Source organism: Nesoenas mayeri, assembly GCF_963082525.1.
Source record: "Nesoenas mayeri genome assembly, chromosome: Z".
NCBI lineage: Eukaryota > Metazoa > Chordata > Aves > Columbiformes > Columbidae > Nesoenas > Nesoenas mayeri.
Genome location: NC_137542.1, coordinates 75729914 through 75840620, shown reverse-complemented (window position 1 = coordinate 75840620; position 110707 = coordinate 75729914). Strand labels below are relative to the sequence as shown.

General features: G+C 49.1%; 1 protein-coding gene across 1 annotated transcript; it reads left to right on the top strand.

The window, feature by feature from the left end:
* Positions 1-9310: 9310 nt before the first annotated feature.
* Positions 9311-101739, top strand: ZBTB7C (zinc finger and BTB domain containing 7C; the record flags this gene model as incomplete). Its single annotated transcript, XM_080362269.1, has 4 exons — positions 9311-9347; positions 26933-26993; positions 95037-96237; positions 101107-101739. Exons 3-4 carry the CDS (start codon positions 95053-95055, stop codon positions 101737-101739), a joined length of 1818 nt encoding a protein of 605 aa, XP_080218395.1. The 5' UTR covers positions 9311-9347; positions 26933-26993; positions 95037-95052.
* Positions 101740-110707: the final 8968 nt, after the last annotated feature.

The following is a 110707-nucleotide window of genomic DNA, read 5'->3' as shown; positions in this document are numbered from 1 at the left end:
AATAGTGGTTGCACCAAGCCAGGCCTGGCAGGAGATGGCACTAAAGTTTCTTTGTCACTCTGTCTGGGTCAAACCCCTTAAGTGAGGCCCCTCTTGTCCGGGTGACTTTGGGCAAGGCGTGTCATGACTTCTGGAACATGTCTACGTAAATCTCTACCTACAGGTACCCGAATTTTTGGCTGCAGATAGAAATTCAAGGCTGTTTTTGTTTAAGCATTGATGAGCTGCAGCTGATGTTGCTCATTTACACCTTTTCCATCTCATAATGGAAGGGGTGCAGTTGTCCACTGGCAAATGGAACAAATGCCCTATAGACCACCGAAAAAGGGGTGTGTGTGTGTGTGTGTGTATACGCTGCGGAGGGGCAGCGCATGCAGATTTGTCAGCATTTCTAAGAAACAGCAATTCTCCTTTGGAAGCCTAAGTGAACACCACTTTCCGAGAGCTGCCTAATTTAAATCATCTTTGCTCTGTTTTGTCCTATCAATTATTTCCAGCTGTCACATTAAGTGCCACCAAGACTCTTCAAGAGGCTTCTTTCTGCTTCCCTCTAATAAACCCAGAAACAGACACCGGTCCTTTTGTCCGGGGCTCTCTCTGGTAGCTCTCAGCATTCAGTTTTCTGGAGAGGAACCACTTTGTGGAACAATAGGACAATCAGACCTGCGGCGGCTCAAGTGCTGCCATCCTGCCCTTGAAGAGGCAGGAGAGGAACGGGCTGGAATCGTGTTTTGGCCATCGCGGTTAATGAGTTCTAGGAAAAGCTTTGGTGTGGGCTCAGCAAAGGTGCAAAAATACTTCATGTGCTCTGAGATTTGTTGGGGTTTAGTGCCATCCCCGCTGCTCAAAGAGAGTGTTAAAGCTCTAGTGTTCAGTTCTGGATTAGGGCTTAGAGTCTGAGTCCAACAGGAGGGTTCAAGCCCATGTCCGGCCTTTGAATACACCTGCTTTCCATAAAGTCCCAGGTCTGGAATTGGGTGGGAAACAAAAAATCTAAGGAAAACGGTCAGGAAAAAATTGGGGGTTGTTTAGCTCAGGTGGTTGGTTGTAAGCTGAAGCTGTGGTTGAGGAGAGAACTTCACCCTCCGGCTTTTCTTCAGGGGCAAGGAAGGTGGATTGTTTTCTGGCGATGAAATTTCCTATTGTAATAGTGAATGCTTCCTTCTCATGGTTGTGAATGGGACGCCCGGGAAGTGGAGCACCCCAGGTCCAATTACCAGCGCTGTGAGGCCAAGTGCTGCTGTTGGTCAGGAATTTATAGCTTTTCATACGTACTTGAAAAGATAAAACCAGTTCCAGTATAGACTGGGAAATTACATATTAGAGAGCAGCGTAGGGGAAAGGGACCTGGGGGTCCTGGGGACAGCAGGGTGACCATGAGCCAGCACTGGGCCCTTGTGGCCAGGAAGCCAATGGGACCTGGGGTGGGTTAGAAGGGGGTGGTCAGTAGGTCCGAGAGGTTCTCCTGCCCCTCTGCTCTGCCCTGGGGAGACCACACCTGGAATCTTGTGTCCAGTTGTGGCCCCTCAGTTCCAGTAGGACAGGGAACTGCTGGAGAGAGTCCAGCGCAGGGCAACAAAGATGCTGCAGGGAGTGGAGCATCTCCCTTATGAAGAAAGGCTGAGGGAGCTGGGGCTCTTTAGTTTGGAGAAGAGGAGACTGAGAGGTGACCTTATTAGTGTTTATAAATATATAAAGGGTAAGTGCCATGAGGATGGAGCCAGGCTCTTCTCGGTGGCAAACAATGACAGGACAAGGGGTAATGGGATCTATCTGGAACACAAGAGGTTCCACTTAAATATGAGAAGAAACTTGTTCATGGTGAGGGTGTCAGAGCCTGGCCCAGGCCGCCCAGGGGGGTTGTGGAGTCTCCTTCTCTGCAGACATTCCAACCCGCCTGGACACCTTCCTGTGTAACCTCATCTGGGTGTTCCTGCTCCATGGGGGGATTGCACTGGATGAGCTTTTGAGGTCCCTTCCAATCTCAAACATACTGTGATACTGTGAATTCGAAGTAGGAACCCAGCCAGCCAAGCTGCCTCTGATTTGTTCTCATATTAATATTTTTATGGCTGAATATGTGCCTGGTCACTCGAGTTTGTCAAATTTGCTGCCTCATCTGGGCCAAAAAAAAGGGTCCTGGGTAACGCAGACTCATTCCTTGCCCCGCTTCGCATCGTCTCTAGGGATGGCTTGTTTACGTCTGGGATTTTCCTGGAGGAAGACCTACTTGGTAGCACATCCATAGGGAAAGCTCAGGGTGGTTGATATTGATCCCAACCCAAAAGTGGCACCGCGAGATCATTGAGAAGGTAAACAGCCTTGCGAGTGCATGAACAGGAGCGTTGCTTCCCTTTGGTGGCATGTCCCGCACACATCAAATGTTGTTGAGTTGAGCACATCTGGAATTTTTGACTATTCCAAAGAGTTACCGATCCTCCATTATTATCCAACCTTTACATTTGCTGCCTAGGCAAGATTTCCATGTGGAAAAAGGTGTTTCTTGAGATACAGCGGTGTACATGCTACAGGGAGGCAGACAGGGCAATTGTCCATCAACCATGAAGGACAGGGCTGTCACTGGAAACTGGAAGTGGTGGAGTCACCATCCCTGGAGGGGTTGAACAGAGATGAGGTTCTCAGGGACGTGGGTTAGTGCCGGTGTTGGGTTAATGGTTTGACCTGATGGTCTTGAGTGTCTTTTCCAACCTAAACAATTCTATGGTTCTATGGAAGGGGGGTCAGGAGATCAGGGCTTGATTCCCACCTTGGGCACAGCTTTTCTGTGCAGCATTTCTTTACATGGTATCTGGGTGACACTTCCCCACGGGTAAAATGTCTCCCACAATGTGTCTTTCCCACCCATTTGAGGTGTGATGTCTTTTGATGTCCAGTCCAGTGTCTGATGTGCAGTGATGCCCTTGCTTGGGGACAGAATTCACCTGCAAACCAAATCCTTGTGGTGGCAATGTCCAGAAATTTGTGGTATGAGGCTCTTTGTCTAAGTGATTGTAAGAAGACCTGTTTCCTGCAACGAGGATTTCCTGATTCTGTAATGCTGGGTCTGTTTGTTAACCTGGTGGCTCATCCAGTCTCCCCTGAAGCCCATCCACACTTGGTCCCACAAGTGCTTCATCAAGGAATTCTGCAGACCCACCACCTGCTGCAGGAAAACTGTCTTTGTCTCCTTCTTTTGAATCTTCTACTAGGTTAATGTGGTGTCCCTGAGTGAAGGAAGGGAGACTGGCAGCAATCATAAGATGGTACAGTTGCCCATTGTAGCAGTTGGCCCAGTTAGAATGCTTGTTTGTGTTACTGTCAGGCTGTGGAGAACCAGTCTCCTCTAGGCAGCCCAGTGGAAGGGAACTGGGAGGGAGCCTTGGTTTTAGGGACTCACCCTGAGCGCTGGTTTGTATGTGTAGAACGTCATGGGAGATAATGTTGCTGGCTGGGGGTAAGAGAGGCAGGTTGGTGAAGCAAGTCTAAGAAGATGCTGAAGGGTCTGAAGCATCTTTCTGATGAGGAGAGACTGAGAGAGCTGGGGCTGTTCAGCTGGAGAAGGGAAGCTGAGAGGGATCTTATCAATGTGATAAATATCTGCAGGGTGGGTGTCAAGAGGATGGACCAGACTCTGTTCAGTGGTGCCCAATGACAGGATGAGGGGCAACGGGCACAGACTGAAGCACAGGAGGGTCCATCTGAATATGAGGAGAAACTTCTTTCCTTTGAGGTGTCAGAGCCTGGCCCAGGCTGCCCAGAGAGGTTGTGGAGTCTCCTTCTCTGAGACATTCAAACCCACCTGGACACGATCCTGTGTGACCTGCTCTGGTGACCCTGCTGGAGCAGGTGGGTTGGACTGGATGATCTCCAGAGGTCCCTTCAACCCAAACCAGCCTGGGATTTTGTGAAGCAGACAAGAGAGGGAGTGGGTCATAACTGTCATAACATGATATATTAAGTCCCGTTTTTAATTCTGAATATTGACAGAGGGTTGAACCACTGAATCCAGGTGTTGGGATGGGCTGGGATCATGTAGCTGCCTGGTTTATTTGTACAGGGACCTGCACCAGTGCTCTTCATCCAGACGCAGCCATGAGGAGCACCAGCACCGCTTGCTGCTCCGGGACCACTTCTCCACACACCGTTCCTTGCCTACATGTGGAGGGTGTCTCACCCAATTTTCAGGCAGTGTTGGCTGTAACCAGTGTTGGCTGCGAGTGCAAATGGGAACGCAGGCTCCAGCTTTACCTGCTGCTTTCTGCCAGTGATCTGGCAGAGCACAAAGACCTTGTTGAGGTGGCTGGTTTGGCTACAAACACACATCCCTTCCAAGGCACGCTGGAGGCAGGTGACGCTGCCACCCTACCAAGCTGTTGCTTCCCCACATTCCGCTTGATTTGTAAAATGAGAGCATGTGTCTCTATTATTATTTGCATCTCAGTGTCACCTACAGGTCTCCAAGCAGAATCTCTGCTTTCCTATGGGGTTGCACTAATCATAGAATGGTTTGGGTTGGAGGGATGTTCCCATCTCCCCCAGTGCCACCCTTGACATAGGCAGGGACATCTTCACCAGCTCAGGTTGCTCAGAGCCCCGTCCAGCCTGGCCTGGGATGTCTCCAGGGATGGTTCATCCACCACTTCTCTGCCCAACCTGGGACAGGCTCTCACCACCCTAAAGAAGCTGCAACAGAGCAGAATGTTGCACTGAAGAGGTGACAGTCTGAGATGAGGGGCAGCAGGTAGATGGAGAATGAAAAAATAATGATCCTGAACTGGCTATGGGACATGCAGAGGTCCCACCTCACACAAAGTCGCTTGTAGTGTATGGAAATGTCAAATATACATCTATACGGTTGCAAAAGATGCAGGTTGTTCAGTTGTGTTATTGTGAAATAGTACATGATCATTAGGAGTGAGCCATAGGAACACCTGGAGGGGCAGAGTTAAGGGTGATTATGCAGCCCAACCCTGATGTTTCTTCACTTTGGAGAGCTACACGGCATAATTTCGTCATAGATTTATAATACAGCTAATTGGCATGTAGTTTGATATGCAAATAAAACCATCATAAATATCAGAGAAAGATTTAAAGCTGTACTCCCCACTGTCGTGCTACAATCCTGGCTTTTCTGGTCACTCTAATCTACTCAATTACTCCTTTCATCAGCTTGTGTTTTGAAGACATGATATTTCTTTCAAGGAACATCTGTCAGACATGTATTAATTAGATAATTTTTCTGCGTGGAATGAAAAAAACAAGGGTGGGGAACCCAGAACCCTGAGGATCAGATGTGACCAAGTAGTTATTTTGGGGTAATGTGGAGATGTGTCATGTGTGGCCTGTGCTTGGCCTACAAAGGCCTCTCTGGCTCTTGGCAAGGAACAGGTTTCCTACCAGAGATACACAATTTATGCTGAAGATTACAGTCAAATTTTCTTAATGTAGATAATAAGAGCATCTGTAGCAGACACCATTGAGATGTCACGTCCAGACTGAGCTTTCTAGATCAAGGGTTCTACAGGCAATGGCGCTGAGAGATGTTTTTAATTCAGAAGATTAATCTTAAGGAGTTTAAGAATGGGAGAAAGTGTGGATGGAGTCAATATTTTTGTGTTCAAGGACAAATCGAAGGCATAGACTTGTTTGCTGGTAGCATCAAAGGTCTCAGGTAGCTTGGGAGGCCTGGGTGCTTCTCATCTGGGTCACCCTGAGAACCAGATTTACTGGGAATTTTGTGTCGTGATCTTGGGTGAATCAGTGTCACTGTGATTTTTGAATCAGATACGTTTCATGCAATATCAACAAATATGTTTTATGCGAGGGGACTGTGACCAGGTGTGTCATCAATATGCACAGTTCAGCTGGAGAAGAGCTGCTTCTGCAATTTTGGGGCCAAATCCAAGTCTTGCAGCAGAGGAGTAAATCAAAGAAGGGAAATGCACATGTAGTTGCTGGGCAGGAGTTCCCAAAGGGTGTCAGTAGTGGTGGAGCTTGTCTCTTCATCGGGGAGCTTTGGAAATGCTGTTAAAGCGGGATCTTCCCTGTCAAACCCCTCCTTGAAACCTCTGGTTCTCCATCCAGGGATGAGAAGTCACCGGGCATCCATCTCTGGGGTCCTCAGCACACATGGACCTGCTGGAGAGGGGCCAGAGGAGCCACAGGAAGGATGCGAGGCTGGAACAGCTCTGCTGGGGGACAGGCTGAGAGAGTTGGGGTGTTCAGCTGGAGAAGAGAAGCTTGAGGAGACCTTAGTGCACCTTTCCGGACTTAAAAGGGGCCTGTGAGAAAGATGGGGACAGACTTTTGAGCAGGGCCTGTTGCCACAGGACAAGGGGTGATGGGTTTAAACCAAAGGAGGGAGATTGAGGCTGGACATGAGGAAGGAATTGTTGTCCCTGAGGGTGGTGAGAGCCTGTCCCAGGTTGGGCAGAGAGGTGGTGGCTGAACCATCCCTGGAGACATCCCAGGCCAGGCTGGACGGGGCTCTGAGCAACCTGAGCTGGTGAAGATGTCCCTGCTCATGGCAGGGGGGGCACTGGGGGAGCTGGGAACGTCCCTTCAACCCAAACCATTCTGTGATTCTGTGATTTCTGTAGCTAGGTAATGGACTGCTGGTGGGTCCTGCAGGTTTCAATAATATACATCATTTTCCCCCACCTGCCCAGCCAAATAATCAAAAAATTGATTTGAGGAGAAAGGGAAGGGGATGCTCATCATCAGCTGGGCATCTGGTAAAACAGTGTATTTCACAACATTCACAGTAAAATCGCAACACTGGCAACGCCAGGCTGAAGATTTTTGTTAAGGGTTGTGCTTTCTTTGCATTGTTTGATAAAATAAAACCTTCAAAAGCACCGGTGGTGAGGTCCCATCTATCTGTTCTCATACTTCCAGCCGCTTCTGCTTGAATTATTCATGTTGGATAAGTGATCTGCAAACAGCTCCCGTGATCTCCCTGTGTTCTGTGTGTGTGCTGGACTCACCCCTGCTTAGGTGAGGGCATTTTCTTGTTCCCTTCCTCGCAGCAGGGAGTCTGTGGGAACCTCCAGATTGCTCAGCACCTCTTTCTGATTAACCTTCCAATGTTTATTATTGACGCCGTGTGATTTATTCAGACGTGGTATCATCACTGGATAAGTGAGAGGACTCTGTGCAAACATGTGTTGTTTTTTGCTTGATGAGCCCTATTGTAGAAAGAACATCAAGGAGCTGCAGAGGCACTTGTAGGGAAAATGTCCTTGTAATTAAAAACAGCACTTCTCACCCAGCACAGGATGCATTTCACCTACCCTTGCATCTTAACAGAGCTTTATTTTGGTGTTATATATACAGATATATGCACACATATATATGTGTTTTATATGTTTGCTTTTTCCCCCCCAAACTCTTATATATATATATGTATATTCATACACATATGTGTTTCATGTGTTTGCTTTTTTCCCACAAGCTCTGCTCTGTTAATTTTAGTTTTTTCTAACATGTTGTGATTTGGTTGTGGAAAGAGCATTGTAAAACTAGTCAGAAAGGGCAGTTTATGGTCAGGCAATCCCCTGTTTACTATACAGTCCATATTATTGGTAAAACAGACTGTAGGCCCACCTCTGTCACCATTAGGATACCTTCACCCCTTTGGGTGAAAAAAGCTCCATTTAAGGTACCTGCTTTTATACATTATCACTGAGTAGGACCTGTGCCTTGCCTAGAATATCCCTCACCTCCAGCAAAACTGGAATACAGTAGAATTTGTTAAAATATCTTTCCCCTCGGCATTCTGGAAGGAAGATTTTCTATTAAACCTTAGGGAAATTACTGGTCTTGTTAACTAGTGGAGAAGTAATGAACCACAACAGGGTTACTCGAGAGATTTGGGCCCTGGCTTTGTGAGACTGCATTGTTTCTTTCAATTGTAGAAATAATTTAAGCAAACAAACGAAGAAAGAATTTCTGGAAATTAAAGTACGGTACGTCTGTTTAACAGGAGTGGCGCAGTGAACAATTGCACAGTCAACCTCAGAAATCCATCCATGGTAACCAGTCGCAGGAGGGAAAAATAGACAGCCCTGCCACCAACTTGGTATTAAAAGTTATATTTTCCATTTTTTCCGCCGTTGTGGGCCAGTCGGGGACTTTCCATGAGCAATCAGCGTGGCAGAAATCCCCTTTCTGCTTTGTAGCAGCTGCTGAGCGATGGAAGTTCCGATGCCGGTTTTGGCTTTAGTGGGTTTTGGTCCCAGTTTGCAGTGGGATTGGGCTGGGATAGACCCACGGCCAAGGCTTGTTTGCCGTGGGGTCTGGTGGAGGAGGTTCACCTTTGGTTTCACCACCTCTGCGAGGTGCTGGTGTTAAATCCCCGCCTGGGTCTGGGGTCTGTGCAAACCTGTGTGTCCCGTGCATCTCTGGGCAAGAGTCTGGAAGAAGGACAGAAAGACGCTGCCAGGCTGGAGTTTGTCCAGAACTAAATAAACCAGAATTATTGGGCCTTCAGGCCTTCAGTTCCTCAAAAGACATTTTTGGAAGGGATCACTGGGCTTTTGTTCTTCCATTAGGGGAGTGAGGAGAGAGCATTGTTTTCCTCCCCTCATCTGTTCCCCTTATAGGGGAAGAAGAAGGAGGACTTGGCCACCCCGAGCCGAGCATCTCAGGGGACCTCCCAAAACAAAGGAGAAAAGTGTCGTCATCGTGTCCCCGTCATCCCCTTGCCTCCCTTCACCCCGCTCTTGGCACGGCGGTGCCCGCCCGGGGCTGGCGTGCCACACGTCACGGAGCACGGAGCGATGTCCCTGGGCCTTCCTCCCTGGAAACCCACCAAACTTCTCTTATCTCCAGGTTTATCTCTTCCCGGAGACTTGGCAAGGCAACCTTGGGGTTTGTGGTCTGCCAAGAAGGTGTGTTAGCTCCGGGATGGTGTTGACAGTGTAGGTGTCCACATATGGTGGCTTGGATAAAGCAGTGTTCTTGAGGAATGTTGTTTTGGTGTTCCTGGATGTGGATCAAAGCTCTATGGACGCATCCGTCCTGGTGTGGTTTCTCTCCTGTGTGCTGCAGCCTTCCATCCCTGGTCTACAGAGAATTCCTGTGGGTTGGAGAGCATCTCCCCAAGCCTGGTCTGCATGATCATTGCATTAGCTCCTCATACGGGGCTGACATGTGCAGCTGGGATGTTGTTTTTCTTTTAGTTATTAGTTGTATGTGTTTTTTTTTACAAAATATTGGACTAAGTCCACCCTTCTTCTTTTGCCCAGGCTCCAAGGCTGCCCCTGCTGAGAGCCCCTGAGACACTGAACTCTATGGGAGCAGAGACCACTTGACTGCACTCAGCACCTTTCAGGATCAGGCCCTAGGTAATTATTCTAATTCTCTGCCTGCATGATGGGTGAAATTTGATATTTTGGGCTATGCATACCATCTGAAATGACATTCCTAGTTGTGTGTCCCATGAATCCATGTATTTCTTTTCTTTCCTCTGAGGGCTGACACTGGCAATGTATCTCCTCTGCTTCCAGAGGGGGAGTTATAAAATAGTTTGGGTTGCAGGGACCTTCCCAGCTCCCCCAGTGCCCCCCCTGCCATGAGCAGGGACATCTGCACCAGCTCAGGTTGCTCAGAGCCCCGTCCAGCCTGGCCTGGGATGTCTCCAGGGATGGTTCATCCACCACCTGAACTGCTGGGTCACTGTTGTGGCAATGGTCACCAGCTCTTCTGCTTGGGAAATTCTCCTGAAGTGAAGTTTTAGAAAGCTATAAAAACAAATTAAAAAGTTTTCACTCCCATCAGAAGCAATCAAAGGCTTAAAATATCAATATTTGCTGGCAAGGATGTGTGTTCAGGTTGGACTTTTAAGAAGGGCTCAAAAGCTACAGCCGCAGGAGGCTGCTTTCTAAAATACGTCTGGCAGCTATTTTCTGCAGAAGAAAAAGCTGTGAAAATGTTATTTACCCAGGTTCACAGCAGCTGCATTCTCTCCTCCATACCTGGCCTCATTGTTGTGCCTTTGTGAAACGTTAAAACTTTGCTCCAAGGTGGATAGATGGAAATCAAAGGTCCTAGGGCCAAGCAGTGCATCCTCGTTGAGATGCGGTGTCAGCCCGATGCCTCACCTGAGGCGAACACGGGCAGGATTTAATCCAAGCGTTATTCTTTCAGCCCAGCAAGGCCAGCTCAAACTCAGAGCGGGAGCTTGAGAAGGACCTCGGGGTGGATTTGGAAGAGGAGTAAGAAGGGAGCCAGCAGGATGCTGTGGATGTTGCTCTGAAACACTAAAGATGAGGGATTTTCTGGAGGGTTGGCTTCCTGAGCAAGATGTTTTTCCTCATAAAATTCTCTATGTCTTTAAAAGTATCGGTCAACAAAGCAGTATAATTCTTAACTGAGTCTGTTGGATTTTTTTCTCCGATAATTCAGTCAATAAATCCGAGCTTCCCACTGATTTTCAGCAGAGGTTAAAGCCCAAGATTGAGGTGTTACGAGGGAGAGATCGTGTGTCCCTGGTTGCTCTCCCAGAGCATCCTCCATGCCTGCAAAAACAGAGGCTCTTCTCTGTCCCTTGCAGTGCCGTACGGTGACATTTTTGGGACCCAGGCCTGAGGACTTTGACTGGGTTGTTTCCCATTTTGATAATCTCCATTTCAAATACTCTATACACAGCATTGTGCAGGAAATTTTACAAAAAAGCCAACTAATATCCTTCTCTCTTGAATATTGCGGTGGGGAGCTAAGCTCACATCTCCATTGGAGAGAGAGAAGACACAAGTGGTGAAAACAGGCTCAGAAAGTGAAAGAGAGAAAAATGAAGAGTGACAAAGAATAAATACATTCACCGTCAGGGCCGTGGTGTGGTATTTTCCCCCGTCCACTCTGAATTTGTGGGGATGGAGTGCTTTCTCAAAGCTCATGTGCTCCGTGTTTAAACCGCAGTTGTCAAAAGCTCGGAGAGTAACTAAAACAAAAGTGTCATAGGTCAAATGGATGTTTTCCAGTTGACCAGCGAGCAAAGTAAATCCTGGGGAAGGAAATAACCCACCAAACATCCACCCGGTCTGCGTCCTTCACCCTGCTGCTGGTGGCAGGTCCTCCAAGGACCTTCAAGCTGGTGGCAGGTCCTCCAAGGACCTCCAAGCCGGTGGCAGAGCTGCCTCCACAGCTGGAAACTCTGCAAGCAGCATCCTCTCCCCACCAACAATTTTTGTGCAAATTTAACACTATCAGATCCAAATTTGATCTATGTCAGCGATCAAGAGGATCGAGAGGATCAATAGGTTGCTTCAGGTTGGAGACAAAACATCTGCCTATTGAGGAACCTGGGCTGGAGGTTCCATCCTAAGACCCTGCCATGCGTCTTCAGCTGAGGGTTGAGCTTTACTGCTATAAATTCGGAAGGTTTGGATGGGCGACGATCTCGGGGAGCATCAAGGCAAGTGCATCTCCACTGCGGCTTCACGCCGTCCCTTGCAACGTCCCCCCCAATTTTCGGCTTGGCCGATTGCTCTTCGATGTGTCGTAACCTGAAAATAAGGATAGATAAAGGCAAAATGTTCCGGGAGCGATGCCAAGCCGAAGGGACTGAATTACTAAAAGATCTGTATCTGGATAACGGATTTGTGCTCTTTAACAACTTTTAAGAGAAAATGTGGTGTTAGCAGGATCAGATTGGGATCATCCTAAGAAATAGAGCCTTCCTTTAAGAATTATATTGCTTTTTATTATTATTATTTTAATAATAATAATATTTCCCCAGAAAAGACATATATGAGGATATTATTTGCGTAGGAACTGAAAATGAACCTGAAACGATCAGCATATTTTTTTAAGGGCACTTTACAAGTCACTTGGCATTGGAAAAGGTACAACTATCCGTCAAAGCAAAGCTTGAGGATAAAATAATTAGAAATCACACAACCATAGCAAAGGAAGATTAGGGCTAAAATTAGAAGCCATAAAGTTGTTTTTAGATTAGGTTGGAATCTGAGCAGGCTGTTTTATTGTACTGTGTTACTTCAGAAAATGCAAGGTGAGAGGTGTGAATTGCCTGGATTTGGGTGTGTTTCAATGGAAATGCTATTGCTGGCGTTAGGTGGGATGATCTGTGAGATAATTTTCGGGGAAGTCCTTAGGGAATGGAAGTAAAATCCACCATGGAAGATGAGGAGCTGCCATAGGTGCTGGGTTCAATGCTGGGCTCTGCTTCCCACTCCCTGGGAACCATAAGGTTGGTTGTTTCAGAGTTCTGGTGGCCAAATGCCCATATTTAAGCCAGAAACTGTGGTGGGATGGCTAGGGTGGGTGCGAGATGGAGCTGCTGTGGTCCTGGGACCCAAGGTGGCTCTTGGGGACCAAATAGCAATGTTAGACGGGGCACAGCCCATGGAACTTGATGTGTGTGCTGGATCTTCTTACACATGAACAGGAATGAATCCTCTGTCAGAGGAGGCCACAAAAAATGATCAGAGGACAGGCTGAGAGAGTTGGGGTGATCAGCTGGAGAAGAGAAGCTCCAGAGAGACCTTAGTGTGGCCTTTTAGTGCTTAAAAGGGGCATGTGAGAAAGATGGGGACAGACTTTTGAGCAGGGCCTGTTGTGACAGGACAAGGGCTGATGGTTTAAACTAAAGGAGAGAGATTCAGGCTGGACATGAGGAAGGAATTGTTGTCCCTGAGGGTGGTGAGAGCCTGTCCCAGGTTGGGCAGAGAGGTGGTGGCTGAACCATCCCTGGAGACATCCCAGGCCAGGCTGGACGGGGCTCTGAGCACCCTGAGCTGGTGAAGATGTCCCTGCTCATGGCAGGGGGGGCACTGGGGGAGCTCAGAAGGTCCCTTCCAACCCAAACTATTCTGTGATTCTCTGATTCTGTGACATATTTGACATGGAACTAGTGAAAGAGTCCAGTAGTACCAAGGAGGAACTCCTCCATCTGGTCTTTCACACAGAATCCCAGAATGTGAGGGGTTGGAAGGGACCTGGAAAGCCCATCCAGTGCAATCCCCCCATGGAGCAGGAACACCCAGATGAGGTTACACAGGAAGGTGTCCAGGCGGGTTGGAATGTCTGCAGAGAAGGAGGCTCCACAGCCCCCTGGGCAGCCTGGGCCAGGCTCTGACACCCTCACCCCCAACAAGTTTCTTCTCATATTTAAGTGGAACCTCCTGTGTTCCAGTTTGAACCCATTACCCCTTGTCCTACCACTGGTTGTCACCGAGAAGAGCCTGGCTCCATCCTCCTGACACTCACCCTTTATATATCTGTAAACATTAATGAGGTCACCCCTCAGTGTCCTCTTGTCCAGCTCCAGAGCCCCAGCTCCCTCAGCCTTTCCTCACACGGGAGATGCTCCACTCCCTGCAGCATCTTGGTGGCTGCGCTGGACTCTCTCCAGCAGTTCCCTGTCCTGCTGGAACTGAGGGGCCACAACTGGACACAAGATTCCAGGTGTGGTCTCCCCAGGGCAGAGCAGAGGGGCAGGAGAACCTCTCGGACCTATTGACCACCCCAGGTCCAGATGGGTTAATATTTTCCAGTGAAAATGTCCTGCCACTGAATTCCTCCTAAGTCCAAGTGAGCATCCCAGGAGTGTACGGGGTGGAGAGAAACTGGCATGTTCCACGTATAAATGTCTTCAGAGAAAAAGTGTCTTGATATAGTCTAATGTAGTTGGAGTGGCATAACATAAGTGAGAAGGTTGGAGGACAAGGTCAGGCACATCCAGGCATTCTCACCATGAAGGTGGCCAACCAAAGGTCCCTGTCACACAGAGGAAGGTGCATTCTTCAGGGCTGGTGCCTTGAAATGCAGAGGGGGGGATTTCTGGGAGAGAAACCTGAAGTTTGTGGGATGTGCTGCCTAAATACAGATGGGACTGAGCAAAGCCCTTCACCTGGTCCCACCAGAGGTACCAAATAAAAGGGTCTAGAGGTTCCCTCCTGGCTGGGAAGCACCAGCTCGCTGTGACCACACATGATATCTGGTCATCAGCTGCATTTCCCAGTGACTGCAATGGGAGAGTGGAGTCGAGCAGTCTGCTCCCCCCAAACGCTCCCCGCCATAGTGCCAGATCGGAGAGAGCAAAACAACTCCTCATCGACTCTTTGTAGCCCGAGAACAGAGCCTTGGAGAAGTCCTGCAGCGGGAACTTTACTAATTCCAACTAACGGCTCCGAAATCCTGACTGAGAGGAACAATTGGGCATAGTCAAAAGGCACAGACAAAAGAAATGTTCTTGTATTGTAACAGCAAACGGAGCTCGATTTGGTCTGATGGAGCATCTTTCATATTCAAGAGCATTTCAAAGCCCTTTGCAGAGTAATGAGCCGCATGGTGACGGCTGGTGGAGTGGTGGTTTTGTGCCCAACAATAGGTGGCAGGGCCAGTGGAGGAGGACCTGCTTGGTGGAGGAGGACCTGCTCGTGGTGGGAGAGGGGATGGTGGCTGGGATGCTGGGGTTATTCTGCACTTTCCTGTTGTTTTTAGTGCAGTTATATCTCTGAGCAGCTGGAAGGACCCAGGACAGACTGGGAGATGGGATTATTTTTTCTTAACGCTAGCTCAGGTTGGCCAGTGAGGTGGTGGCTGAACCATCCCTGGAGACACCCCAGGCCAGGCTGGACGGGGCTCTGAGCAACCTGAGCTGGTGAAGATGTCCCTGCTCATGGCAGGGGGGGCACTGGGGAGCTCAGAAGGTCCCTTCCAGCCCAAACCATTCAATGATTCTATGAAGACCTGGCTGTGATTCCTGCCTGGGGAATGGGATTATTGTTTCCTTCTTGAAACTGCAGAAGTCCCTAGGTATACCTGTCGATCTTCTCATCTTGTCATTGCCTAGAAGGTCAGGCAGCTTGGCCTGAGGGACTGGGTGAGCCTCTGAATGCTCTATCCTCCAAAACTCAAGTGACTGAGCTACTTCATCCTCCCAGGAGTGCACTGACATCAGTGTGTGATCCTGTGAATTTAGCTGGTCCCATGGACCTGCAGGTCCTTCACGTGTAGGTCTGTGCTCTTGATAGGCTCAGTTTTTCTGCCCTTCTTTTATCTTTGTGGAAACGGAGGTGGAGAAACATGTTGTGACTCACATGAGAATCCCCGGGCACAGCTGGGAATAGACTCCCAGGTCACCATCTGGTGCTCTAATCTTGTGGTCTCCGGGACAGTTTTCATGAAGGCCCATGTACAATTCCAACTCTTTTATTTTAGCTAAACCAGAATAGCACTGGCACAGCTGCCTGAGCAGATCTCATAGTCCTGAAACCATTTCTATGGCAGGGATGTTTCTTGCCCCTTGTAACGGGAGGAAAAGGTTAATTGCTTTTTTAATTCTTTTTTTTTTAGAGGAAATAAATGTACCTACCCCACCCTATGGGCACTGCACAAATCTGTCAGCCCAGGGCGGGTGGGGGCAGCAGCTGGGCTGTGTTGAAGAAGGAGCCCTTGGGAGGGACGGGAATGGGGACATGGGTGGGGGGCTTGGCCGCCTGCCCGGAGCCGCGGGCAGGGAGGGGGATGCTGTGCCGGGCTATATTTGGAGAGCCTGGGCTGTGACGTTCTCTGCAGAGCCCTGGGCACTTCACATGAGTTCATCATTCAGCTGGACATGAGGAAGGAATTGTTGTCCCTGAGGGTGGTGAGAGCCTGTCCCAGGTTGGGCAGAGAGGTGGTGGCTGAACCGTCCCTGGAGACATCCCAGGCCAGGCTGGACGGGGCTCTGAGCAACCTGAGCTGGTGCAGATGTCCCTGCTCATGGCAGGGGGGGCACTGGGGGAGCTTGGAACGTCCCTTCAACCCAAACTATTCTGTGATTCTATGATAATCATACCCAGTGTTGGAATAAAAGGCTTGCAGCAAATGTTTTGGGATTAGGAAATGAGCTCTGGGATGAGGAAGGAGATATCAGACCTTTTCCTGAGTGACTTGTATCCTTCGCTACACCAGATCCCTCCTAACCAAGATGACCAGGTTCCAATGTCCTCCTCACTTTGCTAGCATTGGGTTGGTTGCATCTCCCGCATCCCAGCCACCTGCTGGGGATGGATGCCACCTGCGCTCCAGCTGGGTCGGGCTGTTGTCAGCAGCGATCTCGCATGCTGTCATCCTGATTTGATGGTGTGGAGACAGCTTTGCTATTTCCCCTCCTGTCTGCCTCTTGCTAAGGCTGGTTGGGGCTGTTTTCCAAGCAGGGGTGTCTCAAAGGGCCGGTTGAGTGGTGGCTTCTCCATGATGACCCAACCTTGTGTGGTTATTTTGGTGCCACTTCTGAGTTAATGCTCTAAGGAATATATAAAGACCCAAAGTTTTAAGTTTTTTTTGGGTTCTCATGGCAATAAAAATAAAGTCTTATGTGGTGGAGCCATAAGGTCAAAACAAAGCAGCTTGAAACAACTCAAAGCAACTTTCCAGCTTCTTGTCTTCTTGAGTTTCAAGGCATCCAAATTCAAAGCTGTTGTTCACATATATCACACAGAGTGTGCTGTTTGCACAGAGCCTGTCCAAATCTTTCTTGTTGTGCTTTTGTATCAGTAGTGACTGGTGTGAGTAACCGGTACCCATCTTTTGAGGACAGTAGGAGGCAAGTCTCCTCCTGAAAGGAGGTTGTAGCATGGCGGGTGTTGGTCTCTTCTTCCAAGTAGCAAGTGGTAGGATAAGAGGAAGTGTCCTCAGGTTGTGCTGGGGAGGTTTAGATTGGGTATTAGGAAAAAATTATTCCTGGAAAGGTCTGTCGGGCATTGGAACAGGCTGCCCAGGGCAGTGGTGGAGTCACCGTCCCGGAGGGACGTTGAAAATACACACAGATGAGGTTCTCAGGGACATGGGTTAGTGCTAGAGTTAGGTTAGGGTTGGACTCGATGATCCTGAGGGTCTTTTCCAACTGAAAAAATTCTATGATTCTATTCTAAGTCAGCCCTGGAGGCTCAGGGGACACTGTGCTCAGAGGAGGACCAGGGCTGAAGGTGGAGGTGATTTTGGTCCTGGTGGTGTGTTTGAGGTGGGTTTACATCCTTGCACGCCTTGCCAGATGGATGCTTTACTCATGGCTCTTGTTTCAGCTGAACGGTGCAGTAGGGACAGGAGAGAAGGTTTTAAGAAGGCAAGAAATGGATTTATAATCCCCAACCAGCACCGGTTGGTCTAGGAGAGCATCAGTCGAGCCTTGATGGTGTTTTCCAGTGGAGGGGCAGACCTGCTGAGCCTGGATGTCCCTGTGGGCGCCACAGAAGACGCGGTACCTGATAGTGACATGTAGCCCAGGGCTCTCTGCCCTCCCCGCCACATATCTGGGGTGAGTGGCTCATCTGGATTCAGCAGAACAAAGTTTCCTTGCCCCTCCTGTCTAGGATTCACCATCTGTTGGAGCTTTTAATATCACTTCATTCTCCCTCTTGACATCCCACGCCCTTGTCCCAGATGTATTTGTTTAAGTGGCTTTAATTAACTTACATTTTCCTGTGCGTGACAGCTCCTTGAGGTTTTGCTAGCTGTTTTTTGTCTGTCCACAGTTGTCACTGGCATGTAGCGCTTTCCCTGCAGACTGGCCTTCAAGCCTAATGTGTATTTCTCTTTTTCCCCTGCTCTGCGGAATCATTTTCACATACTGGAAGGAAATGGATTCCATGTGAGCCTTGTTACACACACTCCATTGATTATTAGGTGTGATTTTCCTGATCTCTGCTGGTATCTATGAGAATTTGGAGCGAGGAAGCCTGAGGGGTGTAGGATGATGGTTGAGGTCAGATAGATTTATCTTCACGAGTGACAAGACTGATAGCTGCGGAGTGGCGTGGCTACAGGTGTTATCATTTGGGTGTCTCCTCAAGAGTGAAGGTTAATGTCTTGCCACTACTGATCCATCACGGTGTTATCTGCAGGATTTATAGGTCTTCTTGTGCCTTTCCAGCAACAACGGGTTCATATTTCTGGAGCTCAGAGCTATTCCCTGGTTGCGGTCACATCAAAAACCACCAGATCTCCTGGGATCATTTGCTCTTAAACCCAGTGTTAAGAATAATCTCTGCTTGTTATTGTGTAGTGTTGTACTTTTTCAGTGGAAGAAGGTGGGCTGGGTGGGGAAAAGCCCAATGTTTGAGTCCTCTCCCAAGGGAAGAAGACATCAGGCAGATGAACAGTTGGACTCCATGATCTTAAAGGTCTTTTCCAACCAAAAGGTTTAATGGAATCATCAAATGGTTTGTGTTGAAGGGACCTTCTGAGCTCCCCCAGTGCCCCCCCTGCCACGAGCAGGGACATCTTCACCAGCTCAGGTTGCTCAGAGCCCCGTCCAGCCTGGCCTGGGATGTCTCCAGGGATGGTTCAGCCACCACCTCTCTGCCCGACCTGGGACAGGCTCTCACCACCCTCAGGGACAACAATTCCTTCCTCATGTCCAGCCTGAATCTCCCTCCTTTAGTTTAAACCCATCACCCCTTGTCCTATCACAACAGGCCCTGCTCAAAAGTCTGATTCTATGACTCTATGAAGGCAAGGCAAGCCCTGATCCTGACTTCCCGAGGATCGCTCAATGAAATGTGGGCATGAGGACGGTGGGGAGCAAGGAGAAACTCACATCTTAAAGTAAAATCTCTTAAAAAAAAAAAAAAAAAATATGTCAAAAAAATTAAAATGAAAAGGCAACTGACATGAGTGACACTTGTATGGTATCAGATAACACCACATCCTGAATTCCAGTGAGGTAGGAAATGTGAAGCACAAATCACTCAGGTGCTCCTAGATAGCGATAAGAAAAGCAATTCCCATTTAGCATTAGAAATAAAATAAGAGGTCCTGATAAACCCTCCCTGACTTGACTGGATTAGGGCTCTGGCTGTGAAAATTCATTACGGGCATGCAAAAGAATGCATATCTTGAGCTAAACTGACTATAAACACCATTTATCTAGAGAAGAGCCAGTTTGCTCAGAATAAATAGATTTTTTTCAAAGGGAAGAGAGGAGGGGGATCTGACAGAAATCTGTATGCCTGCCTTGTCATTTATTATGCAAATAAATCGCACACCTTTCTAAACCATGAAAGGTGAGTTTATGTTGGAAGAGCGATCAGAAGAGAGTACCAGCAGGTACTGATTTCAGGAGGGCTTCTGGTGGCGAGAAGTGCCAGGCTGTGTCGACGAGGGGAATGCAATTTGGTTGGATGTTTTCAGGGTTCCCATAAACAAACCAATTGCTTCACAGCAGTTTATAATCCCTTTCCTTTCCTTTCCTTTCCTTTCCTTTCCTTTCCTTTCCTTTCCTTTCCTTTCCTTTCCTTTCCTTTCCTTTCCTTTCCTTTCCTTTCCTTTCCTTTCCTTTCCTTTCCTTTCCTTTCCTTTCCTTTCCTTTCCTTTCCTTTCCTTTCCTTTCCCTTCCCCCTTCCCCCTTCCCCCTTCCCCCTTCCCCCTTCCCCCTTCCCCCTTCCCCCTTCCCCCTTTCCCTTTTCCCCTTTCCCTTTTCCCCTTTCCTCCTCCTTCTCCTCCTTCTTTCTCCTCCTTCTTTCTCCTCCTTCTCCTCCTTCCTTCTCCTCCTTCTCCTCCTTCTTTCTCCTCCTTCTCCTCCTTCCTTCTCCTCCTTCTTCTCCTTCTTTCTTCTCCTTCTCCTCCTTCTCCTCCTTCTCCTCCTCCTGTCTATTCTTCTCTTTCCTGTTTTCTGTAGGAATGACTTTGTATCAGGATCATGTGCAGAAGGTAACCCATGGCATCCTCTGCTCTCTCTGTGTCTTCAGCTCTGTCTCTTGTTATCAAAGTGGGTTAAAACTTCATCTTTCTGCTGGGCACGGCTTAGTAGAACACAACATGTTTGAGCTTCAGTCCGTGCTTGACTCTAAGTTGGTTGTAGGTGGCTGCAGAAGAACGTACCATGTTGTACAGGGACCAGAATGTGATCTAATGTCTTTTGTTCTAGCAATTAACTTTTTCAGGATGCTAAGTTTAGAAACAGAATTGAGCTGGTAGGAGCCAGGAATAATGGGTGAAACCTTGATCAGAGAGTAGAGTGTTGAGCCAATGTTATATGAATGAAAAAAAGCAACAAGCTGCAGGACGAGAGGCAACGGCCTCAAGTTGCACCAGGGGAGGTTGAGGTTGGATCTGGGGAACAATTTCTTCCCCAAAGGGCTGTGGGGCATTGGAACAGGCTGCCCAGGGCAGTGCTGGAGTCACCATCCCTGGAGGGGTTCAACAGACGCAGAAATGAGGTTCTCAGAGACATGAGTTAGTGCCAGGGTTGAGTTAATGGTTGGACATGATGCCCTTGAGTGTCTTTTCCAACCAAAATGATTCTATGATTCTATGACCGACCACCCAACATCTACCATGGCCGAAGGGGAAGGGAACGTGCGTTGACATTGGCCATCGCATGAATCTCTCTCACTTCTTCAGGGGAATTTTGCATTTGTGTTTTTCTCTCAGCGTTTCTGCAGCACTGGGCTGACCGAGCCCTTGGAATGATTCTGCTAATGGGATCTGACCTGATGGCTTTGCATGTTTTAAGTAAATTAAACACAGCTGCTAGGAAAATCCAGTAACCTTAACAGCACCGTGGCTCCGTTGTCTGCATTGTAATTACAGCGGCAACTGTCTGGAAGTTCTACTTTCTGGTTTATTTTTAAATAACTTCTGAGCTACCCTTTGATCAAGTGCTTCATCCCCAAGTCCTGCCTGTCCCTTCCCTGTCCTGGGTTTAACCATTGCTGCTTCTTCAAGTATCCGTCTCGTTGCAACTTTAAGTCAGTTGCAAATGCAAGCAGCTGATTGCAGAAATGGTATTTTTCCATTAACACATCCTGCAATTTTGAGCTGAGGGAGAATTTTAAGCCAGAGCCTATGGGGTACATAAGTACGCAAGCAGAGCGAAGTGTTTTATGGATGCTGGGGAAGCTCATCTTGAAATACGCAGCTTTTTCTGTTGCTTCAGCTGAAAGCCTTTGTACCCTTCAGAGAGATGGGCTTTCTGTCACAGTGAAAACACTTTAATCAGAAGCAAAAGGAGTTAGTTTTATGTAGGAAGCAAAACTAGGAGCCTAATTAATTCTCCCTCATCAACCCGTGAGTTGAACACGAGCAAACGATCAGCTCCAAGCATGGGCGTAGCTGCCTGCTCCTTCCCTTCATTAGAAACTCAAAGCATCTTCCCTGTGGGATCTGCATGGCCTTAAATTTTTGGAGGAAACCGGGACTCAGGGATGTGACTCAGGGTTTTGCATCAGAACCTGCAAAAGGGCTCAAAAACCAGCTGAATTTTAAGCATGGTGCAGTGCGAGGAAGGAGGTTGGCTCAGCATCGCGGGATGCTGGTCGCATCTTGAGGATGCTGGTCGCACCTTGAGGACAATGTGTTTACGGCACCAGAACTACAGATCCCCAACTGTGCTCAAGGTCACATTGTATTTGTTGAATCAGAGAATAATTTGGGTTGAGGGGATGTTCCCAGCTCCCCCAGTGCCCCCCCTGCCATGAGCAGGGACATCTTCACCAGCTCAGGTTGCTCAGAGCCCCGTCCAGCCTGGCCTGGGATGTCTCCAGGGATGGTTCATCCACCACCTCTCTGCCCAACCTGGGACAGGCTCTCACCACTCTCATCATAAATCATGGTTCTGGCTGCTCTTCATCCTGCTACTCTTCACTCTATCTGCTCTCTCATCTGCTGTCTGCAGTGCGTCACTGGATATCCATGTTGGAAAGTGAAGCAGTTCCTATGTGTTTCATCTGGGCGAAAGCGCTGAGCGAGTGTGATTTGGGTCGTAAAGTTTATGAGATTTTGTGTTTCATGGTAAATTTTAAATTGAGTTTGCAATCAGGAGACATTAAAGTTTGTAAAGGAAAGTCGGTGTGATGTGTTGCAGAACACAAGGTGGTAATTTCCCCTCTTAGATTGATGCTATCAACAGTAAAGTATGAAGCAGCTGCTTCTCTAGGATTGTTTTTTGGATGCATTCAATTTACGTAATTTATAGACTATTATTTATTACGTGAGGGTTTTTCTCCTTTAGTCGCTTTCCCTTTCCCTCCGTTACTACGATAATTCAGCACCATCTTATCTATTAATACCACTTCTCATCTGTACAGTTCAAAGCCCTTTCCAACCACGGCCAACATCATTGTTTCCATTTTCACACAGGAAGGGGAAAATAGAGGGGTGGGCATGGGAAAGGATGTCAGCACAAAGTCACAGCCTGGCCTTTTATCACAGAATGGTTTGTGTTGAAGGGACGTTCCCAGCTCCCCCAGTGCCCCCCCTGCCATGAGCAGGGACATCTTCAGCAGCTCAGGGTGCTCAGAGCCCCGTCCAGCCTGGCCTGGGATGTCTCCAGGGATGGTTCAGCCACCACCTCTCTGCCCAACCTGGGACAGGCTCTCACCACCCTCAGGGACAACAATTCCTTCCTCATGTCCGGCCTCAATCTCCCTCCTTTAGTTTAAACCCATCACCCCTTGTCCTATCACAACAGGCCCTGCTCTAAAGTCTGTCCCCATCTTTCTCACAGGCCCCTTTTAAGTCCGGAAAGGTGCAATAAGGTCTCCCCAAGCTTCTCTTCTCCAGCTGAACACCCCAACTCTCTCAGCCTGTCATCCCAGCAGAGCTGTTCCAGCCTCGGATCATTCCTGTGGCTCCTCTCCAGCAGGTCCATGATAGATGTGGCTTTTCAAAGGCCATTTGCCAGGTGGGATTTTCTACAGGGACATGAGTGACTTGATTCCCTTGACTTCTCCAGAACACTGCCCTATTCGGGGCAACACAGACTCTGAGCAGGCCTCAGGCTCTGAAGTTGCTGTTCGTTGTCAGAAACAAGGTTTTTAGCTGAGTGGAATGTTTTCTGATGAGGTGGGGTTCATCCATCTGCGTTTAGGTACCTTGATGGTCCCTACTTCTTCCCTAGTTGCCTGGGCTGCCTTCACCATCTATGGAGAGCAGTCATCACCATTTCAGTGGTGTTGTGTCTCTTGTCCTAAGGTAGATATCTAGCTGAGATCAACTGGATTCTGCTGTAGATTCTCATCTTTGCTGATGGATTCTAGCTAACTAGCCCAGGCTAGTTAATTAGCATTTTTCTGCAGGTACACAACGAGTCTTTGACTCTGAGTATCTCCTTCCTATCACACATTTCAGTATCTCGACATAAAAATAATTGACTGGAAGGAGAATTACCCAGAAAAGGCAGTGTGTACTGGGTTTTGTACACCCGGTGTCTTGTGCTCTGGTGTTCCACCACAGCTCTGTGGTTGCACGGCAGGTCCTGACATCTTCTTACCTACCTTCATGCGCCTCCAGAAGGGATGGAGTCATCCCAGTCTGTCCAACTGACTGGGGAGCGTCACTAGAGGAAGCTGTAGCTTTATTTTTTCGGTTGTCATTTCCTCATTGCTGAGACACCTCAGGTGCTTAGGCTGGGAAGGAAAGTCAGCACTTTATAGTTTTCTCCTCGTCTTCACTTATGTTCACCTTCATTTCTGTCTGACAACGCGGCAGTGTCTGCTTGCAGCTCCGTATTTTGCTTATACTTATTAAGGCTGCTAGAAAATGTTTCTGGCAGCTTCCTGATTCACTAATGTGTCTGGTGAGACCAAAAACTCCTGAGATCATATGAAAGAAATGGGCAGAGTGGGAAGGAACCTGTGGCCACCCAGCCATGAGGGGACGTGTGTGATGAGCCCTTCTGTAGGCTTGGGCTTATTCATTAAAGCTGAATCACAGCAAAGGCATTTCATGAGGCTTGGTTTTCAGATATTCCAAGAAGATGAAAAAATTTGATTGCAAAAGTCCTGGGCATTTTAAAGTCATATTTGATGGGGATTTATTGATGATGCTGTAGCAGCATCTGCTTTCCAGATTAACTGAGGGCTTGCAAACAACACTTTGGACGCAACCTCCACGATTATTTGAAAGCTAGAGAGCAAATACCATTTGGTGAATGATTCATGGCATGGCTTTGCGTATCAGTTGTTCCTTCTCCTTTCTTTGTCAAGTTCATTGTCTTCAGTAATGTTATGCAAGAGGCACCCAAACCCTGGAACCATGCTGGAGATGTTTTTATGTGCCACTTGTCACAGCAGGGGCCTGAGGGCACAGAGCTGGAGGGTGTCCTCATCTGGTGCAAATGGGTTTTATTTTGGAGCTGTTGGAACTTGGACCAGGAGCTGGAGGTGGGCTGCAGTGGAAGATAAAAATATGAACTTGGCACCTCATCTTGTGTTATAGTCGGTGGATGTTTGGTCAGTGGAGTCTGGAGGGTGTTTCACACCCCGAAATAATGTTTGAGTAACTCAGTGGCTCTCCAGACACCCCAAATCATGCTGATTGCATCCCCATGGGCTGCGATAAGAGGCTGGACGGAGCTCTGAGCAACCTGATCGGGGTGAAGATGTCCCTGCTCGTGGCAAGAGGGTTGGACTAGATGAGCTTTGAAGGTCACTTCCAACCCAAGCCATTTATGATTCTGTGATTCTGTATCTAGGAGGGTGTGTTCCGTTCATCTAGAAACCACTTCAAGAAGCTAAAAGGGACCTTGTGGCTGAGGGGAAAGCCACGGGAAAGGCTGTTTGGTTTAGAGCTTTTCATCCTACATGTGTTTTGGGAACGGGAGAGCGAAGCTTGGGCTGCTCTCAGCAATGCCCATCCTATTTTGGAAAATGCTATAGGGACACCAGGGCATCCTCTCTGGCTCTGTGTTTGCTGGCTCAGAGGGTTGACCATGAGTGTGGTCATTCACAGACACTGTTCTTCAAGCCCCTATTAATGACAATGGGTTAATGAAGCTGTAATTTGGGTGCAGCCTTTTTGTAGCCCAGAAACTCCCATTTATAACCTCATCCCAGGAGGATTCTCCTAAGCCTCAAACACTGATTTTTTTTGGATGTTGCGTTGCAAGCTGTTGTGTCCCCGAGTTCCCTTTGCCATGGGGAGAAACCGCAATGCAGGACTCTGTCTGTAGAGAGGAAACAACTTTAAGTAGAATTTAAAGCTCAAGCTCAGCGTTGCTCAAGGGAAACTAGGTGCCAGCCCCTGTCCTGGCACCAGGAGGAGGTTTTGCCTCGACCTTAGCAGAGCTGATGAGCTCCGGCATGAAGCCAGGGCATTGCAGGATTTTTGCCGCCTTTCCTGGGAATTTTGCCCAAAATAAAGATGAAAGGCACTCACCCACATGGAAATGCATGAAGCTCTTTACCCCCTTTGCTGATCACTTTTGGCCGTTGAGCAGCAAACGAGTCATTAGTCGTCAGCGGTGGCGGTTAGTCCTCTGCTAATGATCTGAACTGGGGCCGGGGCTAAGGAAGGAGGTCGAGCTTAAGTGCGGGAGGTCAGAGCAGCTGGATGCTCTTGAATAGCAGATGGACTCATTAGCTGTAGAGAAGTCCCTGTGTGGGGCTGATCGTGGCCCCGGAGCTTGGCCATCCTGCACGGCTGCAGCCACCGCGGGCTCTACCAGCCACCTGTGCTCTGGGCATCGCTTGCTGCCAAAATGTCCTCGTGATGATGGTTGGAGAAGCATGAAAATGAAAAATACAGACCAACACAAAGGTTACCTGTTGTGGTTTTCCTCTGTTTTTTGTTTGTGCGCATGCAGCAATTATCTTACCAGTTTAATAAAAAGGGTAGAGTGGTCAGAGCCCCTGGTTCCTTGGTCCCAGGACAGTCATAGAATCGTAGAGTCATTTTGGTTGGAAAACACTCTCAAAATCGTTGAGTCCAACTGTTAACCCACCCCAGCACTGCTCCATGTCCCTGAGAACCTCATCTATGTCTATGTTCAACCCCTCCAGGGGTGGTGACTCCAGCACTGCCCTGGGCAGCCTCTTCCAATGCCCCACAGCCCTTTGGGGAAGAAAGTTGGTGGGAACCCCTTGACCCTGGCCAAAACTCATGTACAAACCCAGGTTTAAGGACAGATGTGAGCTGTTGATGCCTTTCTGGGGAAAATACCCCAGATCATGAGCTCATTGCTATTTTAGCACGTAGATACCGCTTCTCCAGCTGCCTGCTCAACCACAGGAGCAATTTCCAGCTATGCTGTCCCACAGCTTCTGTGTTGTATTGGCCATCATGGTCTTCCTCTCCACCCTTGCCCATGAGGAGACCTCGACCACCACCCCCCAGCTGTACTAGAGGGGCTCTGGGCCCCATTAATACGATGGCTGCATGCTGGTGGGCATCTCACACCTTGAGGTTGTGTTGAAAGGGAGTCAGCCCATGCTCTGAGTCCTGCCCACCTTCAGCCAAGCTTCTGGCCACCTTATCGATCACCGTCCACCTCGTAGCTGGCATTAGCAGCCATCAGCATTTTGTGATCTCCTCTAGCATGTTCTGTTGACAGTTCTTAACACCTCCTGCGTGGAGATGTCAGCTCCCTGTTGGGAACTGCCAACCCACCGTCTCCAGAATTTGCAAGCACAACGTGGTGGCCAGGAGCTTATTTTTCCCAAAGTTTTTCCCAAGCTAAGAGGGAGAGAGGGCTTGTACGGGCAGAATTGGGTGGATGCCGGTCGTACGGCCTTCCTCCTCCACACCCCATCACCTGTGGGCCGTGGGTTTGTTGTTGGTACCGCCGAGCTACCACGGACAACCAAGCTCTGGGTGTAGGAGGACACAAGAATTCAATAATCCCATAGCGACCAAGGTGTCGTATTTATCCACCGGCTGGGGGGTGTGATGCATGAAGCATCTGACGGGATCTGTTTCTGGCCTGTTCACCTCCCAGCTGTCACAGGAGGAGATGTGATACGGCGGGAGGATGGGTTGGGTTTACACCTCCATGGCACGGTGTTGCTAGGTGATGTTGTGCTGCAGGCACAAGGGGTGATGAGCAGAGAAACCCTGAACGGACCGTGGAAAAATGGGGGGTAGGGGAGCAGGAGCAGTTTGGTGGTTCCTCATCACCCTGGCAGAAGGTTTCTTTGGATCTGAACCAGAAGCTCCGTTCTGGATCTGATGAAGGTGTTTCTTTTTTCTCTTTGTTGTTTCTTAGGAAATGGTCAGAGGAGCAAAGGGAGCATCGCTGGAGATTTGAAACAAAAACAAGGGTACCGGTGAGTGCACTTTGGGGGTGCTGAGCAGGTGGCTTTGTGGGGAGAGCTGGTGGCTCATCGCAAGCAGGACGTGAGCTGAGGAGCACAAAGTGGCTGTCTTGATGTCTTTCTGGGATCTTGAGGGTCTAATTCCATCCTTCATTTACTGGGGGCTCCTGTGGGAGATGAGACCTGAGTAGTTTGTAATGTTGATGAATCAGCACAAATCAGCTTCACCACCACCACGATTCTCCGCTGTTATCAACGACCAAACGGCTAATTGCTCTTTCTGTAAATCCCTAGAAGATGCTCTCATAAATACTCGTGTTCTCTGCGCCGCAGTGCTGGGAAGAGCAGGCGGCAGAGGCACTGGCAGCTGCACGGGAGTGCGCTGAGCAGCAATATTTGTTAATGCTTGGAGTGATTTTGGCTTTTGTTGTGCTTGGCCCCATTGCAGATACAGTCACGGGGCTGTGAGCTGGGTGACATTTCAAGGTCCTCTCCAGGCCTGTTTTCTGCAGCTGTCAGGCGGGAGGCGCGGGCTTGAGTGTTTGCTTAGAGTTCTTGAATAGGAAGAAAGAAACATCTTGTTTTTAATCTGGTTCACATACACCAGAGCCAGCTCCTGAGTTGACATTGCTGAAACGAGTTATCTGTCATTGCACCAGGTGGGAGACTGGTTGGCATTGGCCAAACCCTTAGCAGAGCTGTGCTCTAAGTCCCCACGGGTCCCTATCCATCAGGGACCAAATCCCTGTGTCCCCCTGGCCCCCAAACTGCACATGTGTTATGAATGCTGAGGAGCACCTCGGTGCTGGGTTATCACAGAATGATTTGGGTTGGAAGGGACGTTCCCAGCTCCCCCAGTGCCCCCCCTGCCATGAGCAGGGACATCTTCAGCAGCTCAGGTTGCTCAGAGCCCCGTCCAGCCTGGCCTGGGATGTCTCCAGGGATGGTTCATCCACCACCTCTCTGCCCAACCTGGGACAGGCTCTCACCACCCTCAGGGACAACAATTTCTTCCTTATATCTGTTCTTGCACCTGTGCTATAGCCCGGACTACGTGGACATGCAGGAGCAGTGGTGGTGGGTGGTGGATCGTGGGGAGATGTGGATTGTAAGACTCATCTCAGCTCCTTACAGTTCCCCAGAGGTCAGTGTTGGGTCCAGTCCTGTTTAACATCTTTATTGACGATTTAGATGAGGGGATTGAGACCATCATCAGCTAATTTGCTGCTGACACCAAGTTGGGAGGGAGTGTGGAGCTGCTGGAAGGCAGGAGGGCTCTGCAGAGGGAGCTGGAGAGACTGGAAAAATGGGCCCATTCCAATGGGCTGAAGTTCAACAAGGCCAAGTGGCGGGTCCTGCCCTTTGGCCACAACAACCCCCTGCAGCTCCAGGCTGGGCACAGAGTGGCTGGAGAGCAGCCAGGCAGAAAGGGACCTGGGGGACTAATGGCCAGGAAGCTCAACAGGAGCCACCAGTGTGCCCAGGTGGCCAAGAAGGCCAATGGGATCCTGTCCTGGATCCAAACCAGCGTGGTCCGCAGGACAAGGGCAGTGATCCTTCCCCTGCGCTCTGCATTGGGGAGGCCACCCCTGGAGTATTGTGTTCAGTGCTGGGCCCCTCAGCTCAGGAAAGAGATTGAAGTGCTGGAGGGTCCAGAGAAGAGTAACAAGGCTGGGGAAGGGACTTGAGCACAAGCCCTATGGGGAGAGGCTGAGGGAGCTGGGCTTGTTTAGTCTGGAGAAGAGGAGGCTTAGAGGTGAGCTCAGCACTCTCTAGAACTACCTGAAGGGCAGTTCTAGCCAGGTGGGGCTTGGTCTCTTCTCCCAGGCATCAGCAATAGGACAAGGGGCCATAGGCTTAAACTCTGCCAGGGGAAATTTAGGCTGGAGATCAGAAAGCAATTCTTTGCAGAGAGAGTGGTCAGGCATTGGAATGGCTGCCCAGGGAGGTGCTGGACTTGCCGTCCCTGGAGGTTTTTAAACAGAGATTGGCCATGGCACTTAGTGCCATGATCTAGTAAACAGACTAGAGTTGGACCAAGGGTTGGACTCGATGATCTCTGAGGTCTTTTCCAACCCAGTCCGTTCTGTGATTCTGTGATTCTGTGATTCTGTGATATGAGCTTAGATGAAGGGAGAAGGTGACACAGAGAAGTGCTTTCGGGAAGGGCTCTTCTTTAGACATTTGAAAACCAGATTCTTTGTTCCCAGTGATCATCCCTGACTCCAAAACAGGTGCTTAATCAGCGTCCGGAGCAGACAGCAAACTCCTCTCTTGCTCCCACACCTCCCACTCCCTCCCTGCCGCCTCTCTGCAATCAGCTAGAAAATAAGCTCCGCTTATCTCCCCAGGAGCAGCAACCCCTCTGCCTGGGAACAAGCCAACTGGAAGGGTGCGATCCCCAGCCTGGAGGTGTTGGAGCGTGTCCCCACTCCTTGGGGAACCCTCACATCCGTCTGCTCCCAAAATTCAGTAGAGACAGTGATAACCATGGGGACCAGCGTGTATCAGAAGTACCGGGTATTTTATAATGCTGCTTTTCCCGATTTACACAAGCGAAGGTTTGGTCCCTTGAGCTCCTGCAATCCTGGAGTGATCCAGCTTATTAAACATCCGTTTGCACTGTCCTTAGTGTTAAATAATTGGCTTCTCAGCATATTTGAGTTGGAGGGGATCTAATAATCCTGTGAACTATCCATCAGGCTCCATTATCATCTCGGCACTCCTGCGCCGGCTGCCTCACGTCGGCTCTGCCTGGGGTTTACAAATAGATTTTGTTTCTCTGGCAGTTTTGCTTCTTTTATTCTCTCTCTCTCTCTCAAAGGAGCAGTTTCAGTCTCCTTACAATTTGTGCAGATGCTGCTCTCGGCTGCGACAGCATCTTTCTGTTGACTCGTGAGCGATGCGTCCCATCCTTGTCCTGGCTCCGCTTCTGCCGGAGTCCCCGAATGAAGCAGAAACCCTCGTTTGCCAGAGAGGAATAGAATCTTTATCTCGATTGAAAGAATTTCCCTTTCCAGCCTAAAAACTGATAAACCATCACACGGTTGGAGTTCCCTTATCGGTTTGTAGGATTCTTAGGACACAAAATAATGACCTGTCAAGTCCCCTGGGGCAGAGCAGCACCGAGCCGCTCACACGCAGGGCAAAAACCTCGTCTGTCAGGATGGTATTTTAATAAGGATGCTTCAGAGGACTCCTAAAAAGCCTCGTAAGCAGGTGGGTAACATGATAGCTGAGACTTTCTCATATTATTCTTGGCACCCAGTGCTGCCGCGGCTGGGCCAGCGATAGGAGGGATGCTCAGCATCTCTGTAAATCAGGCTTGCGCTCGCCCTCCCGGGGTCTGCAGCATCCTCGATGAAGTGGACGGGGTGGGAGACCGTTTCCCCGTGGATCAGGTTTGCTTTTTGAGCTAATCCGTCAGGAACCACACACGTGGCGGAGCCAGGGGATGCAGTTGCACGTGTGTTCCCCTCTTTACAGGCTCTGGAGCCGCTGCTGCATGTTTTGCCGATGTCAAGAGAGACATATGTAGGTTTTGCTCATGCAAAATCAGCTTATTTCTTTTTTATACAGGCTAAAAAATAGGTTTTTTTGGTGAAACATTGGGTTTATCAAGACCCTGATCATATTTTCAGCTGACAGGTGGGATTGCAGGCGAGGGGGATTATTAAAAAAGGGCCCGTCTCTGTTACAAACATCTCCCCAAATACTCCGAATGCTCCTTTTCTGACTCATCCTAGAGATATTTTTTTGCTCTTAGGTTGTAAGCCACACAAGGTAAATTCAAACAGCTTCAAACCATTTAGCTCTTCAGCCCTTGTGTTGAATTTTACCCCTGCATTTAAAGATCGCCCTTTAAAAAAAATCTTTGCTAGTTCTAGCCTGTCAAGAGGTGATTGATAAGAGGAGATGGACATCCTAAAATAGCAGCCTGGTAGTTTTTGTAGAAACGTGTCAGTGCCATTGACTAAAGGACAAAAACATTTAATTTTCCACTGAAATATGTTTGGTTTTGCAAGGATAAGTTTCACTTTACATCCTTGTCCTGGGTCTTGTGTATTATTGGGCAGGAGCCACCTCTAAGCTATCAAGCTTGTAGTGTAAACATAAAACAAAGGTGAATTATTATGGAAAAAGAGCTATTAATTCTGGTTAAAACATAGAGGAGACAGATGCTGGATGGTGAAAAGTGACCCACCAAAGTCCACATACCTTCAGCAGAGGCAGAAACCGGGTTGTCTGAGATGTTTGCAGTGTCTTAAAAGCTACAAATTTTACTTCCACGGAAGATTCGACAGTGCTGCCGCGTATACGACAAGAAAAAACATCCCTGATTTCTGCGCCTCTGCCCTAATGTCATTACTTTCCCTCTTCTGCAGATCCGCATAATGACATTCATGGTCACACACGCACATTAGAAACAACTTTATATAAAGAAAACGGATCTGGCTTCAGCCGGCTCTCGCCTCCTGCCGCCGTTACCTCCAGACCCCGGCTGGCGCGGGGTGAAACGAAAAGGGGAGTTAATGCAGCAGGGTCGCTCCTCGCCGCTGAATCGGTCAGAGCCAATTTCTGCAGCTTTTCAGCAGCCTGGCAGACCCCTGGGTAATATTTGCCTGAATAGAGCCCGTAAGTGTTTAAGCTGTATTGCTAGGAGGGGCTGTTTTATCCTCCGCATCTGAGATTTCCACCCGTCAGACGTGAAGCGGGTCAAGACTCTCGTGCCATTGTGCGCGATTTCGCGAAGGGAACAGAACACGCTCGATAAAAGAGAGGACTTAAAAGAAATGCTGCTTTAGACCCGCAACTTTCAAGTCCCACAATGCATCAAAGACCCCTCGGATAGACTTTGAAAGGGGCAGAAAGCATTACCTAATGTTTGGAGGAAATGAATAATAAAGCATCCCAAGTGCCTGGAAACTAATTTAGGAGTGCACATTGTACTGTATCGCCTCCGCGGGATTCGCTCCCCAGAAGCGCTGCTCACAAAAGATTTTAAAATATATATATATATTACATTTGGAGACCAACTTTTCTGCCTTGAAATACCCCCTTTTTTGTCACGTTTCCTGGTAAGAGTTACTTATGAAAAGATGAAATGCAGCCCGTGCTGCAAACACCGGGTCTCAAATGGAGCTCGGGAGCCCGTCAGGTTCCCCACTGTTCCCCTCCCCACCGCAGCCTTTTGTTCCTTCACGTTGAAAGCGTGGTGGGATGCTGAAGCACTGCCTGCTCGTGGAGTTTAGTGATACCTTAGGAAAAAAACAGAAAAACCCCAAACAAATCTAAAAGCTGTTTGTGTGGCCTTCGCTTTTGTTCCAGCAAAACCACCTTTGGGCAGAGTTGCGGCTGACCTGTTGATGACTTGCTGCTCCAGGAGCCTGGTGTCATGCTGAAGGTACCGGTTCTGATTCTGGTGTCAACCAGGCATGCTGAAGGTGCTGTTTGGAGCTGGAGATGCTTCTTGCCATCATTTGATTTGTTAGATGGAGTGTTTCTTCGTGAAGTGATCTCCACAGCCAACAAGGCTCCTGTGGGACTTGGGAACTCCAAAGCTTGTGTGGGCTCAACTTCTACCTTGTATCGTGAGCTGCAGGGTCAGGTGTAAGTGTGGCTGAGGGGACACTGAGGTGCTGGAGCAAGTTGAGAGAAGGGAACGGAGCTGGGGAAGGGGCTGGAGCACAAGTGTGATGGGAGCGGCTGAGGGACCTGGGGGGTTCAGCTGGAGAACAGGAGCTGAGGGGACACAGGGACACAAAGAAACGGCCTCAAGTTGCGCCAGGGGAGGTTGAGGTTGGATGTGGGGAACAATTTCTTCCCCAAAGGGCTGTGGGGCATTGGAACAGGCTGCCCAGGGCAGTGCTGGAGTCACCATCCCTGGAGGGGTTGGAAATACACAGAGATGAGGTTCTCAGGGAGATGGGGCAGTGGGAGGGGTGGGGTAACGGTTGGACTTGATTGTGCCACTGTACTTGACACTGGTGAGGCCCCACCTTGAATCCTCTGTTGGATTTTGGGCCCTCCATCATAGGAAGGACATTGAGGTATTAGGGAGAGTGCAGAGAAGGCGACAAAGCTGGTGAGGGGCTGGAGCACAAGTGTGGTGGGAGCAGCTGAGCGAACTGGACTGTTCAGCCTGGAGAACAGGAGCTGAGGGGAGATCTTATCGCTGTCTACAACTGCCTGAAAGGAGGTTGTAGCATGGAGGGTGTTGGTCTCTTCTCGCAAGCAGCAAGTGACAGGACAAGAGGAAATGGCCTCAAGTTGCACCAGGGAGGTTTGGATTCGATATTAGGAAAAAATTCTTCACGGAAAGTGTTGTCAGGCATTGGAACAGGCTGCCCAGGGCAGTGGTGGAGTCACCATCCCTGGAGGGGTTTAAAAGGCATCTAGATGAAGTTCTTAGGGACACCGGTTAGTGCTGGAGTTAGTTTATGGTTGGACTCGATGATCTTAAGGGTCTCTTCCAACCGCAGTGGTTCTATGACGTCCACCCCTTTGGATCTGGTGGGATTGGACTGATGGTTCTAGGAGCATGGGATTCAGCAGATGGGAGGTTTTGCTCACTGGGACAACCTGCTCCAGACCAGGGTTCTCCTCTGAGAATCAAACCCTGTGGCATGCCAGATGTCTCCAAATCCCACAAAACAATGGGAGATCAGGACAGCTTGGCATCCATGAGCATGTTTTGCTGTCCTCCCCTCCCTGCTCGTCCCTGCTGCCCACACTTGTCTCATCAAGATCCATTTTTACCATCTGCAAAGACTGGTTAAATTTGAGCTCTCTCTTACCTACTTCTCCCCCAGGCCACGACTAATTGAGGCCAGGAGGGCAGACAGGAGTGCTCTGGCAATATTTACAAGAAGAAGGGGATGTTTATGGGTCACCAGGGCCAGACAGGGATGTGGATGATGGGCATTGAGGAGGCAGCAGATGTCCCACCAACCCCAGGTGTAATTAATACCTCAGCTTTATGTCCAAATGAATTAAAACTGGCCTCCTCCTCATTAAGCCTCGGGTGCTGGGGCTGCTGTTTCAGTGGGACCTTCTGGGAGGGATGATGGTGGATATTGGCGTGAGGGAGGATGTTTTTGAGTTATCAGTCTCTGCAAGTATGGGGAATGGGGAGTTTTTAAGAAAAATGAAGTTTTCCCTCATCAGAGCTTAGCCCAGCAACCCTGCTAGGCTAGGCCTATTTATTTCAGTTATCAGAGAGGTTGTAGATGCTCGATCGCTGGAGACATCCCAGGCCAGGCTGGACGGGGCTCTGAGCAACCTGAGCTGGTGAAGATGTCCCTGCTCATGGCAGGGGGGGCACTGGGGGAGCTGGGAACGTCCCTTCAACACAAACCACTTGATCATTCTATTTGTTATTTCTTTTCTACATCCTTCATGATCAGGGTGTGCTCAGTCGGTGGCTCAAGATGCTGATGGTCTCAGCCACAAAGCCCAGTTAGGAGATAAGGCGCAAAGAGCGGTGTAAGGGGATGGCCCACCAGTTTCCCAGCCTTTCCATCACCTTTTCCCCTAACGCTGGAGGGCCAAGTGACAGAAATCTGGCCTGTCTTGAGCACTGCAGCAATCAGAAGTGAGGATAATTTCCCATGGAAAGGGGATTTGGCCGCCCTGCAGGGGGAGGTTCGTGCCCTGCCTTAACGATACGTCAGCGTCCAGGGACTTCTTAAACCAGCACTTGGGTTTTATGTTCTGTGTTACTTCTCTTTTAATTTTTATTGCTCCACTTTAATTTTTGACACGCTGCTGGAAGCAGCTCGGTGGGCAGGGACGGCTCCGCTCGCACAAACTGTCGCCTTGTGGCTTGACCTACATTGAAGCGAGGGGCACAGAGGAGCCGGACGCGGGGTCAACAGCCCCTTGGTGTGGTGACACCCCAGTGTGGGCCTCCCACTGCTGCACCTTGAGTAGCTGGTCTTACTGGTCTGTGCCAATGCTGTGGCGCCAAGGACAGTGTGGCCAAGAGGCCACCAGCATCCTGGCTGGTACCAGCACTGGTGTGGCCAGCAGGCCCAGGTCAGTGACCGTCCCTGTGCTGGGACCTGGGGAGGCCAAACCGTGAATCCTGGGTTCAGTTTTGGGCCCCTCAGGCCAAGAAAGGCCTTGAGGTGCTGGAGCGAGTGGAGAGAAGGGAACGAAGCTGGGGAAGGGGCTGGAGCACAAGTGTGATGGGAGCGGCTGAGGGACCTGGGGGGTTCAGCTGGAGAACAGGAGCTGAGGGGACACAAGGACACGAAGAAACGGCCTCAGGTTGTGCCAGGGGAGGTTGAGGTTGGATCTGGGGAACAATTTCTTCCCCAAAGGGCTGTGGGGCATTGGAACAGGCTGCCCAGGGCAGTGCTGGAGTCACCATCCCTGGAGGGGTTGGAAATACACACAGATGAGGTTCTCAGTGCCAGGGATTTGTGCCAGGGGTGGGGAAACAGTTGGATTTGATGATCTTGAGGGTCTTTTACAACCAAAATGATTCAAAATTATTCTCTGCTTGCTTCTCTTTGGTGTGTGCCATTCTTGCCGTACTTGTGTTTCTGGTTTGCTCCCTGTTGCAGAGAGAAATAAAGTCTCCTCTAATGTCACCCTGATATATAAAGGTAGTAAAATGTGGAACACCATGAGGTTCCTCTGGGACACGTTAACAGTTCGGAAACACAAGGGGTCATCCGTCTTCTCCTGAGCTGGAGCCCTAAAGCCCATTCCCCCCAGGTCTGCTGGTGGCTCTTGTCTCAGAATAGCTCTGGATAAGACGTAATGTCAGGGGAAGCAAAGGGAAGGGATTGATTTATCTCGACTGGGAAGGTGGTACTTTCCAAGCTGTGTGGTGGTGGGCTGATTTCTGTTAAGGAGGCAGTCGCGCTGGACCAGTTGGCACATCAGTGTGAAGGGACACCTGCCCCGGGTGTCTCCCGGGGCTCACTCCACACCAGCTGGTAACCCATGTCATTTATTAATAGAAGAGGTTTTGCTGCTTGCTGCTCTGCATTTCTGCACGGTGCCTGGGGACAGGACTCAACCCTGCCGGCGTCAGGGGAGGTTTTCACCAACTTCAGCTGCCTCCATCCTCCCAGAAAGACGTCGCACAACCTCTCTGTAACCAATGATTCCTGGTGACAAGTGCACCTTCCGTGGTGACCTTTCCCACCGCTAAACGGAGGGAAGGGGACACCGGTCCCCTCCCAGGCAGCCCCAGAGCAGGGCTGTCAGAGCTGGGCAGCCAGAAATCCTCCCTGCGGCACCCACGGGACCCGAGTGCTGGTTCAAAAGGTTTCGAAGCCCTGTCAGCTCCTGTTTGGGCTGCCAGGCTGAAGGGAGATCCTGCCAAGAAGGTCACAGGATGAAGCGGGATGAATTTGAAGTTGTTGTAGTTTGAAATGATCTTTCAGGTTTGTCAGCTCCGTCAGAATTTAACTCGCGTCAGAGCAGCCAAGAGCTTAGGGTGCATTGGCAACCAGGCAGCCAGGGATGGGTGGCCTTGCAGGTGACACAGCTGGGTCCCGGGCTTTCTTTGGCGAGGTTACGCTCCAGTTGATCGGCAGCAAGGGAGAAAGTGCAGGTGGTCCAGTGAAAAGAAGCAACAAGGACGTCAGCCACAGTGTTGAGTTTGCCATGGTGTGTGCTGAGGTCCCTCTGGCAGCAGCACAGTGGTAGGGATTGTAGAATCACAGAATGGTTTGGGCTAAAGGGCCCTTCCCAGCCCCCCAGTGCCCCCCCTGCCATGAGCAGGGACATCTTCACCAGCTCAGGTTGCTCAGAGCCCCGTCCAGCCTGGCCTGGGATGTCTCCAGGGATGGTTCATCCACCACCTCTCTGCCCAACCTGGGACAGGCTCTCACCACCCTCAGGGACAACAATTCCTTCCTCATGTCCAGCCTGAATCTCCCTCCTTTAGTTTAAACCCATCACCCCTTGGCCTATCACAACAGGCCCTGCTCAGAAGTCCGTCCGTCCGTCCGTCCATCCATCCATCCATCCATCCATCCATCTATCCATTCATCCATCCATCCATCCATCTATCCATTCATCTCAGATAGTTTCCAGACTGTGTCCATCCTTCCCTGTGTCTGTGGGTACATTCCTTTCCCCTTTTTTCTACAGATATGACATTTCCTCATGTCAATGGCAGAACCTCCATTGAGTGCTTATCTTCTGCCAGTATTTCATTTTATGGTTGGACTCGATGATCTTGAGTGTCTCTTCCAACCGAAATTATTCTACGATTTAATACATAACCAGCTCACGACTACTGTTGCTACAGGTTTCTTCAACAAAACACTTTGTAAAGAAAACTAAACTACCAAAAGCAGCAGAGCCTGTCAAAAAAAGAGAAAAAAAAAGGGGGGGGGAATGTTTCTTTGTATGGAAAAACAGCTCCAACCAGCCAAAAGCCCAATTTGTTCTAGTGGAGCAGAGACAATCGAACAATCTCCCTTTTGTTTTTCAGTTCACAGATATTGTTGTATTCACACCTGAAATCTTTTACGGAAAATTCAGCATAATTTTTTCCCTTTTTACCCATGGAACCGGTAGATTCTAAGTGGCTTCATCCTTTCTGGTTCTTCGAGGACTAATTGCTGGTAGCACCAGTGGGTTGGGAACTGCAACCTGTGTTTCATCGCCAACCACACATCCCATCCGTCAGTGGGAGCCGAACAGTTCTCCCTCTGCTAACAAAATTATTTATTTTGACCTGCCATTAAGGATATTCATGCAGCGGGGTGAAAGGTGGGAATGATCTATGCTTTGTGAGTTTTACAAGCCCATTTTGTATTTGTCTCGGCGGCAGAGGAGCGGTGAAGAGCTCTGTGCTGGCGCCTGTTATGATAAGTGAGTTTTGGAGGAGGTTTTCTGTCTGATAGTCCATCTAAAACTGTGGGGAAATGCCATTCAAAAGGCTGTTAAAACACAATTGCTCGCTGATTTACACAGTCGAGGAGTGCCTCTTTAGCAGGAGATGTATGCCGAATAAAAGCTGTTCAAGTGGTGCTTTTAATAAATAGATAATGGAATGGCTTTTTATCTCCTGCTTTAATCCGTTATGTGAGCATACCCCTCTGATGGAGTTTGAGATAGCAGAAACCTAAAGTCAAACCGCTTTCTTTGTGTGTCTCTGAAGCCAAACTGCACGCCGGTGACAGGCACTGGGTTCACAGCGCTTGTGAGATGGGACTTTTTTTGCCGTCGAACGGTGATGGGTGAGCTTAGTGGGGTCCTGCTGGGCTGGTGTGCAGGGCACTGGTCATAGAGTCATAGAATAGCTCAGGTTGGAAGGGACTCAGAAGGATCACAGAATCACAGAATCACAGAACATCAGGGGTTGGAAGGGACCTGGAAAGCTCATCCAGTGCAATCCCCCCATGGAGCAGGAACACCCAGACGAGGTTACACAGGAAGGTGTCCAGGCGGGTTGGAATGTCTGCACAGAAGGAGACTCCACAACTCCCCTGGGCAGCCTGGGGCAGGCTCTGACACCCTCACTGAGAAGAAATGTCTTCTCATATTTAAGTGGAACCTCCTGTGTTCCAGTTTGAACCCATTGCCCCTTGTCCTATCACTGGTTGTCACCCAGAAGAGCCTGGCTCCATCCTCCTGACACTCACCCTTTATATATCTGTAAACATGAATGAGTCCCCCCTCAGTGTCCTCTTGTCCAGCTCCAGAGCCCCAGCTCCCTCAGCCTTTCCTCACACGGGAGATGCTCCACTCCCTGCAGCATCTTGGTGGCTGCGCTGGACTCTCTGCAGCAGTTCCCTGTCCTGCTGGAACTGAGGGGCCACAACTGGACACAAGATTCCAGATGTGGTCTCCCCAGGGCAGAGCAGAGGGGCAGGAGAACCTCTCGGACCTACTGACCACCTCCTTCTAACCCACCCCAGGTACCATTGGCCTTCCTGGCCATAAGGGCCCAGTGCTGGCTCATGGTCACCCTGCTGTGGATCATCAAGTCCAACTCTGAGCTGGTGAAGATGTCCCTGCTCAAGGCAGGCCTTGGACTAAATGAGCTTTAAAGATCCCTTCCAACCTAAGCCATTCTATGGTTCTATAACTTTATGCTCAGTGCTTCACATCCCCAGCACCATTTTGCGTCTCTTCCAGCTCTCAGTTCTCATGGGTTTGGGTGGGAAGGGTGCAGAGCCGTGGGGAAGGAGTTTGATCTGTTGGAAGCTCCATTCCAAGCCCTTGGACTTCTTTGGAGGCTCCAGGTTGCAGGGACCAAGTGCTGTGGAGCCCAAGGAACAGTTGGCCGCCAGGTTAGGAAAGAAACAGGACACTCTGGGATGCAGGAAAAAGGTCATTTATCCTGTCACCGCTCATCCTTGCTAATTCATTGTTTCCGTTGAAAACCCGACACTTAGCTGCTTCATGAATGAACCTACTGTTTGTGCCTCCAAAAACAACTTGGTCTGATGAAAAATAGGAGCCACTTTCACCTCCTGGCTGGTCTGCTGTGCTTTCCCCCCACCCTGCCTTGTTTTCTTCCACTTGCATCCGTCGTGCCTGGGTGGCAGTCCGGGTTGTCCCCATGGAGTGGGGCCGGAATCAAAAAATCATCAAATGGTTTGGGTTGAAGGGATAGAATCACAGAATCAAAGAATGCTTTGGGTTGGAAGGGACATTTCCAGCTCCCCCTGCCACCCCTGCCATGAGCAGGGACATCTTCACCAGCTCAGGGTGCTCAGAGCCCCGTCCAGCCTGGCCTGGGATGTCTCCAGGGATGGTTCAGCCACCACCTCTCTGCCCAACCTGGGACAGGCTCTCACCACCCTCAGGGACAACATTCTCACCCTGAGGGTTGCTCCATGAGCACAGAGGACCCCTCATGGGGTGAGGTTTGCTGGGCTGGGACCACAGGGGCTCTCACAAGCCAAAGGGGGATGGGAAAGCTCGACGGAGAGGTTTGAAGAGGGACAAGCGGCTCAGTTGCATGTCAGGAGGGATGTCAAGGAACAAGGATGGGTGGGGGGATCCAGATGGACCTGGGAGGCTTTGGGTGGGGGACAATGGGGCTGGAGGGTCACCTAGCTGCTGCGATGGGACCTTCTTCCAGCGCTGGCTGGGGGTGTGGAAGGACAGATGGAGCAGAGGAGTGATCTGAGCTGAGCTGTAGCTGGTCTCCTAATGCAGTTTAGCAGCTGGGATTGACGAGAGCTGGCACCATGTCAATCGTGAGCTCTCCCCAGACCATCTGTGAGTGAAGGGCAATGAGAACAATTACCAGCCAGAGGAAAAAAGCACCGAGAGAGAGGCTGGAAAAAGCTGGGGGGAGGCACAGAGCCAAGCAGAGGCAGAGAAAAGGGGACAGTAGCATCTCGAACCTACTGAGAAAGTACGTTGGATGTTTTCGATCTCCATATCTCATAACACAAGGTCTGTTTAAGGAAGCAGCTGTATCCATGAGAAAAGTCTCTCCCATCAGGTTGGGTCTGCAAAACTCGCTGCCGCAGGATGTCTCCAAAGCCAGGAACATAACACTCAAGTAAGGCTTGGAAGTTGTTTGGGAACGGCAAAGAAAACAAGGGATATAAATGAGCAGGATGACATGAGGTTTGGAAGCGGGGTTCGACCTCTTTATTCGGGGTTTAAAACAACCTCGAGCTCATTGGGGTTGAGAAAACACCTTCCTGGGGTTTGGTGCATCAACCTGCTGGTGTTGGGTTCTTGAGGGCAATTGATGGACCCTGGATTTGACGTAAAACCGTCATTGCCAGGTTGCTTGGGCTTTTCAGAGCATTGCTGGCCTTGTCCACAAAGCTTTCCTCCTGGGAATCCAGCCAGCGGGGAGAGGAGCAGCTTTGAAGCTCTTCCCAGAGTAGGGAAGAAACCAAGAAAAGAGTAGATATTTCCTAAGAGTAATCTGGCTGGTCCATTTGGTGCTCCCAAAAAGGCTGGTGAGATGGCAGAGCACCGAGGGAGGCTGTAAAAGAGGCAAGTGGAAGAATTCAAAGCAGAAGGTGATTAAAAACTCCAAGTGAAATAGCAGCAGGGCTGGTCTCGAGGGAGGGAGAAAGTCTGGCAGGGCGCCATCGGGAGGGAAAGCAAAGGGAGGCTGGAAATTAAAACAGGGCAGTAAAGAAGGTCAAGCATATCTCCAAGGCTTTGGGAACTAGGAGTAATGCTAACTCTGAGCTGCAGCAACTGCTGCTCCGGGGAAGGAGGATGATAAATAAATAAACTGGTCTATCAAACCTGTGGTGTTCGTTTCCCCAATTTGAAGGCAAGAGCTGGGTTTGAGCCTGGTTAGGCTGGTATTAACAAGATTTTCTGAGTTTTCGCCTTTTTTTAAGCCAGCCTTCATTTTGGATAGTCCTGCTTATAATCTCTCCCTCTCTATAAACGTGGAGGTGCTGCTTTTCCAAGCTCTCACTTAGTCGTTTGGTACCTCGTTTCTCCTACAGCCTGGGAGCGCTGGGGTGGGAGCAGAAGGTGTCCGAAGGGATTAGGTAGTGGAGATGAGGTGCTTAGGGACCTGGCTTAGTGAAAGTGTTGGGTTAACGGTTGGACTCGATGATCCGGAGGTTTTGGCCATTGCTGCTCTATCCTTCAGCCAGGACAACGCCAGCTCCAGCACTTGCGATGAGGGGGTGTCATGGAGAGGTGTCACCCAGCGGGCCATCATGCTGTGCCCATCACGAGCTGGAGCACATACTGTCTTCAGGGTGGTGGCGGAATATGCATCTGATGGGGTTCAGAGGCAGGAGAGGGAAGATGCTGCCCCAGCTTTCAGTTCTCCCTCCTTGACAGCGTTTTCTCACAAACCTTCTAGCCCAAGTAGCCTCCAAGAGTTGGTTGGATACGTGTGAGTTGGATATTAGGAAAAAGTTTTGGATATTAGAAGAAAATTCTTCCCAGAAAGGGCTGTCAGACACTGGAACAGGCTGCCCAGGGCAGTGGTAGAGTCACTGTCCTTGGAGGGGTTTAAAAGGCATTTAGATGAGGTTCTTATTGACATGGTTTAGTGCTAGAGTTAGGTCATGGTTGGACTCAATGATCCCGAGTGTCTTTTCAAACTGAAATGATTCTATGATTCTATGAGTTGGTGTTTGAAAGGGCTTGGAAGTGCCCTCAGATTGGGGTTGTGCCTTGTGGGGGCAGCTCAGGTCCATACAGGTCTGCTATGGGATCAGAGCCCCACTCAGCTTCTCTAGGGACACGCCGTGGCCAGGACCACCACCTTCACCTGGAGCAGCCCATCACAGAATAGAATCATAGAGTCATTTTGGTTGGAGGAGACCTTCAAGATCATAAAGTCCAACCATTAACCCAACACTGGCATTAAACTGTGTCGCTAAGAACCTCATCTGTGTGTATTTCCAACCCCTCCAGGCATGGTGACTCCAGCACTGCCCTGGGCAGCCTGTTCCAATGCCCCACAGCCCTTTGGGGAAGAAATTGTTCCCCACATCCAACCTCAACCTCCCCTGGCGCAACTTGAGGCCGTTTGTGTGTGTCCCTGTGTCCCCTCAGCTCCTGTTCTCCAGCTGAACCCCCCAGGTCCCTCAGCCGCTCCCATCACACTTGTGCTCCAGCGCCTCACCAGCTCCGTTCCCTTCTCTCCACTCACTCCAGCACCTCAAGGCCTTTCTTGGCCTGAGGGACCCAAAACAATATTTGGGTGCAGGATGTATCTTCCAGCTACCATGACCAAGCCACCCCACCACCACCAACGTGGTGGGTACAAGGTCTGAGCTGCCACCTCTTCCATGACAAGTTGAGCAAGACCCAAGCGGAGAAGCTCTTAGCAAATCAAAGCGCTGCAAAATAGCTTTTCAATGTAGAGCACATCTGTGGTGATGACCCTCCCCAAAACGAATTCTTTTCATTTATTATGTCTTGACCTAAAGACCTGGCCTGGCATGAGAAGATCAGGTGGAAATCATGGTGCTGCCCTGCTTCTGTTAACCTCCTGATTGCCTATTTTTTGTTTCTTCGCTGACTTTCTCTGTTCCCATTGTCTCGTGATGGGGGAGTGTTTTTAAACAAGCAGGCTTGGGAATGGCAAGGCTGTGGAGATAAGAGCCATCTCCTGCACGCAGAGATTCATTACCTGCTCCCACCTAAGCCAGAAGAAAGCAAGCTGGCTTTTCTTTTCCTTCTGGTTAATAAACAAATGCAACACTGGGATTTTTTTTTTTAAAAAAATCAAATTAAAGCAGAGAGGGACTTGAGAAAGTGTGGAGGCTACAAACTAGTGCGGGAGCAAAAAGGACTCATTAAAATACAGATTATTTAGGAGAACAAACTGGAATGCCATTATACAAAGTGTCACCGACTCATTTTCGTTTCACTGAGTCCAGCCTGGGGTTTGGCTGCACATGATAAATGTGTCCCTACTCCTCTTTCTCCTTCTTTCCTTTGTTTGTTTAATGTGGGAAGGGAAAATATGCAATTACAGTTTCAACCTGTTGAAAAATCCAGTCCCGCTTGGGCAGCCAGAGCCAAATCTTTGGGGAGCACCTGGGGGGACAGGGGTGCTCCTCACCTGCCAGGATTTGGGGTGCAATCAGAACCTCCTGGGACCAAATCCTGCCCCTCCTTGGGGAGAAATCTGATTCAGCAGCAGGATTTTACATGTCTCCCTAAATGTGGAATGTCTGGACTGCAGCCACCTGCTTAAAACTGGGCACCTAGGTGAGTCTTCATGGTCCCCGTTTCTGAATTTAGGAGGGTGCTGCAATGGGGTGCCCGGACCAACCCCGGTCCGGGTGCCCACCCGCCCGATGTGCTGGCTGGGTAAGGCTTTGAAGACAAGAAACCTTTGTCCGCTGTGGTTATTCAGTTTTATTTCTTTTTCTTTTCCCTGCTCTCTTCTAAATAATTTGCTCTGGCTGCGCCTTCTCAGGCTCGGCTGCAGAGGTGGGGGGATGTTCTGCTTCGTTAGGCGTTAATTGCAGCCGAGGACAAAACGCGCAGGCTGAGCAGGGGTTGGGGTGGGGGCGAGGAGGAAGGTGGGAGTGGAAGTAATAATGTATTTTTTGGAGGGATGGAGGCCCTGCGGCTGCGTTACCCTCCTCGCCCCAGATGCAGAGAGGGGAGGAAGAGGAGGTGGGAGGCAGAGCAGGCAGCACAGGGTGTTCCCTGGCACGGCTCTCACCCACCCAGGACTTTGTGCAAAGCACCGATATTTAAAGTCACACCGAGGAGCAGTGCTGTGGCGATTCTGCCTCCCCTTTAGTGCAGGGATGCGGGAGCAAAGTGCTCAAGGGATTTGGGTGCTGCCACTTTCATAGGAACACAGAATCATAGAACGATTTGGGTTGAAGGGACGTTCCCAGCTCCCCCAGTGCCCCCCCTGCCATGAGCAGGGACATCTTCACCAGCTCAGGTTGCTCAGAGCCCCGTCCAGCCTGGCCTGGGATGTCTCCAGGGATGGTTCAGCCACCACCTCTCTGCCCAACCTGGGACAGGCTCTCACCGCAGGATCGCAGAATCCCAGAATGTCAGGGGTTGGAAGGGACCTGGAAAGCTCATCCAGTGCAATCCCCCCATGGAGCAGGAACACCCGGGTGAGGTTACACAGGAAGGTGTCCAGGATGGGGCTCTGAGCAACCTGAGCTGGTGAAGATGTCCCTGCTCATGGCAGGGGGAGCACTGGGGGAGCTGGGAATGTCCCTTCCAACCCAAACTATTCTATGATGCCTCAGAAATAAGTGGTACCTGTTCAGGGAGAAAAGAAATTGTAGTGGGGGTAGGATGCTAAGGATAGTGTAAGTGTTCCTGGTGTAACAGGGGTGCAGTGGAGCTGCTACATGTACGATCATTTAAGCATTTCTATTTTCTCTTGCTAAAACCCTTTTCTTTCAGCAGCTAAGTTTCTAGTTTTGGAGCAGACAAGACCTTGCTGTCCTGGTCTGCGGGGCTGCCCGCAGGGATGCTCACTCCCTTCGAGGTGTCGCTGAGATGTTCGCCCGTGCATTAAGTGTTGTGTTTTCCCAAGGGGCAGCTCGAACTCAGGGATAGAAAAGGCCAGATGGAAATATTCCTGTTAGCAGAAAAGCTGGACCGAGCTTTCTATTGATTTCCTCAGGTCACGAAGCTCAGCGTCAGAATTAAGCCCTGTGAGGAGCACTGGAAAGGCTGGTTTGGGTCATTTGTCCTCTCTGGGCAGTGGCCAAACCCAGGTGCTGCAGGATGGAGTCAGTCATCCCAGGCTTCATTTTACCTCCTGATACCCACATCAGAGACTTTTCCTTGGAGATTTTGGGGTGTGCATAACATCCAGCCCTCTACCTTTCTGCCGGACCGGGCGTCCACATCTCTCTGACGGGACACGGTCCCCACCACCACCTGCCACAGTGTCACCTCCCAGTTGGTGCGTCGATTTTGAGCATCCCACCTCTGTTTTGCCACTGACTGTCCCCTTCTTCCCACCCTCTGAAGTGATGACCCCAACCAGATGCTTGGCTGCCATCATCTCCGCTTTGCTCCGATGGCTTGGCCTCTCCTGTTTGTGTAGTTATCAGCAACCGTGTTCTATTTGCTTCCAGATAAGAAAACGCTGAATATTGGGGCTGGGATTGAACCTTGTGAAATCTCCCTGGAAACAGTCCGATTCCCCCTGACAGCTATTTGTTGCCATCAGCTCCAAAATCCCTGCACACGTGGTTTGTTCTTACAATACAGCGCTCATTTTTTAATCAGCACGTTATGTCGTAGCAAATCAACCGCCGTCCAAAAGCCCGTGTATATTATCTCTAGGCAATTATCTTTATTAACCAAAATTGTAATCTCCTCCAAGAACAAAATCAGCTTTTGTTTGACGTGACGTGTTTGCTGCAGAACCTCTCTGATGAGCATTAACTGTATTCCCGTCCTTTAATTCCTCTTCTGGTTGATTCTCGGGAGGGCTCCTATTATTTTACCCGTGATTGATGGTGGACAAGCCAACCTGTTCATCAGCCCCTTTCTGCAGATCGGCGCGGCATTTTCATGCTTCCAGCGGTCTGGATCTTGCCCGGCATTCCAAGATTTATTGAAAATTAACATCAGCGGGCCGGCGAGCTTCTGAGCCAGCTGTTGGAAGGCTCTTGGGAGCAAGTTATCCAAGCCTGCTGATTTAAAATTGTTTATCGCTGGTAGATGCTGTTTAACAACCTCCTTGGTTACTAATGGACTGGAAAGCACTTCATCCTCCTCGCGCGATCCGAGCGCCTTGTCCTGCTTCTTTCCAAATGCGGAGCAGGAATATTGATTGAATGCTTCTTGCCTTTTCTGCATCATTACTTTTTCTCCCCATCTGAGGCTGCTCTGCTGATTTATACTGAGGCATTAGGATATTTCCAGAATTATTTGCTGTCCCTTTCCATATGCAGCCGAACATCGTCTTGGCTTTGCGGCCGTGCACGGAGCAGAGGTCTCCAATGTGCTGTCCCCAATGCTGGCGGGTTGACACAGTTCAGGACCCTGGAAGGTGCCCGAGGAGCAGAAATTCCTCTGCATCTCTTTGCATTTATTAAGGAGGGATTATTTAATTGCTCTGCTGTTGCCCATCTGTTCAGGTTGCCGAGCCACTGGGCCACCTCCAAGAGCTCTAAAGCCACCAGGCGCCTCCCAGCCCTTCCACAAAGGATGAGATTTACCCCCAAAACCTTCAGATTTTTTTAAGTCATTACATCCTATGTCTTAATATTTCTTTCTCTGTGTGTCAACACACCAATTTTAGGTTACTTATCCATGGATGGACAAGCCCTCATCTCTCTTTAGCCATTTATGACTGCTTGCGAGACAGCCATGTAGAAGAGATGTAGAAGATGTAGCTGCTGTTTCTTTCTCCCATCTTTGCCCTTTGCTCCATTTCCCCAGCTCCCTCCTGCCCAGGGTTTCTTAAATAATAACCCACGTTCATCCAATCATCTTAATTTGCTGTTTTTCTCGCACCTTCTGCGAGATGAGGATGAGTTTCCCACACACCTTTTTTTCCCACTATGAGTCTAATTCCATGCTCTTGGAAGGACAAACCAGTTGCACTTGGTGGGCTTGACCTAGGAAATCATGGTTGGGTTTAGTGTTTGTTTGGGTTTTTCTTTTCCCTGGGTCTTCTGTATTTTACATTTTTCTTGGTTGAATGGAGAAAAATGGGGTCTGGTGGTGAAGTCGGGGATATGGAGAGTGGACATGGATAGCAGGCATGTTTTGTTGCCCCAAGTTTTTAATACTGAGACTAATAAAGTGCTCGAAACACTTGCCAAGGGTCAGGGTAAGGCTCCTCTGATCTGAAATCTTTCAGCCAAGATTGCCTCTGCTTCTAAGTGCTGGAGGGCAGGCAGAAATTACCGGGTGAAGTGCTTTGTTTTGTATGAAGCTGGAGGGCATAATACACAATCATAGCGGTCCCTGTTACTTGAAAATACCGGCACGAAATAACTTTGTTTTCTATCCTTGATTTCCTATCAAGTGCGGTCTGAAATCCATGCATAGAGGTAGCACGGATGTTAAAATCTTGAACAACAGAGTGAAAAACAGGTGAAATAGGCAAAGGAATCAGAGAATCACAGAATTTCAGGGGTTGGAAGGGACCTGGAAAGCCCATCCAGTGCAATCCCCCCATGGAGCAGGAACACCCAGATGAGGTTACACAGGAAGGTGTCCAGGCGGGTTGGAATGTCTGCACAGAAGGAGACTCCACAACCCCCTGGGCAGCCTGGGCCAGGCTCTGCCACCCTCACCCCCAACAAGTTTCTTCTCAAATTTAAGTGGAACCTCTTGTGTTCCAGTTTGCACCCATTGTCCCTTGTCCTATCACTGGTTGTCACCAGAAGAGCCTGGCTCCATCCTCCTGACACTCACCCTTTATATATCTGTAAACATGAATGAGTCCCCCCTCAGTGTCCTCTTGTCCAGCTCCAGAGCCCCAGCTCCCTCAGCCTTTCCTCATAAGGAAAAATGTCCTACGGTAAAGTTTGGGACAACAAGGGATGAGGATGCTCAGGCGGCAAAGATGCAAGGCATGGAGGAAAATACTCTTGTACCCAATAAAAGGCGTTTGATCAGTTGTGTTCGATATGGCATGGAGCTCAGGTCCTCCCTCCCGAGCGCAGCCTGAAAGCAGAGGAAATAAAAAGCTTGGCTTTTGCTAAGCAAAAGAATGACCCACAATGTCATTTTTGTATGTTTTTTTTCCTGCGGGAAGAACGGCTGAATTCAGTGTTTTCCTTTCTCGCTGCAACGCTCGGCTGTTCGGCTGGGCAGGCCGGCCAGCAGATAATGAATCTGCCGAAATGTGGTTATTGATATAGCCGAGATCATTATACCTCAGGGTCTTGTGAGCTTTCCCATCTAAAGGGGCATTTTTCTGAAGGTTGCGGTCGTGACATAAACAGCCTCATTTCATATGAAATCTCAGCCAGCAGAGTCCTCAACCTGGGAGTATTTTTAAAATACGTTATCAGGAAGGTAAATCAGGTCAACCGCATTTATTTTTTTCAGCGAGGAGAAGTAAAATGGTTCATTTGCCTCTCGTTATTAATGTGATATTCTGCAAGGAGCTGTGGCCTGATCCACAGCTTTAGAAGGCAAATGAGATATTTTTCTCTTTTTCCACCCACATCAGGGACCTTCTGCTCAATTTCTTATTCCTGGGTAACTTTCTGGATCATGGAAATGAAAACGAGTGGTCTGGGCAGAGGGTTATCAGCACCCAGAGGCTGGTTGCTGGTTGTGATGGACAATTTGCACCAGGGGAGGTTTAGATTGGATATTAGGAAAAGATTATACCAAGAAAGAGCTGTCGGGCATTGGAACAGGCTGCCCAGGGCAGTGCTGGAGTCACCATCCCTGAAGGGGTTGAAAATGCATTTAGACAAGGTTCTTAGGGACATGGTTTAGTGCTAGAGTTAGGCTGTGGTTGGACTAGATGATCCTGAGGGTTTCTTCCAACCGAAACAATTCTAATTTGCTTCTTCGTCCTTATCACGTTCATAGGTGGGATAGTACGAGCAGACTCAGCAAGGAGTCGTGGCTCATTTTCTGTGATTGCAAAGAAAAATAACCCGCGGAGAAATTATGAGGAACACGTTTCAAAAGCTGCATGTGGCAATTGCGCTGGGGCTGTGAATTGTGCAAGGAGGTTAGAAGTGATTGCAGTCAAAACCAGGTTCCAATCTGCAGCCATCACTAGGGTCTGGGTCTTTCTGGGTGTTCTCCACCACCTCCCTTTCATCCTCCAGCAGATTTTATTTGTAGAATCACAGAATCATTTTACTTGGAAGACACCCTTAAGATCATCGAGTCCAACCATAACCTAACTCCAGCACTAAACCATGTCCCTAAGCACCTTGTCTACATGCCTGTTAAACATTTCCAAGGATGGTGACTCAATGCCTTCCCTGGGCAGCCTGTCACTTATGTTTTTACCACCCATCTCACTTTTGTTCTGGGGTTCTAGGAAGATTTTTTGGCATTGGGGTTGGTGACAAGTGTAAGGTCGATTTTCAGAAGCCCCAAGTGGTCTGGACCTCCCTGGAGGTCTTCATCTCACCCAGCTTCAGCTGCTATGGGGTGGGAGAGGTATCTCCAGTAAGACTCTGCGCCAACCCATTGACCTCTGCAAAGTGTCTCTTCCATCCACATCTTGCCTTTTATTATTAAAATCCATTTGTGCTTAGGGTTCAACCTGCAATCATTTATTTTTAGCGGCCCTCGCCCAGTCCCAGCCCTGCAAAAACACAATCACACTTGAAAATCTTTCCTGATTAAGAGGAAGGAAGGACTGAAGCATTAGTCTTGGATCCTATCTTCTCTCCACAACTGCCTGAAAGGAGATTGGAGTGACAGTGGGTTGGTCTCATCTGCCAAGGAACAAGTGACGGGACAAGAGGAAACGGCCTCACGTTGCACCAGGGGAGGTTGAGGTTGGATGTGGGGAACAATTTCTTCCCCAAAGGGCTGTGGGGCATTGGAACAGGCTGCCCAGGGCAGTGCTGGAGTCACCATCCCTGGAGGGGTTGGAAATACACACAAATGAGGTTCTCAGGGACATGGGGCAGTGCCAGTGGTGGGTTATGGTTGGACTCGATGATCTTGAGGGTCTTCTCCAATCAAGATGATTCTATGGTTCTATGACTTGTTACCTGCTGGTAACCTCCTTCTTACCATTATAGAATTCTAATCTGTTGTCCTTGGAGATGATCTTTCCCACCAAGCAAGAGATTGCCCAGGCAGCAGCTCTGCCCAACTTCTTCTTTCATTAGACTGAGAAGAAGACCCAGTAGGGAAAAGGTAAAAGTTTCCCAAGCAAAATATGGGTTTAATTCAAAGTTTGTACAGAAGTTTGGTCACATTCTTGCTAACGTGGTATCGTTCTTGTTCCCTTGTGGCACCGTGAAGCTGCAGGGAAGCAAGAAGAACTGGGAGCTGTGGGTTAAGGACTGGGAGCTGTGGATTAAGGAGTGGGAGCTGTGGATTGAAAAGGACTATGTTTTCATTTCTCAAGGAAATCTCTGGGTAGCAGAAATGACCCAATTTCCACTGAAGTTCATGGAGTTCCACCAACCAGGCTAGGCAAAGTACTGGAGATCCTTTAGGATCGATCTGGATTATGATCCATTATGGTTTCAAATGTGAAGTCACTGGGACTCCAGCTGGATATTTTTAGCAAAGCACTTAATGAACATTGGTTTTCACTGATGTGCTTTAGAGCTTTTATTTTCTTTCCATCTGGGAACATTATTAGAGCAGCTTTGCATGTACAAATAAGCTGGACCACCGAATCTGCCCAGTACCTGGTAATTCATCATTCATCCTTCCTCCTGACCTGGTGGTCACGAGCAATAAAGGTGTTAGAAATGAAGGCTGTAGGCTCACATCTCTCCCTTCCACTTATTCTGTCACCTTTAAAATAAAACCAGCATTTGGAAGCACTTAGGCAAGGCTTAACTTTAATGCCTGGAGAGCGGTGTTGAAGTTAACAGGGGGATCCATGTGTGGGATAAACACCTTGGAGGAAACCTCGTCGGGCTTTTCCAGATTTCCCATTTGCAAGCACTTTCTGTGACATTTGGGGGGGAATATGGTTCTGGGGTTTATTTCTTACCAAAATGAAGCAGAAAAAAAAGTCCTTTTTTTCTTTTTTACCAACAGGTTTTGGTAGTAAAATAGGGATGTTTGAGGAAGAAGATAATGTTCCTTTGAAAAATGTGACTGGTGCAGCAAATCTTGTTGCAGAAAATATCTTTCTCTCGGTCTCAGAGACCTGGATTCACTGAGGCTGATTATTGGGCTTCAGCAAAAATTTAAAACCAGCCCAAAAAACTCAAGTTCGAAAAGAAAAAAATTGCAAAAATCCACAAAAAGTGTTTTATTTAACAACAAAACCAAAAAACAAACCTGTAGAAAACAAAAGTGTGTCAAAATTTGTTTTGGCCCATGAAAATCTTTAAATTCAATGATCATTTATTTTTCTGATTGGATGAGTGTCTTTCAAGGACTCTTTTTTCTGGAAAGCTTTCAATTCAATATACTTGTAATTAGAGCTTTCCTGACATGGGATAAGCAATCATTACAAGCCTTTATATTATTTTTTTTAGTAGGTGTTTTCTGTTGTGATTGTGAACCGATACGGGCTCTGGCACGACCCTTTCTTCTTTTTTCTCCTGCTATTCTTATTTCACACCCTGTCAGACGTAGTTGAGCGTCTCTTCTTTGTAGTCTGGGAGACCCATTCATCGCTCTGTTAATGATGATGAAAAAAACAAGAGCCAATTTCACATAGGAAATGGTGAATAATTTCCAGGGGACCTGCTGGTCTGCAGTGGTTTTGGACTCAAAATCACAGAATCCCAGAATGTCAGGGATGGAAGGGACCTGGAAAGCTCTTCCAGTGCAATCTCCCCATGGAGCAGGAACACCCAGATGAGGTTACACAGGAACATGTCCAGGCGGGTTGGAATGTCTGCACAGAAGGAGACTCCACAACCCCCCTGGGCAGCCTGGGCCAGGCTCTGCCACCCTCACCATGAAGAAGTTCCTTCTCACATTTAAGTGGAACCTCTTGTGTTCCAGTTTGCACCCATTGTCCCTTGTCCTATCACTGGTTGTCACCGAGAAAAGCCTGGCTCCATCCTCCTGACACTCACCCTTTATATATATTGATCACCATGAATGAGGTCACCCCTCAGTCTCCTCCAAGCTCCAGAGCCACAGCTCCCTCAGCCTTTCATTTGTCACTCTCTCTGCACCTAAGTGTTCTTCTATTTGAAAGTGTTGGGTTTGACTGGCAAGAATTTGGGGACATTTTTTAATCATATAATCATTTTGGTTGGAAGGAGCTCTCAAGATCATTGAGTCCAACCATTAACCCACCCCTGGCACTAACCCATGTCCCTAAGGGACATCTCTGTGTATTTCCAACCCCTCCAGGGCTGGTGACTCCAGCACTGCCCTGGGCAGCCTGTTCCAATGCCCCACAGCCCTTTGGGGAAGAAATTGTTCCCCACATCCAACCTCAACCTCCCCTGGCGCAACTTGAGGCCGTTTGTGTGTGTCCCTGTGTCCCCTCAGCTCCTGTTCTCCAGCTGAACCCCCCAGGTCCCTCAGCCGCTCCCATCACACTTGTGCTCCAGCCCCTTCCCCAGCTCTGTCCTTCTTTGGACACGCTCCAGCACCTCAGTGGTGCTGGAGACCTTTCCATAAAACCATCTTTCGAAGGAGCACCATGAACAATGCACTTGGGACAGACATAATTGTTCCTTCAACAGATCAGCTTTGATGGGGGCAACCCATTCAGATCAGGATAAAAAAACCCAACAACAACAAAAAAAGGGCAGTTTTTGTGGGAAGCAAAGCATCGCTTGGCTTTGTGCTTGTCAGGGTGGGCGGTTGGATGGGTGCTCCCATCCCACGGCTGCGGGAGTACCAGGAAGAGCGATGGGTGGCAACTGGTGTTCCTCTCCGCGCCGGCTCGGCAGTCGCTGGATGCAGCCCAAGTTTTTCTTTCCCCTTATCTGGGGCCAGACATATTGTTCGCACCGACTCCGTGTACTGATTTACCCAGACACTCCTTAGAAACCCAGTAGTCAGAAGAGCTGCAGATAGTGGTTTGGGTGTGGGGATGGAAGCAGTAGATTTTTTTCCCTACAGACCAAGAAACGTGTAATAAAAGTTTCAGAAGTAACCGTGTTCTGAGCACGGAGCTCTTCCAAGCCGTGTCTGGGAGTGCCAGGCTGCCCCGGGCTATCTTACACTTGATTTTGCCTCGTGCTTCAGAAAGGTTTCTCTTGTATAAACAATTTTGGTTGTGTTTTGGGGTTTTTTTAATGCGCTTCTTTAAAGGAAAGCCAGCAGAAGGGCATGTTAGCTGGAACTCCATGTCTAGCTGCTCTCATCGGATTTATTGTATTAACAAAAGAAAATATCCATATTTCCTCATTGTCATAACACCTGTGCCAGAAAGGAACTAGTATTTTATTTAATGTGGTATTTGACTTAATGCTCAGAGATGTGGCTGCTTGATTTGGGGGAGAATCTCAAGAATGAGCTGATCCCTGGGACACCCAAGGAGAAGATGAAGAAACCTGTGATTTATCACTCAACACGATGGCCCAGCCTTTGGCATTGCGCGCATGCCAGCAAGCCGGGCTTAGCCAGGCTAGGTGGGTCGTGGAGGTGGAGGTGACACGCTTGGCTGAGCCGGGGTGACTCCTCTGCTGGGGACGTCCCCATGGACAGGGACCACAGGAGGTGGGTGTGACATGGGGTCCTTGGCCATGGAGGTGCAGCTGAGGTGGCTTCCAAATCTGGGTGCTCGGGGGGGGCGCTTTGAAGCCCAACGTTGGGCAGTTGGGAAGGGTTTTAAAGTCACTTGTTCCACGGATTGGACATCCAGTTTGGTTCTTGTCACCTGGATGACACAGCAATGGGGGACTTGGGTGAGCAAACCCCACTGTTGTAGATGCTTTGACTTCATCTTTTTGGGTCATTCATGTGCAAAACCTGATTTTTGTTTAGTTAAATTATACCTGATTCTTTTCCAAAAGCAGTTTTCACCACCCCCCCAGGTTTACCTTGTCCCACTTGTGTATGATTCGCAGGGGAAGTGGAACAAATCAGGAGTAAAGTCACCCGTGGGGTCACCTCGGTGGGTGCAAAACCAGCAGATAGATGGTCAGGGGCCAGCGGTTACACCAAGGAAAAGCTTAAAGCAAAAAGGATGTGATAAATCTGCTCAAACAAAACACGAGATTTAAAACAAACAAAAAAAAGAGTTCTTCTTTCCAAAGAACTTTGTGTGCCTGTTTAAAAAAGAAACACAAAAAGATCCCGGTTAAATCGGTCCGTGTCCTGCGTGTTTTTTAGACCTTAATAGTACAGGTGGACGAGGAGGGCTCCGTGCCAAATACTTTTGGTTTAGAGGGAGTGGTGGGAGTGAATTCTCCCAACCGCTCCTAGAAAGGCTTAACTTTCTGCACACAAATCAATGACAAATCTCGGCTGCAGCCGCTGCCGCTGCCGGATTCCCCAGGCGGGCGAGGGCAGGACGAGGGTCGGCACCTGGAGCGGGAAGGTGGGTCGGATGCTCTGCTTTCCACGTCCAAAATATGCAATATTTTTAATTGCTTTTCCCCTGTTCGAGGCTTTTACGGTTTATTGCGGGGAGGGGAAGGGGTTGAATTCTGTGCTCGGAGGCGAATCGTGTTCGTGCTAAAAATCGTCGCGATTTTGTACTAATCTGTCTCCATTTATATGCGTTTTTAATTGCCGGTTGAACTCGAACCTGTGATTCTGATTTCCCTGCTTGGTATCTTGAGTCTTTACCAACCCCGGAGTTTTTGGCTGTGTATCAACACCTGTGCGACACAACCTCTCAATTTGCCGAGTTGTTTTCTTTTTAATTGTAAATCCAGCTTAGTTATTTGTTTGTTTTAGATAGGAAATATCAGTGTGAAAAAACATCTGTTAACATCTCCTGCTGGGTATGCAGAAGGGCTCTGAAGAGGGAGATGATTAATATTTATAATATAACATAATTTACTGCAATATTATGTTGTGTTATATTATGCTATATATTTAAAACACTTATTTCTTAATATTTGTTTTACACTTATTTCTTAATATTTGTTTTAAAGTCATTTTTCTTTCCGTTCTTTGCGGAAAACTTGCTGAAAAAAAAAGCAACAAGCTTCCTTCTCTTAAATAGTTAAAATGTCTCAGCAGATTTGATGCTGGCAGAGAAACTGTGATTAAAGACAGGCTGGGAAGTGTGGTTGGGATGAGGCTGCTGCTCAGTGCGGGGTTAAGCCCAGCTCAAGCTGACCTGCTCCGTGCTGCCCGTACTGCGAGTGGGGATTACAGGAGGTGCTTTATTTGGAGACCCCCTACCTGGCGTTTGGGTTTAAATCTCAGTCTATCTCAGGCAATTTTTGCTTCTTTACAAGCAAGCGGGACGCAACAGGACGGTATGTTATACCCAGTTAAGCTTTAATATTTTTAACAGCTCCTTCTTGAGATTAAACGCTATTTCGGCAGCGCAAACCCCCTCCGCATCTCCCGTGACCCCGCGTAGGTGATTCCCAGAGCTGCGCTGCCGATAAAAAGAACAACAGCCAGGGTTTTGTTTAAGGTTGGGCTGAATGAAAACAGGAGGGGAGGAATGTGCTGGGCAGAGGAGGAACCGGCGCTCGGCCATCCCGGCGTTGCTTTCCCGAGCGTGTTGGGTGGATGGGAACACTTGGCGCCGTCGTGCGGGGGGGGACCCGCAGCTCGTTCCGTCCTCAAAAAGGGGATGTGGCACCCGCCTTCACCCAGGTACAATATTTGAGGGAAAGAGAGCGAGTGGGATTCTTTTTCCCCACCTTGGGTGGAGGTTTCTCCTCCCGGGAGGGTTTGGAGCAGCCAAGGCAGCTGGGATGTATCTGGTCTGAGGACCAAGTCTGAAGTTCGCAGACCAGGTCTAACTGAGCCCTGGTCGCAGGGAGCAGATGCCGAGGGCACAAACCAGCCCTTGATGCCTTCAGCATCTCCAGCACCCCACACCAGAGAACAAACCTTTTGCCAGCTTCTTGGTGTCTATATTGGTATTTCCACCCCAGGACAGCCCAGCAAATAACTCCCAGAAAGGGAGATAAGATGCTCTGCCATCTTTCCCTGGGCTTCTAAAGCTTCCATCACCCCGACCACTGCAAAACAAACGGCATTTCAAACCCGTGCTCCAGAGCAGGCAGGATTTAAAACCCATTTTACACTTCTGCTTGCCGCTGTTTACTTCAAGTGCCAGGAGTCAAAGCCGGCGTGTTTGAGCACTGAGCAAGCGTAAGCCATCCCAAGCTGGGATTTTCCAGCGAGCCCGGGGCTGTCCGGCACCTCACGCCCTTATCCTCCTTTGAAATTCCTCCTCTAATTAATAAATAAGTGGCAAGTTTCACTGACATGATTTCGGAGCTATTGCTCTTAATTAAATAGCAAGCAATTATAATTGTTTCCAAAACACCGAAGTCTTCCCTCCCCGGTTCGTAGTCCTGCTCTCATTGCCATTAAGCATCGCTGGCGGAATGGTTTTATAAATATGGAAGGAATTAGAGAAGGTGAAGGATCTCAGACGGCATTGAAACGGGGGGTTATTGAGTGTGTGTGGGTGATCTGAGCAAAGGGGGCGGCAATGGGAGAGCTGACCCCTGCCCTCCCAGCAGAACGGGGATGCGGCGTCACGCCAGGTCCCATTGCAGAAATGCCTAGATTTATGTATAAATATAATACATATTATAAATTAATATAGTATATACATTTATATTTTTAAAATACATATTACACTATTAAATTGGTCTGTGATGGGTGGATGGGGCAGCCTGGAAGGGCGCGGGTCAGCGAGGGAGCTGCCCGGTTTATTTTCCTTTGGCTGAGAGCTTTGGGGATGAATAGAGGGAGGGGATCCGGGGCTGGGATGCTTCTGCCAGGAATGATTTGGAGGCCTCTTTATATTAGTCAGAGCTTGATTTTATTCCTTACTGGAAGCCTGAGAGGAGCCACATGCCCGATGGCAACATTGCTCACAGGTCTGCAGAATTTTCAAGTATCTCTCGTGTGAGCAGCTTGCCTTAATTGAAGATTTATTTCTCACTGCTGTTGGTTTACTGTGTTCCTTGTCCCTCAAAAAGATGTCCTTGCCCCAAAGGAGTGGTTGCGTGATGGTCACAAGTGCTTTTTTGGGTGGGGAGGAAGGATGGCACATCCCAGCCGGTGGTTTTGCAAGGGGCTGGATGTGCTTGGCAGCTGCAGAAGAGGAGGAGGTGATGTCCTGCACCATGACAGGTCTCTATCGTCTCCATAGAGTCACAGAGTCATTTTTAATCATTTGTGTTGGAAGAGACCCTTAAGATCATCGAGTCCAACCATAACCTAACTCTAGAACTACCCCATGTCCCTGAGAACCTCATCTCTGTGTATTTCCAGCCCCTCCAGGGATGGTGACTCCAGCACTGCCCTGGGCAGCCTGTTCCAATGCCCCACAGCCCTTTGGGGAAGAAATTGTTCCCCAGATTCAACTTCAACCTCCCCTGGCGCAACTTGAGGCCGTTTCTTTGTGTCCCTGTGTCCCCTCAGCTCCTGTTCTCCAGCTGAACCCCCCAGGTCCCTCAGCCGCTCCCATCACACTTGTGCTCCAGCCCCTTCCCCAGCTCCGTTCCCTTCTCTCAACTCTAAGTGTGGGTCCAGGTAGGCATGTTGATGGTGGGACAATCGAATTGCTTTCTTCTCCCAGGGTTCGGGGAGAGGTGGCCATCCCCAGCCCTGCCCTACCCTGTGGGGAACCAGTTTGGGAAGTGCCTGTGGATGAGCCAGCCCAGGAGGAGGTAGGAGACCACTTTGGATTGAGATCCTGGCACGGCTGGGAGGAGGCAGGGTGGAGGGATGGAGACCAGCCAGCTTCCTAACTATGCAAACAACCCACACCCTTGTTCGGTGTTTATCCCCACCGAGCCCGTCACCATGGTATCTGGGCACCTTTTGCCAAGGTGAGTTCAAGCTGATGGAGCAGATTCTCTTGCCAAACCCCAGGCTCTCTAGGCATGTGTCTGGGAGGTCTTCTACATCAGCCAGATCTTCCAGAGTTGCTGCTGTTGATTAATCCAAACAGTTTTGCTGCTGCCTTTGGACCCCCTGCTACTGTCTGTCCCATCCTTGGCCACCTTCTGTCTTCCATGATCTCCTCAAAGCAGGATCATCCTCACCTCCACCTGGTGGTTTCTGTACAACGTGTCCACCACAGTGCCAGATGGGCATCTGGAGAGCCAGCTTCACACCCCCCTGTGCTGGGACTGCAGCCTTGATGCAAACTTTGGGCCCTTTTCCCCAATGTGGCTGTGACTCTGGGATGCTGGGGAGCAATTTGGAGGCTGGTGGTGCCTCCAGGAACACGTGGGGTCTGAGCACATCATTGAGTGACTAACCAGTGATCGTAGAATCATAGAATCATTGTGGTTGAAAGAGACACTCAAGATCATGGAGTCCAATCATTGATCCACCATTTTCTCCTCACTGTTCATGTTCTTCTCAGTCTTTGTGTTCTCATCACTGTTCATCTTCTCCTCACTGTTCATGTTCTACTCACTCTTCATGTTCTCCTCACTGTTCTTGTTCTCTGTTACTGTTCTCCTGTGTTTTGGAGCAAATTGTTCCGTCTGTTACCACCAAAATGGAGGTGAGATGGTTTGATGGCCTCTCAAGAGGAAACTGGAGGAGAGGAGAGGCTGAAAACAGAAAACAGCAAAGAGGAAAGAAAAGCAAAGAAGCATATTCTTTCTTTAAGGTATTTAGGTAAAAAGAAAAAGAATATTTTTATTATCGATGTTAAGCAATTTAGAAATGGGAAATTTCCCCTCCTGCCATATGGGCAAGTTGTTGCCCTGGCTGCTTGCTGATGGTCCAGACCTTCTGCCCAGCCTTGCAGAGCTGCAGACTTCTGGTGCTGCTGCCTTTCTTGCACAGAAGTAATCGGTCGGGGGATGAAATTTGAGGCAACCTCAGATGCATTTGGTGGCTTCTCGTTTCCCAGTGGCTGCCCAGTGATTGTGTTACGGCCACTTTTATAGTCTGCACTGGGAGACTGAATGGCAGCTGGAAGGAGACCTGAAGGTCCACCTCAATCGGGATTAATGCCTCCATGCCATGGCGAGACGCTGGAAATACTAGAAGGGAACAGGCTGTAAAAGAAATAGGTCAGATTTGCTTTCCTTTATCATCAGGTCCCTGTGCCATGAGCAGATATTGTTCCTTGGTCTTCAGGGAGGTGGTGGATGAGACAACCTTCTCCATGGGCTGGTCCTCACCTGGGTGAGGATGTCCCTGCTCATGGCAGTGGTTGGACTGGATAAGCTTTGAAGGTCCCTTCCAACCCAAACTGTTCTATAATTCAAGGTGCTAGGTGGCTTTGGGAGATGCAAGGGAACATGAGAACATCTGAGCATCCCAGGGTGGAGAAAAAGGTTGTGATTTACATCCAGGCCCAAGCTTGGTTCACTTCTTGCTAGTCCTGCACTCTTAGCCCTTTCTGAAAGAGAAATTAAAGAGATTAGCTCCTCCGTGCCTTAATTTCCCTGCATGTAAAGTAAGACCTTACATGGGTCTTGGTCTTTTTTTGAGAAGACTTGGAGATGCTCTGGTTATAGGGTGGAAAAATGACTGACAAGTATTCTACCAAAAGAGAATGAGAGATTCTTTGCTCGTGGCTGCAGAGGAGCAGGCAGATTGCAATATTGCAGCCTTTCTGCCTTGCACACACACTTTCCAAACAGTTTTGTTGCAATTAATTACAGTGTAATTAAAGCAGAACGACCGTGCTAACTAAGGGCAAAAAATCTTGTGAAACAAATAGTGTTTGGGCTGATTTTGTAATTGCTCTGAGTTCCCTGGATACAAATTACGCTGGCAGGTCTCTTGATTTATGGCAGAGCGATACAACACACAAATAACTTCAGGCAAGGGCCGCCTGTGTGGGTTGCAGGTGCAGTGGCCTGTGTCCCATCGGTTCTTCTCGTGGGTGACCCATGAGGTGTGTGGTTCTCCTTGAATTGTGCGTTCTCCTTGAATTGTGGGTTCTCCTTGAGCTGTTGGTTCTCCTTGAATTGTGGGTTCTCCTTGAGCTGTTGGTTCTCCTTGAATTGTGGGTTCTCCTTGAATTGGGGGTTCTCCTTGAGCTGTTGGTTCTCCTTGAATTGTGGATTCTCCTTGAGCTGTTGGTTCTCCTTGAATTGTGGGTTCTCCTTGAGCTGTTGGTTCTCCTTGAATTGTGGGTTCTCCTTGAGCTGTTGGTTCTCCTTGAACTGTTGGTTCTCCTTGAACTGTTGGTTCTCCTTGAGCTGTTTTTCTCCTTGAACTGTTGGTTCTCCTTGAGCTGTTGGTTCTCCATGAAGCGTGGGTTCTCCTTGAACTGTTGGTTCTCCTTGAGCTGTTGGTTCTCCTTGAATTGTGAGTTCTTCTTGAGCTGTTGGTTCTCCATGAAGTGTGGATCCTCCTTAAACTGTTGGTTCTCCTTGAGCTGTTGGTTCTCCATGAAGTGTGGTTTCTTCTTGAAGTGTTCCATGGCCAGCAGGACACAGGTGGCACCAACTATCCCTGCTCTGCCCCATCCCCAAGTTTTCTCATGAAGTTTCCTCACCAGGGAGGTGACAGCAGTGTCCTGGGTGCAACCCTGTCCTAGGCAGAGGGACACAGCTGGTGACAAGCCACCAACAGGGACATAGTGGAGTAGAGTGTTCTCATCCATCCGTGGTGGTCCAGGCTGTGTGACAACAAGGCTGGTGACACAATTTAGCCCTTGGGTCCCAAACTTTTCGTGCTGGTGGAAAGTCCCCATGTGGGTGAGAAGGCAAAGCCTAGCTTTGCTAAGACAGATTTGTGCAGCCTGATCCTTCCTGGGCAATCTCGTGAGGCCGCGATAAATCACACCAGAACACGGTGACACAGCTGGGGAAGGTGACCTGCAAAGGGAATACAAAGAGGTTTTGCCCTTATCTGCTTCTCCAAAGCAGAAAAGGCACTTTTTAAAATGCTTTGTTTCCTCCACTCTGTTTTCCAGCTGCACTGGAAATACCGCGCTTTGTTTTTGTGCAGGAAGTCCCTTTCCAAATTACAGAACCAGAGCGGGTGTTTTCTCACCTTTGATTAAAGGAGTGAGGCTGTGACTTTTTAGCAAAGAAATCCTGCCTTTGGAGGTTATTTGAGTTAATGCATTTCAAGAAATGCAAACACTCCCCCCTCCAAATATCCAGACACCACTGCCTGGAGTTTAAAAATAAATGAGGTATGCTTCTGAAAATTCAGGAGATTAAGTGAAAAGCAAGGAAATGAGCTAAAAGCATCAGTTCTTACAATCAAACCCCTCTGTGTTCCGCTTTTACCACTGAATTCTGGGGTTTCGGACGTGGGTGTCCCCATGAGGACGTGATGCCGCTTGGTCGCACCAAGGGCTCCCTGTGAGATTCAGCACCAAAACCCCTCACTGTGCTTGTCAACATTGAATCACAGAATAGTTTGGGTTGAAGGGACGTTCCCAGCTCCCCCAGTGCCCCCCCTGCCATGAGCAGGGACATCTTCACCAGCTCAGGTTGCTCAGAGCCCCGTCCAGCCTGGCCTGGGATGTCTCCAGGGATGGTTCAGCCACCACCTCTCTGCCCAACCTGGGACAGGCTCTCACCACCCTCAGGGACAATAATTCCTTCCTCATGTCCAGCTGAATCTCCCTCCTTTAGTTTAAACTCATCACCCCTTGTCCTGTCACAACAGGCCCTGCTCAAAAGTCTGTCCCCATCTTTCTCACAGGCCCCTTTTAAGTCCGGAAAGGTGCAATAAGGTCTCCCCGGAGCTTCTGTTCTCCAGCTGAACACCCCAGCTCTCTCAGACTGTCCCCCAGCAGAGCTGTTCCAGCCTCACATCATTGCTGTGGCTCCTCTGGCCCCTCTCCAGCAGGTCCACGTGTGTCCTGTGCTATGGGTCACGGGTGGATTCCCATTGTAGCCAGGAACCCGTGGTGGTTCACACCACCATCTTGGCTGCAGCTCAAGTTTGAGCATCTTCCCCCGGTAGCTTTTGGCCTTGGGTACGAGTTTTCCCCCCCAACACACCCCATCAGCCACTGGGCTCCTGCTCTGAATACTAAATCCTGAGACAGAGAGAAGGAGCCCGAACGCTGATTAATTTGAGCCTGTGCTGCTCTTATCCTGGTTTCAAAGTAATTGTCTCTCTTGTCCACAATTTTCTCTCCTTACATTTCGCTGCATATTTATTAGGTTTTTGTGAGGCTATCTGCAGCCACATTAAACCAATTTACTCCTTGAAATGTCTGACCTTTGATCTGCCAGCCACTGCCTTTCGGAGCCAGAAAAAGAGCCTTTAATAATGTGTCAGATGAAAGGCTTGCTGCCGAGCCTGTCACTTGCACAGCCCAACTCCAGTTAATAAAGTATCGGATGAATCAATTATTGCCTAATAATTGTTACCTATATTTTTGCGCTAAACAAGGAGAGTATTTTTCTCCTCTTTTCCTGGTTGCTTTATCATCTCCCGCTAGAGAAAAGTAATAAGGTGAATACACGTACAGAGCTATAACTAATATTTCTCAAGCAACATCTTCAACCTCTGTAGCTGGTTCTAATCCTAGCAGGCGTGTTGGGTTTTTTTCTCGGCAGAGATGTTAGACTGTCTGGGTGCATCTCATTTTAGGAGTCTCTGCAGCATCCCTGTGTGTTCTGCCATGTTCTGTGTCTCCTGAACCCCTCCAGCCGTCATGCACAGCACACATAGGAGAGGAGAAGAGGTTTAATGGGTTGCAAAGTGCTTTGCTGGGGGTGTTTCAGCTGCTTTTCAGGTGAAAGCGGTGAGGCAGGGGTTTGCCATGACTCGTCCATCACAGCAAGGTTGGAAGCAGCCAACTCCAGGACCACGTTCTTGCCCATCACCTCCCAGCACTCTCGGCACTGCCCATGTCCTTGTGCGTCAGGTTGGATGGTCCTGTATTGTTGCTGGAGGACAGGAATCCCAATCCAGGGGTGATATGTCACCTCTTAGAGGACAAAGTGGACTTCAGTGGCAAGGCTGGCTTTCCACACCACAAGACTAGGCAGCTCTCATCATGTTCGTGGCTGCATCCAGCCACATTGGCTACCTTTTATTTTACATTCTTACCATGTATCTGAATGATAGAATCATAGAATAGTTTGGGTTGGAGGGGATCTTGCCAGCTCATCCACCCCTGCCATGAGCAGGGACATCTTCACCAGCTCAGGGTGCTCAGAGCCCCGTCCAGCCTGGCCTGGGATGTCTCCAGGGATGGTTCAGCCACCACCTCTCTGCCCAACCTGGGACAGGCTCTCACCACCCTCAGGGACAACAATTCCTTCCTCATGTCCAGCCTGAATCTCCCTCCTTTAGTTTAAAACCATCACCCCTTGTCCTACCACAACAGGCCCTGCTCAGAAGTCCTTGAGGTCTCTGCAGCCTCTGGGCACAAGATGCCAATGTCCTGAACCCCTACAAGTCATCTGTAGCATCTCACACTGGGTCTGAGACCCTTTTTTGTAAGGCTGCTGGCTCTCTGCAGCCTGTTTTGGACTCCTTTTGGGGATGATGTAGGACATTATTCAGGTCCTCACGGAAGATGGAGCATCCTTGAGGCCCTAGAGGTACAGCACCCTCTGCTCAGGCAGCGGGGCTTTGTCCCGTAGCACTTCCAACCTCCCCTCTGGTAGGGACATCAATCCTGCTTCTGCTGAAATCAGCAGCCAAGCCAGGTTTCACGGGGAGTGAAACGGGCTGGTGAAGTTTAATCACAGCAATTACAGTTTCTGTCACCTGCAAGGTTCTCCGATGCATCATTCGGAAACAGCGTCTTGCCCAGGAGCTCCATTTCACTCCCAGTGACATCTCTCCGGGGCAGGAGCTGGCAGCCGTCTGTAGGGGAGCACCTGGGTACAGATACGTCCTGGAGGTGGCCTTGGCAAAACACTTTGGTATTTATGCATTATTTATTTTCCCCGACGCTTTTCGTCTCTCACATAGCTGCTTAACAGCACTGGGCTTTCACAAAGTGATGGAGAAGGGCTGTAAAATGCAGGAGGCAACTCAGGTCTCCTCTCTCGGCTTTAATCTTTCCCGGGGTGACTTCTCGCTTGCCATATGGGAAGGGACGTGCTCCTGACATCCTCAGCCTGCAGAACACCGCGGTGTCGAGCAGAAGCAAAGTCTCGAGTTTCAGGGGAAGGAGAAACCATCTGCATCGCTCTCTCCAGCACATCTGTGCTGATTTGACTCCGCGAGGACTTGGTTGCAAGCCTGGAGGATTCATCTTCAAAAAGGCTGGTATTAATTGCTGTTGAAATGGGAAGCATTAAAAGCTGGGTGAAGAAAAGTGGGGAAGCTTGGAAGTACCATGGGCTGAGAATTCTTTCATTGCTCCTGAGAGTATTAACAACATTGATAATTAAAATGGGTTCTGTAGGACTCCATCTGCTAGGCCTTGCCTACCATAGATCGGGAGGGGAGGTGGAAGCGAATGTCACTGGAGGGGTTTCAGACCAAATCTCAAATTTGAGATGAGATTCAGATGGTCCTGAAGATCTTCATAAACCTGCATTTCTTATCTGCATTAAGAAATAAATGTACCAAACCACATGTCATTCTGTGCGTTGTCGACCGTATTTCGGTTGGAGGCGTGTAATCTACCTTCCAGCTTCAATACTGGCTCACGCTTTGTGCCTTCATCTCTGCTTACCCAGTGAAAAAGCCATGACCAGGGACACTTTTTTATCCAGGGCTGTTTCCAAGCTGAGCTTTAGAGTGGAACTTAGCCTGGAACAAGAACCTGCGCTAGTCCTGGCCGTGGAAAGCCAAGCAACCTTATTGACCCTAAAGTCCTGTCCTGGAAGACCCTGCAGAGACTTTCACTTTGTCCTTGTGTTTCTCAGAAATCAGTGCTTTGCTTTCACACCTTCCAGCAAGGAGCGCCTGGGAGTTGTGTGTTGATTCTCCTTAAAATGATGCTGCCACTTTTACCTTCATCTTTCACATTTGACACCCTGCGGTGATGATGCTCCATGTTATTCCCCAGCTCCAAATCCACGGATGCTCAGCTTGTGGTCCCCACTGTCCCCTACCTGTGTGGGTGAGGGGAAATTCAAGCCTTTTTGACCTTTGGTTTTCCTCCTTGGGAGGTGAAATTAATACTCCCTGCCATACCTTGCAGGGATGCTGCGGGGCTGAATTAATTAACAGACCCAATTTCACTTGCCAGCCTGTGTGAGGCCAATTGCTGCGTGGCTGAGTCTAATAGTCACCTTTCCAATGACCACAAGGGACTTTGCGCTGGGATTTGGCTTGGGTGGGAACACGCTGGGGACCTCACCAGGATCTGTCCCTTGGGCGACGAGGGGCTGAGGCTCTTGCGAAGACACCGCAGCTGCCTCCCTGCAGCCCTGCACCCCATAATTTCCAGGCTCGCAGTGCTGCCTCTGCAAAGGTGGATTTGGTTTCTATTAATAAGGGGATAATAGCACGGGAAACCTGGCTACGGGATGGTCCGTGCCCAATTACTGCGGTCGCTGGGCTACGGCAGCTGCTTCCCTGCAATTATCCCACCGCAGCGCAACCCTCCACGTTTTATTCTTAGTAACAGAGCCCCAGGCAAGGTCAGGGGGGGTCTCTGCAGCCCAAAGTCCCCGGCTGGGGGATGCAGGAGCTGAGACAGGGATGGCAGAGCCACCTCGGTGTCACCCACTGGTGGAGGGGTCGGTGGGGGCAGCACTGATGTCCCCAGCCCTGAGGCTGGCGGCAAAGCAGCGCCCTCCCTATTTTTGTTTTGCACATCGGCCTGGTGGAGAGAGGACATAAAATCCCTGATCCAGTCAAGACGTGGTTCAGTGGTGGCCTTGGCAGTGTTATGTTTGTTGTTGGGCTTGATGATCTTAAGAGGCTTTTCCAAACTAAATGATTCAGGCTGGACATGAGGAAGGAACAGGTATTGAGCAGACTGAAGAAATGATCTGGGACAGCTGGAACAGCTCTGCTGGGAGGACAGGCTGAGAGAGCTGGGGTGTTCAGCTGGAGAAGGGAAGCTTGGGGAGACCTTATTGCACCTTTCCGGACTTAAAAGACGCTTGTGAGAAAGATGGGGACAGACTTTTGAGCAGGGTCTGTTGTGATAGGACAAGGGGTGATGGGTTCAAACTAAAGGAGGGAGATTCAGCTGGACATGAGGAAGGAATTGTTGTCCCTGAGGGTGGTGAGAGCCTGTCCCAGGTTGGGCAGAGAGGTGGTGGCTGAACCATCCCTGGAGACATCCCAGGCCAGGCTGGACGGGGCTCTGAGCAACCTGAGCTGGTGAAGATGTCCCTGCTCATGGCAGGGGGGGCACTGGGGGAGCTGGGAACGTCCCTTCAACACAAACCCTTCTCTGACTCTGTGATTTAAGACTGGACGTGACGCTTGGTCTTACTCCCAGTATAAAGTGAGTTGTATGGAAGCTCTGCTGGTTTGCACCCATTAGGAATTGGCCCATCCCTACTAGCAAACTGGTGTGGGGAACACGGAGGCAGGAGATGCACTGAGTGGTCTGGAGATTGAGATCTGGGGAATCCAGGGTGAGTTTCTTCTCCAGCACTTTCCCTGTGTATCTGTAGGAAGCCACTTTGCTTCTTTATCCCTCGGCCGGGTATCCGTAAACGTGAATAATAGCCTGACAGGGGATGCAGCAAAAACAAATTACAGCCGGGCAGATGCTCAAAAGCAAGTTACCCAAATCACTCTAAAAACAGAGAAGACCCTTCCTAAACCTGTGTCGGTTGTGGGAAAGCGATGAATGGAAAATACATGTCAAGGATAAAAAAGTGATGCTTAAAGGGCAGGAATAAAGCCTTTCTCCTGAGAAAAGCCCAGCTCTAGTCTGTGCTTTTTCAAATTAAGTTTTCGGTTTCCTAAAGGCAGCAGACAATGCTTCACTCAATTCTCTCCCCACTGTCATTAAAACTCGAGTGTGTTGTCTGGCTATAGTATTTTGCCCTACCTTAAGAGCTCTAATCTTTTTAGGACCATTTCTTGCCACTGTCTGCAGCCACTCGAAAGCCTCCTCGACCGCGGAGTGAAATACAATCCCTGTCTCGGGGAGCTTTACCTCCCCTTTGTCTTCTGCAAAGACAGAGGGAAAATAACCACTTAACAAATCCGCCGGGTCTGAAATTTCTGCCCCCCTCCTCCGTCTCCCCTTTTTGCCGCTCTCATTTGTCGTGGGTTGCTTTCTCCCGGTGCCACTCGCCTGTTGCAGGGAGATGGCGAGGAGCCTTTTATTGTTTGCCTGACAATTCCCTGCAATTTGCTGCTCGCTATTTCTTTCGGGCTCCTTTAATCCTTTCTCTTTTTTTCTTTTTTTTTTTCCACTTGCTGCTGCTTATTTTCAGCTCCTGTGCAGTTCTCGTTTCTTCCCCAAAACTGTTTATGTTTTGAAAAACCCCTTTTTGCTGCCGATGACGCCGTTTTTTGAGCATGAATGCGAGGAGGTGCCATTCCCAGCTTCTCCAACTATCCCTGTTGTTTTTTTTCCTTTGGGATTTTTCTTCCATCCCTCCCTAGAAACCCAAATGTTGTGCTTTGGTTCAGTGAAATTCCCAGGTGAGCTGTGGGAATGCTGAGCTCAGATCCATAGAATCATAGAATCATTTTGGTTGGAAAAGACCCTCAAACTTATTGAGTTCAACTGTTACCCGTTACCCCACCCCCGGCACTACCCCATGTCCCTGAGAACCTCATCTGTGTGTATTTCCAACCCCTCCAGGGATGGTGACTCCAGCACTGCCCTGGGCAGCCTGTTCCAATGCCCCACAGCCCTTTGGGGAAGAAATTGTTCCCCACATCCAACCTCAACCTCCCCTGGCACAACCTGAGGCTGTTTCTTCTCATCCTACCACTTGCTACTTGGGAGACCAACATGTTCCATGCTACAGCCTCGTTTCAGGTAGTTGTAGAGAGCCATCCCAGCTCCTTTTGGGTGATTTATGCTATATCAGTGCAACCCAAAATCCTCCTGCTTTACTGGCTGCCAAAACTCTGCTGGTGACAGGCTGAGCCAGCTGGATGCTGGGCTGGTGACACCGACCATGAGATGTGTACATGAGGTTCAGCCCGTGGCAACCACCCGGCACATTTGGTGGCCCTGATCTGGAGCTCTTCTGAGCTTTTGGCTGCTTCTAGTCTTAGGCTAAACCTGAGCCTTAGGCAGGAGCCAGCTCAGGTTGATGATCTAGATAAGGTGGTGAGTTGAGATTTGGAAGAACTAACTCCAAATTTTGGCTCTGCCATGGGTTTCCTCCATGGCCTGCAGCAAATCTTCTCATATCTCTGTTCCTCATCTGTACAAACAGGGTAATCTCTCTTTTTTTTTTCTCCCACTGTTTGTTTGGAACACGAGAATTTAGAGACAGATTGCTCGTTCTTCTCTCTCGCTTTTAGTGTCCATAGGGGCATGAGCATCTCACTTGTAGTTATAAGACACTGTTGCTGTATAAATGTCACTGCAATTAGTAATAATGATAATGATAAAGATAATGATAGTAGTAATAGTAATAATAATAATAATAATGATAAACCCTGCACCTTGCACAGTATAAACTTAGTCTCATCTGAAAATGCTCTGAGCTGTCATCAGCAAACAACAGCAGCAGATACTTTTCTTTCCTTGCCTATACGTATTCTGGCAGGGTTATGCTTTGCTCCTTTTACACAGGATGTACAGCTGGAGAATTAAAATCCATCCTTTCTCCTGTTTGCAGTCAAGATTCAGACATTGGTATCCATACAAACATCTCCCGATCTGCCCCAAATTTGGCTGCCCTGAAGGCAACCAGCATCGTCCGGCGTAACCCCCTTGCTCTCGAGCTATCCAAACTCTTCCCCGCTGTGTCAGCCAGGAAAATAGATTTCATTTCTCCCCAGCGGTCCCGTCTCCTCCCTCGTTAATATTGCAACAAGAATTCCTCCTCGGGAGCACCGCCTGTCCCTCGGGAAGGCTTCCAGCCTCCCTGTTTTAGGCAGGTCTATGGCGACGCCGCGAGCTCCATCCTCCACGCAAACACAAAGCCGGTAGCATCACCTCTGCCTTTTTCCTGAGATCGCCCAGAAGGTAGATTTGTCATAATCTTCACGACTCCTTGCCGTTTTTCTTTTTAATGACCAGGTGGATTTATGTTGGAAAAGCAACTTGAATTTCCCAACCTCGGAAATTATTAGGAATAGGTCTGGGGACACTGTGGTTCTGGTGGTTATTGTCCCCGAATACACGCTGTCAGTGCAGCCCCAGAACTGCGTCTTTAATTGCTGTTTTTATGAGCATCACCGAAACTACACCGCAGTTTAGGAAAAGAAGTGGGATCTCTGTTAATAACCAACTGGTCTCGCTGCCAGTATCTCGGACCAGCAAAACAGAGTTATTTCTCCTCTCTGGTAATAACAAACTGATTTTCTCTGTTGTCTTTCAGCGTCCGATGAGTCCTTGCTCCCATTTCCCTTTAATAAGCGCTATTTTGTTTCCATTATTACTCAATAGTAAAATCTTTTCCGGCAACTTTACCAGAAGTAGATTTATGGCTATGAAAATAAACTTGGGTGTGATGAGATCTTGTCGCTTTATTATCTATAAAGCACCTCGCATGACTTTGTAGTTACCAAAATGTAATTATACATGTAGATCTTTCCATCGTCTCTCTTTATTCTTATTTTATTTTTTTTTAAGAGGGAAATGATGAAAACTTAAGAAATCTATGCTTGATATAACTCAAGATATAACTGCTGTTGACTTTACCCCGGCATTTTCCAGAAGAAGGGTGGAAAATAATCTCCGTGTATTGCGATGGTGCAGGTCTGCCCAGAGTGGTGTTCATGTTAAGACACATCTTTGGGGTTTATTTCTTGATGAGCCTGGAAAATGTCGACGTTTCCTGGTTTGATATACGGTATTTACCGATTCTTACGCGGGGCTGGATGTTAATTGTCGTCGGAGGCTCTGGGTGTGGGTGAATCATTGTATAATGCCCACACCCTTCGGGTGGCTTAGGGTGCGGCCTTGTCTTTGCCTCACCGTGCAGTTTTCAGATGTATTATTACCCAAAAGGAACACACCCTTCCGTGCTTCGTTGGGTTTTTTCTTTCTTTTGTTTGTTTTTTTTTTTTAAATGTATTTTATTTTATTAGGGATTTGCTTGGAACCAGCGCTCCAAGCGCCTGGCAAAGCCGCTGTTGGATGCGGAGCTGGTAACTCCGGCTTGCCCAGGCTTCCCGCTGGGATTCCCGGCGCAGGAGCCATTGCCGCTGGTGCTTTGCCATGGGAGAAGGTCAACTGGGGCATCTCCTTCTCCAGGCTGAGTTGGGTTTCTTCAGCTTGGCGAAGAGAAGCTTGGGGAGACCTTATTGCACCTTTCTGGACTTAAAAGGGGCCTGTGAGAAAGATGGGGACAAACTTTAGAGCAGGGCCTGTTGTGACAGGACAAGGGGTGATGGGTTTAAACTAAAGGAGGGAGATTCAGGCTGGACATGAGGAAGGAATTGTTGTCCCTGAGGGTGGTGAGAGCCTGTCCCAGGTTGGGCAGAGAGGTGGTGGCTGAACCATCCCTGGAGACATCCCAGGCCAGGCTGGACGGGGCTCTGAGCAACCTGAGCTGGTGAAGATGTCCCTGCTCATGGCAGGGGGGGCACTGGGGGAGCTGGGAACGTCCCTTCCAACCCAAACCATTTGATAATTCTATGATTCTCCCCATGGGAGTGATGGGCATGCTGGTCTGTAGCCACATCACGGTTGAAGACCACTGGGGGCTTGGGCTGATCTTACCTAGGCTGAGCTCCTAGGCGGAGCTTACATAGATGGAGCTTTCTGTGATAAGAAGGAGATGGAAAGGTGGGAAAGGCAAGTATTTCTGTGGAACTGGAGAGGGCAGGAGAGAATTACCCCTTTGCAGAGGACTTCTAGCCTGAGCTTAGGTTTAGGGACTTTGGTTGGACTTGCCCCATGCAAGGACTTCTGAATGTGTGTCCTGTCCTGCCTCAGTTTCCCACCTCTCTGTGAGATGAGGATCATGATAACTACCCAAACACTTTCCCAACATGCTGCAGGCTCTTGATGATGGCAAATATAACCAATTCTTTATCCAAATGAAGACTTGTCTTGCAAACTGCTTAGGAAAGAGCTGTCCCATTGAAGAGCCCAATTCCTACATCGTATCCGGCCTTAAGCACACCAGACATCACATCTTCTCCACCTTGACATGTCCACCCACCATGGTGGCTCTTGCACCATCTCCACCTGGCCAACCCTCAGGAGGATCCGTGGTGTCCCCACCATCCATGGCGACCCCTTTGCTCTTCTCTAGGTCGCTGTCATCTTCTCCGACCACCTCGTTTTCCTTCTGTGAAGGGTTTTATTCCTTTTTTCTTGCCTGAAGTAGGGGCTGTATTTAAATGAAACACATCTAAGGCAAACTCGCAGAGAAGTCTCACCTTTCCCCACGCCACATGATTGAATAGGGGGGCAAAGATGCAACCCCCTTATTAGAGTAATATAATTTTCCATCTCAAATAGGAACCAGGGATGTTTTAATGATTGGGCTCATTAGATGGACTTTCCACTTAAAGTGTCTGTCTGGCAATTAAGGCTGGGAAAAGCATGACTGATGACCACACCTTCTGTGACTTAATGGGGAGTCTGAAGGCTGATCTTATTATCGCACCGATACAGTCTGTGATAAAAAAGAATTTAAGATACTCTCCAGAGATTTATTTGCCCATTAGGAAGCTGCCAGGAGAAGGTTAAGGGAACTCGTAAGGTCAAAGCTGAACAGAGAAAAGTACTAAACGCTTGGGATCTGGGTGGGCAGTAACCGGAGGACACGGTTTCTGCTCTTTGCTCTGCTACTGACCTATTACGTGGCCTTCACCAAGTCACTTTATTTCTGATTTTGGTTTGTTTTATTTTTCTGGTGTGGCTGGTTGTCACGTTGGGTGGCACCTTGGTGGCCCTACTGATACTTCAAGTAATGGGGCAAAGCCACGGTGGCACAAGTCCTTGCTGCCATCCGCTGCCAAAACGGGATAAAAAATTGTGTTGAGTAGAAGGAAGTATCTATAGTCAGGAGGGGAGGAAAACGATGGTGTTTAGGGCAGGAGGCTCTAAAAAGGTACGGCAGAATTTCCATTCTCCTCCAAGAGCATCCTCATGGCTCCTCGGTGATTCCCTGACCTATTCTGTCCGCTTTAACACGTGACCCGCTGTAATATTTTACTTAAGCTTGGTGTTTAATGGGCTGGAACTTATTGCAGAGCTCACTGTGTTGGCTTCAAACCTCCTGTTGGGTACCGTTTTCCTGACATTAGCTTGCTATAGCTTGTCAGTGATTTTAAGTGTGCTGATGGGTTGAACGCCCCGGGATACAGGAGACGGCTCTTTCAGCTTTGTATTTAGCTTCAGATTCCTTAAGTACAGTTGGGAGAGATAATTCAGCCAAATATGGTTTTGTACAAAGTGAAGGTTTTGATCACGGAAAAATTACTGTGTGTGTAGGGTCAGTTTTGTCAGATTAGCAGGGGAATTGTGAAAAACGGAAGCGTTTCATTTCAGCATCTTCAAAGCGAAAGCCTTGGCTTTCACTGGCAGCGCGATTTGTTTGCTTCAACATTTCCTGTGTTTTTAATTGCACAGGTGCCCAGAATTTAATGAAAACATTTTGTTTCAGGCTGAGCAAATAATTTTTAAATATTTTTAAGTTCCACAAAGGAGAAGCCCTTCTCAATCCCAGCCTGCCATGAACCAGAAGAGCCTCTTCTCCTTCGCTCCCCATCTGTTGCAAGGGGGTGACACTGGTTCCATCCCTGTCTTGGTCCATTAGGAAAGCAAAGAGTCCCAGGCTTCTCTTTGTGCCAAATTGAGTGTTGAGAGGGAAAAAAATTAAAAAAAAAAATTATAAATATATAACTTAGACTTGTGTGAAAATTAAATAATTGAATATCAAGGCTTTATGTCTTTTAAGGAATCCTTTTGAAGTTGACTCTTTTGACGTTCTAAGCCCTGCATAATTCTTTTCCTTCTCCTCTCTCCTCCTCTTTGTTGTTCTTTGAGCTCCTGCAATCTCCTCTCCTGCTTCCTTCATCTCCTCCCACCCTGATCCGCTTCTCCGTGCCCCGGGTTTGAAGCTGGTGGAGCCTCCTCTCCCTCCCTTGAGCCTTCCACCCATCTCCTCTCTGCCGGGAGCCTCTCCGACCCACCCTGTTTTCTCCAGCTAGCATTTTGCCTGGGTTCTTTCCACCCCCCCACATTGCTTTTTCTCCCTCCCCTTCCATTGGGAAATGTTAAATTAAGGGACCTGCCTTAATCATCTGGCTGGCCAAGTGCAATACGTCCGCCCACGGCTTTCAGCAGGGGATGGGCTCCCTTCCCTCTCTCCGGACAGAAGTGGGACTCCACCCTCCCGTGCTAATAATATAATAACTGTGTGACCTTCCTGAGCTGAATCTGCATCGTGTCCAACCCCACTGCCTTGTCTGTTGGCCTCACGGTCTCCCCACGGGTGGTTGTTCCTACATGATCCGGCACGTCCCGGCGTCCCATCATCAGGCTGTACCGATGCTGTAAAGTCGGAGTTTGGAATAATTCAATAAAAGAGGTTTCAACCAGTGGAAAGGTCATTTAGGTAGTATATAAAAATTGCTACAGAACTTCAGTTTTACCGATTCAGGGAACGGTTTTCTGTTTTTACTGGGAGTTGTAGCTTTGCTGGGGTGAATGGGAGGACTCAGCTGACTTATAGAATGGTTTGGGTTGAAGGGACCTTCCCAGCTCCCCCAGTGCCCTCCCTGCCATGAGCAGGAACATCTTCACCAGCTCAGGTTGCTCAGAGCCCCGTCCAGCCTGGCCTGGGATGTCTCCAGGGATGGTTCAGCCACCACCTCTCTGCCCAACCTGGGACAGGCTCTCACCACCCTCAGGGACAACCATTTATTCTTTCTCACCTCAATAAGACAAACAATTTTGTTTCTAAAGAATAAATTCAGGTCTGAATAAAGGATGTGTGCACATGCATGTTTCTTGGAGGTATTTAAGTCAGGAGAGTGCTGATATTGAAGGGAAAACAAAACTCTTGCCCTGCATTTATCTGGACAAGGCTTTCTTGGCTGGATATTAGGAAGAAATTCTTTACAGAGAGAGTGGTCAGGCATTGGAACGGCTGCCCAGGGAGGTGCTGGACTCACCGGCCCTGGAGGTTTTTAAAGTGAGGTTGGACATGGCACTTAGTGCCATGATCTGGTAAACAGACTAGAGTTGGACCAAGGGTTGGACTCAGTGATCTCTGAGGTCTTTTCCAACCCAGTTGATTCTGTGATTCTGTGATTCTTGCTTATTCCCTGAGAGGGAGGGATGTGGATTCGCTCCTAGTGCAGGTAAATATTCACAGTGATTTCACAAAGTCTTGAATTCCCCCTGCAGCAAACATGTGAGCTGAGAAAGGGCAGCAGCGGTTGGCTTTGTGAAGAGCTGCTCTCCTTTCTTGCCAGGGTACAGAGTTCATTTTTCCACTTACACGTCTCTGACAAACGCCCGATGAGAGCGTGGCGCGGGGGGAGCCAAGTGATTGTGTTGTCATGGCAAAGACTAGTGAAAGAAGAGCAAGATTTATATCGTGGCCGCGCAGAGGGTTGGAGGAAGGTGGCCCAAAGCCAGGAGTCATGCAGGCATGGCTGATACGGTTCTGCGCTTTGTGCCAAGTGTGGGCTGGTTGGTGGCTTATGCGAAACGGGCCGCGTAGTCTTGGTCCAAGTCTCAGTGGGCATGATTCCACATCACAGACACCAGCCGCACGGTTGACACTTTTGCTGACAGTCTTAGCAGAAAGATGAGTTGCTGAGTTGGCCCTGAAGATGAAAAAAAAAAAGGAAAAAAAAGGAAATCTAAAGGATTTTGCATCTAGAAAAACACTACCTTCTACCAGGGAAGCAAGAAGAGCAGATGACCCCAAAAAGCCCAGCACCCACACACAATTATGGTGACATGTTTACCCAAAAGCAATGAAGGGAGGGCTTTAGGGTGATTTCTGGAGATATGGCTTCGTGTGCAGGTTCCCTACATGCCTGTGGTTTTACTAATTCATCTCCTTTGTCCCTCGGCTCCTTGTCTCCAAAACTGGAACATGGGGTCAGAGACTGGTTTTGGTGGCAGAAACCTTTGCAGGCTCCTGATTCAGCTCTAGGTCAGGCTTATGCCTTTGTGCAGGTGAGTTTTGAGGATCCCCAAGGATCCAAATCCCAACACCTCTCTGGTTCTAGGTTTCAAGGCTCCTCATGGTTCAAGGCTTGGCCAGCCTCTTCCTAAAATATGCTTTTCTTACATCTTAGCTAAACTTCCTTTGGGCAACTTCTGTCCGTAGCTTCTTGTATTCTGAGACTGACTCCATCTTCTCCACATTTATGCCTTAGGTAGGTAGATTAAGAAGTTTTATTCCCTATTAACCCCTTCTTCTCCAGGCTGAATAAACCTCTGTTCTTATCTTGTGTGCTCCAGCTCCATAACCATCTTGGTGTACCTCCACAGTGACAATGTCCACATGGTGAGCCCAAATTGGACACAGCGGTTCAGCTGTGGTCTCACAAGTGACAAATAGAGGGGAAGGATCACTTCTCTACACCTCTGGGCAGCACTTTTGCTAATGCAACCCAGTGTATGTCCGACCATCTTAACTGCAAGGACATGCTGCTGACTCCTGGGTACCTTCATGGCCACCAGGACCACCAGGTCTTGTTCTACAAGGTTTCTAGCCAAACCCAAGTGATGCTCACTCCCTATCGAGCTGGCACGGATGGGGAATGCCAGGGTCTTGGCAAAGCTCAAAACTTGAGGAGCAAATTGTCCCTGGGGATGCAGGACCTGGAGGATCAGACGGGCCATGAGCTTAGCCATGTTGTGCACTGCTGACTACGCCAAAACTCACCTCAGCCTTTTTGCTTGTAAGCGTGAAGCCCATTAACAACTGAGAGGTGAGATGGCTGTAAGGAGCAAGAAAACGCTGTAGAAAGCCTGGGGATACACTGAAGCACTTTTTTTGGCTCTCAGGATTGTTCTTGCTCAGAGGAGACACAGCTCGTGTAGCTGATGGGGTACCTGCCATGTGAATATAAAAACAAGATTTCTGTCTCCACCGCTGCCCATACATCACCATTCACAAGCCTAGAAGCAGAAGGAGGAATAAAAGGAATAACAAGAAAATAAAGAAACATTGCAACCACAAAGCTATCCTCTGCATTTCACAATTCTATAAATTATGCCCTTCCCTTTGTCTTTAATCGCCAGGCATATAAAATACGCTTGCAGCAGAATCATATTCTTCCCATTAAAGTTTTAGAGGAGAAATACAGGTCCCATCTGCCTGTTTAGCAAAGCAGGGCAGTGCATGACCATTTCTTCTTTTTTTTTTTTTTTCCTCAAAATCTGCTTTATGGCAGGAATTTTCTCTTTTAGGACTGGCCATTCATTTCATTTTCTCATTTCAGCATGCATTTTCACCAGCAGCCTCCTCTTTATTCTCACAGAGGCCTTTCGCCAGTGCCTTTAAACTCAAATGCACTGAAGGAGCAGAGGTGCAACCTGCCCTCGATAATGGGAGAAGAGAGATGAAGGTCATAGAATCACAGAACAGTTTGGGTTGAAGGGACGTTCCCAGCTCCCCCAGTGCCCCCCCTGCCATGAGCAGGGACATCTTCACCAGCTCAGGTTGCTCAGAGCCCCGTCCAGCCTGGCCTGGGATGTCTCCAGGGATGGTTCATCCACCAGCTCTCTGGCCAACCTGGGACAGGCTCTCACCACCCTCAGGGACAATTCCTTCCAGCCTGAATCTCCCTTCTTTACAGACCGGTTGGGGTTAGAAGGGGCCTCTGGAGATCATCCAGTCCAACCCACCAGCTCAAGCAGGGTCACCAGAGCAGGTCACACAGCATCGTGTCCAGGTGGGTTTGAATGTCTCAGAGAAGGAGACTCCACACCCTCTCTGGGCAGCCTGGGCCAGGCTCTGGCACCTCAAAGGAAAGAAGTTTCTCCTCATATTCAGATGGAACCTCCTGTGCTTGTCTGTGCCCATTGCCCCTCATCCTGTCATTGGGCACCAATGAACAGAGTCTGGTCCATCCTCTTGACACCCACCCTGCAGATATTTATCCCATTGATCAGATCCCTCTCAGCTTCTCTTCTCCAGCTGAACAGCCCCAGCTCTCTCAGTGTCTCCTCATTAGAAAGATGCTCCAGACCCCTCAGCATCTTTGTGTCCCTCCGCTGGACTCTCTCCAGTAATTCTTGTGCTTCTTAAATGGGGGAGCCCAGAACTGGACACAGAACTGCAGATGTGGCCTCACCAGGGCAGAGCAGAGAGGGAGTTTAAACCCATCACCCCTTGTCCTATCACAACAGGCCCTGCTCAAAAATCTGTCCCCATCTTTCTCACAGGCCCCTTTTAAGTCCGGAAAGGTGCAATAAGGTCTCCCCAAGCTTCTCTTCTCCAGCTGAACACCCCAGCTCTCTCAGCCTGTCCCCCAGCAGAGCTGTTCCAGCCTTGCATCATATTTTTAGTCTTCTCAATACCTGTTCCATGGCTTATCACAGGTTATGTGAGGAACGTCCAGAGCGGCTTCAATGATTATTTATGATGCTGTGCCCTTAGAAATCCCTCCTACCCAGCAGAAGGACGTGTCCCTCTCTTTTACCATAAAGCCTCATTCTTATTCCGTGGCATTCAGAGCAAATTCAGAGGGCTGGGGCTGTGCAGCTGCTGTTGCCATGCCTGGAGATTTACACCCGTGCTTCTGCTGCCATTAGAGTTGCCCTGCTCTCAGTATAAATCAGACCGTGCTCTATTAGATGCCTTCTATGTTTCCAAGAAGCCATTTGCAATGGTGGAAAGGATCCACTGCAATTTTTGTACTGGCTTTTGAGGGCTGAATTGTGCTGGGGGGACTTATATTCCCCTATTCTGATGCGTTCACCATAGAAGAGGTTTGGTGTTTTTTTTACCACCTTGGGCAAGAAGTTGTTTGGTTTGATAGAGGTTCAAATTTTATTTTTAAGCAAAATATGAGAAACGCAGGAGAGGAAACCGCACTCTGTACCTTAAAATAAATGGAAGAAAAGACAGGGCTAGAAAAATATTCTCTGATGCATGCGCTTCCTGAGCATGTACCTTGGCATACGCAGCACTGAGGAGCTCTGGATGTTTAACTGGATTGTCTCTTTCATAGAATCGTAGGTCAGAGGATGGTTTGGGTTGGAAGGGAGTTTAAACATCATCTGGTCCAACCCCTGCCATGAGCAGGGACATCTTCACCAGCTCAGGTTGCTCAGAGCCCCGTCCAGCCTGGCCTGGGATGTCTCCAGGGATGGGGCATCCACAGCTTCTGTGGGAAAACTGTGCCAGGCTCTCACCACCCTCACGGTAAAGAATTTCTTCCTAATATCTGATCTAAATCTCCCCTCTTTCAATTTAAAAACCATCTTGTTGTTCCTGAGCAGCCACTCCTGGCTTTCTCTGCTCCGCGCTTTGCACCCCGGGTGCAAGTGCCCGATTCGCTGCTGAGACTTCACGGGTTTTAGAAAAAGGCTTCAAATCCCAATTTTCACCATCCCAAAAGCTGAAGCCCCCAGCACCCACCTGGGCAAGGGGAGCAGCCCTGCTCATTGTCCCACACCCACATCTCCGCTCCACTTGCCAGCACGCCCACAGCGCCATTCCCTTGTAATTAAATCTCTTTTTTTTTTTCCCCAACTGGAAGGATTTTGCTATAAACAAGGGTTTTCTCTAACCATAATTGGCACTCGGCAGAGGGAAAAGAGCTGCAATAACTCAGGGCTTTGTTCTTTGTGCAGGGAGCAAGTCCCTCCGCCGATCCTCAGGTATGCCAACAATGCGAGCGCAGCTCCCCTCGACCCGACATGAATCGCAGGGCAGGGTTTGCAAATAGAGGCAGCGGTCAAAATGGGGCTTAAGTGAGTTTCTAAATATTTGGAAGCACCAATTTGGAAAAGGAAAGTCCCCGTTGTGCCGCGGTGCTGGTGTTTTGTCGGGCGCTGGTGCGCGGCTTTGAAGTGCGGTGTTGGGTTCCTGCCCGTTCCTAGGAAGGGCTGAATGGATATATATACTCATATATTAAAAAAAAAGTAATATATATATATGTATGTATATAAAATGCAAGACAGTGTTTATGTTCATTTCTTGTTGAGCGTCTTCGTGGACAAACAAGGAGAGGGAATTGAAATGCTGCAAAGGGCGTTTTGCTAATGCGATGCATATGTGAAATAAGATAACGTGGATTAGAAATGCCAGAGATGGGAGGCGAGGTGGGTGGATGGTTAGGTAGGTGTTTCCAAACATCCGCTTTTGTTGTGTCCACTTAACTAATGAATTTTCCTCTCATAGGGAGAATTCACTGTCATACATTTAATGAGATGCTGACATATCTGTGCTGTGGCATGCAAAATACAGATAGCGAAATGATGAGGAAAGCAGGGTAAGACAGTGACGTTGTCCCACCCAGGACAAAAAGTACACCCTGACGTTGTGTGAGTGATCCCGTATTTCTGATGGTGCTCTTCGGGGCATTTCCCAAACACACACACACACTCAGAGCATCCTCCGGTCCTTTGCTCGGGAGGTGGTTCAAACCTCGCAGCAGAATTTGTGTGTTCCCTGTGCACATGCGATTCTCCGACACAAAAATACTTGAGGTTGCCATTGTGTTAGACATCTGGGTTTTTTTGTTTGTGTTTTTTTGGTGGGTTTTTGTGTGTAAGATAGGAAGAGCAAAGCAGCTTCTCTATAAGATACTCTTCATTGAGGAGCTAAGAACGAAAACCTCCATAAATATGGACATGGCGCTGCACTGCGACACTGATCTGTACCATCCCATAGGTTTGCCTGGAAGTTGTAGCACTTTAACTCATTCTACTTCTACTGTTATCCCAGGCAGATGCAATCAGACCTGTACAGATGTTGCCTTACGCATCCAGCTGTGCCAGTGGAAGATGATGCCTCTCTCCCAGAGGCTCCTGCTTCTGTCGCTGTGCTGCTGGAACCATCCTTCAGCAGCACCAGCCAAATTCCCTTTGCCCAGCTGCCCACAGCAGTTGGAATAAACCTGGTTGCTACTTTTTTCCCAGCAGTAATCAGGATTTTCATCAAAAAGCAGCCTCAAAGACAGAGCTGTGAGAGGCAATGATCTCTGGCCTGATAGTGGATGAGAAGGTGGGGGTCGTTTCTTGTGCCTCTGGCACCTCTCGGACCAGGAGACAGCATCTGTCCTCAGTCTTCAAGTGCTCTATAGGGGTATATGTAGTCCTTTGTGTGATATAAGGTGTTTTTGTGATGGTATAGCTGTCCCTGTTCTAGCTCTTGTGCCCATGCGGCTCTTTCTGTAAGTCCCAAACTAGCTGCAGATCCCATGCCAGCATCTTCTTGGTGGCACCAACACAGAAGGTCTCTGTAGGACGGTGTGATTCAGATCCATCTGCAAGACTGCCCTGCAGACCGCTGGTGCAGATGCAGAGTAGCATCAGTTAATCCCTGGAATCAATCCATAGTTACACCAGGATAAATAAGAATGCGCTTTACCCAGCAAAGCCCAACAAAAGCATAAAATCCATCTGTTCTGCTCCAGCGTGGCCAAGTTCTGACTCTTTTGGACAACCCCTTTGAGTCGGGACATGTGAGCAGCTTCCCTTGAAAAATGTTTCCTTGTAAAGCCTTCGTGAACTTGTGCATGTTATGGTTATCGCACATGTAATTTCATTTGACATTGTAATGACAGCATGGGGAGTTCAAAATGTAACAGTAAATACAGTTGTTAGGGGAAAAAAAGAAGAAGAAAAAATCCCGTCCCATCATCTCGAATGCCTCTTCACGTCATGGGAGGGATGCAGACAGATTCCAAACACCATCAGCGTTTCTGGGTTCCCGCTGGAAACTGCCTGGAGTGCAGGAGGGGCCAAAACAAACAGGCGGAACTGTCTCTCTTTACATGGCGGGGCTGCATTTTCTCCTCCTTTTCTCTATTTCTTTTTCTTTTTGGAGGATCACTCCTCTAAAATCCCTGGGAGAGAAGAGGTGGGGGATTTTTCCCTGCTTGCTTGGGCTGTTTTTGTAGCTGGTGGCGTGATGCAGCCCCGATCCTGCAGCTGGGACCTGAATCTCGTCTCGAGCTCCGGTTATTTTCGAGCGCTGCCTGTCCGCAGTGCTGCATTGACGGGTCGTTTGCCAATTCCATTATAAGCCTCATTTGCAACTCAGCTGCTTTAAATCGAATCAGACTGTGAGTTGGTGTGTGTGTAGTCAGCTGGTGATCCTCCACCAACTTTTGAGTGTATTTACCAAGCTGGGCATGGGTGGACCCCACCGAATCGCAGAGATTGCTGGGGCAGGTGAGGCTTTGCAGGACTCAGCTGCTGTTGAGCTTATTGAGCAGGTTGGCAGAGAAACCGGGGGCTTTGTGCACAGAAGGAGCTGAGATACAAATGAGGTCTGAATCTGACCCCTGATCTTCAGTTAAATTGCTCTGTAACCTTCAGAGCCGGATTAAATCGCCCCCTGAAGACAGGGAGTTGCCTCTGGATATTCGGTGCTTGGGCTGCGCTGTAAGGTTATGGTCATATATTACCTGTGGTCTTCAGAGAGCTCATTAGTTGGTTGGTTTACATACAAGAAGTGTGGATGAAAGTCTCATCCCGTTTTCCCTGAGTGTCCTCTACTGAAGCCTGGCAGTAATTCCTCTAGAAACACCCGGCTCAAGGCTTAGAGACGTGATGCACCTTGCTGGGTTTCAGCGTGGTGGGGACGTGCGATACAGAGAAGTGTTGGCTTGAAGAGAAATGTTCATAGAATCATAAATGGTTTTGGTTGGAAGGGACCTTCCCAGCTCCCCCAGTGCCCCCCCTGCCATGATCAGGGACATCTTCACCAGCTCAGGTTGCTCAGAGCCCCGTCCAGCCTGGCCTGGGGTGTCTCCAGGGATGGGACATCCATGATGTCCTCTTGGGTCACTGAAGGGTGGGGGGATGCAATATTCACCCCTCTGTGATGGATCTGGGGCCCTACGTGACTTTAAGGAGGTGCTCATATGAGTAAAAAAAGGGTGGATTTGGCATCCTCTCTGAAGGCCAGAACTTGAATTTTCATCCTGTGTTGGGGTTGACGCAGCAGCGTGGTCCGAGGCCAGAATTCTGCCTGTGGTACGGGTGACGGTGGTGCTGGAGGGGCTGTGCTTTTCAGGCTGGATCATTGTCACAGGGTGAGATGCTCTGCAGAGGTGTCTTCCATGACCACATCTCTCCAAAATCCACTCTATGTCCATATAGGAGCTACTCTGGCCTGGCTGTAGCATGGCAGCTCATGTGCTCAGAGCTCCAGGACTTAAATGGCAATTAAAAATGAATGAGACTACAAAGGCTCTCATGAGAGCCAAGCAGGAAAATAATATTTTGGGTTATGCTGGAGGAAAATAGACCAATCTGAGGTACCGCTCCTGTAAATACTCACGGGAACGAAAGCTTAATGAACACCATCGTGTGTAAGTAGCAGAGGGCATGGTGGGAGGTGAAGGGTGAGGCTGAGCTTGCGTTATGGGACTGGGCTTAGGGCAAGCTAGGTTTTAGAGACATGCTAGCTCCTGAGGTTGTCCTTGTGAGAGGCAGGACAGAGCTCCTGCCATTGCCTTGGTGCAAAGCTGCAGATACAGATTCAGTACTTAAAAGGGGCCTGTGAGAAAGATGGGGACAGACTTTTGAGCAGGGCCTGTTGTGGCAGGACAAGGGGTGATGGGTTTAAACTAAAGGAGGGAGATTGAGGCTGGACATGAGGAAGGAATTGTTGTCCCTGAGGGTGGTGAGAGCCTGTCCCAGGTTGGGCAGAGAGGTGGTGGCTGAACCATCCCTGGAGACATCCCAGGCCAGGCTGGACGGGGCTCTGAGCAACCTGAGCTGGTGAAGATGTCCCTGCTCATGGCAGGGGGGGCACTGGGGGAGCTGGGAACGTCCCTCCAACACAAACCATTCTGTGATTCTATGCCTTGGCCACGTGGTGGGTCAGGCATTGGACACGTCTTGGCCAACGCATGAGGACGGGAGCTCCTCCCGGAGGGATGATGCTTGGAGATGCGATGGGAACCAGCAAAAAACTCCCCCAAACAGGGATGTGCATGAGTGGGGGTGCCCGGCAATGCTGCAGGGGGGCAGGGGAGGGTCTGGAGGATCAACCCTGCCTGGGCAGGGAGGTGAGCACAACTGCTGCCAGTGCCACCGCCGAGCTCAACCTCCCCCCCCACCGCTGCCGGAGCCTGCCTGTACCTGCTCCCAAGCCGATATTAAGCCTGCTCAAACACTGCACCGCCTTCTCCTCGCATTGTTTTCTGTACCACACACCCAGCACCAAAATAGCGATAACCCCCCCTTCCCCACCCTCCCGCGGTGACTCAGGCTGGCGGGCAGGCACACATCTGCTTCTGATTTAACGTGCTGGAGCGCTCCGACCCTTTTATTTTTACTCCCAAAGTCCTCCCTTCGGTGGCTTTCTCTCTGGGGGCCAAGGGGAGAGAGGGAGGAGCTGGATCCTCATCCTTTGCCCCCCCTGCTTTTTTTGGAGCACTCCAAACCTGATTTTATTTTATTTTGGAGCCGTGTTTTCGTGCAAGCTGGTGACAGCCTTACCCGGGTCTGCGTCCAGGTCCCTCGCAATCCTGTCCACTCCGGAGGGACACCAGCCAAACCAGTTTTCCATGGTTAAGCTGGGCACATTTTTTTCCACTGTGGTGTATTTTTTTTTTTGTCAGGAAGCAAACCCACCCAGTATGTGAGTACCATTCAATAGGAGCCTTTTTTTAAAATAAATTTCTTTTCCTTTTTCTGGCTGTGGAGAAAAGCAAAGCGAGAGGGAGCGAAGGGGCCAGCTTGCTCTCCCAGGAGAGCTCAGAATGGGAGGAAATGGTGCTTTTTTTCTTTTTGCTATTTTTATATGCTGTGCTGGAAGGAGGTACTCACCACCGGTGGGCTCGTGGGGTTGTAATGTTACACACCAGTAGGGATGTAGCCTATATATATACTGACATATATATATATATATATCAGAGAACCACAGAATCACAGATGGACTGGGTTGGAAAAGGCCTCAGAGATCATCAGGTCCAACCCTTGGTCCAACTCCAGTCCATTGACTAGATCATGGCACTAAGTGCCATGTCCAGTCTCAGTTTAAAAACCTCCAGGGCCGGTGAGTCCAGCACCTCCCTGGGCAGCCATTCCAATGCCTGACCACTCTCTGCACAGAATTGCTTTCTAATCTCCAGCCTAAATTTAAGTTTAAGCCCCGTTGTCCTATTGTGAACTGCCTGGGAGAAGAGCCCAAGCCCCACCTGGCTAGAACTGCCCTTCAGGTAGTTCTAGAGAGTGCTGAGCTCAGCTCTAAGCCTCCTCTTCTCCAGACTAAACAAGCCCAGCTCCCTCAGCCTCTCCCCATAGGGCTTGTGTTCCAGTCCCTTCCCCAGTCTTGTTGCTCTTCTCTGGCCCCGCTCCAGCACTTCAATGTCTTTCCTGAGCTGAGGGGCCCAGCACTGAACACAACACTCCAGGGGTGGCCTCCCCAATGCAGAGCACAGGGGAAGGATCACTGCCCTTGTCCTGCGGACCACGCTGCTTTGGATACAGGATATATCACATATAGCCTCATATAGCAGGGTCTGGGTGTCTTGCACAAGGGGGAAAATGGTGTTGGAGGTAAGCAGCTGCAAACATGTGGACAGAAATGCCACCAACAATGTCATGTACCTCCAGGTCTTGCCAGAGGGGCTGGAGGGACCAGCAACCTGATGTTCAGCCAGGTCAGTTCCAGTGTGGGGACATCTCTGGTGGGGATTTTCTTCTCGCTCCCTTTTTTTCGTCTTTTTGGGGGTTTTGTGAACATGACGTGGGAGAAGGGACATATCAGCTGGAGTGTGAGTGTGGTTCCAGTAGAGCTGGGGGGTTACACAGGATGACTGGAAACTCTTCTGTGTCGCTGGATATATTCCCCTCCCGTGGGATTTCTGTGCACGTATGTATAAGGTGTGTGTGTGTGTGTCCATATAGTTACATAGAGAGGGGACATATTAATCCAGGATCATTTCTTGAACCACTGGCACCTCATTTAGGAGTCCCTAAATGCTGGAGCATGGCCAGGAGACCATCAGGGATAATGGAGGGAGATGTAGAGAGGGACCTTGGAGGGTTTACAGGTAAAAAACCCCCATAACTAACTGGATATTGAGCATCTTCAGCCTGGAGAAACCACAGCAGAGAGGAGCAGGAGGGATGTGATGCCCAGAGCATTATCTCCTCAAGCTCTAGACCTCCAAGTAGCTGCTTGGATGGGGGAAACAAGGCTACAAGGAAACACTGTGGTCATATGTGGCCACCCTATGAAGTCCCTTCCCACCTGCCTAGACACTGTGGTTAATTAATTTGCCCCTGCTTTGTGCATAGCTGTAGCCCTCAAAATGCCATCTGGAACCAGGTTGTGCCTTCCGTGCAGCTCTGCTAATTGTTGATGTTTATTTGACCATTTATCCCTGGGATCCCCCTTTGCCAAAACCTGCCCAGCCCATCAGATGGGACTTGTCATGCGCCATGCTGACTTAATCCAGCTGCCACCCAGAAATGACCCAGAACTCATAGTTTTGGAGATTTATATAAACTCTGAAATGGGAAGTGTGCTGGGTAATTTAAAGAAGCCAGAAAGGAGAAACCAAAGTGAAAACGTGGCCCTTCAATTATAGGAGGCATTGAACACTACTCTCGCCCTGCCAGAGCTCCTGTTTGCATTAATCTGGGGCCCAAGAAGTGGTTTCAAGGAAACGGGAGAGCCATGGGGCTTGGTGGTGCTAGTGTGATGGCATCTGCCTAGCATCAGTCCCACACCGTGCAGAGCTGCCAGCAGGGAGGTCCCTACGGCCTTGCCCAAAGGCAAAGGCGTTGATCTACCAAACTTCACACCAGAGTCTCTGAGTTCATTATAAAATGATGCTCAGGTCAGCCCAGGGTGGAGAACTCAGGGTGGATCTAAGGGAATGCTGGGGCTTTATGGATGCCTATAGAACCATAGAATAGTTGGGGTTGGAAGGGACCAAGCTCCCCAAGTGCCCCCCCTGCCATGACAGGGACATCTTCACCAGCTCAGGTTGCTCAGAGCCCCGTCCAGCCTGGCCTGGGATGTCTCCAGGGATGGTTCATCCACCACATCTCTGCCCAACCTGGGACAGGCTCTCACCACCCTCAGGGACAACAATTCCTTCCTCATGTCCAGCCTGAATCTCCCTCCTTTAGTTTAAAACCATCACTCCTTGTCCTATCACAACAGGCCCTGCTCAAAAGTCTGTCCCCATCTTTCTCACAGGCCCCTTTTAAGTCCAGAAAGGTGCAATAAGGTCTCCCCAAGCTTCTCTTCTCCAGCTGAACACCCCAACTCTCTCAGCCTGTCCCCCAGCAGAGCTGTTCCAGCCTCGCATCATTCCTGTGGCTCCTCTGGCCCCTCTCCAGCAGGTCCATATGTGTCCTGTGCTGAGCACCCAGAGCTGGATGAGAACTCCAGGTGGGGCCTCACCAGAGCAGAACACCTGGTACCTTCCATGATGAGTGATGATGAAGAGAGGAAAGGAGCTGGACTTGTTCATCACGTGCCAACGGAGGGTTCAACTTGAGTAGCAAGCCCATAGAGGAGCTGAGGCCAGGAAAAATGGCGATGTCAAATTCCCATTACAACCAGTAGCACCCAACCGCTCAACTCACTGGGGGAAGGCTTTGATTTACAATTTGCAATTTCACCAGATCATATCTGTACATAAACAAAGTTCTTGAAGAACAAGGTGCCTGGTGCAGGCTCTCGGCAGCTGGAGCTGACCTGCAGGGATAGATTTGTTGAAAGATGCATAATATTTGCTGCAACATATAACTAGCCTTTAAAAATTCCTGAGGATGGATTCACAAAGGGCACAGGAGTCACTTGGCTCACACCTCGGTGAGCCAATGAGTGGCACCTGCAATCACTATTTATCTTCTTAAGCAAATAGTCCTCCTGGTGCTTCTCAAGAGATGTTGTACCAGAGAGATACAGCAGATCACCGGTACTGACATGCCCCAGGTCTGCTTGCCCAGCTTAATTTCTGCATGAATTTTGGAAAACAGGATGAGTGGCTGTCACTAAAACAAAGGAAGGGTTACATTTGTCATTGTTGAGATTATTGGGCACTCTGGAAGTGGATGTCCAGCACCTTTCATTTTGGATCTCTGATGGGACTTCAGGTGAAGATGGCTTTCTGATCACCTGCTTATATGAGACTAATAGTTTCAGCCCCCCAAAAAGTCAGTTTTATATAGTATGTGTACATATACAGGGTTCACATGGGCTCATCTTGCCAGCCAGATGTTGATAAGGCCAAATCATTGTACGCACAAGGATTTTGTTTGGGGATCAGTATTAATATTGAAAAGTCCTGGAGGCAGTGTAGAAATACCAGGCTGAAGGTCACCTGTGTGATCTCAATCCCTGAAGCGTAACCACTTTAATTATGTGATCAAACCGTGCTTGACTTCCTGGGGCTCTTCCTTCAGGTAGGAGCCATCACACACATCCATGGCTCTGTGGAGGGTTGGGCCGTCTCCCCAGGGCTTCTTGGCCAACCCTCTCCTCCCAGCATCAGCAGAAGGTCTCCATCTGTGTCAGTGTTGCTGGGGCTCTGCCTGGCCATGGTGCTGGTGTCCTATGGAGCATCCTCTTCAGTTATACTGACCTGCTCCGGTTAAGGAGCTTCTCCCTGGCCAGGAGCCACACAGGTTGATGGCACCACTGCAGTCACCTACTGGGCTTCCTTCACCATTCATGCAGCAAGAGAGTATCTTCCATGGCCTATGTAGCTCTCCTTGCATCCTTCCCTGCCTCATCACTTTGGAAACCTCCGCCCTTGTCTGCTTTGCCCAGATCTCAGCAAAAATCCATGAATTTTTTGAGGGGGGATCATCAGTTTTGGGTGGATGAGTGTATTACGTACCTCTTCAAAACCAAACACCCCACCTTTCCTGCCTCAACCCCATATTCCCCGAGCAAGACTGGTTCCAAGGGGAAGGGTGGTCTCAGATATTAGAGGCTGGGGTGTACAGAATAATGGAATCATAGAATCATTTTGGTTGGAGAAGACCCTCAAGATCATCAAATCCAACTGTTAACACTGGCACTACTTCATGTCCCTGAGAACCTCATCTCTGTCTGTTCAACCGCTCCAGGGATGGTGACTCCAGCACTGCCCTGGGCAGCCTGTTCCAATGCCCCACAGCCCTTTGGGGAAGAAATTGTTCCCCACATCCAACCTCAACCTCCCCTGGCGCAACTTGAGGCTGTTTCTTTGTGTCCCTGTGTCCCCTCAGCTCCTGTTCTCCAGCTGAACCCTCCAGGTCCCTCAGCCGCTCCCATCACACTTGTGCTCCAGCCCCTCACCAGCTCCGTTCCCTTCTCTCAACTTGCTCCAGCACTTCAAGGCCTTTCTTGGTGTGAGGATGCCCAGCCTGATATTAAACCCCTGGTGCTCTTCCCTCCCACAACATCATCTTTGGGTCTGCAAAGTGGCTCATCTCCTTTAGAAAACAAATGGTTTCCTTGCAAGGGAGGCAGGGGTTGGTGTCCCCGCGTTTCCCTCATCATTTCAGGCATCTCACAGGGAAGCGATCGAAAGGTGAGGAGCAACTCTCTGCCCCACCTTCTCGCCAGAGGGGAGAAACACTCAGTACTAGGGTGGGTGGTTTAATAACATGTTCTTCTGGAGACAAGATGTTCAGGGGGAGATGTGCTTAAGGAAATAGTTGCCTTTTTTGAGTTTTAGATCTTCTCTTTTTTTTTTAGTAAAAGGGAAGAAAGCTAAACAAAACAAAACACCTCTCTGCTTGCCTTTCATGTAGGCTTTTAGGGTTCCCAGCTCCTTCTGGGTAGGAATGAAGAGGCCTCTTCCAGTTGAAGTCAAGCACTTGGCCAAGGCTCTTCCCTGTGGGGCCAGTTTTGGGTGGGGTGTCAACGTGGGTGTCTCTGCTCGGGGACACTTGCACAAGGGACTTGCTCAAGGTTGTGGATGCAAGAGCAGAGACCCAGCATCCCTATTCCCCCAAAAATGATGCAGCTAAGGAGCAGGAGCTATCAATCACGGGCCAGCATATCCCGTAGAAAGCAGCTGTAATATTTTGACAGATTAGGGTCATCTCACATGCACATCTTAATTGCCTCATTACGACGAGGCACAAATAAACCTGGGGGAAAAAAAAACACATAAAACCATGTATATTTATGGGCTGATGGACGTAGCAGGCAGGTCTACATCGTGGCTACATGGTGTAGGACCACGGCATGCTTTGCTGGATGGTCTTGTGCTTCAGAGCTCAAATCCCTGCTGGGTTTTGCTCCCTGCAGGGACCAAACAAGAGGGATGGTGTGATGGAGGGCAGGATCTGGTTTTGGGAGTGGTTTGCCCTGGGCTTGCACCCCAAACCCGACTCCGTGTACAGGGTAGAATTTGGGACACCATTTGTTTTGCCTGGAAAAATGTCATTTTGACACCAGTAGTGAGCAGAGATCAGCCAGAGCCTCAGGCTCCTTCATCTGCTGTGCTGAATGCAGAATGAGCACAGCATGGGGCGGGGGAAGCTGCTTTGTGCTCCCCAGTTTACCCCAGGGCACCCCTTTATCTTTGGGGTGGCACTCCTGGTGAGAGCCCCAGCACTTTGCACAGGGAAAATCGTAGCAAAGAGAAAGCCAAGCAACGCCCATTTGAAGAGGAAATGCTCCAAGAACCTCTATATAAACATAAACATGTAAAATTAATATGAAAATATAAAAATAATGTTAAGATATAAAAATAAAAAAAATATAAAAAATGCAGATGTGCATGTGTACAAATATTAAAGTATTTAAAATATAGTGTTAATAATATTATATTGATTAGAATATTAAAATATTGAAATTATGCATGTTATAGTAACGATGCTACGTGCCAGCAGGCAGCCAAAGCCCAAAATTGCCATTTGCGAGCTAAGACTCAGATCGTGAAGCGTTGTCCCCATGGATGGAGGGAATGGGATGGGGACATCCCCAGCACTGAACCAGGAACCACATCTTGCACAAGCCCGGGTGATTCCCGGCAGCTTTTATCTCCTTCTCAGGGCGTTGTTGCTGAAGATGAGGAAGGAGATGGGAGAGGGAGGTGCTGATGAAGAGCCCTTGCAGGTCTCAGCTCTTCTGGCCTTGAGCAATATTGGGTTCCAGGGTCAAGATCCTGTCCCACCGCAGCTGGAACATCTTTTCCAGGGCTCCTCCAAGCCCTCCATTTCCACTTACACAAATGAATATAGACAATATTGCTTTACTTCCTCTATGTTCTATAAATATACCTCTATAGTCTATGTGTATACTGCTATTTCTTCACTTATCACAATGCTAGGTGAGCGTTTGGCCTCTCTCTCTGACATTTTGGTTGTGCATTACTGATTTGCAGAGGCTGTATTATACTGAAGGAGGCTTGAAGTAAAAGGAGATAAGAGAATGAAGCAACTGAAAAATAAAAATTAAAAATAGAAGGGGCTTTTGAGCAGCATGATGAGCTCCAGGTCACCCAGGGAGTGAACAGAGCAGATGATTTATAGTATCTCTGCTGTCCTGGGCTTGGATCTGGGTTGTGTCATCCACGTGAAGTTTAACCTCAGTGTCACAGCTGAGACTCCAGCCCACATCTGCTGACACATCCATCCCAAAAACGGATGGATTTTCACCCAAAAAAGGGACAAAGCTCAGCTCCCCCTACTCCCTGTTTTCTCGCCGTGGTGGGGGAGGTCGTGCTGTATCCAAATAGCATCTCCCAGGATCACTCTTTTATAAATGGGATGGGAAAGTCATGAATGAGTTTTAAGCATGCCCATAAATGCAATCTTTCGAGACGTCATCTGCAGAAGACGTTTATTTTGGGTGCCCTCCACTCCTTCCCCCCCAACTCAACCTCGGTTTATTTTAACAACGCCGTAATTTTCTCTTATAAAATGGGATTTATTTTTTCTGTTTAACTCCATGTCATCCGTTCGCCGTGTGTGTGCGCTGGTGACATTTTTTGCCATCGGGACGCTATTTTTAGGGCTGTTATTCTGGAAGAACCCCACCCTTGGCTTGGGGAGGGGAAGGGGGGAGCGCAGGAGGAGGGAGAGGAGGGAGGCGGGGAGGAAGGAAAAACATCATCCTCATCACACTTCCAGCCTCTGGCCATCAACCTCCCCCGGGGGGCAGGGGAACCATAAGGTCATTTCTGAAGCTCTGGAGCTGTCAAACCACCCCAGGAGTTTAAAAAATGCAAATGTATGCAAATGAATCGCATAGGCTGCTTCCCTCCCCCTCCTCACCCTGTCGAAATGACATGAATCACCTTCAATTTTGCCAGCGTCTTGTAAAGTTATCGGCTTGCCTAAGTGCTTCAGTTAACAGAACCGAGAGGACCAGGAGGGGAAGAGGAAGGAAAACATATCCATTTCTACCAAAAAGAGCTGCATTTCGTTCTATTTTATAATCACATACCCCCTGATCTACTAATTCTGTTTACTTCTTGCTGCCAAGTGAATAATCCACAAATTAAGGAAGACGGTGTATAGTGTCTGAAAAAAAAAATCTATAAAAACAATCATCAGAGTAGCCCAATATTCTGCTTTTCTGATCTTTTGCACTTTGGGTAATCTGGCCATAAAACATCAAAACAGATCCGTAGGAAGACACGTTCGTTCATGCAAGGAACTGCTTTAACGCTAATGCTCCTTCCAAACAAAAATAAATGAGGAGAAGATAAGTACAGTAATAGAAATTTAATTGCTCATGCTTATTATTAAGTATACAAAGCCCCAAAAAGGACTTTGTCTTTTCCTCGCTGGCTCAGGGGTTGTTTGTTGTCTTACACTCCACTTGGAGAACAGGTTGGATTTACTTTCATTTATTGGTGATTTTTCAGGGTAGATTTGATACGGAGCCGGTCGGGCTGGTAGAGGAGCCGAGCTGGTTAACATGGTTAAGCACAGCACGCTGTAACGAATCAATTTGGTTTAAACAGACATAATTAGCGTGGAGTTAATTATGTGAGACTTGCGGGGGGGCGGGTGAGACTGGAGCATCATCACTTGGTTGAAAACTCGGGTGGCTGGAGCTTGTAGGGGCTCAAAGGGAGTAATTCCCAGTTCCTCTGCTCATCTCTGGACATGGGGAGGCAGCTGGAGAGGACTTTCCATGTTGAGACTGCCCTCCAACCCCACTGTGAAGGCCTCACTAGCTTGTCCCCTGTCCAGTGGGGACCAGGCTGGTTGTCTGTAACCCATCCCCGGGGTGTGCTCCACGTGGGTTACACCATCTTCCCAAGGCTCCCAGGCAGTGTTTGGCAGTGTTGATGAGGCGTGGGGAAGATGTCTGCAAGGTCTCGACTGGAGATTGACCCTGTGGAGGAGAAGAGAGGTGGCATTTCTCTTCCCATGGGAATGTTTGCTGCAGAGTTTAGTGCTCTCTATGGCCCCCCAAGACTCACTGGCTTGGTGGCCAAGCTGAAGCAAGGATCTCCGTGGACAATCTCTGTCACACCAGGCCCTTCCATTGCCATCCACACCTCACTATGTCCAGCTCTGGGTCCCCAGCCCAGAATAGACATGGACCAGAGGAGCCACAGAAATGGTGCGAGGCTGGAACAGCTCTGCTGGGAGGACAGGCTGAGAGGGCTGGGATGTTCAGCTGGAGAAGAGAAGCTTAAGGAGACCTTATTGCACCTTTCTGGACTTAAAAGAGCCCTGTGAGAAAGATGGGACAGACTTCTGAGCAGGGCCTGTTGTGATAGGACAAGGGGTGATGGGTTTCAACTAAAGGAGGGAGATTCAGGCTGGACATGAGGAAGGAATTGTTGTCCCTGAGGGTGGTGAGAGCCTGGCCCAGGTTGAGCAGAGAGGTGGTGGCTGAACCATCCCTGGAGACATCCCAGGCCAGGCTGGACGGGGCTCTGAGCAACCTGAGCTGGTGAAGATGTCCCTGTCATGGCAGGGGGGGCACTGGGGGAGCTGGGAAGGTCCCTTCCAACCCAAATCTTTCTATGATTCTATAGGGATGTTTTCCCAAGAGATCTGGGCATGGAGGAGACACTACATACCTAAATGCTCAGAGAAAGACAACCAGGGAGCACGGGCCTGGCCGGACGCAGATGGCTGTCTGCCATCGTCACTCCTGAGCTGAGCTCGCGCCGTTCCCCGTCCTGTTTGGACTTGTCAGCATGGTATCAAATGCCCTGTGCATCTGGCAGACAGCTTCCCCTGCTAAAGCAGCTCCAGCTTCAAAGGGAAATTCGGAAGCAAAAAGCTCACACCCAAAAGGAAAACCTCTTTTTTTTTTTTTTTTTTTTTTTCTTTTGGTCATTTTTTTATCTGTAGGATGTTTCCTCTTTCACATGGCTCCAGCAGCCCTTCCACATGAGAAATCTCAGGAAAGGAGAGAGACTTCCTCTAGCAGGCCATGAACACGTTAATCCCCTCACACACACAGCACATCAAACAGCCAGAACAACTCTGAATACACCAGCCCTTTGGAAAGCCCCAGGACACAGAGCAGTGTCACCTCCACAAGCCCCAGCTCGTGGCCCTGCTGCAGGGGGACAGTTCACAGCCGAGCAGTTAATCTCCGAGACAGCACGTAAATAAAACTGCAGTCCCATTCTGGCCCCTTCTGCAAGGTTGATCAGGCAGATTCTCAATCCCATCCTGTGCCACTTCTGCATCTCTCCTAAGATCCATCGCCATGTCCTGGATATCCTTCCCTGCTCGGTGTCTGTCCATGCTAACTCCAAACCTACTTCCCACCAGCTGTGTGGACCTGGTCTGTCTCATGGTCATAGGATCATAGAACCACAGAATAGTTTGGGTTAAAGGGACCTTCAAAGCCCATCCAGTGCCCCCCCTGCCATGAGCAGGGACATCTTCACCAGCTCAGGTTGCTCAGAGCCCCGTCCAGCCTGGCCTGGGATGTCTCCAGGGATGGTTCATCCACCACCTCTCTGGCCAACCTGAGACAGGCTCTCACCACCCTCAGGGACAGCAATTCCTTCTTCACGTTCAGCCTGAATCTCTGTCCTTTAGTTTAAATCCGCCACCCCTTGTCCTATCGCAACAGGCCCTGCTCAGAATCTGTCCCCATGTTTATTCTCGGACCCTTTTAAGTCCTGCAAGGCTGCAATAAGGTCTCCCCAGAGCTTCTCTTCTCCAGCTGAACACCCCAACTCTCTCAGCCTGTCCTCCCAGCAGAGCTGTTCCAGCCTCGGATTATTTTTATGGCCCTCTATGTGGTTTATCCACATGCTGAGGTGACATGGGATGGTTTCCAGGCATGAAGTAGCAGGAGGACACAGATATAGAGACCTACTGATCCCTGAGCACTGTTCTCCTGCTGCAGGCAACTGCCATGACCGGCAGTCCCTCCTATTTGGGATGTCCAGTTGTACCAGTCGCCAAAATAATTGAGTAGATGAGATGGGAAGTCCCTGGATCATCTTGGTTGAATGGTGCAGGTGCTGGCACTTGGCCGTGTGAAGCAACAGAGCATCATCCTTTCCTCACGTAGCTCCTGGCAGAGCAAATCCAACATGTGCCTGGAAAGATGTTGGCACTGGGAGGATGTGGAAGAAACATGATAGGGAGGGAGTCATTGCACAAGGTTCCTGGGGGAGGTATGTGAAAGGGAAGAGGGAGCTTGTGGTGGTTATGAACAGGTGGATACTGTGGGAACTGAGGATGGAGACAAAGAGATGTGGAGGGGAGCAGAGCCTAAATCACAGAGGACCTGGGGAGAGTTGAAGGTGACATGGAGATGCATTGGAGCAGTGCAAACAGGAGGTGATGACGGAGACCCGAGTGAGATAGGGGAGAGAAGGACTGTGAGAAAAGGCAGCGTCCTTTGGATGCTACTGATTGGGAACCCCCTGTTAATTCTCTCCTGTGTCTGTGTTTTTTCGTAGGGCACTAAATGAGAATATGGCAAATGGCATTGAAGATCTTATCGGGATCCCATTCCCGAACCACAGCAGTGAAGTCTTATGTGGTTTAAATGAGCAGCGGCATGACGGGCTCCTCTGCGATGTCATCCTCATCGTACAGGACCAGGAATACCGGACCCATCGGTCCGTCCTTGCTGCCTGCAGCAAGTACTTCAAAAAACTCTTCACTACCGGCACTTTAACAGACCAGCCCTATGTTTACGAGATTGACTTTGTCAAGCCTGAAGCACTTTCTGCCATCCTGGAGTTTGCCTACACCTCAACCCTCACCATCACCACCTCAAATGTCAAGCACATCCTCAGTGCTGCCAAGATGCTGGAGATCCAGTGCATTATCAACGTATGCCTTGAAATCATGGAGCCGGACAGGGAGGTAGAAGAGGAAGAAGACAAAGAGGATGAAGATGATGACGAAGACGAAGATGATGATGAGGAGGAAGAGGAAGAGGAGGAAGAAGTAGAAGATTTTGTCAATCAAGAGAACCTAACCGATGTCCAAGAAGTAAGCTGTCACCAAAGCCCTTCGAAGTCTGATCTTACCGAAGAAGCATATACAGAAGCACCTAAAGACTTTCCAAATCACTACCCAGCCAATAACTCCTCTGGACAGTTGGGTGTGATACGAGACTTCTCCATCGAGTCCTTGCTAAGGGAAAACTTGTACCCTAAGTCAAACATCCCGGAAAGGAGACCAGCTCTCTCTCCTTTCACTCCTAGCTTCTTCCCTCATCTGTGGAATGGCGATTTCAGCTCCTTCTCCCAACTCGAGGAGCCCCAAGTAGACAACGGCCCCTTGGATCTGGTCATCAAAAAGAGGAAGATCAAGGAAGAGGAGGAGAAGGAAGACCTGCCTCCGCCTCCTTTCCCTAATGACTTCTTCAAGGACATGTTTACCAACACCCCAGCAGCTCCCTTAGGGCATATTAAGGCAGAGACTGACTATAGCGCTTATCTCAATTTCCTAAGCGCTACCCAGTTTGGAGGAGTTTTTCCCCCATGGCCCTTGGAGGAAGAGAGGAGGATAAAGCCCAAGGCATCCCAGCAATGTCCCATCTGTAACAAAGTCATCATGGGGGCCGGCAAGTTGCCCAGACACATGAGGACCCACACAGGAGAGAAGCCGTATATGTGCAATATCTGTGAAGTCCGCTTTACCAGGTTTGTGTTGATTACCTCTGCCACGTGTGGCTGTCTATGGGGGGTTGGTGGTGGTTGGAGGAGCCACATCATGACATCATGGCTGATCCTTGAGCTACACATCCCTTTTTCCCCCAAAAAATAAGTCAAGAAAGCAGGACATGATTTCCATCTGTTTAGAAAAAGAGGGTGGAGGAAGAAAACGAACCTACTGATTTTGTTGGGTTGTGGATCCATCTGCTCGCTGGACAGAAGCTTAAATAAGTAACAGGATATTTTCAACCCCACCATAGTTCACCACAGTTGGACCAGAGAGAGCTGGAAAAGAAGCGGTCAAACAGGCGAGGAGGCTTCATCTTTGATGTGCTGAGAGATGCGTTGAGTTAGGAGGGTCATTTAGCTACGGGATGTAATTAGTTTGGGCTTGCACATTTTGGCATCAGTGTAGACCACAGCCAAGTTGCACATGTTTGGACATGACAGTGTCTGGGCTTTCTGAGGCTGGAGCCATCCTAATTATTATTTGTTAGTAGCAAGGAGGATGTCGGTCTCTTTTCCTAAGTAACGAGTGATAGGATAAGAAGAAATGGCCTCAAGTTGCACCAGGGGAGGTTTATATTGGATCTTGGGAACAATTTCTTCACCGAGAGAGTTGTCGGGCATTGGAACAGGCTGCCCAGGGCAGTGGTGGAGTCACCAGCCCTGGAGGGATTGAAAAGATGCGTAAATGAGTTCCTTAGAGACATGGTTTAAAGGTGGACTTGGCAGTGTTCGGTTGACAGTTGGACTCGATGATCTCAATGATCTTTTCCAACCAAAATGATTCTGTGATTTATCACCCCGAGCGCTGACCGCCCAGGAGTCCGGCACCTCGACTCCCTCCACGGTCACTGGAAAGAGCTCAGCACCTTAATAGCAGTAGATGAGCAAAGGGGGCGAGCAGAGGGCATCATGCCTGATGAGAAAAACAATCTATGGGACTTTGACTCAGGCACCGGACTTTTGAGCATCTCAACTTAGGGGAAACCAGCCCAAGACAGATCTGAACTATCAGATCCAATATTCTTCTGTTCGCAGCTTTTGCACCTCTCTGCACCCCAGCCAAGCCCCCGACAGTAATAAATTGGAGCAGGTTACGCAAATGCGATGCTCCGGCTTTCAACCCTCCTCTGAAAAGCTGGGCAAACTTAATCGCTGAGCAGAGACAAATAGATTCCTGGACCTGCACTTGCTGGGTATAATTAATATCTAATGAGTACAATCTTTACCATAATAATAAAGCTTTCTGACAAGAGCAAGGTATTTCAGCTCCTGGCTGCTTGTGAGAGAGAGAACCCTATTAGGCTGGGGCGAGCAATGCGGAGGAAAATAATATTCACAGTAGGCAACGGCGAGCTCCTGACAATGGCCAGACACCTGGGGTGCTCCCGCATTCAGCTCGTCTTTTCTTTTCCCGTCCTTGTGATAATATTCGAGTGGAAGTTATGCAGATGATGAGGATTTGACCTGAAAGTAAATTTCCATGCTCGGCTCCCATTAACGCAGCAGACACTTTGTTATAAATGTGGGGGAGCATCGTGCCGCGACGTGTGCCGGCTTCGACCGGGTGTTTGCCAGGGGAAAAGCCACTGCCCGGCGCTAATTCCCACCCGCACGAGTTTGGATTTGGCTCCTGCTGGTGTTGCATTCCCAATTTAGAGCTGAGTCTTCACCTCCGGCCAGGCAGGATCTGCTGGGAGGAGTCTGGCTGCATCCCTATGGTCCCCATCATTCTGCTAATTGCTGATGAGGAAATAATTGGGCTTGACCCATCACCGACACCTTCCCCATGATGGGAATAGTAGAGCTGAGCTCTCCCAGAGGGCTCCCAAAGTCCTTTACAAGCATCGTTGGCTCATTTGGGGAAACTGAGGCATGGAGAGATGTCGGTATTGACTCACAGTCACTGCGAAGGTGGATTTAGGTGGGAATTCAGGTATGCAGACAGGTTAAATCAGCATCGTGGAGGTTAAAAGCTCCATGCAGAGATGGTCTAGCATGACCCATTATTAAAGCAGGGTTAAACCCACAGCTTCTACACCCTCCATATGCCCAACAGCTCTTAAATATAAATCAAAGAGGTAGAAGGACTTCAACCCCAGAAAATAATCACAGAGAAAACTGAGACTAACCCAAAAGTGCGATTTCCCATCATCGCTCACCAAAACGAAGCCGCTCGTTTGGGTCACCCTGCACAGAGCTAAAGGATGGAGGGTTCTTTCATACATTAACACCCCGAGCAAAGTAGAAATTTCAAAACATTGGTTTAAGTGTATTTGGAAGGAGCTGTTTTGGTTTTGGCTTTTTTAGCCATTTTCAGCGTTACTCTAATGTGAGAGCTCTCCTTTATGAGAGCGTGTATTTAAGCAAAGGAAAATGATTGAGATGTAGAAAGAGATTTCTGCCGGGATTTCCTAAACACCACTATTTGCATTAATGTGTTTTGCTCTCATGGGGAATCTCGTGCTTACCAAAAGCGTCGTGTTCGCACCCGTGGCAGTGATAGAGGGTTCACCGGGGATCCCCAGGGAATGAGGGTGCAGAGGTTCCCAAATAGCATTTCTGGATGAATCTATATTATTTTTGCACTTGAGGAACTGTGGAAGAGAAAATCCACTGCGGAGAATAGATACAATATCTATTGTAGCCTCCCCATCACATCCCTTTCCCACATCCCACGGCAAGGACCTGGATCCGACTCCCAGGGACATCCCATTGGACTTCATTTAACAGCTCATTAATTTTTTCCCTTAAACAAAAGCTGCTCAGCATCTAATCTGCTGGTTTACCCTGCAAAAACGCTGGAGCAAACTGCAAATATTTCAGCTTTTCCACCAAGGCAGCCCCCGAGTGCTCAAGGAGAAACTGTTCCAGCCGGAAAGGTTAACATTATTTGTTCCGATTATTTGTGTTGTGACAGCTCGCAGAGCCCCGGTCGCTCTCCTAATGCAATTGCATTAAGGTTATTCACACACGCAGAGTGTGGTTTCACAAATCCCGTGTCACATCCTCCTCCGGGTGCCTGACCGGAGCTTCTCACCCCCCAAAAAACCCTCTGGGCTTCTCCAGGTAAAGCCATAAAACCTCTTTTCCATCCCACAAAGATGCTACCGGGGCAGGAAGGTTTGAGTTTCTCCCCATCTGCTGCCGGAGATGGGTAATAGCCTCAAAAAAACCCCAGCTTTGCCTGTATTTACATTACACGGTCCTGGCACGCTGCGTGTTTATTAGGAAGAGTGATCCAGCTATGTTAAACATCACATATATAGGTTTAAATTATATTATAGGTGGGGCTGGTAGCTCTGCTTTTTATTAAGATTTCCCAACATTTCGCGTTACGAACGCCTGCGCTGCTCGCTATCCATTTGGAACTAAATCTTCCATGCTGCTTCGTCTTGGGCACTTGCAGGGGAAATGTGCCCTTGTTAAAAGTATTGGAAAAACAGCATCTTTAGACATTTCAGGGCTGGAATTTGGATTCAGACCCTGCGCATGGTGGGCACCAATGTGCTGCAGCTCACATCACCCAAAACTATTTCAAGGTGCAGAAATTAGTGCAAAGGCAGCACCTTGCAAGTTTGGAGGGCTTGACCATAAATAGACTTTTTTTTTGGTGTTTTTTGGTTTTTTTTTTGCATGCTCGCATTTTTTTTATGTATAATAATAACATGATTCAGTATATTCTACATATTTGTAGCCACATTACTAATGTCTTAGAGGGACCAGGCTGAAAATATTTTGGAAAGCTATGGATTCTCCCACTTTGCTGTTTACTTATTTCAACTCCGCTCTTGCGATCTAGATAGCACTCGACTTAGTTCAGCTTTGCTTTTTGTAATAATCTGCCTTCACTGGGGCTTTTTGTGAACTGCAGAAGGAGATGTTTATTGGGAAAAAAAACACAGAGGCTGGACTGCCAGCTTGGGAAAATACTGCTGATGTTTTTAGATATTATGCTTAAAAAAAAAGATAAATGCTATATTTGTAAATACGTGCTATTGGGGTGGATATGGTGCTCTCCCATGGCTGCACCTCTGCCTGCACCTCCCCTGTGTCGTGTTCCCGTTCCAAACCAAAGCTCCTGAGACACCGTGTGGTCAGTTCCAGGATAAAAGGAAAAGAAAAAGTCCTCTCCAAGAGATGTTTTTGTTTCAGCAGCATTGCCCCACAAGTTCAGATAATTTCCTTATCTGCAGGTGGGAATGTAGCTCTGCTTATTTAGATATCCCTGTATGTGTTTTGGCTTTACTTTTTATATATTTTTCCTCAAATTTAGGCTGTTCTGCACTTTTGGGGATGGTCTGCAAGCTCTTGACATGAAGGGCTGGATCTGTGTGATGTTCAGGCGTTGTCGCCCTGGGGAAGGAAGAGTTGAATTAAGATTATTTTCCCTCTGTGCTGGGCACTGGGGAGGCCAAACCTCCAATCCTGGGGGCAGATTTGGGCCCCTCACGCCAAGAAAGGCCTTGAGGTGCTGGAGCGAGGGGAGAGAAGGGAACGGAGCTGGGGAAGGGGCTGGAGCACAAGTGTGATGGGAGCGGCTGAGGGACCTGGGGGGTTCAGCTGGAGAACAGGAGCTGAGGGGACACAGGGACACACAGAAACAGCCTCAAGTTGCGCCAGGGGAGGTTGAGGTTGGATGTGGGGAACAATTTCTTCCCCAAAGGGCTGTGGGGCATTGGAACAGGCTGCCCAGGGCAGTGCTGGAGTCACCATCCCTGGAGGGGTTGGAAATACACACAGAGATGAGGTTCTCAGGGACATGGGGCAGTGCCAGGGGTGGGTGAACAGTTGGACTTGATGATCTTGAGCATCTTTTCCAACTAAAACAATTCTATGATTCTTTTGCAGGCAGGACAAGCTGAAGATCCACATGCGGAAGCACACGGGGGAGCGGCCGTACCTCTGCATCCACTGCAACGCCAAGTTCGTGCACAACTACGACCTGAAGAACCACATGCGCATCCACACAGGCGTCCGGCCCTACCAGTGCGAGTTCTGCTACAAGGGCTTCACCCGTTCCGACCACCTCCACCGCCACATCAAACGCCAGAGCTGCCGCATCGCGCGGCCCCGGCGAGGACGCAAACCGGCGGCCTGGAGGGCGGCCGGCTTGCTCTTCGCTCCCGGTGGCCCGCCGGTGGAGAAGAGCTTCGTGATGCCGCCAACGTTGGAGGAGATGAGCGGCCACCTCGGCGGCGCGGCCATGTGCCTTCCCGGCCCCAGCCCCAAGCACTTTTTGAGCGGGGCCAAGACCCCCTTCAGCCTACAAGAGCTGGAGAGCCAGTTTGAAGAAACCCAGATGAAGCTCTTGAGGCGAGCCCAGCTGGACATGGAGAGGAACGCGGGCATCTTCGCCTTCGCCCTGGGCCATAATGAGAACCTCGCCGCCCAACCCTTCTTCCCTCTCCCCGACCCGTGGAGCACGGGCTTCAGCGGCTTGGCGGGGCTCGGCCACATGGCTCCTATCTCAGAGGCGAGCAACTAAACCCACGTCTGGTCCCGCCGTGGGTCTGCTCCCTTCCCAACAGGGCGATGGGCTCCCTTGGGGGTCCCCTTCTGCCCTTTCTCATCATCTGGCTCCCAAGAAGCTCTTTGTCCCCATGGCTTGGGGCACGGGGACATCCCCACGGTGAGCAGATGGGTGGGTGCTGCACCCCATGGCCACCAGCACTTTAGACTCTACGATGCACTTGACTTTGGGGCCGTGGGGCACTTGGTGCCCCCTCCAACCACCCACTGCTACTTGTTACATCCGGGAAGGCCAGACCAGGACTGCTGCTCTCTTCAACACTCCCGAAAATGTCATTTGCCTTAGTCCAGGCCGTGGCCATCACCATGCGGTGGCTCTTTGTGGGGACACATTCCCCATTTTCCATCCACGAGGCCTGCTGGACACCACCAAGCTGTGTAGACATGGTTTTGATGTGTTACATTCCTTGGCCCTTTTGGTCAAAAGGACTTTTGTTTTGTTTTCTGTTTTTTTGTTTGTTTGTTTTTTAGTTTTTGGGGATTTTTTTTCAATTAATTCCCATGTCTTTCAACAAAATTCTTTTTACAAGGGATAAAGGGGAGGGTCAAGCAGCCACGTTGGGCGGGAGAAGATCCCGACCATTGCCTTTCTCAGTGGTAAATCAGATTTGTAGTGCTGGTGAAAGTCGTAAAAAATCACCCAGGAGCAGACCAGAGTGGAAAAGCAAGATCTTACTTATTTTGGTTCTTTGGCCATTTCCAAATTTCAGAAGGAGAACCAAAGTCTGCTCCGAGTATTTTAACTTCAGTTGCTTGAAAATGTGAATGCAAATTCATGGAAACATCAGAAATGTTTCAATCCTGAGGTGTTTTTAAACCCTCGCTTTGTGAAAATAGAACACATGGGGATTTTGAAATGAATAAGTCATTTCAAACCAAAGATTCAGAATTCACCGCTGCTGACCATTCTGGGTTTTTGTCCTTAATTCCCCCTAATATATTGATGATAAAAATTTACAAAACACTTGAGTGTCCCTTGAGTGTTGATGGGGAAAAATCAGGTGTGCAAATTTCTGTGCTGCTCATCTCAAGGGATCTATGTGGATAAGGAGACCCCAAAAGGCTTCTTGCAGATGATTTTGTGTACTTGCAAGCAAGTAAAAATGCTATTTCCTCACCGTTTGTTGGCTGAAAAGATGAGGCAGTAACATGACGGGCTGCTCCAATCTGAAGGTTGCCCATGGTGGCCACCAGGTCAGGGGTCCTCCCCATGGTCCCTGCAGGTCTTGGTTTGGCCACCCGTATCTAATATTTCTTTTGAGGCCAAAAAAAGTGGTAGATTTGCTGGAATTACCCCATTGGCTTCCTTCATCCTCTAAGAACGTGAGCTGCCCTCAAGGATGAAGGCTTTTGATGGCCACCTGCTTCTGATGGCTCCTCTTAGACATGGTGGGACCCCAGTTTCACCGCTGGCTGAGGTGTCTTGTGGTGGGTGCCCTGGGAAGCTGGTTTTACAGGAAACCAGCTCTCAAAAATGTAAATGCTACAAAATTAGGGCTTTTTATTTTTTAACGTCAGCAGAATTAAAGGGAACGAGAGGACCATGGGTTAAGTCGTTTTTTGGTTTGCCCATCGATAATGGAGCCCTGAAGTGGCGGCTGGATAAAGGTCTCCCCACCGAAGCGTGGGGGACACAAGGGGATACAGCCCCATCATGAGGGCACGATGGACTTCAGCTCTGAAACCACCCATAGCAGAGCGATACCAAGGAACTGCCCAATGCTCTCTTCCTCCTCCAAAAATAAACCCAGAAAGACTCTGCCTGCAACAAGTCAATGGAGAAAAATAAAGAAAAAGAGAAAACTTCTTAAAACTGCATCAAACTCTTTTTGTTTTTTAATCTATATCAACTTCTTACACAAGCAACGTTTTGCAGGTGACTGGTTACTTCAGGTGGGTTTTTTTTTTTGTCTACGATATGGAGTCATTGTAAAGTATCCAAAGATGCTGAGTACTGTATAATCTACAAGGACTTGAAGCAAGGTGTTTTTTCTGTCTCAATCTGTTTGTTGGGTTCGTTGGGTTTGTTTGTTTGTTTGTTTTTTTCCTATTTGTCAACGGGGGAAAAAAAAAAACTTTGCAATTTTTCTATTTATAACTATTTTTACGTGATTGCTTTATGTACAAAACAATGGAAAAAAAATCAAAACGAAAAAGGAGAGAAACACACGTACAGAGACAAATTTGCCTTAGTTACTCACGGGACAATCACCCTTAACTTTCATTAACACTAGAAAGTGGATGGAAAAATAGAGATGTATTTATTAAAGTGTATGAATTGATGCTCTTAAATTATTAGCAGGACTTGGTTATCTTGCCTGTGACCATGAGGAGAGGGCTAAGCCACTGCAGGTGCTGAGTCGCCCCCCTCCTTGGCCCAGCTTGGCCACCTCCATGGCCTCAGGTCTATGGATATTTGCCAGACACACAACTTTGGTGCTTTCCAAAGACACCTTTTGGAAAGCCCAAATAACTACACATTAATTAAGCATCTAGCTGGTATGGGCTCTGGCCCAACTAGGGTTGTTGTCATGATGCTGATGATGATTAACGAGTTAAGGTTGATTTTCCCGCGTTGCTCTGGGTTGGGTTGAGTTGGATTGGACGAAGCCGGGTGCTGGCGGCAATCACATTCTGGGGTGGGGAGGGAGGACTGCATCAAACCATATTTCTTCCCATTTTGATGTTGTACGGTGACTCCAGGCCACAGGTATCCACGTGGGAGCCTGGCTGAGCATAGAGGGGCCTTCCCAGGGCTTGGATCCTCATCCTCAGCCAGGATGGGTGTGATGAGCACCAGACCTTGGGCTGGAAGGACATGAGGCTGTCTCCCAGCTGGTGGTGTGGTGGCTTCTTGGTCAACCTGCAGAAGAGAAGCTCTGGGGAGACCTTATTGCATCTTTCTGGACTTAAAAGGGGCCTGTGAGAAAGATGGGGACAGACTTTTGAGCAGGGCCTGTTGTGACAGGGCAAGGGGTGATGGGTTTAAACTAAAGGAGGGAGATTGAGGCTGGACATGAGGAAGGAATTGTTGTACCTGAGGGTGGTGAGAGCCTGTCCCAGGTTGGGCAGAGAGGTGGTGGCTGAACCATCCCTGGAGACATCCCAGGCCAGGCTGGACGGGGCTCTGAGCAACCTGAGCTGGTGAAGATGTCCCTGCTCATGGCAGGGGGGGCACTGGGGGGGCTTTAAATGTCCCTGCAACCCAAACCACTCTGTGATTCTCTGAACACAACTGACACGAACACAAGCCCTGTAACTTGTGTTGCTGCTAAAGTTGCAAGATTTCCTTGTTATTTTTGAAAGAGGTGCAAACCCCTGGAAAACACATCCCCGGTATGAACGGTGGGACTCGTCCCACATTGTTCAGCCATTTAGAAGTGTAGTAGCAGACACCTCCTGCACATGTTGACACTCTAATTTTGGGTGTCCTAACCTGCAACGTGATTTCCAGCCTCCCTCAGAAGCCATCCTGGCTCTGGAACATGGCAGGTGCTGCTCTCAGGTGATTCACCCCACCTACGCTGGACCTCCCAAGGGTGGGATGAATCACCTTCGATGGCACCTGTCTGTCTCCTACCTACCAGTGTGGTTTGGCAAAAATAGCTTGGACTAAACTGCTTTCCTTTTCTGTAGCTGCAGCAAGACAAGTTCAACCATGGGGAGGGACGTTGCCATCACTGCAACCCCCTCCTCATCACGGATGGGATGCTGACACAGGCCAGGGACCTCTCCCAGTAGGCTCGACTTCTTCCCAGTCTGTTTTCACTGGGAATGCAATGGGACATAAGGGTCTAAATCCATCCTCCCAAGCGTGGGGATCAGGGATTTGGGCTTGTTGGTCATACGTCCCCCCCTGCAATCCCAACAAAACATCCCAAGCTCTCACAGCGCACAGTTGTTTTCCTTTCTCCACGCTGATGAGGTGCACACCATAGCATCAGAGGCTCAGGCAGGGGTCTGCACCCACAGGCACAGCCCAGAAATGTGGCTTGAGAAGATGAAAATATCAATCCCCCTCCCAGGGTGGGCAGTCGGTTGTTGGGGATCTCATCCGTGCTCAGAGCCTGCAGGACCACGGCACGGTCAGCACGTGAACAGTGCGCTTCTGAGCACAGAAAACACGGAACGGAAATAAGGCTAGTTACCTTTTAGCTATTTAAATGCATTTTTTAGTTGGTTGTTTGGTTGTTTTTTAATCTTGTGGCTTTTAACCCCATTTTATGCTCATATTCTGGTTTGCTTATAATGCCAAAAAAAAAAAAAAAAAGATTAGTGAGGGAAGAGTGGAAAATCTGAAAATTGCTCGGAGGAGCTGTGCACTAATCAGACACATGGGAATCGCAGAAAGAAACCAGCTTTCGGTAAATGCTTGTTAGCAGCAACATATGGCTCCACTCTTGCTCCCGAACAGCTGCTGTTATCTGCTGGATCATCCAGACCCCGGTGGGGGACGCGGTGCTGGGGCGATGCTGTGCACGCAGTGTTTGCTTGCACCAGGTGTTGCTGCAGAAAAGGAGCATCTCCTGTGTACAACCGGCGTGGAACGGGATGGGGAACTCGTTGCCCTTGGCTCAAAAGCCTTTGGTGAGCAGTTGCGAGAGCCTCTTCCCCTGGTTGCGCAGGAGAAATGGAATACCGAAAAAGAAGAGTTAAAGCAAAAGGAAAGACCCTGCAGTTTGGGAAGGGAGAGGGTTTTCTATCTGGCAGTTACCTGCAGGGAAAAAAAAAACATAAAGTGAATGATTTCTTAAAATACACCCTAAAATGCTTCAGACATGGGTGTTTGGTCCTCAGTTTTGCTGCTCCCTACAGTCTCGTGGGACCCGCTGTGTTCCCCATTTTCACAGCCACTTTGGAGGGGTTAGTGCTTTATTTACAGCCTGAGCGCTGGAAGATGGTGTGATTGCAGAGGGAAGTTTTGAGGTAAGGGAGAAAACAGTGTGAGACCCCAAGCATCTCATTTTAAGAAAATGTTGTGTTTTGGAGCGGGTCACCCACGGCTGGGTTTTTAGGGTCTGCTGTTGCCTTTTGGCACCTCGGGCAGCCTGCACCTCCTTGGGCCACACAGGAGTTTATTTCCAAGCCAAACAAAAAGGGGGAAGAAATCAGAAAAAGAAAAAACAACTTTATTGTAAAAAAATACATTGACTCGCTCTGTGTAGCCCAAGCGAACGCAGCCCCATCCCACCTCCCAGCCCCATCTGCTGCATCCCCACCACCTTGACAGCAGGAGAGAAAATACCTATGGCTTGGAAATGCCTTTTTAAAAATGATTTCCTTTGTTTTCCTGTGTTGAATCGATGTTTTCCATGACTTGCACTAATTGCTGTAGGGCAGGATACTGTTGGGTTTCTTTGTTTCGGTCTCTTGTTTGGTTGTGGCTCCTCTTGGCTGACAAAACGTCCTCTACACGTACCTGCTGCACATTTTACACCCCTGGAGAAAATAAACTATTACCTGAAGCTGTGAGTGCCTCGTGTGTCCTTAACGCTGCGGTGGGACTGGGGGATGGAGAAGTTGCGGCATCAAATGATGGTGAGATGGGTGATGGAGCACTCGTGGAGTCCTTCCAAGGTGACCCTTCATGTGGCATCTGCAGAGACATGGACCTGCTGGAGAGGGGCCAGGGGAGCCACAGGAATGATGCGAGGCTGGAACAGCTCTGCTGGGGGACAGGCTGAGAGAGTTGGGGTGTTCAGCTGGAGAAGAGAAGCTCCGGGGAGACCTTATTGTGCCCTTTCTGGACATAAAAGGGGCCTGTGAGAAAGATGGGGACAGACCTTTGAACAGGGCCTGTTGTGATAGGACAAGGGGTGATGGGTTTAAACTAAAGGAGGGAGATTGAGGCTGGACATGAGGAAGGAATTGTTGTCCCTGAGGGTGGTGAGAGCCTGTCCCAGGTTGGGCAGAGAGGTGGTGGCTGAACCATCCCTGGAGACATCCCAGGCCAGGCTGGACGGGGCTCTGAGCAACCTGAGCTGGTGAAGATGTCCCTGCTCATGGCAGGGGGGGCACTGGATGAACTGGGAATGTCCATTCCAACCCAAACTATTCTATGATCGCGAGTGTGTTTGGGTTGAGGAGCAGCCCCTGGTGATGGCTGATACCCCAGCATGAAACTGGTCTGCAGGAAAAACAAAACATAAGCATATTTGGGGTATTTCTCCTCGCTTCTGCTCATCCGCTTTCCACAGCTCAAACCTGCACTGCCATCGTGTGGTGGGTGGCCTGGTGACAGCTCTGCCACCGAAGCAGCGATGGGGACACCGGCAGGCTGGTACCCACATCTAGACGTGTTTGTGGGGGGCCTGGTTGCACCAGGACAAGAACAATTCTCCATCACTTCCTTAGCAGAGGAAAAACAAAGCTCAACCACATTAAATGGAGTTTAACGGTTGGACTCGATCTTAAGAGTTTTTTTCCAGCCTAAACGATTCTATGATTTGAAGAGTTTCCTGCACCCTCATTAACCACAACCAAATATTGAGGCCAGGGACATCCCACCCACAACCATCACTGACCTCATGGGGACCCTAATTTTGAGATGGTTCTTCCCTGGAGCCCAAGGGTGAGCCAGGACTGGACCCTCTGATTCCCAACAGCTGATACTTCCCCCTCCCGGTACTAGTAATGATATTACCCAGTTTATATGAGTGGAGAGGCCATATATAAATCATACTCAATTGTATAAAGCTAAAAACACACAAATACCAAGAAAAAAGCCAAATGGCTTTGCCGAGCTACGCACACCCCCACCCTCCCTTTATAATTGGAAGGTTTATTTTATTCCTTTTTTTCCTGTGGCGAAGACACCGACCGAGATGTCACAAACCTGATCGCGCTTCCTAATAGTTCATGCAGCACCTGGAGCCTCGGGGGTCATCTCGGATGCAGGCAGCCAATTTGCAGGCAGGCAATGCAAAGCATACACGGTGCTGGCTTGCTTAGGCCAGGCAGGGGCTGAGGTTTTAAGGACAGAGCCTGGCTGGGAGCTAAAACCCTCCTCTGCTCTTGGGTAACCTCCAGCAAGTCCTTATATCGGTGGCTAAAAACCTGCCTGGCTTGATGCCGGGGAAGGTGTATATGTTAACTTGGTTTCTGTAGTGAACAGGACAGTGTTTTCTTGGTGGCACCAACATCAGGTGGAGTTTTGTATCATTTGGGAAATATTTAGGGTTTTTTTCTTTGAGTTCTTAGGACATGGGTTGTTGTTTAAGCAGCTCTTATGAGCTGCTACAGCTCTCTGCAACTGCCTGAAAGGAGGTTGGAGCCAGGGGGGTCAGGCTCTGCTGCCAAGGAACAAGGGACAAGATGAGAGGAAATGACCTCAAGTTGCGCCAGGGGAGGTTGAGGTTGGATGTGGGGAACAATTTCTTCCCCAAAGGGCTGTTGGGCATTGGAACAGGCTGCCCAGGGCAGTGCTGGAGTCACCATCCCTGGAGGGGTTGGACTGACACAGAGATGAGGTTCTCAGGGACATAGGCTAACACCAGGGTAGGGTTAACGATTGGACTCTATAATCTAGAGGGTCTCTTCCAACAGAAATTATTCTATGACCCTATGATTCTGTTGCCAGGAGTTTTTGATGATAATCGGTGAAAAATCAGTTGGAAACACAAAGTTCTCCCCAAGTACTTCACAGCCCAACAGCATCCACAACCTTTCTGAGACCTGGTCCTTGGACATGAAGGGAGGGCGAGCAGTGATGTGCTCCGAGCGCTGTTGCAGGGATGAAGGAGCCGGGCTGAGAGCCACCTAAATTTGAATGCAGGAAGTCGACAAGGAAAGGGAAGAGTGAGCAGAGGCTCTGCAGGAGGTGCGAGATGATCTCCCCTGGGGAAATGGTGGAGCTGAGGGCAAACCATGCATAGACCTGCTCCTCATCCAGCTACCTGGTGTCCTGCTGTTTTGCATTTGATCAGCTCAGCCCATGACGAAGGTTATTGTAGCTGCAAGCACCAGAGGTGCTTTTTCTCTGGAGCAGAAATAGCCCAGTTGTATAAATATATTCATATATTTATACTTTAAGATATATTCACCAACCCTAATACAGTTGTAAATACATACACAGACCTATATACATATAATATGTGTTTAGCTGTTATCCTCACTAGATCTCAGACAGAAGTCAATATTATTATTTTTGGAGGGAAACTGAGGCACGGGAGGGCATAGGGATTTATTCATGGTTCCCTTGCAACACACACGTCTCTGAGTGTGCGCTGCCAGCCTAACCTCGACACATCATCTTTGCACATGTGGAAATCATCACTGGGGAGTGGTCAACTGCAGCAATGGCTTCATCAGTCTGTTAAATGTAATGCCAAGAGGGAGCATCTTCATGCATCTTTGTCTCCAGTATCTCCATCTGATGCACAAAATAACAGAGTGAGCAACACGAGAGACAAATGTCCATGTCCCACTGGTGATGCTCTGAAACAACCGGGTGAGAACGAGGTAGAATGAAATGTGGGGATGACTCCAAATGCTGATGAGGAAGGAAATTCCCTTCCAGATGCCACACTGAGCAGCATCAGAGTGAAATCCAGCAGTGAGGAGGGGATCACAGAATCACAGGGTGGTTGTTGTTGGAAGAGACCTCTAGAGATCATCCAGTCCAACCCACCAGCTCAAGCAGGGTCACCAAAGCAGGTCACACAGCATCGTGTCCAGGTGGGTTTGAATGTCTCAGAGAAGGAGACTCCACACCCTCTCTGGGCAGCCTGGGCCAGGCTCTGACACCTCAAAGGAAAGAAGTTTCTCCTCATATTCAGATGGAGCCTCCTGTGCTTCAGTCTGTGCCCATTGCCCCTCACCCTGTCATTGGGCACCACTGAACAGAGTCTGGTCCATCCTCTTGACACCCACCCTGCAGATATTTATCACATTGATAAGATCCCTCTCAGCTTCTCCAGCTGAAC